Source organism: Eulemur rufifrons, chromosome 7 (genome assembly GCF_041146395.1).
Source record: "Eulemur rufifrons isolate Redbay chromosome 7, OSU_ERuf_1, whole genome shotgun sequence".
Classification (NCBI taxonomy): Eukaryota; Metazoa; Chordata; class Mammalia; order Primates; family Lemuridae; genus Eulemur; species Eulemur rufifrons.
This window is the reverse complement of record NC_090989.1, coordinates 109,108,654-109,252,832: the sequence shown is the minus strand read 5'-3', so window position 1 is coordinate 109,252,832 and position 144,179 is coordinate 109,108,654. Positions and strand designations below refer to the sequence as shown.

Below are 144,179 nucleotides of genomic sequence, written 5' to 3'. Positions count from 1 at the left end.
TAGATTTTAGAACTTAAAAATACAATAACCAAAATAAAAATTTCAGTAGGCAGTCTCAACAGCAGAATGGAAGAAACAGAGGAAAGAACCAGAGAAATGGAAGATAGAAAAATAGAGCTTATCTAATAAGAAAAACAGTGAGAAAATATGCTGGGAAAAAATAAACAGAGATTTAGGTACCTGGAGGAGTATAACAAAAGACTTAACATTCATGTCACCAGAGCCTCAGAAGGAGTGAAAGAAGAAGAGAGGGCTGAAAAAGTACTCAAAGAAATAATGGCTTAAGATTTTCCATTTTTGACAAGAGACAAAAACCTATAGATTCAAGAAGCTGAGCAAATCCCAAACAAAATAAACCTATAGAAATCTATTCCAAGACTCATTATTAAACTTCTGAAAACTAAAGACAAAAAAGAAATCTTGAAAGTAGCCAGGGAAACACAACACCTTACCTATAGGAAAAACAGTTTGAATGACAGTAGATTTCTCATCAGAAATCATGGGGGCCAGAGGGAAGTGGTACAAATGCTGAAAGAAATGAACCGTCCACCTAGAATCTTATGCCCAGTGAAAATATCCTTTAGAAATGAAGGTGAAATCAAGACATTTTCAGATGAAGGAAAACTAAGAGAATTTCTAACCTGAAGATCTATCCTAAATGTGTTGCTATAGGAAGTTCTCTAAAAAGAAAGGCAAAAGCAAGTTGATTCCTTCTCATATCACATCACTCTGACCTCCTCTTCTGCCTTTCTTTTCCACTTTAAAGACCCTTGTGATTATATTGTGCACACTCAGATAATCCAGCTACCCCCATCTCATTATCAGCCAATTAACAACCTTGATTCTATCACTATCTTAATTTCCCTTTGTCATATAAGGTATCAATATCATATTCACTTGTTCTGGGGATTAGGATGCAGAGATCTTTGAGGGGCGATTATTCTGTCTATCACAAATTTAAATGGTGTAAAGACACCAATGAAAAGACAAAGAATGCAAAGTGGTTTTAAAAAACATGATTCAGCTATACACTGTTAATAAGAAACTCACTTCAAATATAATTATATAGGCAAGTTGAAAGTAAAAGTATAGAAAAATAGTATACCATGAAAACATTAATCAAAAAGAAGTGGCAATATTTACATCAGACAAAGTAGACTTCGCAACACGTAAAATTACCAGAGACAGTGAATGACATTATATCGTAAGAAAAGGGTCAATCCACCAAAAAAATATAGCAATCCTAAATGTATATGCACCAAACAACAGAGCCACAAAGTATGTGAAGCACCAAACAATATCAATAAAACTGATAAAACTTAAAGGAGAAAAAGACAAATCCACAATTATAATTACAGACTTCAGCAACTCTCTCAACAACTAATAGAACAAATAGGCAGAAAATCAGCAAGCATATAGAAGAACTAAACAACATATTAAGCAAAAGAATTTTTGCTTTTTATTTATTTATTTTTTCATGAATGGACTCTATTTATTTTCTTTCAAATGATTGTCGTGTAACTTTTATAAACTTGCTTTCATTGTTACTTTGACCTATTTTTCTTCTTTTTTTAATTTCAGCATATTATGGGGTTATAAAAGTTTAGGTTATATATATTGCCCTTGCCTCCCCCACCCTGAATCAGAGCTTCAAGCGTGTCCATCCCGTAGATGGTGTGCATCACACTCATTATGTATGTATACACCCATCCCCTCCCACCCCCCACATCTGCCTGACACCCGATTAATGTTATTCCTAAATGTGCTCTTAGGTGATGATCAGTGAAACCAATTTGATGGTGAGCACATGTGATGCTTATTTTTCCATTCTTGGGATATTTCACTTAGTAGAATGGGTTCCAGTTCTATCCAGGAAAATACAAGAGGCGCTAGATCACCATTGTTTCTTATAGCTGAATAGTACTCCATGGTATACATATACCACATTTTATTAATTCACTCATGTATTGATGGGCACTTGGATTGTTTTCACATCTTTGCAATTGTGAATTGTGCTGCTATAAACATTCGGGGGCAGATGTCTTTTTTATAGAATGTCTTTTGTTCTTTTGGGTAGATGCCCAATAATGGGATTGCTGGATCAAATGCTAAGTCTACTTGTATCTGTTTAAGGTATCTCCATATTACTCTCCACAGAGGTTGCACTAGTTTGCAGTCCCACCATCAGCGTATGAATGTTCCTATCTCTCCACGTCCACGCCAACATTTATTGTTTTGGGACTTTTTGATAAAGGCCATTCTCATTGGAGATAAGAAATATTGTGGTTTTGATTTGCATTTCCCTGATGATTAGAGATGTTGAACATTTTTTCATATGTTTGTTGGCTATACTTCTGTCTTCTTTTGAAAAATTTCTGTTCATGTCCTTTGCCCACTTTTTGATAGGATTGTTTGATTTTTTTCTTGCTTATTTTCCTGAGTTCTAAATAGATTTTAGTTATTAGCCCTTTATTGGATGTGTAGCATGTGAAAATTTTTTCCTGTTCTGTAGGTTGTCTGTTTGCTCTCATGACAGTTTCTTTGGCTGTCCAGAAGCTTTTGAATTTAATCAGGTCCCATTTATTTTTGTTGTTGCTGTGATTGCCTTTGGGGTCTTCTTCATAAATTCTTTGCCTAGGCCAATGTCTATAAGAGTTTTTCCCACATTTTCTTCTAGAATTCTAATAGTTTCACACCTTAGGTTTAATTCTATTATCCACCATGATTTGATTTTTGTGAGAGGTGAAAGGTGCAGGTCTTATTTCAGTCTTCTACACGTGGCTATCCAGTTTTCCCAGTACCATTTATTGAATAAGGAATGTTTTCCCCAGTGTATGTTTTTGTCTGCTTTGTCAAAGATTAGATAGCTATATGAGGATGGTTTTATATCTGGATTCTTGGTTCTGTTCCACTCATCTGTGTCTCTGTTCTTGTGCCAATACCAAGCTGATTTAATAACCACAGCCTTGTAGTATAGTTGGAAGTCTGGTAAATTAATACCTCTCATTTTGTTCTTATTGCCTAAAATTGCTTTTGCTAAACGAGGTCTTCCCTGGTTCCATACAAAGCATAAAATTATTTTTTCTATATCCACCCAACAACAACAGAATGCACACATTTTTTTCAAGTGTTTATGAAACATAGTATACTAAGATAGACCATATCTTGGACCATAAAATAAATCTCAACAAATTTAAAAGAATTTAAATCATACATAGTGTGTGTTATGGACTGAATTGTGTCCCCCAAAATTCATATGTTGAAGCACAAACATCCAGTGTAACTGTTTGGAGATAGGGCCTATAAAATGGTAATTAAGGTTACATGAGGTGGACAGTGTGGAGCCCTAATCCAATATGACTGGTAACCTAATAAGAAGAGGAAGAGACACCAGGGATGTACGTACACAGAGGAAAGGTCATGTGAGGACACAGTGAGAAGGCAATCATCTGTGAGCCAAAGAGAGAGGCCTCAGAAGAAACCAAATCTGCCAGAACTTTAATCTTGGACTTGTGTCTTCCAATACTGTGAGAAAATAAATTTCTGTGGCTTAAGTCACCCAACCTGTGGTATTTTGTTAGGGAAGTACCAACACATTAATACAGTGTATTCCTTGACCACAATGGAATCTTACCAGAAGTCAATAACAGAAAGAAACAGAAAAATCTCCAAACATTTGGAAAATAAGCAACATACAGTGAGACTTCCATATCTGTGGGTTCAAAATCCATACATTCAACAAATTGTGGATCCAAAATATTCAGGGGAAAAAATGGATAGTTGCATCTGTACTGAACATGTACAGACTTCTTCTTTTTCTTGTTATTGTTCCCTAAACAATACAATATAACAGCTATCTACATAGCATTTACATTGTATAAAGTATTATAATCTAAAGAAGATGTGAAGTATATGAAAGGATGTACATAGGTTGCATGCAAATATTACCCCATTTTATATAAAGGACTTGAGCACCAGTGGATTTTGGTATCTGCAAGGGGCCTTGGAACCAATCCACCACTGATACCAAGGGATGACTGTACTTCCAAATAATCCATGGGTCAAAGAGGAAATCTCAAAGGAAAGCAAAAAATAGGCAAGATGGCTGACCAGAGATGCCAGCAACAAGAGCATCTCAGGAAGAAGGAGAAATTTTATATGAAAGAGAAAAAAATGAACAAACAGACAAACAGAAGCTTAGAGTCCAGTGAGAAAAACAGGTGGAGCAGTTTGTTTCTCCCTCCCTCATATCTCCGAAAATTGGTGGGTTCCCAAGCTGCTGGAGAGACTTTCCACCCACGCAAGCCCAAAGGCTGCTGCCACCAGTGAGCTGGGAGCTTCCTGTGGACAGGGCACCAGGCTTCCAGTGCCTCCTGGAGTGGCTCCCTTCTCCACAGACCCAAGCCAGGACAGCAGGTGCCATATTGTTTCTCTACCTAACATGCAAGTTTGTCCTCCCCAGGGGGCTTCAACTCCTTAGGTTTCACCTTGTTCATTCCCACATAGACATTTCCCAATTCAGGCCCAGACTGCAGGAGCCACAGGGGTCCAGTGAGTCACAGGAGATCTACACAACTCCAGTGCCTGGGCATTCTGGGTGGGTGGCCTCCCAGAGTGAGGGATGGACATGACCAGAGTGCTAACTTTCCTCCATTCAGACTCTTTTTATCCCCTTCCCCTCCGCTACCTGCAGCTGCCAAGACAGAAAATTGAGCCACCACACTGAGTCTTCGACAGAGATTGGAGCCCAGACATTTCCTCTTGGGGTCCTGAAGTGGCCTGAGGGGTACATGGACCATGAGCTCTCTGTCCAGTAGCCCTCACTGGTGCTGGTTTCTCGGCAACTCCATCAGAGTGGGGCATACCCCACAGTGGAGGGACATTGAACCTGCTTGGGAACCCCATGGGCAACTGGGGACAAACACAGTTCACCCCGGTTGGTCAAGAATTGATCTTCAGGGACCCAGGGACAGGCCTGCAGGCCAGATCCCATACCTCCAGGTCTCAATTGCATTGCTCAGGGACACAGAGGGAAGATTTGTGAATTAGCCTCAAGAGGGAAGGGAGCCCACATGGTCCTAGTTGCAGTATGTTCACAGGACATCCCTCCCCGAACGGGAGGGTTGTGCTCTCAGCTCAGGCTGGGATCCTGGGCAGGGAGCCTCCCAGCCCACATAACAGTCATCAGGAAGCTTGGCTGCCTTAAGCTCCTACCTGCTGGCAGATACTAGGGGGGAACTATGAAGCAGGGGAGGGCAGAGAGGAGTGAGACCTGCTCCAGACCACCAGATTATGAATCTCAGATGGCCCCACCTCCACAAGCAGACTTGCCAGTTGGGTGGAACCACAATAGCCCATCCGTGGTGGTGTTGCCCAGAAGCTGGGAACAGACATTTGACCCCTAATGCAACAGATACCTTGCCAGCTTTTGTGGAACTGAGGGCAAGTTCACCCAACCCAGGACTGCCCAGCCTCACTCCTCCACCCATTTCTGCTGTGGCAGAGATCCCTTGCACTAGGATGTTTATTGCAGCACAATTCTCATTCTCAAAGAACTGGAATCAACCCAAGTGCCCATCAATTCATGAGTGCATTAATAAAATGTGGTATATGTATACCATGGAGTACTACTCAGCCATAAAAAATGAATTCATACCTTTTGCAACAATCTGTGTGGGACTGGAGACCATTATCCTAAGTGAAGAATTGCAAGAATGGAAAAACAAACACCACATCTACTCACTATTAAATTGGAACTCACTGATTAGCACTCATGTGCACAGATGGATGTAAAACTCAACGGAAATAGTGAAGGTGGGAGGGGATAGGAGGGGACGGATTAAATCATACCTAACAGGTACAATGTACACTATCTTAGTGATGGGCACACGTATAACTTGGACTCAAGCAGTGCAAAAGCCATCCATGTAACCAAAACATTTGTACTCCCATAGTATTCTGAAATTTAAGAAAAGCAAAAAAAAAGAAAAATATATTGAACTGAATGATAATGCAAATACAATATATCAATATCTATGGGACTCAGCTAGAACAGTACTGAGAGGGAAATCTATAGCACTAAATGCACATTAATAAAAAAGCAAAGGAAAAATCTGAAACCAATAATGTAAGTTCCAATTCTAAAAACCTAGAAAAAGAAGAGTAAAATAAACCCAAAGCAAGCATAAAGAAGAAAATACTGAAGAGCAGAAATAATTTTTAAAATATAGTCCCTGCTTTCTAGAAGTTTGTGGCTTATTTAGAGAAATATAATAATATTTGTATACAATAGAGAACAGTTAGGAACCAGAACTTATAAAGATGAAGAGGGATCCAGTCTACTTTCACTTTTGCTATCAATATACTAAAAAATTAAGAAATGCCAAAACAAGGTTTTAGGGATTGTGGTGCATTTATTAATTTTACATTTAATATTTTTATAAGACAAAAAATGCAGTGATTATATTTCTCACAATATAATGGCACAATTTACAAACACATAGATTTACAGTGTACTTCAAAGGGTCCAGTAATGGTACACAAGGTAAACCTGTGTAATAAATGTATTCTTCAAAAAGCTTGTCTTAATACATGTGACTATATCTATAATCTCATTTAGAAATAATATTACAAGTCTGCATTCAAGAATCTGTAGATCATAAAATATAAAATGAATAAGTGATCATTCTACTCTAATATTTCTATGGAAGATGTCTCAACTAATAATAAGCCATTGAAGGTCACATTTTTTCCTTTGCTGCTAATTGAATATTTGCAAAACTCTGCACAAGGCCAAAGAAAAATCTACCATTTGTGGTATTATCATAAAGTTATGTTCTGACGTTGCATCAATCTTCTTGAGTACGACAGCCAGATCTGATACAGGAAAATGTCAGTATGCAGCTGTTATGCAAATTGAGCATTAGCACCCAATTACCCAATATACATGCACAAAATGCAGGTTTTGCATGTGAAAACAGTATCGAAAGTGCAAAGTGGCAGAACCTGACAGAGCTGTCATTAAGGGAAACCCAAAGCATCTCACTGTGTTATCCAAGAATGTATATCCTCTACTTCCATTACCTCATCTGCCATTGATTACGTTGGAGGCATGCAGCTCCCATGGAGATCACCTTTGCCACTGGTTCTGTCTGTTCCAGATCCACATGGGAACAGATTAAGTGAATCAAGGTAGAAAATGGTATTGGATCAGGGGTCTGCCTCTGTAAATCTGCTGTCTTGGCTAAAGGTCCACTTGCCTGGCAAGCAGTCTGCTTGCCCTGCTCCACTCAGATTCCAAACTTAGAGGTTAAGTTTGCCTGTTTTAAGCTAAAGCCAATGCTAAAAGCTCTGCTTTTCTATCCTGGCATGCTCAACTGATCGACACAGGCCCCCTACAGGTGCAGCGGGAGGTTCATATTCTGTTTATGGGGAGGAATCAAGGTGCAGTAGATTGGGCCATTAAAGTCTTTTTGAGTTGCCCAGGAGTCATATGACCTTTGGGAAGTCACTTAACCTCTCTGCACCTCAGTTTACTCATCTATCAAATAGGAATACTGTTCAATTTCAGGTTTATCAGAAGTATAGCCTGAACTAACGTATGGCAAAGTGCTTGGTAGATATCAAGCCTTCGGCAAATGTTAGTGATATTGATAATAGTTGTCCATTTCAAGCAACAGAGCCAAAGGAAAAGTCAAAGGGGAGTACATCCCTGGTTCCTTGACTCAAAAATGTAGAGGAATAAAATTTCCACACTTGGGTGGATTTTAGAGAGCTTAAAGATGAATCTTGGATTACAAACAGCCCACTAACATTCACTATGAGTTTTTAATTGAGTTACTATCCCCACTACACTTTTTTAGTACAAGGAAAATGGAATTACCCTCTTCTAAACTTCTCACCACTGTGATAAGAAGTCAAGAGGTTACTTAACCTTCACAACCAACCACCATAAGAGGTAAATAATTGTATTGCTATTTAAAAGACAGAAATGGAACCCCTGAAAGGCTGGGAAACAGGGTATAAGCTTACTCTGTCCTATGCCAAAACTCATGTCCTCTCCTCCGTACCATATTGCCTTGTATTTCAATATCAGCTCTAATAATTCTTCTGAAAGTAGCTCAAGTATCACTAATATCTGATATTTGTTATGTATTTATAATGTGCCAGCCATGTTTCTACATTGAATTATATAATTCTTACAACAAACCTGTGGGAAAGGTGCTATTGTTATCCTCATGATACAAATGTGGAAACTGAGACCCAAGAAGTGAAGCAACTTGTTCAAAGCCAAATGGCTGGTGAGCATCAGGGCTCTGATTCAAATCCAGGCAGCAAGATTTATCCCTGGTGCTCTAAACCATTACACAAGATGGTTGTGCTAAATAAAGCCATGATTCTAAATATGTGAGATGTGTTCATCTCATAACATTCTTCCCAGGGAGGTATAGCCAAGAATTACAAGCTTTATCAGGAAAGCAAGTGATTTGTCCAAGATCATACAGTAAGACCAGAACTTAAACCAGAGCTTTGTTGATACTGTTATGGGTAGCCTACCAGATGCCATGCACTGAACGAAGTACTTGACATCTCAGAACAACCGTGAAGTAAGTGTCATTGTCTTCTTTCATAGAAAAGAAAATTGGAACTAAGAGTTATATCAACTGCCTGAAGGCATATAGTCAGTAAACTGACACTTCAGGATTTGAACCCAATCTTTTTATACTCTTTCCCAGCACCTCCGATTATTTCCTAGAGTCTCAGTAAATTGTCCTCTTCACTAGTCTATTACTTCTTGCTTTTACCTCCTCCCCCACAATTTGTTTTCCGAGATTTTATTTCACAACTGGAGTTTGCATAGGTGTTTTCAAAATAAAACAAAGGCATTTCAAGGAACAAAGGTCTTTTCTATGATTTTTTCCCCTTTATCAAATTAAATCTATTTTTGTTTGTTATAAATTATTATATTTTCCTTCAGAGAAAAATGCTTCCAAGATCTTGGAATGTTTATGAAGAGCCAAAAACTTAAATTAGGTATTTTATAGCTTGAAGTGGAACTATTTCACAAGAATGCAAATGTACTAAGTATTTTCATTAAGATAGAGGAAACTGGAGAAATTACCTTCAATTTGAAAGATGAGAGGGGAGAATTTTTAATATCTAGTAACTTTTTATATTCTCATTATAAAATAATAGAAAATTTCTGATTCAAAGTTACTTTTGTGATTATCTATCCCAGCTGTTATTTATCTAGTTTTGTTTATTCAGAAAAAAGATTTGAAGAAACATGCAATAAAAAGACAGAGAAACTGGAACACTTAAAGACAAATAAGAACCACACAGAGGAAAGGAAGACATCATTTCATTAGAAAAGCAAAAGGAGATCGTGATTATACTCAGGTATCAGTTCCATTTGTGGCTTCTTGGCAGCAAAGGCAAAAATAAAAAAATGTTATTTGTATATGATTGAACTCATATAATATTAATAGCTACTATCTATATGAAAGTTTGAGGTAGTGCCTAGCACAAAATAAGTTGTCCAATAAGTGCTTCTTCCTACTTCCTCTTAAAAAACCTTTTTTTCCTTTCACACAAATTCCAGATTAGAAGATAATATCCCTTTCTAAAACAACATAGTTTTGAAATTATTTTCTGCTGGTAGTTGTTCCTAGACACAGTTCTTTCCTCTCCTATTCTGTAAGGTAAAATTGACAAAATTAGTGATAAATTCTTTATAACCTGAAATTTCTCAAAAGACTAGACTAAAGAAGAGAGAAAGAAAAGAAAAAGAAGAGGAGGGGTAGGAAAAGGGGAGAAGAAAGGAAATGTAATCATTTAAATCAGCATTTAATATATGTGTATGCTTATAAACATTAAGATATGTTTCCTCAAGATTTCAAGATTCAGCTGAGAGTATTTTTCTCTTAATCACTCAAGGCAATTGCTATGGTTTGAATGTTTATGTCCCCTCCAAAATTCATGTTGAAAGTTAATTCCCAATGTAACAGTATTAAGAGGTGGAGCCTATGAGGAGGTGACTCATGAAGGCAAGACCCCTTAAGGATTAAGACCCTTATGAAAGACTTGAAGGAAGTAGCTAGGCCCCTTTTGCCCTTCTAACTTCCACCGTGTGAGGACACAGAAACAAAGTACCACCTTGGAAGCAGAGACCGCGGCCTTCACCAGACATCAAACTTGCCGGCATATTGATCTTGTACCCCCATCCACTAGACCTATGAGAAATAAATTTCTGTTGTTATAAACTACTCAGTCTCAGGCATTTTGTTATAGCAGCATGAACAGACTAAGACAGAAATTTTTTGGTTTAAGGAGATGTGTACGGGTGCCATGTTGACAATGGGTAGATTTATGATGGTTCATTTTAGGTGATAATTTGACTAAATTAAGGGATATTCAGATAGCTGGTAAAGCATTATTCCTGGGTATGTCTGTAAGGGTGTCTCTGGAAGAGATCAGCATTTGAATCAGTGTACTGAGCAAAGAAGATCTTCCCGCACTCAACATGGGCAGGCATTATCCAACTGGCTAAGGGCCTGGATAGAATAAAAAAGCAGAAGAAAGGCAGATTCTCTCTCTCTCCATCTTTCTCTTCCGGAGCTGGGATATTCATCTTCTCTTGGCTTGGACATCAGAACTCCTCAGACCTTTAGCCTCCAACTGAGAGTTACACCATCAGTTTCCCTGGTTCTCAAGAAAATAAATAAATTCTTTTAATTTGTTTGATTTTCTTCAAGCTGTACAACTGAAATTGCATTTCATTCAGTGTACTCTAAGATTATATCACCAACTGGATGCATTTATTCAGATTTTAAAATGCATTTTTTCTTATTGGTAACTATAAAACTTTGCTTGAATACAAATATATATATTATTCCAGGTACTCATAATTAGTAGTATTTGTTCTTTCAGGGAGTATAAAATTCAAAATATAGTCCTGTAGGACATTAAGAAAAGCAAAATATTGGCTAAATTACAGAGAATTTTATTTAAACTTAATTTAGATAATTATATGAAGGTTGTTTCTTATTAATATTCAAATTCAAGTGATAAAATCCCTTTGAGAATGCTTACAGTAGTTTGGAACCAAAGTACCCTCTTCATTTCAAAAACATTTTATTCCATCCCTAATAAAGTGAAAAACCTTACAATTCAACCTCCTAGAAACTATTTTCACTTTTAAAACTCAGTCAGTCAAGTAAAGTCTTCACAGCCCTTGACCACTCTTTTCATTTCTTTCACTGTTTTAAATACAATATCAAAACTAAAAGAATAAGATCAGTTGGTTCTCAAATCACAATTTTAATTGCTTAGTTTTCCCTAGTCCCCAAACTTAGAGTATTTTATTTCAACCAATATCCAGATAATTCGCTAATATTGGAGCTCTAAACCACCATTGGGATTGTTATTATTATTATTTGAGGAATTCTATGATTTAGGAATGTTTGTCAATTTTACTTTTCTATTTTCTCTACAGATAATAAAATTAATGCAGTAGTAATCCCACAAACCAAAGAAAATTACTTTTAACATTCTAGTATATTCTTATAGACACTTTTCTATACACATGTTATATTTATTTTTTCTGGAACTAACACCCTATAATTTTGTATCATGATTTCTAACCTAATATTATAAGCATTTCCTATCTACTTTATTATATTTCAACCATATTGTTTATAATAATTACATATTATTTTTAGCCTATGACTACATTATAATTTATTTCAGCAGTTAGCTACTGTTAAATATTTAAGTTACTTACAATATTTCATTACTAGAAACAGTGCAAACTTCCCTGGTCAAAACACTAAAGTGTCCTCTGAAGTATAACCAAAAATTCAAAATAAAAAACGGTTTTAATACATAGTCAAGTACAAAACAAGTTAGGGAAATTCCCAGGTGCCAGAAACAAAGAGAAAACTGAAAGTCTTAAGCAAAAGTAGAAGACGAAACCTTTCCCCAGGGGCATTAAAATCAAATATAAGCCATAGGTTGGTGGCTCAGATTTAACAGAAGTTAGGAGATAAGAAAGAAGTCACATCCATGAGTCAGAACTAAGCTTTGCACAAAACAAGGAGCCACAAAAGTCTGTGCATTCTATTCTACAAGCTCCACTTGCCAGCCTGGGAAAGCCACAAGGAAGCTATTCATGCACATAGAGATGAGGTTGGAAAAGAATCACCTGTACAAAGGCAAACTCCAAGCCTGTGCAACTCATGGATATGAGGGTAATATTCCCTGGATAGAAAAATCTCAACATTAGGAATTAATAGAATAGCTTGTCCAAACCAGTAAAACTCATAAATACTTGGCAGACATAAATACAAAATCATTCTATAGGAATGATTCTACAGGGACAATTCACAACTCAAGACACTGAGACTTCTCTGGTAAACAACCCCTATTGAAAAATTACTCAGTAAAAAATTTTAAGCCCTACGTAGAAATGAGACACATTGAAGAAGAATGAGAAGCACAACTAATGGGATCATTTGAACCCCAACACTTGAAGATAGTAGAGCAGTCTAAAAGAAACTCGCAAATAAATATAAAAGTAAGTTTCAAATGATCAAAGAAACAGACAAAAAAGTAGAAACTCTGTGTCAATAACAGAAAATTAGATAAAAATGTGTTTTTGTTAAGAGAGAGAGAAAATCTAGAAATAAACATGATCCATGTAATTTTTTTTAAATCCTTGATGTTTCAGTTTAAAAGTCATTAGGTAGAGCCGAACAAAGTGGCCGTCTGCTCAAGGTCAAGGAGGAGGGAGCAGGGCTGCAATGAGAAATGAGCCACATACAGGTAGGAATGATGCAATATATAAATATATTGAGGGTAATGGGATCCAGGTTCCCCACTATTGGAGAAAGGAGTGGCAAATATGAAAAGAGAAAAAACAAAATGGATTGGAATTGAAGGGATCAGAGGAACTCATGGGTGTTAATATAGACAAATCTGGAAATAAATGCAGAAATATATAAATATGTATACATATTTATGTATAGGTAAATGGATGATAGATAGATGGAGAGATGACTTGGAACAATAGCAATGATTAAACCTAACACCCAGATCTTAATTTCTAAATACCAACTTTCCACTAAAAGGAACCAGGGCTCCTTGGTGAAATGGCTGCTTCCAGGGCTGGGGCAGAGAAAGCATAAGGTCATCCTGGACCATTGTTAGGACAGAAAGTAAGAAAATACTCAAAAAATAATGAGACTACATCAAAGACTCCAGTGCAAAGAAACTCCTAGCCAAATTGTGAACAATTTTAGCACCAAAATAAATCATTATAGCAACAGATTTAATCCATTGAATTAAAGAGCCCATACTGGCATAAATAAATAAATGCACATCTAAATGTAGAGAAAAGAAAGTTTTTCCTTACAGGAGACTGCCAATGGATAAATGTAGATGGAATAAAGCAGTTATAAAATCACAATTTGACAACCATCAGAGTAATAATTACTTTAGCCATGAAATATCAACAGATGCAAAATCTACTTTTAAAGTTTAACGAGGAATGGTGTATTTATATAGTTTCAAACTACTTCCCCACAAAATCATTGTTAATTACATAGGAACAAAGAATATCTTTACAGTGGAAAAACATAACAGATATCACTTTAATTATGGTTATGATGACCAGTAATGGGACAAATCAACACTATGTGGCAGCTGATAGGATTCAATGAGAACATCCTGTCACTTCTGTGATAGTCCTATCAAAATGCATAACCTGAGTCTAAACACGAAGAAATATCACAGGTATGAAAGTGAAGAACATTCAACAAAATAACTGGGCCATCATTTTTTAAAGTTTCAATGTGAAAGTCTCAGAAGACTGAGAGACTGTTCCAAACTGAAAGAGACTAAAGAGACGTGATAACTCCATGCAATGCAGGATTCCAAGCTGGATCCTTTTCTATAAAGGACATTATTGAGACAATTGGCCAAACTTCAATGGAGTCTGATTAGATGGTGGTAATGTATCAATGTTAATTTCCTGATTTTGATGCAGGAGAATTTTCTTGTTTGTAAGAATTATATACTGAAATAGTTGGAAGTGATAGGGCATCACAATAGCCACTTACTCTTAAATGTGTTGGGGAAAAACTTTCTTTATCCTATTTTTACAATTTTTCTCTAGGTTTGAAATTTTTTCATATTAAAAAATAAAACTTAAGTGTCAAAGAATACAGCAGGCACAGTTAATAGTGAATTAATTATTTGGAACCTAGAACATAAATTATGTTAATATAAATGGAATTAAAATGTTAGACAAAAACAAAGAAAATGAGTGGGAAACTTCAGAGTTAAGGATTTCCAAGGGCATCACATTGGGTCAGAGGAAGGTAGATATACTATTTAACTTCAGAATTTAAGAAGTCACATAAACATTTAAAGGTAACATAAAGAAGAAAAAGAGTGAAAAACTTCCAACCTCATAGAAGAAAAAGTGAATAATAACAAAAACATGACCCATCTTGTAGAAAGCTGGATGGGAGAATAAAGCCATGGAAACAGAATAAGTGTGATCAAAAAATTAACAGTTGGAAATGCTACAATAAATATCCTTGGCTATAAACCTCTTTATAGATATAGATAATCACATATATACACACACATATATACATATGTATATAAAATCCTGTCTTTAGAATTTATAGAGATGGAATTGCTGTGTTAAAATTTATGTGCACAGTTTTATCACAGACACAATAACTTTTCAATTTATTAACAAGTAAACAAAGGTTTTACTTAACTATATTTTTTTCATTAAAAAAAATTTAACTACACATCTCTTAAATTTCACTCTCTACCCACTCCACCACACTGTCTGCCTGCTCTCATATGTCAACCTCTTTCTTGCCTTAGGGCCTTTGCAAATGCTGTTCCCTCGTCTGGATTGGTCTCCCATTTTTCCCCATCCTCCATTCATAGACACTCCTTTTGGTCTTCACATAATCGACACCTCCCGGGAGAAGTCATCTCTGATACTCCTGGGAGATCATCTCCCAGGGAACCCACAGCCACACTCTGTGATGAAAACGTCCAACAACTTTCTCTCCTAAAACTGAGGAGTTTAGTGTCACCTTCTTATGTTAATTTTTATAGCACAGTCTTTCTCTTTTGACACATTATATTCGATTTTTTTCTTTCATAAATCAAGCTGCTAAGTGCTAATAAAACACGTAACGAAAAGGTAAATGGCCTCGGTATTAATCTTAAGTACTCCTGCCTGTAATATGATTTTTAAAGCTATATTCTCAAATTACAGAAACCCCATGGGGCAGATTGTCAATGTCTTTCATACATAAGAAAGCCTCATTGTGGCTGTCACATAACTTATGCCAAATCTGTTTTCTGCTCCTTCTTAAAAAAAAAAAAAAAAAAAATTTTTAAACTCTTTCTAAAGATTTTTCTGAAGTTAGTGCTGGTGAAAGGAGCCACACCAAGAATGTTTGTGACCTTGGCTTAATCACAGGAAAAACACTTTCTTATAGCATTGATACGCTTCACACCACTTCAAAAAATCCATAGTTTTCTTATAAACAATCACCTAATACTGGTGAAAGTTTTTGCCATTTCTAGCAGGAAGTGACTTGGACAAAGCAACGGCCTTTCAGGGCCTGGTGATGGCCGCTGGGCATAAGCTAGTGAGTTACGAACAGCTCTAGACATGTCTGTAGCATTTCAGATGTGCAGAGTGTTTTACAATCGCTTTTCCTAGTCATAGCTCATAGACTTGTGAAGAAGGCAGCTCCTGTCATTATTGCTTTGCAATTTGGATGCTGATCCTCAGAAAGGTTAAATACCGTTTCCAGGGTCACGGAGAGTTTTTCTGACAGAGCCTACTTAAGCATTCATTGCCGTTGACACAGGGCTCCAGGGAGAAGGAAATAGAGGAGGTGAGGAAAAGCCCTAGGCTACAATGAGAACGCAACATTATAAGCACATCACTGGGGACAGCCTTTCTAATATGCTGCTAAAGACAACTACACCACAAAATATCCAATTATGTTCAATTCTTGCTAATATTAAATAACATCCTCAGAATTCCTGGGGAACAGCAAGGCTATAAAACTGACATAGAATGGGAGAGGGATGAAAGAAAATACACTGACGTTTTTCATACCTACCAACCTTTACTGTTTCTTTTCTATTTATGTTATGTTGATGCTAACACACGTTGCTTATATTTACAAACACTAATGGGGTCCTAACGTGTGTGCTACAAGACTTAGGCACTGTTTAATTTTTCTGTCTAAGGGTCACCAATAGTATTTTATTGTCAATGGAAGACTTACTTTTCAGAGTACTGGTTGAATATCCCTTATCCAAAATTCTTGAGACCAGAAGTGTTTCAGATTTAGGGTTTTTTAAAAATTTTAGAATATTTGCACACACATAATGAGATATCTTGGGGATAAGGCTCAAGTCTAAACACGAAATTAATTTATGTTTCACATATACCTTAAACACATAGCCTGAAGGTAATTTTATACAATCTTCTTGATAATTTTGTGCATGAAACAAAGTTGTGACTGTATTTTGACTGAGACCTGACACTATAAGGTAAGGTGTGGAATTTTCCACTTGTAGCATCACGTCAAGTGCTCAAAAAATTTCAGATTTTGGAGCATTTCAAATTTCATATTTTTGGATGAGGGATATTCAACCTGAGTACACTATATTCAGAAATGTTAAGTGACTCATAGAATATCACATGGCTGCCCAGTGCACCTTGCTCCAAGCTCAGCACTCCTCTTTCCCAAGACATATTTCTCCCTCTGCCAATCCTCTCGTGGCACTCCTGATACCTGTAAACATGTGAAAAGCAACAACCATAAGAAAATGTTAATTTGAGGGAAGGCATGAGTAGAGGGAATCTGTCTGCAGCAAGCTACTAATCAACTGCAGGAGATTTGGATTAAATGCAAAAATACTCTGAAATCCTACGATCTGAAGAACTTCAAGGACAGGAACTCATTGTTGCTCAGTAGTCATCAATCCCAGTTTATTTCTTATCCTAAAAACATGGATAAAGGGAAGGTTGGAAACCCAGATTAGTTCTGGAGGCTCACTGTGCCTCCAATTCTAAGCTCTTAGTCCTCATAATCATTTGTTTAATCAGACTGCCTTCTGTACATGGGAGGGTGTAGTAATGGCTATTTCTCTGTTACAAAGCAAAGAAATAGTGTACAGATCAGATCTTTTGTCTTCTCTCTGTCTGTTCTAGATACTAACTTATTTCTATTATACTGTGGTTCATGAACACATTGTTCATAAAAATCTGGCCACTCTGGGGAGTTAATGTTGTCTAAACTGGAGAAGGAAGGATGCCAAGGCAGAGCCTAGGGCTTCTGAGCAGATTTGTACCTACAAGAAATTCCTTTCAGTCCCACCGTCCTCTAAGCGGAGGCCAGGCACAGCCCTTTAACTCCCGTCTTCAGCAGTAAACCAAAGACTGTTCACCGTGGGGCTTGAGGTTTGGTTTGTTTTCCCTTAGCCCTGTGATCATGACTTTCATAGCATGTGATAGAGTTCATTGTCTTTCTGCTGAGCTCCCCAATTGGTCCCCACAGAATAGACTTGGCACCGGCGGCAACACAGGCAGACCACAAAGTCTCCAGAATGAGGAAATGTTGGAAGCAAATAATATATTCAGCTGAGCATTCCTCCTGGCACTGGGAGCGAGAGCCTGATTTGGACCTTAAAAGCTTAGTGGCAACAACAGACAAGCATTGGCCTGGAAAATCCACCGCCTCCTAGGCAAAACAAGGCAGGTAATGTGAAAATAAGTTTGAGGTATTTGCAGAATCTCTCTGATTTTTTTTTTTAAATGGTCACCCTCCCACCCAGGCCACTTTCATGGAGTCATTCAGTGCTGCGTCCCTTGTGTGGGATCCAGAGCCCTTTGCATCTTTGACTGCCTCCCAACACCTGAGGGTCAAGTATCCCACTGAGAGCTGTAAAGAGAAGCCAAGAAGATTTGGAGCTGGTGCGGGTGACTGTTGAGCACAGATGGCCAGTTATCGATGTAATCTGTGTATCTGGGAGGCATGTGCTATAAGGAGGCAGCTGCTAAACCAAATGAATCAAGCCACAGTTTTTAAGAAGGGAAAAAGTGTGGATTGGAAAAGGGTAGAAGTTTTGAATTTATGCAGCTGTGCAGGTCTATGAGATTGATGCTTAAAAATCAGGATTATATGCACTGATTGATTGAGGGTTTTCCCAAACTGCAACCCTATGGCGGGTCAGAGTGATAATCCATTTCACTGGAGGGGTGGAGTGTTATTTTACAAGGTCAGTTTTAACATTGTTTTCCTGGTGTGTTGAATATGTTATGTTGTCGCTGACGCTCTGTGTTTTGGAAAAAGGTTGCAGGTCCAGATTTAAAAAAAAGTATTAACCTATTATTTTCCTATGGAAGGAGAGCAGGGAATGCTTTTATTCCATTTATTGATCACTTATATGTGTGACTTAATCTGAATGGCTGGATAAATTCTGGATTTTCTATCTGTCTGTGGTGTAACCCATAATGTCACTGGAAAATGAGCCAACATTACTTTGTTCTGGCTGTGTGCACAGCACCAAATTCTAATTGTGTTTCTGTATCTAGGCCCCAGAATAGAAACTGCCAAGATCAATTCATTTTGATAAATCAACTGTTTCTGATGGCTATCTATACTGAACTGCAGCTGCTGTGCTTTTTTTTCCTAAGAAAATGATTATGAAGTAGATGTGCTCCAACTATTGCTCTCATTGTTTTATTGAACTAATGAATTGTTCTGGGAAGCCTGTTATGAAGACTTTTGATCAATTATTGTGTACAAATTGTTTTAAAAGAAATACATCATAATTAAGCTAAGAAATCTGCTATGATGCTGCCTCTCCTGATGAATAAATTCCATGGAGATAGGGGGTAGGCACAAAGGGGTACTTTGCATTTTTCTGTTTATTGATTTTCATATGTTATAATATGATGAATTAACCAACATTGGCTCACAATTGCTCTTTGTCCAGAGATTAATGGAGGGAAAAAAATACTTTTTAATCTCTTTTAAATATCTCCTAGAAGTGTGGGAGAGATAAGCATATGGTCATCAAGCAATACTACTGAGAACATTCACCTAGCTCAAAATGAGGAAACGCGTTTCAACTGTCACTACCATGTCATTACAACCCCTCCTCTACTGCATTTAGTTGCCAAGAAGAATCCTCACCAGATCAAAATTATTGAAATGAGGCCCAAGACAGCTGTGGCCTAGATAAAGAAAACCAAATGATTTCAATCTCCTGGATACCAAGAAATAGGATATATCATAGATGGCCAGTTAGTGATCTTGTTCTACACTTCAGTACTGCTTATCAGACGGTGACACTTTCTGTATAGTTGTTGGACTACCGTTGTTTGTTACAGTTTAAAGAGAAAATTATCCCACTTTCTTTAAAGCCTTCTACTGCAAATTTTGGGACTAAAACACCACGTAATACAGTCAGAGAAGCCTTCAGGAGTTTATAAAAAATTATCAATTAAATTAACTTGTTCAAAAACTGAAGAGTAACTGGCATGTAAATATATCCTAGACTAGAGATTACTGAATGATATATAGAATGTGACTCTGGATTTATTAAAATTTGACCTTAGGTATTATATAAAAGCAGGGGAAATGACACAAAAGAGGGGGAAATGACACATGAAGAGAAAGTTTTTACCCAAACCTTTCACAAGAAGTTTTGGGCATTGAAAATAAATTAGTGCTTTATAGCTACCTATGTTTAAAAACACCGTTAGTGTTATGCTCTATGAGATGAAACAATTAATTAAAAATTGTGTGGGTCAGATGAATGTTGGCATAATCAAAGTCATTTAGACTTTCTGCACAAATAGAAGAGCGTCTCTGGAACTCAGGAGTAGTACATTTCTCAGGAAGAATCTGTACACCATCTTCCCCTGTCCCAGAAAAGCAGCCAAAAAGAGTCCCTTTCATGCGACTCCATTTTCCCTGGCCAATGAGTGATCTTGTTCTTGTCAAAGAAGCTTTCCCTAAGGAACTCTCAAGCCTTCTATAATTTCTTTCTCCTCTAAGTTCTTATTCCTCTCTGTGATAAAGCTTCTCTCTCCCTAAAATAAAGGCAATAACACCATGTATAATTTGGAAAACACGTGGTGTTTTTGGAAGACCAATGTTAAAAGAGTCAAATTACTAGTAACTTAGCAGTGTTCGTCACCTTTCCCATGTCACAGAACACGTGACGTTCATGCTGGCGCAGACAAGGCTATTTGAGGTCAGGGCCTTACATCCTGCCCCCTGAGGACTGAGAGCATAAATACCTCAGAAACACCATAAGCCATTCATGTGGGAAGGGTTGCTGTCCACCAGAGATTGCTGCTCTTTTTTGTGCCATGCTATCTTGTTAAGCCTATGAACTCCTTTTCAGAATATTTTTAAAGGCATAAAATACAATTCATTGGATTAGAAACGAAACTGAGTATGATATAACAATATATGTGCTTCTTTATTAAAGCATTAAATGAGATCAGTGTCAACTTAACAGTATTTATGAGTACATGTAATATTTCAAGATATTTGCAACCATGATATTAGGATATAAAGATATTTGTTATTTCTACTAGAGATAAAGTCATGAATGTTGCTAACACTACAGATGTTTGTGGCTTATATTCATAGTTGAGGGGCATGTCAATTTTTTTTATTTCAGCATATTATGGGGGTACAAATGTTTAAGTTACATATATTGCCTTTGCCCCACTCGAGTCAGAACTTCAAGCGTGTCCATCCCCCAGATGGTGCACACCACACACATTAGGTGTGAATATACCCATCCCCTCCTTCCCCCTCCCATCTGCCCAACACCCAATGAATGTCACTATTCTATGTGCACTTAAGTGTTGATCAGTTAATACCAATTTGATGGTGAGTACATGTGGTGCTTGTTTTTCCATTCTTGTGATACTTCACTTAGTAGAATGGGTTTCACCTCTATCCAGTATAATAAAAGAGGTGCTAGATCAATTTTGAGAGAAAATAAGGACGTACTATAATTTTTTCAAATCCCAACTTACACACCCCCTGAATTTTCTCCATGGATCCCAGGTTATAAAACCCACTTCAGAAGAAAAATTCTGCAGGAAAAAGTCCTCTCTATTACACTCTGTTTTTCCCTGTTGCCAGACTTCTCCTGAGTCATGTGTAATCACCTTACCTTTTCCTGCAGTTTTCTCTCTGTTTCTTCTCTCTGTGCCTCTATTTCCTTCTTTCTTTCCTTCCTTGCTCCTCCCATTCTCTTCTTTCATTTCATTTTCTTTCTCCTCTTTTCATAATTCACTTCCCCATACACTCAGCACATGAGGTCCATCAGGAAGGCCTTTGAATGGGTCTGTGCGTGGCAAACATAGGAAGTTTGGGCAAAGAGAGAAATGCACCAAGAAATACAGCCAAAATATGGGAGGGACTCAGCTTGCTCCAGCCTAGGCCTTTTTGTCATAAGCAAAAGAAAGAAAGCAGCTTCCACAGCTCAGAATGAAAGGGTGGAATTGTCTGCTAATCTTAGTCAATATACAGTCTGCAAAATAACCTGATCTCCAAAGTAGAATATCTGCAGACATAATTTTTATCACTTAAATATCAAGTTCTTCGTATACATTAATATTCCATTAGTTAATCCCATATATTAATAGAAGTATTAATGAAACCTAAAAATATTTATAGACAGTCAAAAAGATTAAAAGGAAGTTCAGGCATTTAAAATTGTTATCCGCATACCTCAAATACACAACCATACACTGGCACTCAAAAATGTAATAACACTATTCACACCCACTTACCACCCTCCTCCTCAAATAATATTCTAGATGCAACTTGTATGATTATGCTTGTAGAGGCCACTGAATTCTCTGGTTGTTCTTCTGGGCTGCCACTGAGCAATGCAGAAGATATTCTCCAGTAGGTCGTTAAAGAAAAATACTGAATAAATATGGAAACAATAGGAAAACAAGAGACTCATAAATGAAATTTATTTTTAAATTGTGCTGGATAGATTAGACTTACCAATGAGGAAAGGGAATTCATTAAATGTTAAATATTTCATTTCAATAAAGCATGTTTAACAACATCTAATATAATTTTGTGTACAACCGTCTGAACTAATTTTGCAACAAAAAACTCAGCCACCTGGGTAGAAAACCATCTGAAAAAAATAATGATAATTTATAAGAATGCCAATGGGGAAAAGTACTTAATATTATACTGGCTAGCCAAAGAAAATGAGATCTATTCCAATTACTTCAATACTCTGACATGAAGCATTTCATGTTATTTTGATATTCACAATTTATCTTGAGGAAGGGCCAATCAGAAAGCAGATACAAACATCAGTATGAAAGCCAACTTGAATCCTCACTCTTTTTCAGGTGACTCATCTATGTCCAAGCTACATAGTTCTCTCTGCTGATTGTTTTAAGTACAAATAAACATCATGTCTGATTGAAATCTTGGCTTCCCTGATCAATTGTGTGACCAATTGTATGACACGAGCAGTTATTTTTCCTCTAAGCCTCAATTTCTTCAAATATAACATAGGGATAATTCATAGAGCAATTATGAAGCTCAAGTTAGATAATGCATGTTAAGTAGTTAGACTGAGCCTGACAACAGAGTAAGTTCTCACTAATAACTGTGATCGTCTTTAGCTGATCCAGCCCACTGACCAGATAATATTTTTAACTACAAGAAGGAAACATGGTTGCATTTTGTATGATGTGAAATGCCTTTTACTTGTTTAGAAGTCCATTTTGTTGTTCTTATATTTGGTGCAATACATACCGATAGTGGCATAATGCTGCAGTACTTTTCACACACCAAAGTTGGTGGAAGTGTGATTTTTAACTTCAAGTGTAAGCAGCTCATATTATGCCTAAGAAAAACCATGTCATCTGCCTTGTTAAAACAAAGAAAAATCACACCCACATGGATAACAAAAGGACAGCTATAACACTGTTTCTATTAGGGAGAATACATTAAAATTTTGTAATTCCTTTACTTTGAAATCCCAAGTACATTGGCTTAGCCTGGGGATTTCCAAAGTAACTCTTTAAGAAGTAATAGTGATCTTTAAAACTAGGAAAATGATTAAAAATCCATCTCCTTTTATTCATCCCACTCAATATAATATCTATAAAAGCTTTGTGTTGTGGTATTAATCCTTTACTATTTCCTCTCTCTCCTTGGTCTTTTCGTTTATTTATTTCCCATTAATCGTAAAATTGAAATAAAAAGAGAATGAATTTTTTAAAGTCACTTTCCTTTCTGGAGCTTTGTTAATTTCTTCTCAGTGCACTTTAGTGCTGTTTAATTTGTATCTAGGGGTAGTGACTGTTGCTGCATATTTGCTTATTCCTCCAGATAGAAGCAATTAGCTGGGCTAGCCAAATCCTCCACCTGGCCACCATCAACATATGCACAGCACTAGGAGAAAACAGGATGCTGAGTGTTCCTTTGGGCCTTTTCCTTTGGTATTCAAATTCTCCACTTTCTCCAGTGGGCCTGCAGTAGTGGAGGCATATTTATGGAACTCAGATCATCTCTGATCTTAACCCTGGCAGACAATGAACATAGCTGTTTCTATTCTGGTATTTTAGTACCAAATAAGCTCTAATATTTAAAAGCTGTTGCACTGACAAATAAGGAACCTCTAAAATGCACTTCCTAATTTGACACTGGTCGATACTGGAACACACTGTTTTGTTACTGTGACATAATAAAAGTTTAGAAAGAAACTGGAGTGCTCTTGGTGCAGTTCAGCCAGGACTATGGATGTCCACACTTTGAAAAATGTGCAGATGTTGAACCGTGGTGATATTGTCTTTTTAGGGTTGCTGGACAACTCCCTAAAGAGTTCGAACTCAATACATGTTAAGTGTAATTTGATATAGACCTATGTTAAAAATGACTTTTCTCTTGGATGACAGCATCACTAGTTTCTAGGCTTTAGTCTCAATACTTAGCACAGCATTTTTTCCAATTTCTAAGAAGTTTTACTCCACAAATGTCACCTGATGAGTTATCATTTCAATGCAGAAAAGTTTGAATTTAAAAATCAAATCATGCTTTCTCTGGGAATCTGGTACCCAAGAGAACAGCTATTTTTAACTAAGGATCTATCAGACCACATTCAACTAGAGCAAAACTAAGCAACTTATACAAATAAGATCAGTAGTGGAAGGAAATGTGCGTGCATTTTAGATGAATAGGACACAGCACATTTTTATTCTGTATGAAGTGCTTATAATTAACTTAATATTTTTATTTCTGAACAATATTTATCTTTTTCCTTTATGTTAGATTTCAACAAGATATGTAGGATCCAGAAAGCATCCTGGAGGTCTTGAAACTTTTTCCTTATGGAATGATTCTTCCTCTCCTTGGTCATGTTTTTTCTTGTCTTAGAATCTGCTAAATACCAAACTTACAGGTGATTCAGGAAAAATGCCAACAAAGCTATTCTACCAAAGAGCTGAAGAAAAACCCCAAAGATCTTTAAATCCAGTAATCAAAAGTTGGCAACTTTTTCTAAAGCAAATTAACTCCTTTTTTTTAATTAGCTGGAAAAACCATCTGCTAAATAGTTTCTTTCTTTGCTGTGTACAACTTAAACTTCTGTTCACAGTCGTAATCTAGGGGCCTAGCTCAGTGCCTGGCACATGGAAAGTACCACATAAATATCTTTAGAATAAATAAGAGGCTAGTTTAGTGAATGAATGAATGACCATATCCAAAGTCTTAATTTTTATCACTACCAATTTAGCAGAAATGTCCTCAAAAGTGTTCTTGTTGAGTTTCATATTCCTCATCATCACATTTTTTCCTATTTATACTGTTAAAAATGTGCAAATGTAGAATTGCACTCTAGGTTTTTCTGCAGTGTAGGAAACCAGGAAACAGAACAATTCAGGGCAGGACAAATTTTTTAATCTCTTAGCATCTCTGGTAGATGAGTAAACTACTCTGCATATTGTTCTGGATTTGGAAAGGTTTTAAAACAAACTACTTTTTTCTCTTGGTTCATTTAAGAATCAAGCTAAATACCAGTTTTCAAATGGGAAATGTCCTTCAAACATAAAAGGACAAAAAGGGAGGGGATGAAATGATCTATTCGAGGACCCAGTTTTAAAGAATTAGATTGCCACATCACCTCGCAGCAGACAGTCTGGAAATAACAATTGCTAGGCTTTTTGGTGGTATTAGCAGAGTAGTAAATATAATGTATATGTCATTTTTATTCCAGACAGGAAGACTAGAGGTAGTTACTACTGAGTGACAGCAAATTGTACCAGATGCCAAGTAAATTTTAACAGCCTTATAGCTGCACTTCTCATATTCACATATCCATTAGTATTTTAATTTTTAGTTATATAACTCAAGGTTCCAACACAACACCACTTTAAAAGAAAATTACCAAAGTGTCTATGAGACAACACCTGGCTCTTGAGACAAAAATCTATAGTTTGATCAAGAAATTATTCTGTATCTATCCAAGAGAAATGAAAGCGTATGTCAATACAAATACTTATATGCGCATGTTCCTAACAACATTATTTATAATAACCAAAAAGTAAAAATGATCCAAATGCCTATGAACTGGTGAATGCACAAACAAAATGTAGTCCATCCAGAAAATGGAATATTATTCAGCAATAAAAAGGAATAAACTACTGATAAATGCTACAACATGGAGGAACCTCAAAAATATTGTGCTAAATGAAATAAGCCAGATGAAAAAGATCACACACTAAGTTATTACACTTACATAAAATGTCCAGAAAATAAAAAATCTGTTGAAAGAGAAAGCAGATCAATGACCACCTGGAGGGGAGAAGCGATTGACTGCGAAGGAGCATGAGGGATCTTTTTAGCCTGATAGAAAGGCTCTCAAACTGGATTTTGGTGGTAGTTATACAACTTGTAAATTTACTAAAAATCATTGTACTTAAAATGGGTGAATTTTACAATGTGTAAATAATAACTCAATAAACTTGTTAATAAAAAGTGAGACCAAACACTTTTGTTACATAGGAAAAGCTTGATTAAAATGATTTCCCACACACAAAAAAATTACTTGTGAAATATAAAATACTTTTTATTAATACTCAAAACAATTGTCAATGAAAACTGATTTTTTTTTTTTTTGGAAAAAAAATGATGGAAACATAACAACAAGCATTCCCTAAATTTCCCTGCCTTCCAATATGCTCTCTCAACAATGCCACTGAGCAGATAGTTATTGGATGCCTCCTATGTGTCAAGCATCACATAAAGTTTTTAATAAATATAAAATAATAAAACAACTTTAAATTAATCAAGGCCTCCCTTTTCTGGAGCTTTTCAACCATAGACCTTTGCCTTCACTGATCTAGAGACTGTCCCACAAGGTATGGCCAAAAACATTATCATTTTATGGTTCCAACATCAGCCGAGCCATCTATGCTAGCCCTGAATCAGTGTGTAGGACCCTCATCCCTTTCCCAGACTTCAATCATCTCAAACGCCCTTCTAGCCAAGTTCCCCCATTGTCTGCAAATTACCTTGCCTTCTACTTCAAAGAGGACCTGAGGGATTTTCTGGCCAGCCTGCAAAAAATCCCTCAGGTCCTCTTCCCACTCACCCACCTGACACACCCTCTTTCCTCCCCAGCACCTTCCATTCCCTCGGGGTCAATATTTGGCTTTCTCCAATACTCTTCTTAATTACTTTTCTTCCCTTAAAATGCAAATATGTTCAAGGTCTTTCATCACTTTAAAAAGTAATCCCAAAATTTACAAACCCTTCTAGCTACTGCCCTATTTCCCTCCATCCCCTCACTTCCTTGAAAGATCTAAAATTCCTGTTTCCTCTTCTTGAGTTCCGCCTGAGATCAGCAACAACATGACAGTTGCTCTATCTTTGGTTCCTCATCAATCCTTAGTTTACTTGATCTCTCAGTAACATGCTTTAGGGCCTTAGAGTTGATACCGGAAAGGATTGAGACTCTGGGAAGCGCTGGGAATGTATTTTGCACCTTCACCTCTCCAAAGATTCAGACCACCACTTCTAATGCCTCCTGTACACTTCCACTTGGATAACACATTGACAGTGCAGGCTCATGTACTGTATTTCATCGAATCTAAATTTCCATCTATTATAAAATAAACCATTGTTCCATATACCATTAAGAAAAAAATGCCAACAATTTGATTATGCCATGCATTCATTATAAGAAACAGAGAAAATTGAGAGATATTAAAATATGGGAAAAACAAAATAAAATGAGACAATGTGTTTTGGATTCAACGAACTATGGCAAGAAAGTGAAAGATTTCATCTGCAGAAAAAAATATGGTTCAAGCAGCTGGCAAAGCATAAGCAAAGGCACAAATGTTTGAAAATGCCTGGTCTGTTTGAGAAACTATGGCATCTGGAAAGACCAAGGCCAACTTGACATAGACTGTTATCACAAATATCTGAGCAGTTAAGCAAGCTTTAAACTGTAGAGGAAGAAAGAATAACCCCCATAGGTTCTTAGTTGGAACAGACCCCCATTGCAAAAGACAGACTAACAAGAGAAAAACTAACAGAAGCTTAACATGCATATTTGTTATACACATGGGAGACACCAAGGAGTGAGTACTTCTCTAGCTTATATAGCATCTTCAACAAAGAATAGTAAAATTTTAAAGAAGTTGTAAGACAAAGGAAAAGGACAGGGAGTATCTCTAGGGGCAGCAACTTGGAGAAAGGCAAATAACTAACAGATAATGGTTAGTTAGTACAGTTTGTTAATACAGATTCCTTTGGTATCACCTCCAGACCTATAAACATCTAAAGTTGTTGTTAGGGGTTAACCTTTGTTTTTCCTAGGCATGGGGATTGGGAGCAGGAATACCTTTTGTCTATGTAAATCTATGTCCTGCCTTTAGGCAAGTAGAGGGAGGGCAGAGAGCTTTTCTGTATCAGCTTCTTAATTGCCTTCAGTTCAACAATCCTTAATGTTTTCTGGTGGCCTCTTCTGGTCTCTCACATTCTCCCCTTTAAAACTATTTTTAGAAAATTTCACAAAATACCAATAAGGTTGATAGCTATGGAGAGGCTTGGGTTAGAAGCTGAGAGAGAAGAGATTGGTAAAGGGGAGAAAAACATAGATTGGAACAAGCAGGAAAAAATACATTTGAGTACATTGCCCCATATCTTATTAAATCAGTCACTTAGTTCTGAGACTAGATCTGGTTCAGTTAGACTTGTGTCTCATTTCAGGAGCTGAAGTTATAGGTGGGCTCCCATCAATGTTAGGCTATATGGCGCGAGCAGTCAGGTATGTAATAAGAGGCATTTACATGGAACCAAAAAAAAACCTGCCAAAGATTAATAGAACAAATCATAAATGAGTTTCTGAGTCCAGAGGGAAGCCAGTTGAGAAGATTTCTAGATGTTGGGCTCTAAAAATGTTTTTCAGTTTGAATGTCTTCAAGGATGTCTGAGTGGCCTATAGGCAAGAGGCAAGAAGGCAGTCCACATGAGAGCTGTTGTGTGATTTCTCTGAAGGTAGGTCATTAAATATGAAGTGTCCAATTTCAAATCAAAAGTGTAGTTTATTATATCTTAAACAGGAAGCAGTACAATTAATCAAAGTGTGCACCTAAACTATCAACACAGTTTTGCCATCTTAACAGTAGCTTGTTTATGTCAGCAATGAAGAAGCATGGAGAGCAAGTGGCAATGAAATCCCAAAAGGCATTTTCCACAGCTTATTGAGAATGGAATATTTTTCCTTGCAAGAAGTGGTCCAAAGCCTGGAAGAAGTGGTAGTCAGTTGGTAGAAGGTCTGGTGCATAGGGTGGATGACAGAGAGTTTCCAGGTCCAGCTTCTGTAGTTTGAGCTGAGCTGTTTGTGCGACATGTGGTAGAGTGTTATCTTGCAAGAGGATGGGCCTGTCTCTATTGACATATCTCAGCTGCTTAATAACAAGCATCCTCATCCTTTCATCCAACTGGTTGCACTGTCATTGATTGACAAGGTTTCATGAAGCTGTAGTGGATAATACCAGCACTGGACCACCAGATATCAGTAGGTTTTATTAATCCACTCATGTATTGATGGGCACTTGGGTTGTTTCCACTTATGTGCACATATAGTAGTAACATTCATCGGTGTCAGGCAGGTGGGAGGGGAGAGGGGGGAATGGGTATATTCCCACCTAATGGGTACAGTGCACACCGCCTGGGGGATGGACACTCTTGAAGCTCTGACTCGGGTGGGGCAAAGGCAATATATGTAACCTAAACATTTGTACCCCCATAATATGCTAAACTAAAAAAAAAAAAAAAAAAGAGGTCATTAGCTTTTCTTGGTGAATGTTCGGTTTTGGACTGTCTTTTAGCACTTTATCTTTATCCAACCATTGTGCCGAACGCTTGCGATTGTCAAAAAGAATCCATTTTTCATCACATGTGACAATACAGTGTAGAAATTGTTTGCCTTTATATTGTGACAGCAAAGAAAGGCAAGTTTCGAGACGATTTCTCTTCTGACTCTTGTTTAATTTATGTGGAACCCATCTGTCTAGCTTCTTTACATTGCTGATTTATTTCAGATGATCCAATGTTGTCAGAACAGTAACATCAAACCTTGTTGCTAATTCATGCGTAGGTTAAGATGGATTCGCTCCCACTACAGCTTTCGGTTCATCATTATCCACCTTGGTCTCAGGTCACCCACATGGCTCATTTTCAAGATTAAAATCACCAGAATGGCACTTCTCAAACCACTGACCTACTGTGTGTTCATTAGCCACATCCTTCCAAAACACTCCATTGATATTTTGAGCTGTCTACACTGCATTAGTTCCACCGTGGAACTCCTATTAGAAGATAACATGGATTTTTGACTTATCCATGGTTTCACAAAAATTGCCCCCCAAAAAAATTTGAAAGATAATCACAAGCCAAAACATGTGTTTGCAATACTGAGGATGTACCTTCACAATAAAAATAAAACAAGAAGTGTCAAAGTGAAATGTCAGAGATATCAACAGTCTAACTTAGTACTTAAGGAAATCAAACATCTCATACTTAACAACCTAATATCAAGTTGTCCAGCTTCAACTTACAGGGCTTTGGGAAAAGGGCAGTTTTGTTCTTAGTGATTCCAAGTCAGAAAGGTAGGTGAAAATTAGAACTGTTTGGTTTGGAGAGTCACAGCCAGATATTGGAGAAAACGTGAAGAATCCAGAATCCAGTCCAATTTAAAGCTAGATAATAAAATCTCATAAATAATGAATTGGGCTAGAATTTTATAATGAGGGCACTATAGTTTTCTTTTGATATGTATTTTTTTTCTTTTTACAGTCACCCTCATTTTTACCAAAGATAGTCACACTAAGACTAATTTATTTTCAAAATAAGTTTAGTCTCATTAAACTTGACCTGATTATTTACATAAGTGCAACAAAAATAGTAATTAACCACATGGACAGTAAGTCTGCTTTGCTAAAACTTTTGATAAGTAACCTCAGATTAGACTTTTCAAAGGCTCTCAAGGCTAAAAAGCCAAGTCAAGGACTTGCCATAAGACTTTGATTGCAATACCTATAGATTTGAGTAAATTCCTTTTTCTTGAGGTCTCCAAAATATTTTGAAGTTGCTGAGCCTACCAGGAAGTGACATCTCTACCCACCTGTAAGGTTGTGAGAGCCCTTATAAATTATTATACATATCAGGTCAGTTTTTTAAAACAGGGCTTTACTGACTTCATAAAGTCAACCTTAGTTCCTTAAAACTGTCTGGTTTTATCTGATTCTATGAACATTTTCAAATATGACATTTTAGTCAAAGCCTTGGTCATATAACCACTGTTTCCAATTGTGTCCTGTTATAAAGAGGACAAATTCTTATTGAATTTATGAAGATAACTGTATCATCATGAAACAAGAATACTTGCAACAGCTGCTGAATTCTTGATGGATCAGGAGAGACAAAAAGTAAATGTTTCGATTCTATTTACAAACATTCTATTTACAATTGTACTTTTACAAAAGTACAATTCTGCTTACTTTACCAAATTATTGTAAGCTGTGGGTAGCTTAAGAGAAAAGATTTCCTTAAATCTAAAAAAAAAAAAAAAAAAAATTAAAGAACCAGCAAAGTTCTGTAAAAACCAAAAATCCTCATCAGTTCATTCAGTCTCACGTAATTAATTCTTGTTCTGCTCGATCTTGGTTAGTAGTTTCATGAACCCATCAGTTTCTTTATCAGAGTTCTGGACATTCTTGCCCAGTTCAATGGTCTGATCTTACTTATGAGAACCCCGTACTTGTCAAAGTCCTTTCCGTGAATCTCCTTGAAGTTTCCATGAAACTCGTTAGGATTATAATCGCTTTCAAAAAGCTTTCAGGAAAGCACCAAAGTAAACAATTAATTGCCTGTGAATGACAAGACTTTAAATGGCCATGGTTAAAGATCTGATGAGAGTTCATTATAATAATGATCCAGTTGACAAAGAAATTTAGTTGTTTCTGTGGCAATATTCTAAGATAACTAGAAATGTGACTGGTAACATTATACTAGGACTATCAGGTTTCTGGGAATTTCATAGAATTTCTGGGACACATATTAATAACCTATTCATACAACTCGAAGAAGGTTAAACATTATTTCTTATTTGACAATGCTTCCCATGCAAATTTAACTTATCCAATAGGCCAAATTGGCCTAATATTTTTCTTGTTATAAAGAGAAAGAATAAATTCTTTTGAGATATTCTGGGGGCCCATCTAGAAAATCCCAAAGTCAATTCAAAATCAAAAAACACTTAATTTAGAACTTGATTTTGGAAACTTTTCAAAAATGTCAAAAGGTTTAAACCATTTGAATACATAGGATCACATTTCACTGTGAAACAATAGTCACTCATTTAATAAGATTGTCAATTAAAAGACTTCAAAGGCAAATACAGAAAGTTACTGTAGTTGTAGAAAAAACCCTCAGCTCTTTTAATAAAGAGGATTCAGTTTTCTTAAGTAATCAAAGAACTGATAAAAAAAATAACATGAAGCACAGGAAATTATTTTGATAAAACATAAAATTTTCGTTTTCTAGGCAGATCCCTCTAAACATAAAAATCTTTCTTATCTCTTATCACAAGCAAAACAATGCTCCAAGAAACCTTTGGTTTTTTAACAAAGAGAAAACCAGCTTCTAGTTTTGTACCAATGTATTTTTTATATTAAGGCTCATTTTTTAAATTCATATAGTAAATTTATTCAATTTTAGCCAGCTTAAACACACAAGATAGCCTCTCCCACTTCCCTCTCCCTTTACCTCCCCCCTTACAACTTTCTACATCTTTTCAGTGTTGTCTTTCATTTTCATTTATAATTGTAAAACAACCTTTCATGTCACTTTTGTGCAGAATTAATTCCTCTCTTTTTTCTTTAATGAAAGCAGAGCCTCATACCTTATAGCTTTCTTTATCAAGTTTTAATTATATATATTAATCAGAATACATATCTATATTAATCGGAATTCTCAACTCTAGGTAACTTTAATTTTTAGAAGCATGTGCTTCCTCATAGTATAATTTTTCAATGTGGCATAGGACATGTTTGCTAATAGATCCAAATATCTCCAGCTTCTCTATACCATATAAAAATAGATGCCAAAAGTATATAAACTTAAACTTATGCTTAGTAATGAATGTTTGAAAATTTTATCTTATTTGGAAATGATCTAAATATTCAATAAGTATCCATTATTTAATTTAACTTAGCAAAACTTAAGGATGTAAATTACCAAAGAGATTTGGGAAACTGTTTTTAATTAGACATATTATAAAACATAATTATTGTTAAAAAGTACATTTATAAATCTTTTTTCTACTTACATCTATTTAATTCTCTTTTTCTTAATAATTATGCCTGGATTACTCATGAAAATGTCATGAGACATTAGACAGAGTTAATCATCGTCTTTGGTTATTTCCCTGTTAACTGTTTTTATAGTACACGCATGCTAGGTGATCATCACCAAAGCAAGAAACCTATAAGTTAAATGTGTGAGATTTTCTTGTTTGCTTGTTTTTATTAAACTAACAATATTAAAGTAATCTGATTAACCAAAGATTTACCCAAGTTACATGAACTTGAAAAACATTCTGGATAGTTTCTATACTTCTAGCAGTTTTCAGAATATTTCATTTATTTAAGCACTTATTTTTCTTTAGGCCTATTAAATAGAGCTCTTTTACAAATTAATGTTGGCAATACCATTCAGAGATAGAAAAATGTTATGTATACATAACGTACATGCAAACACATATATAAACATGCAGATAAAAGCAGATCTTATAGAAGCAGATCTTATAGAAGGAGATCTTACAGCTTTCATTCTAAAACTTTAGCCATGTGCCAAGTACTATAATACAAAACTCATTCGTTTATAAAAGAATAGCTGTATCTAAATTGTTTCTGGAAAATGGGACAAGCCAGGATTACCTGCTTAGATGACCAAAGCTTTCTACCAATACTTGTGGAAAAAACTTGAGATCTTTTATTTGCCCAATGTCCAAATAGCTTTTTTTCCTTCTGACGAGTCATCTCCCAGAAGTTTGCATTTCAAAAGGGATGGCTCTCAGGTGAGACAAGGTAGAAAATCTGTATCTCATAGGTACAGAAAAAGAATGCAAGTTTTTCTCCAAGAAGGAGTTTTCGGGCATATTCGTCTACTACCAGACATCAATCCCATGGAGGCTGTGGACTAAATTTTAAGTGCCAGTCTATTCCCAATTAACCTTTTTCATTTGCAGCCTCAGGTAGTTGCTTCCAGGTGAATCTGAGTGCTGTGAGAGCAGGATCCCAAAGTTCAAATGACTTGGGCACAGAGTGGGAAGGGAAAGGTCCAGCTAGTGTGGGCAGAGGGACAGAGGAGGCAAAGGCTGTGAGGGGACATATCAAAGATTTAAGGGAACTAATTTGAGGATTGAGGGCAGGAAAAGAAGAAAGGAAGAGCAGAAGCAAGGGATGCAAAAGGCCTTAAGGAGCCAATTTGGGGAGATATTAAGTTTCTTAAAGAAGGCAATTAAGTTCCACACTACCCTTAACAAAAATCATGCCAACAAGAAACGAAACTGGAAAGGGGCAGAATATATAGTTAGCAAGGGTTTGAGAAGACAGACAAAAGTGTACAGCCAGGGTGCGCAGGTAATGCCCCTGAAGGTATGTATCTTCATTGATAAATTCATTCATAGGGAGCATGGGTAATATGGAATTAAACCCGGGGTCATGATACTAACAAGTTTTCTAAAATCCATTTAAATGATATTTCACATGTATTATTTGTTGTATCAAGGCAAATACTTTTTGGCGACTCTGATTTAGGCAACGTTTGTTAATCCAGCAAGTCAGGGATCAGGGTAGGGGGGTCCTGTGGACCACTATTCTAGTCTAATTTCAAGGATCTGGGACAAGTCAAAGCATAGGGTAAGGATATCCTGGTGTGAGGCCAATTGAACCTGGAAAGTGGTTAAGGGCAAGGAAAGATTCAGGTGTTTGGTGGCATTGGGAACATCTAAAATGTCAGTGACAGGAGTCACAGGTGGTAAATGCTTGTCCTGAATAGATTGGGGAGGATGTTGGCAAATCTGACAAACAGATTTCCTCCTGTGGCAACACTCAGAGATAGCCTGACTGTTGTGTTGTCAGGCCACTCCAACCCTTGTGATAAAAGAAGGTAGAAGGATAGTTAAAGTCACAGCAGTAAGGAGAGACGTCTTGGATAAACTTTGAGATTTAAGGTTGTTTAAATAAATGAAGGCGCGGAACTACTATGGCACAGCATAGGATGTAATAATCCCAGAAATAATGATTGATTAAGGTAATAATAAAATAAATGTATGGATTATGCATCTAGTAGGAAAAGAAAGGTGGGAGTGGATATCCCACCTTTTTGCACAAAGTAACAACAATAGTAAAATTCCTATGGTGTTTAAAATAATTATTATAATCAATAGGTTTCTATTTAAATTTTATAGAAAATAAAAGTGCCAACTTATCTAGTGTTTTCTTGAAGAGATATTTAAGGTCCATCAGGGGTTAACTTGTCCACTCAGGAGAGGTCAAGGTGACTTCCTGGTGTTTCTTGCTGGGCCAGAAATCAGATGGGGCTGGCTTTACTTGGCTATGATGAATCCTCGCAGAGTTTGCCTCCTGCAAGCTTGACAGAGGAGTGGGTCACCAGCAATACTTCATAGGGCCCTTTCCACTGGGGTTTTAGTTGATTATCAGGATGCTAGTTTCTCCAGATCTTGAATAACACTCAATCTCTAGGTCGGGTGTGACATAATAGAACATCTTCCAGGAACCTCAAACTGCTAAAAGCAAACTCATGAATATCAGTTAAAATCAAGCTTAAAGATTGTACATATTTAATGATATCAAGCTGTTTAATGAGTAAGCTTTTAGGGTCTTTTATTCTAGAACTCTGATACAAAATTTTTCAAGGCTTCAACTTGAGCCAGCTTCTAGGAGCCATTCTTACTTTTAAGTAGGGCAATAGGCAATGCCTTATCCCAGGTCAGATTAGTTTCTTGGAAGATCTTGGATGAGGTTTTTTTCTTTTTTATGGTGTGATTCATCTTTTAAGTTTTTCCAGTGGACTGTGGCCTCCAGGCCACGTGGAGGTTCTAAGTTACGCCAAGGACTTGAGAAATATCCTATGTGATCTGAGCCACAAAGGTGGCACCATTGTCACTCTGTATAGAAGTCAGTAATCTGAACCAAGGGATAATTTCTTTTAGCAAGACCTTAACAGCTTTAGATGTTCTTTCTGTTTGGCAAGGAAAGGCCTCAGCCCATCTCAAGGAGGTATCTACAAGCATAAATAGATATTTGAAGTGTCTTGTCACTCCTGGCATCATAATGAAATGAATTTACCAATCCTCCATTAGTCTTTGTGCCTTGCCTGGATTCCTTGTGCTAAGGGAAGGAAGACTAGTCTTAGGGTTGTTCTGAGCACAAAGGAGACATCTTTCTATGACCTTCAGGATGGTCTTTTTTATATGTAGACTGACAATATATTTCTGTATCCATGGAGGGTGGCATCCCTGCCATAATGGATGGAATCATGAATATGCTGGACAATGTCATTCAAGAGATATTTAGGTACCAGAACCATTCGTGTTTTACTATATATCTATCCATTCTGGGTTAAAACTCCAATCAAGTGCTCTTTTTAGGTCCTCCTCTGAGTATGTAGGGGGCTCAGGGCCAAAATATACTTCAGGTAGCAAAGGCATCAATAAAGTCTTGAGGGCCTTTTTTCTCACCATTTCCTTTGCAGCCTTATCTGCCTGGTGATTGCCCCTTGCTACCTAACTACCTGTCCACTGGTGCCCGAGACAATGTATTGTAATTGTTTCCTTGGGGACTAAAATTGCATCTAGCAAGGCTAGGATATGTGTGTGGGGGGGGGCATGTTTTATTTCTATATTGCCAAAGGTTAGCAGTCCCCATTCTTTCCAAATAGTCCCATGAGCATGGACAAAAAGAAAGGCATACCTGGAGTCCTTCTAAATGGTCACTTATGTTCCTTTACCTCGTTGGAGAGTCCTATTTCTGTGCTGAGGTTCCAGGAGGGAGTGCTTTGGTCTCCAAATTTTGTCTATGTGTTACCACCACATACTCAGCTGCCTGTTGTCCTTTGCCTATAAAATTACTTGCACCAGTGAATATTTCTAAGTCTGGGTTTTCTAGGAGTATGTCTGTCAGGTACAGCCAGCTAGAATAGGCTTGTTCAATTATTTGTAAACAGTCATGCACAGGTTCAGATGGCATTTGAGTAAGCCAGGTCACAGAGTTTAAGGAGCAATTCACTCTCAATGCTAACATTTGGGTTGTCTAAAAGGATGGCCTGGTATCTGCCTAATCTCCCAGAGGTTAGACAATGTCTTCCCTCTTGTTCCAGCAAGGGGAATACACAGTGAGGGGTGTGTAGCTTGGTGGGCTGGACTAGTGTAAGCTCTGCTTCTTAGAGGAGGTTACAAGTGGCAGCAACTGCATGAAAGCAGGAAGATCATCTCCTTGTGACAATATCCAATTGTTTTGAAAAATAGATAATAAGTCTCTTAATATTTTCTAGGTCCTGGGTTAACACTCCCAAATTTATTTCTTGTCTTTTATGTGTACACAGATCAAAGAGTTTTTTATATCAGGGAGTCCTAATGCTGGGGCAGCCAGTAACATTTCCCTGATATTCACAAAGGCCTTTTGGTGGTCCCCAATCCTTTTTAAGCGTTCATCCTCTCCTCCGTTTAAGGCACCATATAGAGGTTTTGCTATAGAGAAAAGTTAGGAATCCAAATGCAGCAAAACCCAGCCATGTCTAAGCCCCGTAGCTGTCACTGAGTGGTAGTTCAGACTACTCTGGCAAGGGCTTGCCTTCAATCAAGGAGAAAGTTTCTCTGTCCCTGGGAAGGCTCAAACTTGAGATATTTAACTGAAGATTGTGAACCCTGGGCCCTTTTTTGGGATACCTTGTATCTTCACTCAGCCAGAAAATTTTAAATCAATATGGTATTCTGATCAGAAGCCTCCTTTGTTGTGCTGGCAACTAGTAAGTACGACATATTGTAGTAGAGTCTCATTTTTAATTGGAGGTCTCAAAGACCTTTAGCAAATATTTTCCTAAAGATGATAGGGAAGATTTTAAAGTCTTGGGGGAGAACAGTCCAGGAATATTGTTGCTTTGCTTTAGTATCTGGGTCCTCTTATTGAAAAGCAAACAGTTCTTCTGACTCTGGACTCAGAGGGATATAAAAGAAGGCATCTTTCAGATCTAATACCATGAACCAACAGAACTCACCAGTCAAGGCTATAAGTAGCATATAAGGATTGGGACCCACCACTGGTGGATGTCCACTACAATTTGATTAATGGCCCTCAGGTCCTGAACAAATCTGTATACCTTAGTCCCAGGTTTCTGAACCAGCAGAATAGGTGTGTTATACAAAGACTGGAAAGATCTAATGAGTCCAAACTAAAGGAAAGTGGGCAACAGAGGTTGAATTCCCCATCACACTTATTCCCTCAAAGGATATTGGCGGTGCCATCCCCACCCATACCTTGACGTGTACTGGGACTGCCATCTTAGCCCTTCCTGGTCTCCCATCTGCCCAGGCCTCTGAAATCACCTCTTGAGGTATCTCTTCAGGGATGGGGAAGATTCCGAGGCTTCTGGCTGTAACAATGCAGGCTGTGTGGCACAAGCCTGTTCCAGAGGCACCCTGATGTTCAGCCGTCCTGGGCAAAAAGTAATCTTGACATTTACTTTAGTTAAAAGATCAAGTCCCAGCAAAAGAATGGGACACTCAGGCTTATACAGGAAACTATGTTTCAAGGCAGTTTGGCCAGTAGACATTCCAAGGGTTGGAGGAATGGTCTCATCAAAGTTTTCCCTGAGATTTTAGTCACGTTTATATTCTCTGAGGAGAGTTTAGACAGCTGGGTGCTTACCACCAAATGTGGCACCAGTATCTACCAGAAAGTCCAAGAGTTGATTTCCCACTGCCATTATGACCTGGGGCTCCACGTGGGAAATATGGAGGGCGTTGTTTGGGTAGGGAGGAGGCCCTGGTCATTCTGGTCCCCATCCTCCATATCCTCAGCTAGCTCAGGGATCTGGTGAACAGGACAGAGATTCTTCCTAGCATGGGCCTTCTTAAAGTATGGGCAATCTTTTCTTTTGTCCTTCTTGCTTCCAATAGGCACATCGATTGTGACTCACAGTGAGATGTCCCTTTTTGTTAGGGGCCTGGGGGGCTAGGGGTCCTGCCTTGGATAGGACACCTGAGGGGGTGTCCATGCTGTGATCCTGGAATTCCTTGAGTCAAGGCAGCATCCAGAAAACTAGCCCTGTTTCATCTTTTGTTGTTCTTTTTTCTCCATCACCTCATCTCAATCACTGAATACCTCGAAGGCAATCTTTGCAGTTTCCTTCAAGTGTCAGGAGCACTTTGGCTGATGAAGGTCATATTTACCATTTTTTAATTTGCTGGGGCTTCTGGATTGATGTTCTTATACTGCCTGTGTGCCTTAAAAATCCATTCTAAGAATTCCCAGCAGCTTTCATTAGGCTTCTGCCTAACTTCCTGGACTTTATTAAGACTCCTCTGTTTAGGAGCTCCCTTGCAGTAGCCAGCCAGGATGCAATCTCGGTAGTGTGCAGGCTTGGTTCTATCTCCATTGTTCATACCATCCCAGGTCTGAGGTAGGCACTGCAACCTGAGCAGCTGCTCTTCCTGGATCGCCAAGGGAATCAGCATGCATAAGGTCAGCTTCCTCCCTGGCCTTATCTAAAACCATTCTCTGCTTCTCTGAAGGTCAGTAAAGTGTTGAGTAGATTCTGAACATCTGCTCAAGTGGGATTGTGGGTTGCAAATATAAATATAGAGGAAGATAAATATTCTATTTGCTCCAGGTTATCCTGAAACATAGGCATGTTATTTTTCCAAGTGAACAAATCAGAGGTGGAAAATAGAGAATGGACCCAGATAAACCCCATAGGCTGACCTATAGTGGCATCAATGTCTCCTACTGGTATCTGCCAAAGAGGGAGTTGCCCTCCTGGAGCTATGGCACCCTGGCCAAGTATTGGGGACAAGGGGAGATCACTCATGTCACTGTGCAGGGGGGATCCTCACTCAGAGGCCAGCAGCATAGCTCTGGCCCCTCCATACAGAGGGGGAGGGGAAGCTGACAGCTCATTTAACTGGGTGATCAAGGTATCATCATGGTTTTACTGTGATTCGGGCAAAATAGGCTGTTTCTCATTATTAACTTCCTGTGCTATAGTTTTACATTTTTCCTGCATTGGTTTATTTTGCCAAAGTAGCATGAAGCACTGCACATACAGGATCTCATCCCATTTTTCTTCTCTTTTACAGAATAAATCTAACCACAGGATTGAAATGTGGTTAAGGGACATCAGCCAATATTCTGATCCCAGCAAATACTGTGGCCAAGCAGCATTACAGAAAAAAAACTGATGCAGATTGACAGGTAATACCTGAATGATTTCCAGTTCTTGAGGAGGCACCCCAATGGGCTATCCTCTGGTATGGTGGATGCTTGGTTCTCTATAGTATCAATTTCTTATTACAATTTTGTCTCCAACTCACAAGAGGTAGTCTCCAATGGTTAGTAGGGACACCCAACCCACTAGCTTGGATCCAAATCACATTTTCAATTCTCTTAGCCTGGTAGGAAGCACAATATGCCATAAAGTGAACTTGGTGGCTTCCCCACATGTCACAAAAAATAGCACAGTAAGCACAGGTGTGGTCCTACAAGAAGAACAAAGACACCTGTCCACCAGCTGCACGGTGCCTTGTGATAACCCTCCCAGTGTGGATCTCCACAAGATCCTGGAACACACCTTCCCACTGCTGTTGAACAGAGCCCCTAGTTCCCAGTATAGAAACCCCCTCACCATCCAACAACTGCCCCAAGAAGGCAGAGGTGATCAAAGGGGGCAGAGGGAACTCCTTGCTCAGCTACTCAAGCCCTACATGAATGAGATTGGTCAACCCCCATAATAGTAGGAACTGGGAGCTGAGGGCTGCTCGAATCCAACACACTCAGAGAGAGAGCTCTAAGGGCGTAACTTAGCAGAAAGCAGTATTAGACAAACACAGCCATAGTTTCCCAGGCACTCCCGTTCAGTTCTGACAGGAGCAAATGAGAAAACACCCTAGAAAGTCTTTGAAGGGTCCCACTTACCATTGTGGGTCCTCTTTCATTCTCCAAGAGATGTGAAAACGGACAAAGTGGGGAGGGGACACATAGGCACAAAAGGGAGCCACAGTCCAGGCAAAGTGGTTACTGCCTACACACACACAAGCATACACCCACACACACACACGCACACACAGCATAGCTGAAACCAATTTCAAACAAAGATAAACAAAAAGGCCTTCCAAGTCAAGATTCCAATCCAAAAGTTTCAAAAGTATTTCTCCTGGGAAGACCCCCTGTTCTCTGTCCAGTTGAGAAGAACTCTCCCCAAAACAAGACTATTCCTACAACTTAGAGAGAGCCAGCAAGACCCACGAAGAGGCCACAAGACAGCCAAGGAGGCCACTAAATCAGGAGAAGGAAAGGGGTGCTGGTTGCACTAAGAACACTCACCAAAGATATCTTCTAACTCCAGAAACTGTTTCCCCACGGCAAGCAGGTCCAAGCACCATGGGTCGGCAACACCCCACTGAAAGAGAAGGTGCCAGAGATGGCCCTCATTCAAGAAAACTGAGTGGCTGCTAGGGCTCACCTCTGGGCCTACCTTGCCAGTGAAGGGCCCTTGAGCCACAGGCAAGTGCCCACAAACAGGGATCCCACATAATCCACAAAATTTGTTACCACCCAACCAGGTTGATTTTACCCACTGCACAGAAAGTGCCAATGCACTGAGAGTTGCAGCAGAGAAAGAGTTTAATAATCATTGGGCAACTGAACAAGAGACAAGAGAAATTCCTCAAATCCCCTTCCCTGAAGAGTTCCAGGCTGGGTTTTTAGAATACATTTGGTGGGGGGGGGGGGAATTCACAGGGATCATAGTGAAATCATAGGGATGTAGAAACTATCCTTGCACTGAGTCAGTTCTGTGGTATGTATGGGTCACTGGTCCATTTGGCATCAGTGGACCCATTGGAATGCAGGGCCTGGAATATATCTAAAAAACAGTTTTAGGTTTCACAATAGAGGTATGATCTATAGAAGTGATTAAGGGAACTCATAAATCTTGTGACCACCAGCTGTGTGACTCCTAAGCAGTAAGCAATTATAGGGAAGCAGGCTGTGGAGCAAAAGCAGGTTAATTTTTAGCTGTGACTATACCTTGCAAAATTTAGGCCTCTATCCAAGCTTTAACCTCTTGGTTTCAACTGAGTTTATAAGGACAGTTTCATAGCTATCCATAAATCAAAAAGGATCAATAACAAATGAGTACCCCAAGATCAAAAGTTACAATTCAAACTAATTCTTACAAATGTTTTTATCTTGCTAATCTGAATTTGGAAAGAAAGGGACAAGGAGAAATTTTTACTTTTCTCCTCATCTGTGCCCTACAGGCAGAGATCAGAGAGAGATGACTTTGGTAAAAATTCTTACCTTTTTGTCAGCTTCTGCCAGTTTTTCCAGGATCCCATCTGTGGGCTCTAGAGCAAATCAAGTATCCCAGAAAACCCCAACTCCTCATCACTAGTAATGTAGGGAAAGGAATAATAACCCCCATAAATTCTTAGTTGGAATTGGAATTGACCAATTACAAAAGACAGCTTAACAAGAGAAAAACAAACAGAAGCTTATTAACATGTATATTTCTTACATACATGGGAGACACCAAAGAGATGGCTTTGAATTCCAGCTTATACAGCATCTTCTGTAAAGAACAGTAAATTTTTAGAGAAGTGTCACAACAAAGGAAAAAGGCTTGCAGTTTCTAGGGGTGACAACTTGGGGGAAGGCAAATAACTAGCAGATAAAGATTAGTTAGTATAGCTTGTTAATGTAGGTTTTTTTGATATTATTTCCAGGCCTATAAAGCATCTAAAGCTGTCTTCAGTAGCTAATCTTTATTCTTCCTGGTAGAGCAAGGGGGCTAAGATACCTTTTGTTATGTAAATCTATGTCCTGCTTTTAGGCAAATAGAGGTAGGAGAGAGAGCTTTCTTGTATCTGCTTTTTCTTAATTGCCATCAGTGTGACAATCCTTCCTATTTTGTGGTGGTATATTGTGCCTCTCCACATAGCAGTTATCTATAATCTCTTACCTCTGAAATTTACTTCAGCCCCTGCAATCCAACTCTCAGTGAAGCACAATCTCATTTTAAGCAGACACATCATTCACTTCAGTCTTGAAACTACTCTCTTTTAAAACACCCAGTGAACAGTTACATATTTTTAAGAATTCTATAACTCAGAAATTAGCAAATGACATTGGCTCTTTAGAATTCTAAGGAAACAATTTAGTAATATGTGATAGAGGTGAAAGAAAAAAAAGCATAAATAAAGAAGAATGCTTAATGCTTGCACAGATTTTTACTAACAGTATTAGGCAGTCCAAAGTCCAGAATGTTCTAAGTTCGATAAGAAAATGTCAAGGATAACAACAAACATTTAATTGGATAACAAAGAGACAAGAACTAATAAGAAGTGGGTCCCTCATCTTCACTTCACTTTGGGTATATAGTATCTGAACTAAAACAGGCAGAAAATGGAAATAAGCGCATGGCCCCTAGTTGCCCCTGTGCCAACTTGTCTTCACCTGAGAAAGGGTGGAGGGACCTAAGCACAGAGGGATGAGGAAGAGTAAGGAAGCATCCAGTGCCATTAACTATGGTCACAGCTTCTAGGCCCAGCTGGACTGTTCAGGGAACTCAGTTTTCCGGAGAAACTGGAAGCACTTGCAGATGTTCAGCAGGAACAAATGCCAAGGACTTCAGAGAAATCGTTACCTCTGCTCAAGAAAAGCCTCCTACTCAGTAATTGCTGCCCTGTTACTAGGCCAACTGCTGTTGCTTGCCAGCTTGTCACATCTCAACCTTGACTCCTCAGGCCATGCTTCAGGGCTTCTTTTGCCCTGGGTACTGTTGTTCCACTTCAACTCAGAAAACCGTAGCTGCCTCCAAGACTACCGACCTCTGTGCCAGGCACACTTCCAGGGAAGAATCTGTGGCAGCAAGCATCATGTTCATGCTGGCATTTAAGTACTTCATTGTCTCTGATATTGTCTTGTTATTTAATATCTTAATAGGTTCTTAGGAATGCTGATGGAGCCTTTCAAGGAGTCATGGACAACATCTAAGCTAAACAATCTGCAAACGTACTTTCTTCCTGATTTGCCTCTGCACCTGTGTCCACAAGTTACTAATGTTCATGTAGCTTGATTTGGAAGCAATATAATCATATAAGTGGACCAGTGGTTCTCAAAGGGGATATTTAGCCCCAGGGGAACATTTGGCAATGTCTAAAGGTATTATTGGTTATTACAACTTGAATGTGTCGGGGGCGGGGGGTTACTATTGGCCTCTAATTGGCAGAGTCCAAGCATGCTGCTAAACATCCTACCATGCTCAGGGCAGCCCCCTATTACAAAAGAAGTAGACCCAGCCCAAAATGTCAACAATGCTAAAAGTTGAGAAACCCTGCAGTAGTCTAACAAAATGTTACTAATTCCATGATTATTATCTCATGTCTCATGTCATATATTCGTGGTGTATAGAGTTGCAGCACCTGACTTCAAAGATTTAACCAGAATATGAATCTGTTGTGCATACCTACCATGCATACATTTAAACCATATTCAGAGTTCACCAGCATCAGATAAAACCATATATGTGAAAAACACTGTTGACTCGTTTTTTAATTCCCAAAACGAATGTACCATATTAATGTGCATAAATAATTAATTCATTTCATAAGTACATAAAAGAGCAAAGTCACTAACAGTTTTATCCATAATTTTTACTTTTGAACCTTCTCTGGATTGTTTCTCAGCTCCATTAAAGCCGTATCTACATTAAACATAATATCCCTTCGCCATAACCAGTGAGAATGTATGGATTCCCTCTTTTGATTAGGAGATCTGAGCCACACATCTGACCCTGTATGGCTAGAGTGGCCAATATTCCAGATCTGCCCATACTCTTTATGATGCTCCCATACTACAGTATTGATTTTTGTAAACATTTGATTTTATGAACATTTGTTAGAGCAAATGCTAACAGGAAACATGAGCATACAAATGGTTTCAAAAATGGGTATAATACTAGAATAAGAAAGTAGAAAAGGAAGAACACTGGGAACAGAAAGAGAAGGAGAGACTTTTATTTTTTTAAACCTCAAGGCTGTGCCAGAGATGTTGAGGATAATTGCTTCAGCTGTGTCCTTCGTGCTGCCTCTGAAGCCCTGCCATTGTGCACACTTTGTGACTCGGTCCTGTATTTCTCTTGATCAACCTGTCACTCTGTCAGTTAAAATTTGCCATCAAACAAAACTTTTACCAACTGCTACCCTTATGCCCATTGGACTTACACCAGCTACTCTTCCCAACATTTTATACTCTGAACTAAATTGTGTGTGAAAATTACCTTTTATTGACTTTAGTGAGTGCCTTATACAAACAACTGAGGGCCGATTTCAACTGCCCACTGCCAAAATAGCCCTCTGTCCCATCTGTTGGCTGCACATATCATTAAGACTTTTATTAGCCTCAGAAATAGAGAACTCATTTTATGGTGTTAGCTTAAAAACCTGCAAAAGTCCTTGAAAAGCAGCTCTGCTGGCCCTGGTAACCACTACATCTGAGCAAACGCTGCTGAAGAACCAGGTTAGTATGAATATTAAAAGACAAAACTGCCCCCAAATGATAGCACCAAAATGTAATTTCATGTCTGTACATTCACACTTTACATTAAACTACTCAAGGAAAATATACCTACTGCCCTTCCAAAAAAATGGAAACTCTTTAAAATATAGGTTTTGAAAGAAAAATAGGAAAATTTTTTATTCTGTTTATCTTGATTTAGTAAGAAAAATGTCAAAGGATACAAAATTTCAGTTAGACAAGAGGAGTAAGTTCAAGAGTTACCATGTACATCATAGTGACTACAGTTAATAACAATATATTGTATGCTTAAAAATTATCATAGAGTACATTTTAAATGTTCTCACCACAAAAAAGTTTAATATATGAGGTAATGCATATGTTAAATAGCTTGATTTAGCCATTCCACAATGTACATACTATATTAGAGCATGTAGTACACATAAATATATATTAATTTTGTCAGTTAAAAAATACATAAAAAACACAAAAGAAAATTTCCTCAGAAACATTTAAAAAACAAAATTTTGTGAAGAAACTCTTGTGAAGTAAAGACATGGCATAAGAGTCACCAGCAGAAGAAATCAAGAACTTTCTTGGAAAAGTTGTAAGAGGCTTAACCATTAGGGGCCCAGGGAGAAGTAATGATCTTTTACCAGAACAAGAGGATAAAATCATGGAAGCCTAATATGGCTTTTTACAGTTCTGCTTACAATTACGCATTAAACAATTTACCCCTTGTGGATGAGTTCCTAAAGCCTGCTGAGATGTTGCACTTGGAGAAACGAGTACATGCTGTTTTTTCTTCTGTTGTGGTTTATTTTTATTAAAGCAAAAAAACTTACAACAACAACAAATAATTTACTTTTGCTGAATTTTACTCTTTCCAGGAAGACCGACAGCATGGATGAACATTTGTCCAATGTTTGCAGTAAGTCCGACAATAAAAGACAATGGCTTATACGTTCATGCCCAGTCAATGTCCTATGGGCTGGAATTCATAAAATAAAGGCAGCAGATGGCATACCTAAATTTAATTTGCTATTTGATTTATCCTAGTGTTACCAGTCTGAAATGCAGATTCTGAATGTTTATCTAATAATGTTGTTAGAAAATACAAGACCATGCTTGGAGCAAGTTTATCATGTAATCTGATGCTAGCCCATCAATCCTGAGAATGAAAACGGTAGCTCGTCCAGAGGCATTCTCCTCTGACTAAGTGGGACCTGTCAACAGCCAATACTCCACGTATCAGGGACGGCATTTCATGTCATTTGGAATCACTACTCATGGCAGTAAAGCAATACCAGAGACCACCAAGAGGAAGAATGTGCCTTTGCTTCTGTTTTTCTAATTTGAAATTAGAGGAGATATTTCTGTGTGCTTGAGCTTTATTTCCCAATGTTCACTGTGAAAATTGATGTGTTGTTTAATTGTTGTAATCACTTTTCCTCATGGGTTCTTCTCTTAAACACTCTGCTACTGTCTTTGATCGTCCATTGGTATGTATACATCAGACCAATATTCTGGAATACACATCCTAAAATGAAAACTTTCTGAGTCTATGTTATTGCTTTTGGCAGCTATCAGAATAATTCCTGCTGACATCATGTTTAACAGACTTGCCTCCGAGTCTGATCAATGTTGGGGAGCAACATGCAGTGCTACGAAATTAGGTCATTAATTGTGAAGCAAGCTCAACCCTGCTTGCACTTGTAGACCAAAACTCTGAGATGAACAGAAACCAAATACTCAAGGACTCTGTCTTTTAAATCTCAAACAAGGTGTCAATTTAGTAATTTAATTCTCAGATTCTTTGGAAGGGTTTTTGTTACTTAAAAGTATGGTAATATAATACTAGTCCTCCAATGGGACTGTAAAACATTCCAACATTAAAATATTTCACTCCTTAAGAATGAAAAATCAAGTCCTAACGTCCATCATACTGATCATATTTCTGAGCACTCAAATGCCAACTTTTTTCAAATGACTCCAGGAGAACTTATGGTCAACCTGTTTATCTCAAGTATCAGCCAGGATGGTCATGATAGGGTTAGCTTATAAAATTACCTCATGGTAACATAACAGAAAGAAACCAGAGAGTCTCAATGACTTAGAATCTGGGAACAGAATAAAACCAATCTGGTGGTTAGAATCAGATTGCCAAATGACAGTATCAACTGCATTATCTTTGTGCCTGGGGGTTGCCCTTCCAAACTAATTTTAAGAATAAATTGAAATTGAACTAGAGCCACAAAAAGTAGAACAAAGACCTTTTTGAAGATTCATATCAGGTAAATAGTAAACAGGTTGTCAGAAAATATCGACATTTGAATTGACTTCATGCTTTTATTTCCTACCTATATGGCATTTTGTATTATTAACATTTATTTATTAAGACTCTGCCCTTTCTTCAAAAGGTTCAAAGGAGCCTTAATGTTCTGTAACAGCATTTTAAGAATAAAAATAGTTCCCTATTCATTACCTTATAAACTGGAATAAAACAAATATTTCTCATATATGAATTAAAGGTAGAAATGTACCTCTTCTTGCAAGTTTATTTCCAATTAAGATATTAATGTGAAAATATAACATAATAATTCAGAATACCTGAAAATTTTTCCTAAAACTTATCACCTAATACACAAATCAAAGATCAGAATATTAAAATGGTGTATGAGAATTAAGATAAATGTAGGAACAAAAACAGGTTGATTTATTTGGCACCATTCCAATTTATCTCCCCACTCTTCTGTCCTGATTAATTGCCCTCAGCAAGGCGTTGGAGCCTAGTTATGCTGTTTTCTTAATTCCTGTTGGTGGAGTGTTGATACAAGGATACAAAGAGAACCAACTGCCTCTTAACTAGTCCATTCTTCATGTGTTAATCAATCATAACTTGTCCATTTTAATTATCTCCCAAATTCCAGATAGAGATAAGCTTGCAGTTTCCAAATATTTGCATGATTAAAGATGTTTTCCTTGTTTCAATAAAGAAGCCCAAATTGATGACTCAGGTGATAAGATTTATGGGATGAAGTAGTTGTATTTATCTCCCAGCTTTCAAAAAATACTGGTCTGCAATTCAGTAACAACAACATTCCCACCAGAGATATGCAGACTATGCCCATTAATGATGATGATCATGTTTGAAAAAACAAAATATATACCCGCGTTAGTAGGCGCCAAACAGAAAAGCCAGCCAAGAAAATGTTTACTACCCTCCCTCTTCATATTCATAAAAATGCAGTTTATTCAAATATTAAATATAATTATACAAAGCTAACAGGCCATAGATACACCTGTATAACATTTTTAGGTTGTTTTTGCCCTCCTTGGAGCAATAACAGAAGACTGGCTCATCAATCAGTTTGCCCATCAAGTTATAGGGAAATTCTGGCCACCTCACAAACAACTGGACAGTTTAGTTAAGAAAAGTGTGTAAGGAAAATTTTCACTGAATTAACTGAACCAATCAGTTATTTTGATCAGATGAAAACAAAAACAAAAAGCTAACTCTATCCAGAAATAAATCCCCATCTAGGAGCTTCCCTCTAGTATCATATAAAATCTTATTGCATTTTTAACATCAGAAATGAAGCAACAATGTTCTCTTTTTTTTCTGTCTTAATTTTTACTTTTATAATTTATTTTTTATTTCAAAATATTAAGGGGGTACGGTGTTTGTTATATGGGTGAATTATATCAGGCTGAGTCGGAGCTTTTAGTGTGCCTGTCACCAGAATGAATAGTGTTCCTTGTACCTGAAGTGTTTTCTTTTTGTAGTAAATGGTCTAGGAATTGATAATAGAATATGATGACGGTAATCATGACATAGAGAAAAATAATTTTTCCTCTACCTTTTCTGAGTTTTTAGTTGAGACTGTCAACAGAAAAGAACTCAAACTCTGTAAAGTAATTTGAAGAGGTTTATTCTGGGCCAAATATGTGTAACCATGGCCCAGAAAGCTATGCCCAGAAAGCCTCAAGCAAGTATTCTTATCATGGTTGGGTTATAGTTTGATTTTATACATTTTAGGAAGACAGAAATTACACATAAAGTCATAAATCAATACATGGAAGGCATATATTGATTGGCCAGAGAAGGCAGAACATCTCAAAAGGGGACTTACAGGTCACAGGTGAGTTTAAAGATTCTCTGATTTGCAATTGGTTAAAGAAATGAAGTTTTGACTAAAGGTTTGGAATGCTTTAAGTTAAGATAAGGAAGTCTATTAATCAGAGACAAGCCACCAGACATATACTGGAGACTCAAATGATCTGTTAAGTAAATTGATGACCTGAAGGATTGGTTTAATCTTTGTCTTACAGAGCCTAGGCCTGTTAATTATTTTGTATCTTATTATTACAAAAAATAACTCCAAAATGGATAAGACATAACGAGGCATCAATCTAAAATGTGTTCGCAAAATCACTGGTCAGAATTGATGCTTTTGAAGAAAATGTTCCACAGCCAAACACACTGGAATAGCAGGAATGATACTAAAAGTCTTCTAACTTTAGCTGGATTTTGCCAACCCAATCCTCTATTGTGAGATATGTTTGGGAAATGCTGTATGCCAGAGACCCTTTTGGATGATTTACAATGCATATTAAAGACTCCAAGAATCCCTACACTAAAGGAGCTTGTTTGTTTTAGTTTAAAGCAAACATATTTGACCTCAGAACACTTTCCTACTTAATACTGTGGAATGCCTGGGGAAATGCTTTTCCAGAAATTGAGACATCACGTAGTTTAAATTATAATACCATGGGTCAGTTTACAGACTCTCCAAAATCTCATGCTGTTACATGAAACACAAACAGATACAAAGGTATCTCTTGCCTTATTAATCACCAAAGCTGTGCCAAAAAAAGGAGAATTTAAAAATATAAACATGAGACAGAAAGCAGAAATTTCAAAATCTATGCAAAAATAATTGCACCTAACAAAAACAAATTTTAATTACTAACTGAAAATCCTAATTGCTCTCCACTTGGATTCACAATGCATCAATTGAGATAAACTCTGCAGTGTGTTTACAGTGCCCAGCACAACACACCACAGGTCATCTACAAGTGACTATGTCCTCCTTTAGTAGATATTTGTCATTCTCTTTAGCCATCCAAATCTGAACCTCTTCTCTCAGTTTAGGGAATGCTCTAGCTAAGGAGCCATAGAAGGCAAAGACCTTTCCTACTATTAAAGTTAAAAAATCTGACTCACTTTCCCAGCCTCTCTTGTAGTAGGGGCACTGACCTAATTGCTATCAAAACCTCAAAGGGGTTTCGCCTAGCTCCAGTTGCTCCTTTGCACAAAGGTCCAATTATTGAGACAATGAGGATTGCCAAGGAAGAAAGGAATTTTTTAATATGAAAGATGTGTCATTGGGAGAACTGGAGAAGCTGCCTCAAATCTGTCTCCCCAACTTATGGAGATCAGGGGCAGATTAAGGGGGATGGTGAATCTTTGTGTCAGGAAGTCTGCACAGGAGCTTTAGAATCTCAGTTCCTTTGTCATGAAGAAAATCTACCATTTCTGTGAAACAATTCAAAAGATCAAGTAGTTAATTAAGGAAGAGGATTATTTAAAAAACATATAGGGGTTATTGAAATTTGTTGATAGAGCTGGTTGCACTATGACTTTCACTTTGACTTAGAAGCTCGTGACAGACAGATGTAAGGAGTGCTCAAGATCTGTCCTGGAAATACGGTAGCAGCAGCAGTAGCAGCCACATTAAATATTATGCCAAAATTCTAGGGGTTATCAAATGACTCAGGCCTGGCCAACCAGCACACCCCATCATGCTGACCAGAAGAATTGGTTGAAGGAGAGATAGACACATGTCCCAAGTCAGTCCATTGAGATTCAGTCTGAAGATCTGAGTTAGGATTTGGGGGAAGAAGAAATTATCTTTCCAATAGGGTTGCCAATCAATCCACTGTGATGCAAAACTGTACCTATTAGTGGCCATATTGATACCATATGGCAGAGTTGACCAAAAAGAGGGGCCCAGGCTTAACAAACACAAACAACTGAGCCTGTGAAGCCAGCACTATTGCTAACATTTTCAGTTATATGAATAACAATTTCTCTCATTCAGCTACTTTGGTTTTAGTTTTAGTTGCAACCAAGAGGGAACTTAGGGTAACCTAGGGAAGTGAAGTGAAGAAAGAACAAAAATACAGGTTGATAGATTGCAAAGGTTGAGGATAGAAGAACATTAACAAGAGCCAAATCAAAAGTCAAGGTCAGTGGGAAGGAAAAATATAAAACAGAACAATGAGCAATGAGGTCAGAATCTGGAACAATCAGCCACAGCATAAAATGTGGTGTACAGAGCTGATTGGGTTAGGATAATTTAGAACAAATCCATGAATGATGAGCCAAAGCTATTATTTACCATTTATGTGGTACCTAAAGCAAAATGTAAGATGGGTGGGGAAATCAAAGACATCCCACATAAATACCACTTGATCATTAATTCTGAAGACAGAGAAGATCCTAAGAAGCAAGAGCCATTCAGAGGAAACTGACAATCCTAAGAATATATACGTGATCAGGGGAGATGATTTTATGACTTCAGGTAAGTTTCTAATTTTTCTTTGATGTAAATTTTCATACACAGTTGACCCTTGAGCAACACGGGTTTGAATTGTGTGTGTCCACGTACACATGGATTTTTTCCAACCAAATGTGGATGGAAAATAAAGTATTGGTGGGGATGCAAAACTCATGTATATGGAAGGCCAATTTTTCATATACGCAGGTTCTGCAGGGCCAACGGAGAGACTTGAATACGTGTGGATTTAGGTATACGTGGAAGTCCTGAAACCAATTCCCTGCAAATACCTAAGGGGAATTCTGGGAGGTATTTTTGCCATTAACCGAAGAGAAGAAGGAAATTTGACCATCCTAAGAAAGCAATAGCCGTCTTAATATTATTCTCTCCATAATGTAGTTATTGAACAATGCCAAAATAATTTGGGATTTTTTTGTGAAAATATCATATTGTCATTATTTCTACATCTTTCCTCTCAACAAAGCACTCTACACCTGCTACAAAACAAATTTAAATAAATAAGGGTCTCTCAAGGAGCCTGAAATCCTAGTGAAAGGAAAAAGATTCACAAATATTCAACTAAAATACAAAAATAAAGAAACAATAAGCAGAGATAAAAGCAAGGCACTACGAGAGGGTGCAGAGAACAGAATAATTATTAACATCTGCAAAGGAGGAAGCCTTGTCAAAGTGTGACTTGCCAAAATTTTCAACTTTTTAATCAGTTGTGTTGATAAAGTATTGATAGACCATTTATATCATTTATATTCAGGAATATGTAATTTGGCTTTAATTTTTTAATTAAAAATATACTTACTTTGAAGCATTCAGAATGTCAACAAAACCACTACAACTTTTTTTGCAATTACAGAATAGTATTCATTTATCAGAACAATTATTTCATAAAAGAGGCATCGGAGACAACAGAAGATGAAAATACTATCATCCTCATATATACCTAATTTGTGCCGTACACCAATAAGATTTCTCTGCCAGTTTATAGCCTCCACGCTGTACCAGGCAAGGTTAGTGGCTATTGCAAATACCACCAGGGCAGGACTTTCCAAAGACATGTTCAATAGTGTGTTAACTATACCAAAAAAAGACATTGTACAGTTTAAAAACAAACCTTACACAGCCTTACATTTCAATTTTTTTCTGTAAAAGGAGCAAATTATGTACAGAAGGATTAAATGCATTATAGACAAGGGAGAAAACTGCATTAGAACCAACTTATTCATCATCATCAGCTTCTTTATCTACATCTTCATCTTCTTCCTCCTCATCCTCTTCATTCCTCATCTTCCTCCTCTTCCTTCTTTTTCTTGCTTTTGTCAGCCTTGATGGATTTTTTTTTTTTTTTTGCTGAATCAGGCTTTTCTTTAGCTCAGTATGCAGCAATATTCTTTTCATATCTTTCTTTTAGCTTCTCAGCCTTCTTTTCATAAGGCTGCTTGTTATCTGCAGCAGTGTTACTCTACATCTGTCCCAGTTTCTTGGCAACACACCAATGGATAGCCGGGATGTTCTTTGATTTTTGGGTGACACTCAGAACAGAATAAGAAAAAGGTTGAAGGAGGTCTCTTGGGTGCTTTGGGATCCTTGAACTTTTTTGTTTCCCCTTTAGGAGAGATATAGGTTTTCAATTCTCTTTCCTAATGTGCCTTGTCTACCTTTGTCATGTCTTCGAATTTTCCTTTCTCTTTAGCAGAGGCACAGAGGTCTTCCACCTCTCTGAACACTTCCTGGAAACTCTGAGAAGTTAACTAAAGCACCTACAGCATAGGTGCTTCTTCTTGTGCTTCTTCTGGCAAGTTTGCATAAAGAATGCATATGATGACATTTTTGCCTCTCAGCTTCTTAGACTGCCTTTGCCCACATTTGGTTATTTTTCCTCAGCAAGGACCAGGGTTGCTCAGTGCCTGTCCAACTCTCACTTGCCCTGGTGTTGTCTCTGAGGAGCTCAATGTATTGCATTTTTTAAATTTTTAAATTTTTAAAAAGTTTGTTTACCATGAGAGACAAGGAGACAAACCCAACTGAGGGACATTCTAAACAATGACTTCTCTTTAAAAATATCAGTATTATGAAAGATAAAGAAAGGCTGAGGAACTATTCCAGATTAATGGAGACTAAAGAGACATGACAATTGAATACAGTCCTGGGCTGGATCCTAAGTCATACACACACACAAAGTGCATTAAATGTCACCTTAGCTCTGGGAAACATTAAGGTCAACCCCAACTCACTGGACAGGTTTGTTATGCATGATAGAATTACCCTAGACTTCCTCCTTGCAGGCCATCGTGGAGTTTGTGCAATAGTTAATAGATCCTGTTGTGCCCAGATTATTGCCTCGGGTAAAGTGGAACAGTCAATACTGAAAGTTAGGGAGAAAGCTGCCTGGCTTTCTAAGGTAGACACTGACAGTTTAGGCTATTTGTTCTGCTGGTTGGGTCCAGTCCCCTGGGGAGGGATGGCTGAGGTCAGTGTTGCAGATTGGCCTTATCATGCTGCTTGGAGTCCTGTGGATATCAACCTTAATTAAATGCCACAGTAAACTAACGGAATGGATTTGGTTCCAGCCCCTGTCAGTCAGATTAATCAGAGTGAACAACAGAGTAGCATACTCAGGAAAATTCAGTCACGAATGTTTAGAAAGCAGTAGATATTGTTGACAGACAAATGTCCATGGGTCCCTCTGTTTCTGCATATCTTGGGACGCTTTTGTTCTGGACTAACTTTTCTAAGATATTTGTATAGCAAACAGCTTCGAAGATAGAGATGGTATCTCCAGGGCAAAGGAAAAATCTATTTACCTGCCAGGATGATAAAGCTAATGTTTCCTCTAGGGCAAAGGTTGAGCAGATTCGTTATCATCCCCCTCATGAGATTGGGCGTTTCCTCAGCTCACCTCAACTGTAACACAAACCTGTACACAGAGCATCCACCTGGACCCACTTGCACATCATCTCCACAGGACCAGAAGATAAAAGAACTGATACAAACATGAAGCTCATGCTGCTTGCTGTACCATGAGTAATAAAGTCCTTTTTTCTGACCCAGGAGTTTCATGTCTTACTGTGTGGCAAGATCACTTGTTATCTTGCAAGTAAAATAAAACCTCAGTCCCTTCACACTTTTTGACAAATACCCAGAGTAATGTAGAGAGATGCCATGCTTATGAGTTAAATGATATCAGTTCTCCCCAAATTAATCTAGAGATTCACTGCAATCCCAATCAATATCTCAGCAAGATTTTTCATAGAAATTAACAAACTAATACTGAAATATCTATATGGAAATGGAAATGACTTGGAATAGCCAAAAAATCCTGGTAAAGAGCAAAGTTGGAGGACTTATATACTATCTGATCTTAAAACTTACTATAAAGTATAGTTATCAAGATATTGTGGTAGTTGTATAAAATCAGATAAATAGATCAATGTAACACAAATAGAAAGTCCAGTAATTACCCCGTGCATATATGGCCAAGTGAATTTTGACAGAGAAACCAATGGGGAAACCAATCTTTCAATGGAGAAAAGAAAAGCCTTTTCAACAAATAACACTGGATATTCATATTAAAAAAAATTATTTACCCATACTTTATATTATACATGAAGACCTAAAACTACAAAGCTCCTATAAGAAAACATAGGTGAATATATTTGAGAACTTGGGACGGGCAAAGACTTCTTAGAAAGAACGTAAAGGCACTAATCATAAAAGAAAACCATTGATAAACTGGAACTTTATCAAAATATAAAATGTCTGCTCATCAAAAAATTACATCGAGGAAATGAAAATGCAAGCTACATACTGGGAAGAGGTATTTGCAATATACATTTCTAACAAGGGACTTGTATCCAGAACTGATACAAAACAAGAATAAAAAGACAAACAAGCAATTTCTTAAAAAAGGCAAATGACTTCAAAAGATGCTTCACAAAAGAGGATTTACAAATGGTCAATAAACATATGAAGAGATGTTCAGCATTTTTAGTCATCAGGGAAATGCAAGGTAGAACCATAATTAGATACCACTTCACACTCACTAGAATTACCAAAATTAAAGACTAAAAAAATACCAAAATGTTGTCAAGTACACAGAGCAACTGGATACCAATGGAAGCTTAAAATAGTACAACCACTAAGAAAAAATATTTGGCAGAATCTCATCACGTTAAACCTACATTTACATTACTATTTAGCAATTCTACTCAGATATTAACCCTCCCTCCAAATGAAAACATTTGTCAACAAAAAGACTTGTGCAAAAGGGGTCATTGCAACTTTATTACCAATAACACAAAATTGAAAACAACATAAATATCTATCAACAGGAAAATAGCTAAACAAATTGTGGTATATTCATACAATGGAATATCACTTGTTAATAAAAAGGAACAAACCAATAATATAAACAAAAATGCTAATAAATTTCAAAACTTCTTAAATGAAAGAAACCAGACACAAGGAAATATGATCCCATTTACACAAAGTTTAGTATAGGCAAAATTAATGTATAAAGCTGGAAATCAGAGTAGCAGTTGCCTGACAGGAGTGCAGAAATAGACCAGAAAGGTGCTCAAGGGAACTTGTTAGGTTGATGGAAATGTTCTATACCTTGATTGGAATGTTTATTACATGAGTATATAGATTTGCCAAAACTCATCAAACTTCATACTGAAATCTAGAGAATTTATTACATGTAATTATCAATTCAAAAGGGGGAAAAAAGACTACAAAATAGATTTCATTTAAATCTCACTGACCCCCAGACTATTCAAGGTCTGGCATCCAAGTTGGATAGGTTGAACTTGAGATTATTTGCTCTATTTCCACAGGTGCTGAGACAGATATCCTCTTAGACTTTATACAGCTACCAAGTCAACAATGCCAGGAAATGATTAATCAAGATATGGTAATTCCTATTTGTGGTCAGGAGAAGAAAACAAAGAACACTCTGATATAAAAGCAGGTGGGACCCACCGCAGAGATCTAGCCCGACACAATGCTGGTGTTCCTGGTTCTGGGGGCTGCGGCCCTGGCATCTGCCCATCATTCTGGGGAACACTTTGAAGGGTAAGCAGTTCCTTAAAGAGCAAGTCCTTCTTCCTTGTTAGCCCCCAAATTTGGACACATTACCCAATTTAAATTTTCTGTTCTTCTGCTATCTCACCATTCAGCGAGAAAGTGTTCCGTGTTAATGTTGAAAATGAAAATCACATCCACTTAATCCATGAATTGGACAGCACCACCCAGGTAAGTAGCAATTTTATACTTTAGATTTACTTCACATCTACCTTAAAATCTTAAATTGCACTGTGATTTCATCAAAGGAAGAATGACAGGAAATATTAACTGTAGCACATTTGGTAGCAAGAAATAAAAACTTGGAAAACATTTAGTACCATGATATCTTCTTTTTCCGCCTAAATTAGGTTGCCTTCAGCCCTATAGTATTATAAATCCATGGTAACTTTTAAAAGAGCTGACAGCGTGACAACTGGATGAGTTGGAACTGTCATGAAGGTCATAGACCATCTAATGTGCAGTTACTTTCTTTCTAAGGCAAAAGAGAAAAATGATCAACTTGGATATTACTGAAAAACTGGGCTTTTGTCCAACTTCAAATTCATTTCCACATCCCATGTATCATCTGTTCTCTTTGATTTTCTTTCATTCCAAATCAAACAGCTTGGGTTTTTGTGACCTTGATTTGGGTCCCCTTAATGATATGACATGAGGGGTGAAAAGAAGGTAAAAAGCCATGAGTGATTTCCATATTTTTCTTTTGCTTTCAAAAAAACTGAAATCTCTGTGCTACTTAAAAAAAATTCACTGTATATGAGGTGAGAACTGACATTTTAAATTATATATATAGTGTGGCAGGAAGCTGTTGCTGACCACAAACACAGTAAGTAGTACCTCTTGGGCCAACGCTGTTTCTTCATAAATACATAAACTAAAATGAATAAATATATACAAAATATTCATCTTATATATGTGTGTGTATATATAGTCATTTTTTTAGCTTTTAAAGTGTAGAGGAAGGAAGAAGAAAGTAGAGAGTGTAATAATCATAGACTCAGAAGTTTAGAATTGAAAGAGAATATAAAGTCATCTATTCCAGCCTTCCACACAAATCTGGAATTTCCTCTCAGAAAATAGTGTACCTGGTTGCTAGCCCTGATAAAACCTGTTTGAGTACTTCCAGAGACAGTAGGTGTACTACTTACTGTTCAGCACAGCCCACTTGCCTTACAAATCATTCCCATCATTTTCTTCCTTATATAGAGCTGCAAGCTGTCTTCTCTAACTTTGGCCCATTGGACTTAGCTGAGCCAAATATTGTGTTACCTCTAAGATGTATCTTTTCCAGGCCTTCCATCATTTCTCTTAGCACTGGTTTACAGACTCTTGATCATCTGGTCACTTCTGGATTCAGCTCAGTCTCTCTGTCTATATTTCTTTTTTAAAATGTAGCTACCAGAATTGACAATGGGCCTCCAGGTGTGCTTTGATTAATACATACTGCAGGGCCATTGCCTGCCTTCATTTGTAAAGCAGACATTTATTAATGGGGCCTAACATCCTTTTTAGCATCTTGGGCAGTCATAGAACACTCTTAGCTTATATTAAATCTGTGTTCAATCAAAACCATTAGATTATTGTTTTCTCACATGAATCACCTTCAAACAAGGTATCCTTCCTTCTATGCTTGCCTGATTAATTTTTTTAGCTAAATGTGGGATTATAGATTTATACTATTAAAATTTATTTTGATAGCCTGTTTTTAGCACGTTAGATCTTTTTAAAAATAAACTCAGTCACCCAGGGAAATAATTCTTCCCTCGAATTTTCTTTGCATCACCAGCAAGTTTGATAAGCACACTTCCTCGACTTTCATTTTTGTCACTGATAAAGAAAAATATTAAGAAGGCTAGAGGGCAGCACAGAATTATACCCCTCCTCCATGTTTCACTCATTAAATCCATGTTTATGATGAATCTCCAATGTGTCACATACAGTGTAGTGTTAAGCACTGAAGTGATTCATTAACCTACTCTCTCCTCGGATAAATTCATTCAGCTACCCAAGTTAGTGGGGTTTTCTGTAGAGCTTACACTGTGCTGCTTTCTGGATTACAAAGAAAGACATCAATGTAGAGACTTCATCAAATGCTTTACTAAGATCAAGATTCAGCATTCTACCAGATTAGTGGTCTCTTCCAATACTAAGATGAAGTTAATTGGGCCTGACTTTGCTTTAAACCGTGCTGGCTCCCAGAGATCACAGCTTCCTTTTCCGAGCATTCACAATCCATCTGCTTCCAGTTTACTCTGCAGCTTTGCCAGGATCCATGCCAGGCCCCAGGAGCTCCTGCTTCTGGGCTTCACCTGCTTTCCCATTTGTGAAATCCAAGACTTGCCCCCTCTGCTCCACAGCGAGCCCTTCAAGCTCTGATTCTTCCAAGATTGCTGAGAGAGTTCTGCAATCACATCTGCAGTATTTTTTTAGTTATCGGAAATTCAGCATTTTATGGTAGTCAAGAGCAAAGAATCTGGACTCAGACTGCCTGGATTCAGTTTCTGGCCCTACCACTCACTAGCTGAACCTTGGACACCTCTTTGAGTCTCAACTTCCCCATTTGTACAATGAGGATGATAATGCTATTTTACCTTATAGAATTGTTGTGAGATTTAAAAGAATTAATACAGGCAAAGCACTTAGAAAGAACTTAAATAGTAAGAACTATATTAGTGTTTGCTATTACTACTATTATCGGGTCTGGGATTTTGAATTCTATTACATGGCTGGTATAATCATTGATCTCTTCATCTATCTTCAGCCTTAATATCCTCTCTCCAAAGGAGATATTTCTAGTTAAATCATAACATGTGAAAAATCCTTTACTTATCCTGGTGGTGATGTCATCTCTCAGTAGAAACAGAAAAAACAAAGCATAGATAGTGTAACACCTTCCTGGAAAAGACAGAAGCCAAACAAGAGTTAAAAAGGGCTACTTTCTCTCTTCTAGCTATAAACATCATGCTTTAGCTCCAAGCAGTGGGACACATATTTCTTCTTTATTCTTTTTATTTTCAACATGATTGAAAAAGAGATTTTAGTTCTTCTTAGCAATCTTGTGGGTGCATATTCTGAGCTGTAGCCTTCCTGATAAGATCATTACAAGGGCATCCAGTCTTTGTATTCATCCTTGGCCATGTGTCCTTCCTCCAGCTTTTGAACACGTCCTTTTAAAAGGTAAGTATATTGAAGAGATCTGTGACCACAAGTACTCTAGCGCCTCTTGTTTTTCATCTGTAATTATATAGTAAGGATTTCATTTTATCTCTTTGCAATTGGGGCTGTGCTTGTTCTTTTATTGGAGACATTCACCACAAAGCCTGTTCTCATTTCTCTGGACTATCTTGAACTCTGTGTTTCTCAAGTTTAAGGTGCATTTTTCTCTATGCCTAGAGTAACATGTTACTGTCTTCCAATGTTCTCATCATTCCTACTACACTAGTAAGTTCCTTCCTACATCCAGAATTAGGCCTCAAGTAGAACTCACTACCTTTTCCAACAGTAAAGGAAAATTTCATCAAGATAAATAAAGAATCTATCATATGCTCTCCTTACAGTCAAATGCAATGCAAAGAAACAAATATGTGCAAATTTGTGAAGAACCAAAGATCCCCAGCACCGACTTTTATTCTTTTATATGCCAATTTTATTCCCCAAAGCATTTGAGGTTTATATGCTACTTTATCTTGTTTTTGTGCTAGTTTTCTGATATATTTTAGGAGGGACTCTTTAGTTTTTAGCCAACTGGCTGATCAAGTTGATATTCTCACAATGTTATCTAAAGATATCTTTTTATCTAACTTAAAGATCTCTTTATTACCCAATAAATGTTCTGTATTGCTCTTTGCCACTCAGCCTCCTACATTTACAATTTTATAATTTCGGTTTTATAACTTCTTAACATATAATTTAATTCCTTACCTCTGTCATATATTTCACTTCATTTTTATATTTCAGACATAAATCTCATTCACAAGGTCTTGGCCATTCCTGAAATCCATATTTATCTCCTTGTGTTATTACCTTGAGTTTATTATTTGTATACATACTTGGTGCATTGGTACTATACTGGAAACTGACTCCAGCATAGAAAATCTGCATCACACCTGCAGCACTTCACAGTGTTGGATGTTGACAGGTTTGCTGATCAATTTTATCCATGTCAAACTGAAATTTTTAAGCATCTTCAAATTTGGTCTGCAAGTTTTTGTCAAACATATTTATGAGATTTTTCCACCCCCTTTAAAAGAATCCATCATTCTCACGGCAGAATCATAAAGGTAACACTATGTGTGTGTGTCTGTGTCTTCTAATATTTGGCAGAGCTAGGACTAATGGGAAAGAGCTTAGGAGGTTAGAGATGACAATTTTCAGTTTAATATTAGAAATAAAACCATTTGTAAACAACTAGGCTATTCTGAAGTGGCACAAGATATACTTGAGGATATATTAGAAATATCACCAAGAATATCATACAGGCATTTGATGCTTTGAGTGGAAAGCTAGCATCTTAATATAGTTTCTTCCAAAGCAGACCCTGAGACAAAGATTCAAGGGAAAGGGTTTTATTTGTGAAGTGCAGGGGGCACTAGTAAAGAAGTGGGGAGTGATCTAGAGAAGGAAAGGCAGCCAACAAAAGGGACATATTAATCCAGCTACCACAGAGGACTGAAGCTTAACCTACTCTAGGAAAGGGTACAAACCACATGCTCCAGAACTATCCCGCATGAGAGGTGAGATAGTTGGAGTATTTAAACATCTGCTTTTTAGGGTCATTGGTTAAACCAGAAAAGTTATTTCCTTGGTACCTCCTGTATCCCTGGAGCTAATAGTCTGGCCATTTCCAGTTCTAGGGAAAAGAGTCCTCAGGTACAGAGATGCAGATCTTGGCAGTAGGGAGTCTCCTGAGCACACTAAAGGGTCCCAGCAATTATGTATGGAGGGAGCACTGTCAGGTCGGCTGCAGATGCTTGGAGGACTTCATGTGCTTTGCCAAATCTAAACCTCATTGTCTGTAATAAAAACATACCTCCCTCTTCCACCCCACCATGGAATGACAGATGTTTATTAGGAACACAAATGCAGAGCTGACTTTCAAAAATATGCTTTTTCTTATAATGTACTTTTCTTTAGTGTCCTTCTAACAATGTTGGCTAGCTAGAATTTATCACCATCCCCTTGCTTTCTCTGGCCTTATTATGGCATGTTTTTATACTTGCTCACTACCATTTAACCTCTCATCTTTATCCACTCATCCTTGACTCACTAGTTCACCTTCTATAGCCAATCTTTATGCTGCCATCAATATCCTCTCCTTTCAACACCTTTGTAACAACCATGCTCACAGTTTTTTTCTTCTGAAATCCATTTTGATGGAATCTCAATGTCCTTTCCATTGCCCTGGCTTCCCCATGGCCCTGACTCATGACTCAGCACCCACTAGACTTCTACAGTGGTTTGAAGATTACAAGGACAGGATACGGCTTAATGGTTTCCCCACAAGTATATCTGAAACTGAGTAATCTTAAAATCTTACCTCATCAGTTTCTGCTGCCCAACCTTTAAGCCTTTCCAAACTCCCTTCCAAGTTTCCAAACAGTGGCCCTAAATATCACCACCAGTCACATTTCTAGCTGGAGACCACAGCACAAACATTCAAACAGGGATTGGGGAAGACACGAGGAGAAAGAAAGAACCTGCTATTCAGCACAAGGAAGGAACAGGAAAACAGACACTTACAAGAGTCAGTATGTCCTGGTTAATATTTTTCCATTGGAAAGGGATAATTAAAACCACACGTTCACAAATAAAAACATTAGAATTATCAGATATGGCATCTTGCTATTCTGTGCTCAATTTTTTTAAAGTCTCCCCCATGAAGACAGAGGCCATGTTTGATTTGCCTACCAGTGTATTCTCAGTCTCAGGCACAGAACCCAGCACATGGTAGGTCCTCAATCATAGCTGATAAGTAACTGTATAAATGAAAATGTCAGTACATCACTGGATCCCCAAGAGCATTTTGTGTACCCACTGCGGAAAGATACCATTTCTCCTCCTGATGTATCCACTACAGGTCAGGAATGCTCCTGGTTCCACACATTACTGTGATTTGCATAGAACTGAGTTTCAAGATAAACTCATAAAATGAATCCATTAAAAAGTAAAAGGGAAAGCTTAATTTTTCTCCACTAAATTCTGTAGCTCTAGTTAATTCATCATCATTCAGCACATTTATCCATTGCCACAAATGCTGCAATCATAAGCAAGTCCTGTAGAAAATCAATAAATAGAAAAGAGCAGTTATAGAATACTGCAATTAACTAGCATTCTGGAAAATGATCATATGTTTTCATGATTATTGATAATCAATTAAGGTTATGTATGTATTTGGAAACATTTTTATTGACATCTAACTGCTTGGTCCCAAGACTTGTTCACTCAAAGGAGATATTTTTAAGAAATTTCATGGATAATTTGATTTTGAAAATAGCTCAATGAAGTAGAACAATAGTGTGCTCACAGATGATAATTCAGTCATTGAATTATAGGTGTCCAATACAGTATATCTTGCCCTTTATTCAGATCGACTTCTGGAAACCAGATTCTGCCACACAAATCAAACCTCACAGTACAGTCGACTTCCGTGTCAAAGCAGAAGATATTGCCACTGTGGAGAATGTTCTAAAGCAGAATGAACTACAATATGAGTAAGTTGATGTTTTATAGCTACTAAAATTCTTTCCCATGCATGCTTTCATCCAAGTCTTTTTTTTTTTTTTTTTTTTGTTGAGACAGAGTCTCACTTTGTTGCCCAGGCTAGAGTGAGTGCCGTGGCGTCAGCTTAGCTCACAGCAACCTCAAACTCCTGGGCTTAAGCGATCCTACTGCCTCAGCCTCCCGAGTAGCTGGGACTACAGGCATGCGCCACTATGCCCGGCTAATTTTTTCTATATAGATTTTTAGGTGTCCATATAATGTCTTTCTATTTTTAGTAGAGACGGGGTCTCGCTCAGGCTGGTCTCGAACTCTTGACCTTGAGCAATCCACCCGCCTCGGCCTCCCAGAGTGCTAGGATTACAGGCGTGAGCCACCGCGCCCGGCCATCATCCAAGTCTTTAAATAACCCTGGGAAGGTAAAAATGACACCAAGACCATGCCTTCACTGGGGCCGCACAAATAGGTAATGTCCTGGATTCCAAATCTTAAGACTTCAGTCCTGGTAGATTTTGTGTTTAGCAATTTCTCTAATGAAAATGGTTTTGACTCTTGAACCCCAAATCTTCAACCACATATCTGACTTGCTACTGTTTTACAAGCAATATATGGAGTAAAAGCCAAATCAAAGGACACTTTATTATCAGCTGGACACAGTTTTAGCCCCAAATCTTACCAAGTCTTCTTTCCAGGTGATCAGCCAAACCTGTTGTGAGCTGTGAGGGCTCTTTATGCTCCTTTAGCTTAAAGACAAGACTAGAGTCAGTCTGAATAACACCCTGTCCTTTTATTCTCTAAAGTCTCACCACTGTCTCTAATGGTTGGAGAAGGCACGGAAAGAAGGAACCAAAGAAAGTAAAGGGGTTCCCCAAAGGCCTAGAATAGAGTTGGCTAAGCTGATCACCCCATATCTCCTCCCCCCAAACACCACACTGATCCACCTAGGCCTTTCAAGATGAGAATGTCTTCCTAAGTAGAGGCAGTTGTCCATTTGTGGACCTAACAAATCTATGTTGAGTGCCTATGTGTATCAAGTACTGAAAAGGATAGATATGGCCTCACTGCCCTTAGCAGAAGACAGACTTTAAATGAGGAATTGCAATAGTGTATAATAAATGTTAAGAAGAGTAAAGAGCTAGAGACTGAGGGGGATATACCAAGTCTAGGAGTGAGAGGGCTGTCCTAAGAAATGAGGCTTCAGCAGAGAACTAAAAGATGAATAGGTATTAGCCAAAGACAAGGAAAAACCATACTTTAGGCAAAGAACAGACCATATGTTAAGGCTTACAAGTAGAAAAAACAGTGCTGACCTGGAGGCATTTGCATGAGAGGGAAGGAAGAAATAAGGTCTTTAGTACAAAGCAGAGCTCTTCCTCCAGGGAGTGGATCAGGGAGGAGCAAAGAGAAAGTCTTGGGCCCCAGTCCTAAACATTCATGTTTACCCAACAATCCCCCACCACAAGCTCAAGTCTTCATTATGTTTTGAGGAAATGTGATCTACATAATTGTAACATTAGAAATTTTCTTTTGTTTTTCACATCTTAAAAATGTAGAAGATAAATCTCTAGGCTTAATGTCAAATATATATATATATATATATATATATATATATAGAGAAGAACACTATTTGTGCCAGTGAAGATGTCAGAATTGTCAGAATTGTCACTTACAAAATTCTTACCTCCATCAGGAGAAGTGGTATAGCATAGTGCAACAAGTGAATACTTTGAGAAAACATAAGCTGGATTCCATCCTGGCACTGCACCTTCCTGGCTCTGTGACCTTGGATGATTTGCTTAACCTTTCTGAGCTTCAGTTTTCCTATCCATATTATGAAGATATAATGCCTCTCTCAAAGGGCTGTTGTGAAAATGAAATAAAACAATATGTAAATAAATTACAACTGGTATTACTTTTGCTGAGAATGCTGCTATGGTTTACTATTGTACAAACAGGGAGATTATACATTTTTAAAAATCAGCAGAAACTGTTATGTTTAACCCCATTATCTTGCCTCACATAGCTATCTGCTTCTGCCTGAAGGAAGTGTCAAAATATGACCTTAAGAACTGTCTTTTTAAAACAAAGGTATAACCCAGTAAGTTTCAAAATGTGATTAATATTCATGCCTATGACATTTTGCTCTTCATATTATACAAGGAAGGACATTTAAAATCCTAGCCATTAAGAGCCTTCTGTAACATTCAAAAAACTGATTATTTCTGTATAATTCTTTAAAAACAAAAAAACAATGCTGGGTATAATTCCATGTCAAAAATTTTAAAAAATTTCAAAAGAAGCAAAGGAAGATCAGTGACCATAAACTAACCCTAGCCACCTGAGTGATGTCCTAATTCTACCCATATCACAAAATAGTGGAATGGTTTTTAATTGCATTTTAATCTCCATTTATCAAATAGAAAATTCACTTTCTTTTTTAGTGGGAAACTTCTTGAAAATTGTGTATGAATGTTGCATCATCTAGAACATAGGACATCCCCTGAGGGCTAAGAGCTTGCTAATTTTTGCTTCTCTGTTCATTGCTTAGCACATTTGTAGCATATAATTTTCTAAATATTAAATAATAATAAGTTCCTAGAAATCCTGGAGAATGGCACCAGCAATATCCTTGCTGGGGCTGCAGGCAGTCCCTGAGCATCCCATTATTACCTCATATGGTAACCAATTTGTATTTAGATTGTTTCCTGCTAGCACGAATTTGCAGTTGTGTTTGTATAAAACAAGAATCGTCTACTGCACAGGTTCCACCAAAATAGTTTTTCAGATTTTTTCAGTAGTTCTAACCTTCTTCAGCAAGACTTGTATCATTTGGCAGCTTTAATCAGATCCTGAATTATCATGGGAAAAAATTCAAAATGTGTTCAAAAAGAAAAATAACTGTAGTTTTAAATGCCAAAGTTGCACTCTAGTTACAGAAAGACTAGGAATTGGATGGCGTAAGTCTCCAATTTACGGTTCTGAAGCTAAAATGACCGAACTGTTGGGTGGGCAGCCCTCCATAGAATCCCTTCCTACAAATTGCAGGAAGGCTGTCTTTGCCCTGTCCGATCCAGGGAGAGATTGATGGTTGCTAATGTCTATATTATTTTTCTGCATATTTCAGAGACATACAGGAGAGGTCCTTTTTTTATGTGTGCTTTCTAATACTGGGAAGGGAAGTGTCCTTGGATAGCAATGGTCACATAGTAACGTTCTTCAATAACAATAGCCACAAAGTCCAGGCACTGATCAGACACTCCATTTTTCAGGAATCAGAAAGGGGGATAAAATGCAGTCATGTCTCTCTTTCCTTCTCACATATCATGTTCTCTGCTTTTGGGGGAGTCCCAGTTGTCTAATTTGCTTCTGTGTTTAAAAAAATAAAAAGGAGAAGAAGTTGGAAGGCACTATAAAAGGAACATATAAAAGTATAAAATAGTGTACATACCTCTCTGTTTCGGAGCTGTAATACAGTCCCTATTATATTAAGAGACATTGTTTTAATCTTCTAGAATAGAAGCTCATTACTTAGTAATAATATTTTGTAATATAGCTAAAGTAGTGCTTTGTCCTAAATCAAATAGTCATAAGGCTGGGAAGGATCATTTGAGGTCAATCCTCCGCCTTCAGGCAAAACTCAGCAACACCCTTCAACCTCATTTTCACACTCTTTTGCAAGTTACTAGAGAATACTTTTACCCTTGGGTGTCATCTTAAATTCAACTAACTGGTTTTTTTATGCTTCTTTGTCCTGCTTATTGATGAAAATGTTTAATATTGAACACAGAAATAACTCCAACAGAAAGTCTCTTCCTAGTATCAAATAAAACACTAGCCCCCACATAGTCACCGTTTTTCCTAAATAATTTGGGGTGGCTTTTTGTTTGTTTGTCTACCTTATCCCCATTTCACAGCTGATGATTCTCCTAAATAATTTGAACTGGAGGGTTGGGTGCAGGTGAAAGGAAAGCAATATGCTCAGCCAGCTTTGCGGCCGCTCCAGCTAGAGCTGGTTGTGGAAGTGAAAGAGGATGTCTCTCGCCATTTCCTCTTGGATTTTTTTTTCATTCAGAGAAGTTTATCCTTTTTAGGCAAGATTTGTTCTTTCAAATTGATATTGGAACCTAGTTTTCTTCTTAAAGGTTTCTGCCAGTTGATTATTTTTTAAGTTTCCAGGTTTTTGTTTTGCTTGTTTTGTTTTATTTCTGTTTGTCTGTGTTTAGTTTTCAGTTCTTCTTGAAAATCATTTTCCTGAACTAGCTCTGTTTTAGACTTTAGTATCCTCTATGTTTTTCTGGAGTTTATGAAGGTGGTAACTGGCAAAATATTATATTTTTTCATAAACCTAGGAAGACATCTATGCAAATGACCAAGACCTATTGATTTGAGCCAAGTCATTGCATTTTAGAATTGAAAGGGACATTGAATATCCACTAATCAAATGATCCCATTCTAAAACTTATGAAATTAAAGCCCAGGGATTAAATGACTTTACTAAAGCCAATTTTTGAGTTAGGCAAAACTATGACCTTGATCTTTTGATTCCTAATTCAGGATTCCTTCTCCTACCACCTTATTCCCTAATAATCTCATTTGAGTGGTGAATATAATTATAGCACTTACTACAATCATTGTTCCTAACTGTAGCAGGCAGACTTATGGTCCCCTAGAAATGTCCTCAGAATATCTGAATATGTTGTGTTGCATTGTGAAGAGGAATTAAGGTTATAAATGGAATTAAGCCTTCTAATCAGCTGACTTTAAAATAGGTAGATTATCCTGAATTGTCCAGATAGGTGAAATGTCCTTGGCACAAGAGACCTTAAAAGTGGAAGAGGAAAGCAGAAGAAGTCAGGGTGATTGGATGTGAGGACTCAGTTTACTGTTACTGGCCTTGAAAGTGGAGCAAGGGGCCACAGCCAAGGAACGCAGGTGGCGTCTGGGAACTGGAAAGGGGGAGGAATCAGATTCTCCCCTAGAACTTCCCTTGTTTTCAGCCCAGTGAGACCTGTGTTGGCTTCTAACCTACAGAACTGTACAACAATAAATTCACATTGTTAAACCACTAAGTCTGTGGTAACTTAGAACAACCATAGAAAACTTATACACTAACAAAGTATTGATGGCTCCTCAAGGGGAATTTTTTTTCCACAGAATAAATTCTAAAATCTGCTCCTTTTTCATTTTTTAAAATACTACCTTAAGATAATTAAGGCCTTAAGACAGTGTTTGCCTTTTGCTAGGAAGCAAATACCATCTAGCATTAATTTATTGCATTTTCCATGAACGGACAACAGTTCACACCCAAGTTTACGAAATAAAGGAGCAACCAGAAGGAAGGTTCATAGGATGTCCCTGACATACTTCATCAGAAAGTCCTTGGGGCAGCTGGAGGAGAAGCAGACTTTTGATGTGTGCCTGCAATTCTCTGTGTGTCAGATAAAACCATTTCAAGGCTTAACTATGAATAATAGAAATTTCTGCAAAGTGGCCTCTGTGTGTAATATTCACAGTGCTGTAATCAAGGACATTCCACTCATAACATTTTGTTTCTTCCAAACACACGCTCTACTCAAAGCGGCAAACAGAAATGAAGTCACACACACCTGCACCTTCAGACTTGCCTCTTATAATAGAAACTTTCACCTGAACAACTCACGTATGGAAATAAGTATGCCTCAAGAGATCTGTTACCGATTTTCATATTACCCTGCTACAGAACCATTATTAATTAGATTACTTAAACCACCCAAAAGACAGGCAAATAGAGACTATTAATAGTTCTTTAAACACAGTATTTTTTGCCTAATAAATCTTTAGCTTGTTAATACTTCTGAATGTCCAGCCATCAAGATATTTTTCTCAAAACCTAGAGAAACTCTTCCCATATACTCAGATGACCAACTCTTCCCATTTACCTGGAACTGATTAGCTTCCTGGAACACAAGGCTTTTAGTGCTAAATTCAGAAAAGTCCTGAGGAAGAAAGACCATAGACAGGCCTCAAGTACAGACTGCTGTGTGGAAGCCCAAGGTTCCAACTCAAGATGCCCCAGATACCAGAGTTTAGGGTCTAAGGACACTCAAATATGTGAAGTTTGGGCAGAGGAAGAGCCTGCCTTGCTTGCACTTTCCAGGATCCTTCTCAGTGACTTACTCTTTATGATCAGTGGCAGATTCTCCCTTGAGCAGTTCAGGTTCAAGGTCATCAGGAACAATCAGAGAACGCAGATCTGTGGGGAAAGCATTGTGCCATCTACTAAGTCAGTGGCTCTGGGGTTTTATGTGTGTTCACTTATGAACACATATAAGTACATGTATGTTCATAGGAGCACGATGAAAATACACGTGTGTTCATAGGCGCACCCACTCTGATTCATTGCAGGGTACTGATAAGCAACCTGAGGAATGTGCTGGAGGCTCAGTTTGACAGCCGGGTTCGTGCGACGGGACACAGTTACGAGAAGTACAACAACTGGGACACGGTATGCCACGCACATGATTTAGACCGATACTGCTTTGGGATTGAACCAAGAATGCCACTTTCATCTACAAATGATTCCATTTGATAGATAGAGGCTTGGACTCAACAAGTCACCACAGAGAATCCAGACCTCATCTCTCGCAGTGTTATCGGAACTACATTTGAGGGACGCAATCTGTACCTCCTCAAGGTAATCATTTTTAGCCATGACCTTGCCAAGTCTGAGGGCTTTAAATCAATGAATTCTAACACATTAACATTTGTTTCACAGACATGCTTATCCCAAACATTGTTATAACTCTTTTCCTGCCTACATCCCCCAGGGAATCAGATTCCCCAGCTTCTTTTATCATATGTGGATTTTTAAATCATTATTTTGATTTATTCAAAAGGAAAAATGCAATAAAATAAGAGAAGTCCTATAAATTTAACCACATTCCTGTAAGCAATGTAAATGATCATCTACCTTGATGAAATTCTTCTTTCCCAGCTGTTGTTGGCAAATCCATTTGCTAAAGAGGTTCATAAACTTCACATCTATCAGACAACATTACAAACCGTATCAACAATTTGTTTCTGTCATCTTCTAATACCATTTTCGTCATGTAATTCTAATGAAGGAAATAAAAAGACAAGGAATAAGTGGGAGAGAAGGAAAAATTCTTACAAGATTAGAAACAAACATGATTACTTCTAGAATAATTACTCATCCAGTTGTCTTGGTCATGTCACCTAATAACAGCAGCTGAAAACAACCTCCACGTGAGTACAATTAAACAGGGTAATCAAGCATCCTCTGAAAATATGAGCTTGTCAAGCTTAATAAAAATAATAAACAGCTATGTAAGCTTTCAGCTCAAACATTATATGTCTAGAGGCAAGAACATACTGTGCTAGTATTATGTTTTAATTTAATCATGGGATATATGTCTTGCTGCTGTCAGGTTTCACCTGTTGAGTCCAGAGACCAGACTGGTAGTGAAGGTTAACCCCTGAATGCCATATGATGAATCATGATTTCCCTTTTCCTTTTGTTTGCAATAGGTTGGCAAAGCTGGATCAAACAAGTCTGCCATTTTCATGGACTGTGGTTTCCATGCCAGAGAGTGGATTTCTCCTGCATTTTGCCAGTGGTTTGTAAGAGAGGTCAGTAAGCAGAGTGATTTTTGGCAAAAAGTAGAAAGTATTTTTTCCCCATTTTCTTTTTATTTATTTATTTATTTATTTTTATCTCAGCATATTATGGGGGTACAAATTAGTTCCTTATAACCTAGCTATAATAAGAGAATAATAACACAGGAAAAAAATATCAATAATTCCAAGTTCTCATTTTTGGAAACTAGTTTTAACTTTCACCAATAGGCCTTTATAAGGCAAGATTTTAACACAGTTAGAAAATTGTATTTATTTGAATTTCACTCATCTGAACTTTCTCTGCTACCTTTGATGGAGAGGCCAACAGCTAGTATAGTGTATTGATCATTTAAAAGCTAATGGTTATGGATATACCACCAAATTAATCATTATCTGCTGGATAATAATCACTGTATACCTCAAAATAAAAGAAAACAGTACATAATAGTCCCTACTCTAAATGATACTGGTTTTCATTCCTTATAATTCTAATGATAGGATATATGTGCAAGCCCTTTAAAAACTAAAGTTGTTAAAGATTCATGAGTCCATACTGATATAAATAGATGATTCATTAAATAAATAAAAGGGAGATAAACTAATATATGTACAAAGAATAAGAAAAATATAAAATCACCATTAGACTACCACAGTAATAATCATTTCAGAAAAGTGCATAAGTGGTTGCAAGATTAGTGGATAAAAGTTTAAGGAGAAAGATGATATTTACAGAGTCTCGAAGTATTTCCCCCCTCCCCCAAAAAATGTATTAATTACAAAGGGAAAATTTTCAGCGGAGAAACCTAGCAGAAACTACCTTCACCAAGTGATCAAGGTTAAAATCACCAGTAGTAAATAAAACATAGCAATATCATGTACCCCCTGATATTATGCACAGAAAAGACACATCATCTTTGTGATATTTTTCCCCCAAATCCACAACCTCACTCTAGTCATAAAAAAATTATTAATAATTTAAAAAATAAGACAAGCTCAAATTGAGAGACATTCTACAAAACAAACCAACCAGGACTTTTCAACAGTGTCAGTTATAAAAGGCAGAGAAAGACTGAGAAACTGTCACAGACAGGGAGGGACTAAGGAGACATGACAAGCAAAGGCAATGATGTAGCATCCTAGATTGGAACCTAGAAGAGAAAAAGGACACTACTGGAAAAACTTGGGAAATAAGAATAAAACTTATAGTTCAGTTTATTATACCCATGTTAAATTTCTTCACTTTGATCATAGTTGCATGGTTATGTAAGATGGTAACATTAGGGGAAGTTGGATGAAGGGTATATGGGAACTTCCTGTACGATTTGGAACTTGTCTATATGTAAGTCTAAAATTATTTTGAAATTAAAAGTTAATAACATCAAAGTCTATAGTTCTCGCTACTTAGGAGGTTAAGGGGAGAAGATCACTTGACCCCAGGAGTTAAGATTGGACTGGACAACATAGTGAGATCCCATCTCGGAAAAAAAAATAAAACAATAAACTGTTTTAAAAAATAAGATTATTATACACAATATAATTTTTTGTTTGTGAAGCACTTCTGTATATATTTGTTATATGGGATTCATTTCTAGACATGTTATATATCCAACTGGCATTACTTAATTTCACTAGATAGTTCACCAATTGCACTTCAGAACGAGAAAATTAGATTTTAGAATTGGATTTTATCATTACTTCCAATCTGTAGACCATTAAAAGAACATGGTACTATAGCTCCGCCAACTATAAAGCACAAGCTTTATTGGGTATTATTGCAATGAATATGTATGTATAGAGTCACAAAGAGTACATAAAAACTGTTCACATACAGAAGCCTGATATATTTTAAAGTTTATTAAAATGAATAAATAAATAAAATAATCAAGCCTAGGGAAGGGTTGAATTTAAGTTTAATATGATGCTGGAGCAGAGGGATTGTGCCTAAGAGAACATATTTGGTGGACATGATGTTCTTCTTTCATAGATAAGAGATAAGTGCACATATTATTTAACAGGGAGAACTTGTCCCGTAATGGGATTCCCTTCTGAAGAAAGACAATGAAGAAGGAGATTCCTGTCATGTGCAGCTCGGAGGATTGGTGAGAGCCTCCCAAAATCCATTAGTGTGAGCTCCCTTAAAAATGGGAGGCATTCTCATTATTCTTCCATGTTGGACCCTGCCTCTAGTGAGATCATCTGCAGGAGGTTTCATAGAAAATAAATAAAAATTTTAGATGACATTATTAGGAACATGCATAGCTATCCATAGACATTTCTTATTTGCTAGGACCAGGTCTTACACTTACATTCTACTAACTTTGAGAAAAAGTTATTGCAGTTGTTATAACAAAGGAGGTGAGTATATATGTTCCTAAAAGTCTCTAATATTATTAAATCTTTATTCATCTTTAAAGTAAAAAGTTAAAATAAAAAGTAATAAGTATAATATGTGAGCTATCTATGGATGAAATAGAAGTATCCTAGAAGCAGAGAAGAATTAGACATAACAATTTTAAACAAAAATATCATAAGTAATTTACTGATTGCTTGTTAAATATTAATATTGTCCACCTCAGTAGGGGATACTGCTTTCATTACCAAAGTCAACACTCATCAGTCTATGTAAATTTTAACAGCATTATGCATTCCATTTTTCCATGAAATTCTGCTTCATAATTCACATACAGGCTGTTCGTACCTATGGACAGGAGACCCAAATAACAGAGCTTCTTGAGAAGTTAGACTTTTATATCCTGCCTGTACTCAATATTGATGGCTACGTCTACACCTGGACCAAGGTGAGAGAGGCTGATAAAATTAAAACCAACCACATTCTATTATATTTGTCCTAACTATATAATCCACTTTCAGAACCGAATGTGGAGAAAGACCCGCTCCACCAATGCTGGATCTAGCTGCTACGGCACAGACCCCAACAGAAATTTTAATGCTGGCTGGTGCGGTGAGTATCTGGCTGACCATTTTGCATGTATCAGCTGAAAAACATAAGAGAAAAAATAACATAAGAAAACACAACAGTGTCTAAACAAGAAAACAAGAAAAATTGTAAAATCTTATATTTTGCAGTTCTAACTTTCTAAAAGCACAGACAATAAACAGTTTCTTAATTCATTTGACAAAAAATGTATTGAGCACTCTGTTCTGTTCCCAGCTGTGCTAGATGCTGAAAACATAAGACTGAATAAACCAGACATAACCCTACCCCTCGTGGAATGTACGGTCTAGAGGGTGAAACAGCCATTAAGTGAATAATTATTTAAATAAAATTGTGATGCAATTAAGAATGATCACAGTAATATAGAATTTTTTCATGGTTATTAGTTTGTCCCCTACTTAGTAAATTTTCTTACTCTATCTTGATCGCATTGTGTAATACTACACAGGGATGCATTGATGATTTCACATGCAACTTTTTATCATGTTACCTTGAAAACATACCATTCTATGACAAAACGTATACATACTATATACTATATACTTAATTGAGGATGATTATAAGGACTCCTGTGAAAACCACTTCTTCTTAACTCCCTAATTTGAACGTTTGAAACTTCCCCTATGAAAGCTTCAGTAGGTGATCCTTGCCATTAACAGCAACATATGTTTTTCCAGAAACTGGAGCCTCTCGGAGCCCCTGTGCTGAAACTTACTGTGGATCTGCCGCAGAGTCTGAAAAAGAGACCAAGGCCCTGGCTGATTTCATCCGCGGCCACCTCTCTTCCATCAAGGCGTACTTGACAATCCACTCATACTCCCAGTTGCTGCTCTACCCCTACTCCTATGATTACAAACTCCCTGAAAACAATGATGAGTTGGTAAGTAGCCATGGTAGTAGATAGTAGATATGGCATTTCACTCCTGAGATTTTAAAAATTCTAATCCTGAGAAAAACATTATAAGAACAATTTCTAAAATTTCCTTTATTGATTTTTGATAGTAGAAGTAAAAAACTTAGTACAGATTTATAAGGAATCCGGAGTTGGCTGGATAAATTGGCTAAAAGAAATTTGATCTTAATGCAAGAAATGGTTTCCCACATGTGATGTATTCATTAATTCTCAAAATGATAATAGTTCCATTTCCTCTGGCTTTACCGTAAGACTGACTCACATGATGACTTCAGATACATTTGGGATAATCAACAAAGTTCCTTGATCACATGTCTATTCTTTGTCAGAGTCGGTTTTGTCAAGATGCCTTGAGCTGGATTGACACAGGCAGAGTATAGAAGCTGTCATTAGAAATTTGCCACATTTGGTTGGTATCGGGTTTCGTCTTGACATCCTAAAAATTGCTTATTTCACTGTTTGATCAGGTGAGGCATGGAAGTAAATCAATCAATGAACAAATAATGACTCTCTACTAGATATAGGGAATAATGCAAAGAAATTTAAGAATCCCTGACATCAAAAAACTAACAATCTTATTGAACCATCAAGATATAATCACATGAGCAGTTAAATAATATAAGTTTTATAACCATTCATATTTACAAATATCACACATCAATGCATAAATTTTTTAAATAAACAGATTTGAATCCTTCAAATAATATTTTGCTAATTTATGAGACATCTGGCTGCCAGAAGCTGGGACCAGTGATCTAAAAGACCAAGCATAAAATTTAAAGCATTTGAGTTACACAGGGGAAAAAAAAAGTGTTCCACTTAGACAATGACAAAGATATTTGGCTTACCTAAATGCATAAATGTGTAGACCCAATAACTTTTAAAACTGGAAATTATTGTTTTGCACTTTCAGATTCAGTCTTTCAGAGACCAAATAAAATAAATATGTAATGCTGTAAATATTTTGTGAAGAACGAAACACAAAAACAAGTCAGTCTCCTAGAAAATTGATAGCTAATAGTTGGCCAGGTCCTTTTCTTTAAAAAATAACTAATATTATTTATCACATAGCTTCCCATTTTCCCCATCCATAGCCAAAAAAAAGAAAAGAAAAGAAATACCATTAGTTAGAAGCATTAAATGTTTCAGTTTTGCAGCTGTGCTCGGTCTATATGTGTTCCCGGTGGGTGCTCACCATCCTGCTGTCCCATAGATGGGTGTGGTCAGCTCCTCATTTCTGACCTAGATTTCTGGCCACTGGAAGAGAGAAGGTGGGGGCATGTGGTTTGCTGAATTCATATGAATATATTTAAACTGTACCAAATCAGAAGAAAAAAAGTCAAAGTTATAAAAACTAAACATTGATGAGTTAATAATTAAAATACTAAAGTTAATATTGTAAAACACATTGTGTAACAATAACCAATACATCCAACTTGCTCAATGTCAACTAGTCTTATATATAAATACTAAAAGACTAATACTAACAGAAAAGCTTAAAATGTTCTTTGTAACTGGGCTGTTTCACAAAGGTTCTACACATTTTCTTATTTGGGGAATAAATTTAAGCCCTTTTAGTAACGAGATAGCTTTGTCACCACTGTCCACATTTAGTAATAACCTACTATCTGGACTACTCTGAAGTCTCCAAATTATCCTTTTTTAAAAAATCAAGTAAATTCTGCCTTTGGAACCTAATGAATAATTTTTGCTACTTTCTATGGGAGTTTTATCCAGGAAAAGATCCAAGAATCGGAGTTAATGGGTTTAGTGAGCCAATTCACATGTGCCCCAAATGGTGCAAAAATGTACTAACGGAATGTGAGCCACTGATACTCTTCCCTAAAAATCACTTCTTCATTTAAAATCAAGGAAAGAGAGGTAATGGTAAAAGAGATACCATTTGAGACCGGGCACAGTGGCTCACACCTGTAATCCTAGCACTCTCAGAGGCCAAGGCTAGGGGGATCCCTTGAGCTCAGGAGTTTGAGACCAGCCTGAGCAAGAGCAAGACCCTGTCTCTATTAAAAATAGAAAAATTAACAGGGCATCATGGCACGCCTGTAGTCCCAGCTACTCAGGAGGCTGAGGCAGGAAGATAGCTCGAGCCCAGGAGTTTGAGGTTGTAGTGAGCTATGGTGAACGCCACTGCACTTTACCTGGTGACAGAGTAAGACTCTGTCTCCAAAAAAAAAAAAAAGGATACTATTTGAAATCCTGTCCTCCAAAATTGTTTTTAAATTACATTTAACAAAGAAGTAGAATAAATAGAAATCTTTGAAAGTAAAATATTCATAATCTATTCTCAAAAGAAAAAATATTCAAGCCACAAAATAATCTTATCTGGGATGTTCATTTTTATACTCATAAAACTAATAAATTCAAGGGAAAGTGCACGCCACTTCCTATCTTTACTAGAGTGTGATAAGATAGGTGACTAAAATGCAAAACTTAGACTTACATCACACTCATTGACTTAAAAGTTACTTTTATTTCCAATAATGTTTTTCAATGACTACACTTTTGCCTAGTATTTTAAAAATGCCATTAGTAAGTGGAATGTTACCTAGGTAAATATTATTTAATTATTTCATTCATTCACTATCTGAATTTAGTTTGGCACACTAAGCAACTTCAGTTCTTTGAGTAACTAGGAAGCCTTTCAACTTTTCCTTATTTTGTATAATTTCAATTTACTTACTTTCAAAGCACATTTTGTTGGAACACACTCATTAACTATAGTGTAATTACAAATGTACGTATAGCCAAAAGAGAATTTGAGTCCCTCAAAAAGAAAAATATTGAATTTTTCACAGTTTTTATTTGTAATGAGGATTTCGAGGGAAAAAAAATTAAGTCTTGATCTAGAAAAGTGAACTTTCCATCCAAATCTAGTGCCTCCATATTAATTCTTGGATGGAGAAACATGACCTTGCTGCAGAAAATAAAAGGCAATAAAAGATTAATAAGATGACTTCTTGGCATCAGACCACATTACTGATAACTCAAAATTTTCTTAAAAGGATACAATGAGGATTTTGTCTTATACAGAATTCAGCCAAGTCATTGATATATATAGGATTTTTATTTCTTTTTATACTTATAAAACTTATAACATTAAATTTGTAGCAAAAAATGTTTCAAAGAGAATAAGACTAAAGGAAATAGACTAAAGGAAATCATTTTGTACTTACATTAGCATTCTCAGCCCAAATTTAGAACATACTATATAAGCCATAATCCTTTAATAATTGAGTCATAATAAAAATGTATGTGGCTTCATTTCTGAAAGATCTTATGTGTAGATTGCCTGATAATTGCTCATATTATGAGACAATGCAAAGATGAGAATGTAAAAGAACAATGAAGTAAAAGAACAGGAAAAGTAATTATATGTATTACAAATAAGGCTACCAGAAAAGATATATTCAGCAAAGCAGTAAAATGTACAAAGAATAAGAGTGTCTTACACACGTAATGCTTTCCAGGTTGCAGACTGCTTTTACCCATACTACATTATTTAAAGAGAGAATACAAAGTGCACTATGGGTTCCTAATGGCCTCATAAACAGTCTACTTCCTTAGTGTAGACTTCATCATTATAAGGCTACCACTCTCTTCAAAGGAAATTTAAAGCTCAGATAAAGAATATACTTACATTTACAAAATTCTAAAGCATAATGAAATATTGAATTGTGTGACCTCTTTATTGTCAGAGGAAATAAAAACTGGGAGAAATAATGGAAAATGCTCCCAAACTTAGCCATATCACTGCACTTATTGGGCATGAAGAAACTCTCAATCTTTTGTCCACCTTCCCTCTCCAAGACACTCACATAGCACTGTTAAAAATAACAACAATAATAATAGTACCACTTCAAAGTGAAAAGCAGGAAGCCAGAAAATCAACCAACTATGTATCTTGTGTCATTCCCCAGACTGATCAAATGGAAAGCAGAGTGCACTACACAAAGGTGTCAATCCAGGGCGTGAGTCTTACTGCACTTCTCTGCATTAGGAGCACAAAATTTTATAGCTGGAAACATCTTAGACAATTATCTGATTCTGGTTCCCATTTTCCAGCTGAGACAATGAAGGCTTGGCTAAGTCAACACTAGTAGTAGGGGCAGCCCTGGGTCTACGGCTACTGGCTCCTGAAGAATTTTCCAGGCTGCCCCAATTTCCAAAGACACACATTGCACATATTTATGTGGCCACATTCTATGATGGTATTCCATGTAACTATTTTGCAGAAGAATATTCATCAGAAAAAGTCTTCAATCCCATAAAGTACATCATAATTACCTCTGCCTCTCATCATTGCTAAGGAATTACCCTGGGTAGCTGAGGTGACTGACTTCTCAGGGCTCAGTCTTTATAATTCTGGTGCATTCTTTTGATGGGTGCATGTCCATTAACCAAGAGAAAGATAACAGTAACCAGAAGAAATGTGACAATATTTCTGAAAAATTATTAAATGTGATCAAAAGATGAAAATCTATTTCCAAAGTCTAACACCTTCCAGTCCAGTGGCACCTCACTCACAACCTCCTAATTGAAGTTTTAGTCAATGAGCCACCAAGATAGAAGTCCACTGCTCCACCCACGCATGCCAGTGCAATGAAAGACCATGATTAGAGATAAACATAAAACCAGAGGGAAGAAATACTGTGATTAGAAGGTGGACAATTGCAGGGTCATGCACACACCCATCACAGCTGTCACATGTCCCTGTCTAATAACAAGAGCAGCATGGCCACAATGCCACCATCAGGCAGGCTACCACCAGCTAAGGTGAAAAGGGCTTAAGGCACAAAACATCTGGTTCAGGAATTTTCTCAGAATTTCTAATCTCACTTAAAGGAAAACTAATTGTGAATGACAACAGTAGAATTTCTTTGATTAAAGAAATTAATTGCTTATTCATGATTACATACTTTTTAAGTGACTTCTTGGCCTGATAAAATTCTCCTATGGGGCCTAGTCAATACATGGCTTATCAGAATACCATGAGAAATTTCATTGAGTATCTATTAAGTGCTCATAATAAATCATGTTTCCTGCCATTGAGAACTTAGGATCTTACTGAAATGATAAGACTCAGATACCAAGAATCATACAAAAGAACTATAGAATTGGGAGTTTCCAATTATGTATAGTAGCAGGAATTCAGGATAGGCAAACGGCAATGTGTGCTGAAGCCATTCAGTGGAGGTTATAGAGAGGAGATGTGATTTATTCTGTCTTGAAGTCTGGGCAAGATTTGGGAGGTAGAGGAAGAAATAGGGCATTTTAGACAGAGAAAAGAGCCAACAAATGTATAATGGTGAAACTGAAAAATGGAGTCAAGGAGGAAAATAGAAGGGGCTCATCCTGTTTTGAATGCTTTTGTTAGGGAAGAGTGGGGTGAGGTTCTATCAATAAGGTGACCAGATTATGCAGGGACTTGAATGTCAGAATGGATCCTGTGTCACAACAGGCCCTGGAGCCAGTGACACAGTAAATAGGATTGCTAGGTCCCATACGGGACTCCCAGTTTAATTTGGATTTCAGATAAACAACAAACAATTTTTACTTTAAGTATGTCTCAAATATTTCATGAGACAAACTTATACTGAAAAAGTATTTATTGTTTGTCTAAAATTTAAATTTAACTGGTAATCCTATACTTTTTGCCAAATCTGACAACCCTGCTGATAAAGTGATATTTTAGTGAGAGTGACTTAGCAGAGATGTTTAGGAAATACCAGTAATGTCATCAACAGAGAAAAAGGCATTCAGAGTGCCTTTAAACCAATTGTTTTCTTCTGTAATTTTTTCCCTAAAGTAAACTTTCATTTATCATAATTGTATCTTTTATCTGACTTTTCTTTCAACTAATTTTGCTCCCCCCACTCCTACCCCCAGGGGACATTTGGCAATGTTTGGGAGACATTTTTGGTTGTCATAACTGTGGCATCTAGTGGGTAGAGGCCGGGGGATGCTGATAAACATCCTATAATGCACAGGACAGCTCCCCCAATCCCAACAAAGAACTATCCAGCCCAAAATGTCAACAGTGCCAAGGTTGAGAAACCTTGCTTTAAATAAAGATAAGAACCGAGTCACATTCCTGGCAAAAGGCTCTTGGCTCTCACAGGATCTTTTTTTTTTCTTTAAATAATTTTTTCTCTTTTTTTTTTTTTATTCTTATTTCAGCATATTGTGGGGGTACAAAAGTTTAGGTTAAGTATATTGCCCTTGCCCCCCCACCCCCACCCCAGTCAGAGTTTCAAACGTGTACATCCCCTAGATAGTGCGCATGGCACTCATTGTGTATGTATACACCCATCCCCTCCCCCACCCACATCTGCTCCCATCAATGTTATTCCTAAATGTGCTCTTAGGTGATGATCTTATACCCTTCCTCACAAACAGCTTACAATGTTCTGCAAATGTCAAGTGCAAGAAATCCTGCACATCTCCATTACACAGTATTTATTTTTAATGTTTATTTGGGAGAAACTCTACTTCCACCAGAAACAAAACAAAAAAATTCTCTGGACTTTGCAACTTCAGCTGACTCATGCTTCACATCTCCCTTGAATATCAAGGAACTTAAAAATATGTATGCAGATCAGCCAAAGAAAAAATTTGGTTTTCATCAGTGAAAGCATTTCCACACACCTCGTGGGCTCTGCGGAAATGGGCAGGCCTAGCTCTCTTAAGCCAGGCTTCTTCCTAACTCTTTGCCCTTCTTTAATCTCAGGGCCTCCTTTGTCCCAGAAACATATTTGTTTTTTCAAATCCCAAATGCTTTCTCCTCAGTGCCTACTTATAGATCTTAAGGGCTTCTCCTTTTCCACCAAAATCATAAAAGTTAAATTTTTCATTGGTCCCTTGGTGTAAGTTACCCATTATCACAGGACAGAAGGAAGGAAACTGCAGTTAAAGATCATTTTGATGCTTCCATTATCACAAGTATTCACCCACAGGGATGGTTAAACTCAGGACTTCAAGTTAGAAACAAAGTTCTGAAGAAAATTTTCTTTGAATTGTTTGATACCTCATGGTCAGTTTAGAGCTTTTGTTTTCCATAATAATGGAGCACTGGAAGCATAGAGGTGGCGGCAGTCCCCCGTCATGATGCTGGCTGTGTACATGGAGGGTTGGAATGAGGACTGTGTGCAGAGTCATGAAAGAGAAGCTTCTTTGTCATATGTTACCTAGGAAGGCAGGTCAGTGGAAAAGAACACCCTCTCCTTATTCATCTCACCAGGCCCTTGGAGCCCAGAACATGGAGAAACATTACACTGGTTTGTCCTTTGTCTCTTGGGCCATGAGCTGTATGTGACATTTTAGACTCTCTTTGTCTTTTGCTGTAGGACCAAGGCCTCTTTTTAAGGAAACAGATGACAAAAGAGAAAATGCATAAGATGTAGTATGAAATTCATATCTAAGGATTAATAAAGGCTGACCATGTTTGGCCTTGACTGAAAGCAAAATTTTCTCTGAGGCTGATTTATATTTAGCTTCCTTCTGTTCTTTACAATTGGTAAAACCAGCTCCAGAAACACTTCTTTTGAAGTATTCGAAGGCCACAAGGAGAAGTGAAAAAGAGCACAGGATTTAAAGAAAGAAGAACCTAGCTCAAGTCAGCCACTTGTGGGGCTGTGTGCCCTTGGGCAAGTTCTTTTATCCTCTCTGAGTTTTAGTTCTTTTATCTGTAAAATGGGGATAAAAATATCTAGCTCTTATCAAGAGCTCTTTGTAAAGTCTAAGGTTTTATGTAAATGCTAGTTCTTATTTTGACTCCACTAAGAAATGATGTAAGAAAGATGTCCCTCAAATAGCAAGTTGTATAGAAATTGTCATTAATTGGAGTTTCAAGATGTGGACCAAGCTCTCTGCTGTGTTTTTGCTTCTCAGGTCTTCTGTCAGTTGTCTTAGTCCCTTTTTACAGAAATGTACAGGGGAAAAGAGTTACCACTCTAACATTTTAGCAAATGCAACAATCACCTTCTCTCTCTCCTTGGTAGCAGGGGTCGGTTATCCAGCTTGATTGGAACATTCCCACTGAGCATGCTGCCCCACATGGCATTCCATTCTGCTGGAAAATCCTGTGTCGATGAAATGTAGACAGATAATGTTAGGAAGATAAATGAGTAACATTTGCGAAACCATTTGAACTCTTCAAAAAAAAAAAAAATAGACCTACACTGATTCCAGGGATTTTTTTAAAAAATAATTGGAATTTAAAACATGATATTTTAGTTGATTAATGTCTGTTCTGACTGTTTTTGTCTTTCGGCCTTAGAGGGGCTTAGAGAAAGGATCCATAGACTTTTTTTTAATTAATGGAGATAAGTAAAGTGCACAGAAGATGTCAATGTCTAAATGTGGCAACTCATCAACCATCACTGCATGGCACCCCTGCCTTCCCCACAAGCATCCCCAATCTCCACTCAGATGGGTTCAGCCTTTGCAAAGATCAGCACTCTGTACTCCCAACCAAATCTTGCCTATTTACAATGCCCCTAAGCCCTAGCATAGGACTCAGTCAACTAACCACGTGCTAGGTGCTGTGCACTCTGCTGAGGATAAGGGAGGAGGGGTGGAAGAAATGCAAAAACATCTGATTATAGGGATGGGGTGGAGTAAGATGATCAAAAGAAACTTCCAGTGATCATCCCTCTACACAAACACCAAATTCAACAACTATCCACACAACCAAGCGCCTTCAGAAGAAGCAAAAAAATCAGGTGAGTGATCACACTACCTGGTTTTAACATTGTATCAAGGAAAAAGGCACTGAAGAGGGCAGAAAAACAATCTTGAATTGCCTATGCCACCCCCACCATCCCCAGCAGTGCAATGCCAGCACCCAAAGCGAGAGAGAATCCATGTGCCCAGGGGAGGAAGAGTGAAGTGATTGTAAAACTTTGCATTAAAACCCAGCGCCGCCCTGGCACAAGAGAACATAGCAGAAGGCTGAATTCAGTCCATGGCCACAGAGGGTACATTTAGACCAGCCCGGCCAGAGGCAAATCTTCTGCCCCCAAACCCAAGTTCCAACCAGCCCCATCACTGGCAAACAAAAGCAGCCTGGGGCCTAGACTAAATTTGTAAGGCAGTTGGGCTACAAAGGCCCTTGGGCAATTCCTGAAGCTGTGCTGGCTCAGAGCCAGTGGACTTGGGTGTACATCACCCAGTGAGACACAAGCAATAGTGGCCAAGCCAGTGCCTATGTCTCTCCCTGCCTGCAACTCTAGGTAGTGCAGCTCAGGGAGCCTTCTATCACTTGAGGAAAGGAAAGGAAAAACTTCAGAGGACTTTGTTTTGCAACTTGTGTACCAGCTCAGCCACAGTAAAATAGAGCACTAATCAGACTCTGAAGACCCTGAGTCCAGGCCTTAGTTCTTGGATGGCATTTCTGGACCCACTCTGGGCAGAAGAAAACATGCTGCCCTGAAGGGAAGGACTCAGTCCTGACAGGATTCACCAACTGTTGACTAAAGAGCCTTTGTATTTTGATTAAACATTACAGGTGAAACATGGGCTTTTGGTGAGACAGCTGGCTTCAGGTGTGACCTGGTGGCCACAAGGGAGTGCCTATGTCACTCCTCCAACAACTCCAGCAGCCCAGCACAGAGAGTGAGAGACTTTGTATGGTAATCCAAGGAATTCTCCCATATCTTACCCAAGTCCAATGAGGCAGGACCACCAGGAGTCTACAAGAAACAGCATTACTAGGCTCAGGGCATCCCAAGTGCTTAAACAGCTTCAGTGACCAAAGACTTAGATCACAACATTCAATTCTTTTTTAATACCTGGAAAGCATTCTTAAGAAGGACAGGTTCAAACAAGCCCAGACTGTGAAGATTAAAATAAATACCTTATTCTTCAATTCCCAGACATCAACAAACATCCACAAGTAGCAAGAACACCCAGGAAAACATGACCTCACCAAATGAACTAAATACGGTACCAGTGACCAATCCTGGAGCAATGGTAATATGTATCCTTTCAGACAAAGAATTCAAAATAACTGTCCTGAAGAAGCTCAATGAACTTCAGGACAACACAGAGAAGTAATTTATAAGCCTATCAGAGAAATTTAACAAAGAAATTGAAATAATAAAAAGAAGCAGAAATTCTGGAGCTTAAGAAATCAATTGACAAACTGAAAAATGCATCAGAGCATCTCAACAGCAGAATTCACCAAGCAGAAAAAAGAGTTACTGAGCTTGAAGACAGGCTATTTGAAAATACACAGTTAGAAGAGAAAAAGGAAAAAAGAATAAAGAATTTTAAAAAGCACACCAACGAGATCTAGAAAATAGCTTCAAAAGGGCAAATCTAAGAGTTACTGGCCTAAAAGAGAAGGTAGAGAAAGAGATTGGGGTAAAAATTTATTCAAAAAAATAATATAGAGAACTTTCAAAACCTAGAGAAAGATATCAATATTATCAAAAAGGTGGTTATAGAAGGAACTTACCTCAACATGATAAAAGCCATATATGACAAACCCACAGTAAGTATCATACTAAATGGGAAAAACTGAAAACTTTTCCTCTACGATCTGGAGCAAGACAAGGATGCCCACTCTCACTGCTGTTATTCAACATAGTACAGTAAGCTCTATTAAGAGCTAGAGGAATGAGACAGGAGAAAGAAATAAATGGCATCAAAATTGAAAAGAAAAAAGTCAAATTATCCTTGTTTGCAAATGATTTGATCTTATATCTAAAGAAACCTAAAGGCTCCACACAAAAAAAGATTAAAACTGATAAACAAATGCAGTAAAGTTGCAAGATACAAAATCCATACACCAAAATCAGTAGTATTTCTATATGCCAACAGTAAACAATATGAAAAAGAAACCAAGAAAGTAATCCCATTTACAATAGCTGCAAATAAAACAAAATATCTAGGAAAACTTAACCAAAGAGGCCAAAGACCTTCATAATGAAAACAATAAAACATTGATGAAAAAATTGAAGAGGACACAAAAAAGTCAGAAGATATTCCATGCTCATTGATTGGAAGAATCAATATTGCTAAAATGTCCATACTACCCAAAGCAATCTACAGACTCAGTGCAATCCTCATCAAAATAACAAAGACATTCTCCACAGAAATAGAAAAAATAATCCTAAAATTTATATGGAACCACAATAGAATAGTCAAAGCCATCCTGAGCAAAAAGAACAAAACTGGAGCAAAAGAACAAAATTACAGTGCCTGACTTCAAATTATACTACAGAGCTGTAGTAACCAAAACAGGATGATATTGGCATAAAAACAGACACACAGACCAATGGAACAGACTAAAGAACCCAGAAGTAAATCCACACATCTATAGTGAACTTATTGTTGACAAAGGTGCTAAGAGCATACAGTGAGTGGGGAAAGGACAGTTTTTTCAATAAATGGTGCTGGGAAAACTGGATAATCACATGCAGAAGAATGAAACTTTGACCCTTATCTCTCACCATACACAAAAATCAAATCAAAATGGATTAAAGACTTAAATTTAAGACCTGAGACTATGCAACTACTAAAAGAAAACATTGAGAAAACACTCCAGGACATTGGTCTGGGCAATGATTTCTTGATTAATCCCCCCAAACCACAAGCAACCAAAGCAAAATTGGACAAGTGAGAGCACATCAAGCTAAAAAGCTTCTGCACAGCCAAGGAAATAATCAACAAAGGGAAGAGACAATCCACAGAATGGGAGAAAATATTTGCAAACTACCCCTCTAACAAGAGACTAATAACTAGGATATATTAATATAAGGAGCTCCAACAATGCAATAGAAAAAAATCAAATAATTTGATTAAAAATGGGCAAAGGATCCGAATAGACATTTCTCAAAAGAAAACATACAAATGGGTAACAAGGATATGAAAAAATGCTCAACATCATTAATCATCAGTGAAATGCAAATCAAAACTACATTGAGATCTCACCCCAGTTAAAACGGCTTTTATGAAAAACACAGACAATAATGAATAGTGTTAAAGATGTGGAGAAGAGGAACCGTTTTACATAGTTGGTAGGAATGTAAGTTAGTGCAACCACTATGGAGAATGGTATGGAGCTTCCTCAAAAAACTGAAAACAGAACACTAGCATATGACCCAGCAATCCCACTGCAGAGTATGTATCCCAAGGAAGAGAAATCAGTATATCAAAAAGATATCTGTACTCCCATGTTTATTGCAGTACTATTCACAATAGTCAAGATTTGGAATCAACTTTAGTGTCCACCAACAGATTAATGGATAAAGAAATTGTGGTACAAATACACAATAGAATATTATATGGCCACAAAAAAGAATGAAATCCTGTCATTTCCAACAACATGGATGGAACTGAAGAACATTATGCTAAGTGAAATAAGCCACGTATGGAAAGACAAATCTTGCATGTTCTCATTCACATGTGGGAGCTAAATATTAAAAACAGTTGATTTCATGGAGACAAGATTGTAGAATGATGGTTACCAGAGGCTAAGAATGATAGCAAGAAGAGGGGAATAAAGTGGGTATGGTTAATGGGTGCAAAAATATATTTAGATAATTAGATAAAATTAACAATATTTGCTAGCACAACAAAGTAACTTTAATCTACAATAAGTTAGGACATAATTTAAAAATAACTAAAAGAGTAGACTTGGAATGTTCCTAACATAAAAAATGATAAATGCCTGAGGTGATGGATAGCCCAATTATCCTGATTTGATTAATCCACATTGTATGCCTGTATCAAAACATCACTTATCCTATAAAGATATACAACTATTATGTGCTCATAATGAAACTATATTTTCACACCCTTTAGCACCCTCAATTTATACCCCCTCCCCATAACCCTTTCCAGCCTCTGATAACCATAATTCTACACTCTACCTCCATTAGATCAACTGTTTTTAATAATCTAGCTCTTGAGTTCCAGCTCAGCCACACTAAAATAATAAGAGCCTTTTTAAGCTAGCATCAATCTTAGATACTGCTTCAGCATCAAAGACAGAGCAACTGTTTCCAAAAGATGCCCATGAAGGCTTAGAAAGCATTTGAGTATCACTTCACATACCCAGAGTGTGGTTTTAGGAAAGGTAAACTGAATATTTTTGTGTGGCCCTAATGGTCGTCATGACTAAACTGATGAGATGATAAGTCAAAAGAGATAACAGATCGCGAGTAGCTCCCTTTGGTTTTGTCTGAAAACTGAATTTTCATTATACCAGTAAATATGTTCGGAGACTTAATGGGCAATCATGAGGACACACAAGAGTTCAATAGATAATGACAAGGACTATGAAATCTTCTCAAGTCTTCATAACTTTTCATGTTTGGAACTAATCCTGAAGAATCACATTTCTAATAACTAAAAATAATAATTCAAGGCTTAAAGAAAAAAAAAAAAGAAAGAAGCCTGAAGAAGGCAGCCAGGGAAGGAATAATAATTCTTTAGGGTCAAAAGTTAAAGAAATTGTAGAATAATAGAAAACACACTGTTTACCTATGAAAAGAACTATTACTTCACCTTGTTCCACATCTTCAGAAGGTGGTTTTAAATCTATTCTGAATATTATGTGGTGTTTGTAGATTGTTATGATTTCAATTGACAATAGGACCTATACCAAAGAGTTAAACTAGACACTAGATCACAACAGTAAAGAGTCCATACAGTAAGAGAAACCATGACTAGTTTGCCAGTTTGAAAATCGGGAAACAGAACCCCAAAACTCTGAGAATAATAAGTTAGCTCCAGGAAATTGATTGCATCATTTTGCTGGACCAGAACAGAAAGTAATAATTTAAATTTTATAATTCTTTTAAAATTTTCTTATTTACTACTTGGTTGATGAAGCATTAACATTTTCAGAGCTGGAATCCTTGAAGTCTTTCAGCCATACCCTCATCAATTTGACATAAGACTCTACTAAACTGGTTTTAATACCAGAATAAAAACTAAGGGAAGTTCCTACTTTGTAAAAATCAGGTTATTCTGATTTCATCACCAACCTCATAGTTTTCCAGGCATATGTAGAAGAAGTAATTATAATGCCAAAGCATGAAATATAGCTAGTTTCATATCCAGAATGAATTATGGTCTAATTCTCCTGCAGTAAACAATTCATTTTTCAAATCTGTATTCCCCAGACAGCCAAGTCAGGACTTGCTTTTCAAGTGCTTCATTTAAATAGGCAGTTTTTCAGTGGAGTTCTACCAGGCAGAGTTTCTGGGTGCAAAGAGCCCTTCTCCTCAAGGAGTTGGGTGCAAGGGGCTAGAGGGCAATGGTTCTTATGAGAAGGTGGTACTGCTTCTAAGAAAAAAGAATATGCGTAAGTTAATACTTAACTACTTTCTTTCTTCTGGAATTCAAATGCTCTGCATCCTCAGAACTGCTAATTCCTAAGCATTTCTATCTATGCTGGCACTGAATGTTGTATGGATATCCAATCATTTATACGTATGTTTCTAATGCTCCTGCCCTAACTCACATAATCCTATCATGACTTCATCTTGGCTTTATAACCTGCCACTCTGCCAAGTGATTTTTTTGTTTGGTTTGGTTTGTTTGTGTTTGTTTGTTTTTTTGCCTGCAAAGAGGTAGACAACGTCTTTGCACAGCCATAAAGACCTTCTTGCTTCCTGCTTTTCTCTTAATATGCTCCAGAGACAAAACAGATAGAAGCTCAGAGTGCGTGCTTGAGAATGCATCAGGGAAGACATCCATTCACAAGAATCACTTAGATCCCATGACTAAGTTTGCTGGAAAAACTGGAATGAATGATGAACAAGTATAAAATACGAACCCAAATTGTGACATAAACATTTTCAACGTCTTAAAAATAATGTACAGGGAGTCTTTTTGTTTGGCAGTGTGTGCTTTTATTTATTTACTTACTTATTACTGGTTCTCTTTGCAGAATGCCGTGGCTAAAGCTGCTGTGAAAGAACTGGCCTCGCTGTATGGCACCGAGTATACATATGGCCCAGGAGCTACAACAATCTGTGAGTCTTGGCTTCAGAGCTGTGCAAAGAAACCCTGGGCCTAAAGAGCAACAAATGGTTCCCAGAGCCTTTCTTTTCTGATTGTTTAGAGCATGTAGCTTTTGCCTCACAGTGAATTTTTATGAAATATGTAATCAGTTTTCTGTTCAAAACAAGGAGGAAAATATCTTTTCAACCCATGGAAATATTTGCTCTCAGCAAGCACTAAATGTGTAGTATATGCCAGGTTCTCACTAAGTACTAAAGAGAAAAAGAAAGGAAGAATAGAGAAAAGAAAAGAAACGAGGAAAGGAGAAGGGAAAGAGGGAGATCAGGGCAGTCTTCAAAGAACCTACCATAGGGAAGAAGGAAAAGTAAATAGTCTATTGTGATACAGGTTTGCTAAGTTCCATAATATTAGGAAGCACTAGGAAAGAATACACCCAAGGCACAACTAACCACCCCCAATATCAGGAATAACTTCCCAAGGTGACGATGCAGAAGCTTTACCTGGAAGAACCATTGCCGGAAGAAAGCATAAGACGGAGTGTTTTCCTGGCTAAATAGACAGCAGGCATGAGGGCTACTTGAGGCACAAGCCCCCTTCCAGGGGTAGCCGGCAGTCCCTCTGACCAGTCACTGGGCGTGTGCAAGCAAGCACCAAGAGACACATAGCAGGAGTGTTGTAGGGGCTAGAGCCCAGAGCTGTGGATGCTGCAGTTTAGAGTTCCCTGGAAGGCACACTCTACAGGACCCATTTTCAATTTCTACTTATGTTTTCCTTTTCCTTCAAATGATTTGTTTCTGTCTGAGGTCTGAAAGGAATAGAAATACACACGCACGTAAAGGCTCAGTCCTGTCGTCAAGGGGCCTCCAGTGCAGTTGGGGAGGCTCCAGTCCTGAGTAGTTGGGTTTTTTTAAAGATTTATGTAGAATACAGTTTTCTGTATTCTCATCATTTTTTTAAACTTCTCTGATTCAGATGGGGTATATTGTCTTCTTACGGGGTTTCTAGGGGAAATAACTTGCCTGTTTATATATTGCAAACTTCCTATATGTTTTATTCAGACTAATTCAATTAGGTTTCTTATTCCACTGTACTGTAAGCCCTTGGAGGACAGGGGCAATGTCTCTCCTTTGTCCTGGCATTTCCATATTTGAGCCCAGGGCCTGCTGTTCAGTGGGGGCTGTGCAATTGTTGATTGAATAAATAGATAAATGAATGAATGAATAAATAAATGAATAGGTGATTCGTTAGTGATAACATAATCGTTATTGAAAGAATTAATAATTGGATGAATGCCTAATCTATGCCAGGCCTGAAGATACATAAATAAAGGCACAGTCCTTCCCTCAAGCTTCTTCTTCAATTTCATCATCCAGCATAGTTTTTTTCTTTTTCTTTTCTTTTCTTTTTTTTTTTTTTTTGAGATAGCACCTCACTCTGTTGCCAGGGCTGGAGTGCAGTGGCATGCACACAGCTCACTGTAGCCTCAAACTCCTGGGCTCAAGCTATCCTCCCTCCTCAGCCTTCTGAGTAGCTGGGACTACAGATGGGAGCCACCACGCCCAACTAACTTTTTTATATTTTGTAGAGATGGGGCTATGCTGTCCGAGCTGGTCTCGAACTCCTGGCTTCAAGACATCCTCTTACCTCAGCCTCCCAAAGTGCTAGAATTACACTGGTGAGCCACCAGGCCTAGCCTATTCAGTGTAGTTTCAATAGGGTTTATGGTCTTCTCTCAGCATTCATCATGTACCTTTGCTTATTTTCCTGGAAGATACACATTCTTTCATACTATTGAGTATAGTTTACCATGGCATACAAGCATGCAGAGAATTTTATGTTACAAATTATATCCTTTCTGAAGTATTAAACATATAACTCCCACAAAATAGGTTTAGTGGTAAGATAGGACCAGTTTTTTAAAACAGCCACCATATCTTTTATGATCCAGTTTACTAGAAAATTGGCCTACCCATAATACTTTGCACAGTAAAGCATTTGTAATTATAAAAGGAAACCAGCAATTTTAAAGTTCCTTTCTAGATTTAAAGATTTTTCTTCCCTTGCTGTTTGCACACTTCAGATCTTGCTGCTGGGGGCTCTGATGACTGGGCTTATGACCAAGGAATCAAATATTCCTTCACCTTGGAGCTCCGAGACACAGGCAGATACGGCTTCCTCCTCCCTGAATCCCAGATCCCGGCAACCTGCGAGGAGACGCTGCTGGCGATCAAGTACATTGCCAGCTATGTCCTGGAACATCTGTACTAGTTGAGAAAGCTGAGAGCCTTATTGCAAAATACTCACTTTTCATTTCTTTTCTATCTTGAATTCTTATTTTTGTTTGCCTGGATGTTTCACAGATCCCATTCTTTCTTTTAAGTTTCTGGGTCTATTAAACTAAGTGAATCTCTTCATATTGATCATAATAAAAGTGAATCATCATACTTGGAAAACTTGACAAACTGTCTACTTCTTTGGGGAAAAAGCAGTGTGTATAAATGACTGGGGGTTGGGGACCATAGTACATGAGGATGCCAGGGACCCTGGCTGGACCAGTTGGGCCAATGAAAGTGGCAAAAATTACCCCGTGACTTGTACATCACACATGACTTTATGTTTTCCACGATTAGAACTGAACATGCTAATGTTGGGAAGTATTGTACCAAGTTCAAACTTCAAAATAGAATAATATGTATTTAGGTTATAATCTAGAGGCATCTCTTATTTTAAAACCGTAGAACAAAATATTAACTGATTGTTTTTATGTGGATTCAAGGAAAATGGGATTCCATATGGAGCATAATATGTTAAGATATTTATAACAATGTTCTATTTGTAAAAAGAATGCTTTGAAGTCGCAAGGTTTGCTTGGAAGTCGTCAAGCCAACGGATAATTAATTGTATCATTTGTCCACTAGATGGTAGCAGTAAGGATGCTACGATTTGTCAAGCAATCATCTTCAAAATAATTTAGTAATACATCATTTAAATAGAGAGAAAGAGAGACTCTTAAGTGAAAAGATCAAATTCCCATTAATTCTTCAATAAGGTACTAAAAAATAGATGTAATTTAGTTAAATTATCTTTCCCCCACTCTAGTTAAGTTATATCCAAGTTGAGAATTAGAGGGCTAACTCAACCATAGTGACTACTGAGTGAAGTTATCTTGCTGGAGGTGTGTCATCCAATTCCTGTGCCACAGGATACTCCCTTACCCTGCTTCTGGTGGGTAATAGCAACCCCTAACTAAGGGATCCAGTGGCCCAAAGTTCAAAAGTCATGTGGGCAAACCATAAAGAGCCAACCCTCCAAAGTCCTTAAATTGAATGGTTTAGTTAGGAATGCATGTGGGCTTTTTTTTTAATTCCAAGGAATTTTTAAGGAGCAGAATAAGGAATAGGAAAGCAAATATGCAAATATTCTCATTTGAAATCTCATGTATCTGAGATGTCTTGCACATGAGACATTTTTGGTATAACTCCTGCCTACTGAAAGTTAACAGCTAGCTGGCTAGGAGTTCCACTTGCCTGAGCTAAACCAAGAAAAACAGAAAGAGAAGTCTGCTTTAGTCCTTCCCAATGCAATAGTGTCTGGTGCTCTCCTGTCCAGCCGACCAGAGACTGCTGTGAATCCTCCACCCAGCCTAACCTGCCCAAGAGCCCCAGGCTGTGAGGGCACTTCTTCTCTTCCCTCCTTTAACCTGCTTCCACCTTGAGAGCCCTTGAAGGACAGGCTCTGTACCCTTCCTACAGCTCCAAGTTCTCATCTCCCCAAAGCAACAATTAACCAACAGCACAGAAGTGGCCCCATGAATCTTTCTTTCTCAAATGGCATGGCTAGAAAATAGCAAGATGGTTTTCCAGTCTGGATTATGGAATTCCTGCATACCTAGAATCATATGCCATGTGCTCATCTGCTTTTGCAAGCTGGCCCATATGAATTGGTCAAAGAAAGAATTTCTAGAAGGAAAAGAAGGAAGAACCAAGAACAATTAACAAGTTAATTTGTAGGACAAATAGGGTTTGACAAGCCTCTTAGGTCATCTCATTGGAGCGAGTAGTCACTCCCCTTCTACCAGGTCTGACACTGACTGAATCACATACCCACATATTGTCCAGAAATGCCACCTTTGCTATAACTAATGAAGGCAAATTTCTCTACAGCATTTGCAGGGTAGTTTTGTTTCAACATTAAGAATCCAACAACTACAACTAAAAAGCAACAATTTTTTTTTCAATATATCTTTTATGAGGTATGTAAATGTATTACAGAAGTCTGTTGGACTGGATTTAAAGATGGAGAATTATTTTAAAGATTCTATTAAATCACAAGAGAACTTTCACTTCCATTTTCTAGGACATTTCTTTTATAGTAATAATGTTTGAAAATATATATAGAAAAGCATAGTTAAAAATATGAAGTGATATTTTAAACCATAGCTAGACACACACTACTACAAAAATCCTAGGAGTGCAAAACTCCAGAAAGATGGACAGTTATTGCTATATGAAGCATTCAACTTTTAATTACTTTTTAAAGAAATTAATTTAACCTATGAAACATCACATATTCTTACATAGTCAATCCTAAAATGATAGGGTGTCCAACAACTATTCATCCTTCTCTATACATATGCCAAGACCTTTTATAAATCTTGATGCAATAATATAAGGTTGCACTAAACTATGCCTGCCAAGAGATAGCACCTGTTCTGAGAAAAAGCTCAAGAACATTCTTGAAATCCATCTATTGTACTTTTCTTCAGAGGCTAAATAGATTGGAGAGGAGGAGGAGTCTAAATGTATCACACTTTCATATCCTACTTCAGAAGCAGGGAATTGTCAATATGCAATAGATATTAAGAGGTCAAAGATTCATTTTTATTGATCATCAGTCTTATCCTGAGAGATACCAGGATCCCCAAAGCATTCGCCTAGATCCTTAAATAAATGAAGTGCACTTCCTACTTCACCTGAAAAACAAACATAGAAGCCTTCTCTACAGTCACACAAAAAAGACTTCAAGAAAATATATCAGAATGCTAGAATTAAGAGGGATTTCTATTTCTTCTTTCAACTTTCCTATATTTTGCAAAATTATTTTCAATAGGCATCTATGACTTTTAGAATCAGAAAATTAACTCAAAAAGAGCAAAAAAAGAATTATTGAAGTAGTTCACATTAAAACAAATACAGACAGATGTTTCATCGGTAAAGCTTGCAGCCACCACTTTAATCTACCACATGACATCTCATGATGATAATCGTCAGTTCGGCAGCCTGGCAGTGGCCAACTGTAAGTCTGTTTACAGAACCTGACAATTTTATCAACTGCCTAGAGGGCATGGGCATGTTTCTTAGCATCTACCATGTACCAAGCTCCTTACATATGCAATCTCACTGGCCCTGGCAGCCATTTGTCAGAGTCACGTCAGAATTCCATTTTACAAAGGAGGAAACCAAGGCCCAGAATGACTAGGCAGCCTGCTCAAGATGATGTAGCCAGTGTTTGGGAGCTACTCGAAAGTTACATCTGTCTAAACCCAAAATCAAGCTCTTGCTTTTCCACTGTGCCTGGGTCAAAAGCACCTTTAGTCAAAAGCGGCGGAGCAAACAGTTGCTTTAAGAGTTTCTATTTCTTATGAGTTTGCCCAATGTCAAGAACATGAAGGTATTTGTAAAAGCCTCCTCTTCCTTACCTTCAAGGTTGGGGCGGGGGGATCTACCTTCAGAAATAAAACAAGGTCTTAAGTTATACCCCACACCTATGAGACTGAGAAGAATGGAGTTATTGCTACTGTGTATATAACAGAGGTATTTCCCAAACAATATTATTTTGATAATAAAAATATACAACCATAACTCTGAGAAATTTTATATGCAACCATCCATCCATTTGCCAATGTGAAGACGCAGTTTTCAAAAAGAAATTCTAATAATTTATCTGATCAGATAAATTCACTGACTCTTTTAAGTTACCTATGGTTCTAGGTAAAGTTATTCTCCTAAATAATCCATAATTAACTGAATAGTGTTCAAGACTAAAAATCCCCTAGAGACTGTTTAAAGTGGTCTATAGAGATGGCTTTCATTAATTCAACTTTCAAAAAGTATTTATTTGGCACTCACAGCATCCAGACTCCAAAGACATTGTCCAATGAATAAACATTGCAACATTGATACTTTCTTGCCTCAAGGAGTCCTCAAGTTGTATTAGGAATAGGGGTTACTTCTGAGGACAGAGAGAAGAGAAGGGCAAAGGAGTTGAGATATGGACATTTTAGCTCTTAAGTGTTTACTTTTTTACAAAGAGAGGTACAGAGCAAATATAGCAAAAGTATTAATATTGTAAAATCCAGATGGTGAAAACATGAATGTCTTCCATAGTACTTAGAGTATTTTTAGTATATTTATAGTATTTTGTAATTTAAATGATTTTAATTTAATAATTTATAATCTAGCTTCAAAAACACACTTTACATCATTCAAAAGGACTCACCAAGGTTCTATGGCCAGATACTCAAATTCATCTCAGTCTCTAAGTGCAAATTTTAAAACTGATTCCTTCCATCCTTCAATTCAAGCAGAATGGTATAGTGGTATTTTAAAATGAACAGAACTGGGTTTAAATCCTCTCTCTGTGAACATATTGGCCTCTGTTACCTTGGGCAACTTAGTTGCTAAAGTAATCTGCATCCCATCTTGTACCTGTAAAATGGGTATCCCCTACTACAAAAGGTAGATGAGTAGCATGGGCATTTAGTGTTAGTGTTTTTCCGTCTTCCCCAGCTGAAAAAAATAGAGAGGTTGAGAGGGGAACAGTCATCATACAGAACCGCAAAAGGAAATCACAAGAATGGAAGTATAAGCACCACATTTACTCACTATCAAATTGGCACTAACTGATCAACACTAAGGTGCTCACATGGTAGTAATATTCACTGGGGGTTGGGGGTGTGGGGTGGGTAAACTCACAATTAATGGATGCATTGTATGGGTGAAGGGCACGCCTCTAATCCTGGCTTGAGTGAGGCAAAGTCATAACATGTAACCAAAGTGTTTGTACCCCCATCATATCCTGAAATAAAAAGAAAAACAAAAAAAGAGGAAATCAGCTGCTCTTCAAGATAAGGGCAGAGGCATAAAACAGGCAGAAGGGCTCCAGGCAGGCAAAGAAGAACATGAGGTTCATCCTTCTTGTGGGTTTGATCGCTACAACCCTTGCAATTGCTCCTGTCCGTTTTGACAGGTAAATCCCACATCCTATGTTCCGGTCTCTGTGTAGGAAGAGGACTGAGGAATGTTTCTTTACATTTAATATTGTTTATCTTTTGCCTCCTTAAAGGGAGAAGGTGTTCCGTGTGAAGCCCCAGGATGAAAAACAAGCAAACATCATAAAGGACTTAGCCAAAACCAATGAGGTAAAGCATTTAGAGGGATATTTTATATTTTCTTTCCGTTTTCCATTTTCTATGAGATACTTTTTTAAATTTTATTTTTAATGCTGACAAGGCTACTAAAGACAATTAAACAGAAGGGGAAATAATGGGAGCTACTTGGATATTTATCCAATGGCTAATACTTCATTTTTTGGTTTTGTTTTGTTATCCCAGACTACTACTTCTGTTTTTTCTCCCAAAAGTTTTGCAAACAATGGCTTCTTCTAGGTAAAATTGTGAAATCGGGAGATGTTCATGATACCTTTATCAGAGCCTCCCTACCGTGCCTTGCCAGTTGCATTCTCCCCACTCCCACCGCTCCTCTCTGGTCGCATGATTTCTGTTAAAGTACTAACTAACTGATAACCTCAAGGTACCAGCTGATATTAAGACGTGGCCCTTTCCAAGAGCAGGTACACTTTAAAAGAAGACTCTTGAAGTTAGACCAGTCCTTTAAAATCCATCAGGCTAAAATAATCATTTTATCATTTACTCAGCTGCTCCTATACACAAGGCACATAGTGCCAGCCACCTTACACAGGCTATTTCAAATTCTTCCATGCATTGGTAGTATCAGGGTCCTAATATAACCTGTTTAATGTAGAAGAATTGAATTTCAAAGACAATAAATTAAATCACCAAGATTATACATCAGATTTAAACCCAGACCCGAATCTAGAATTTATTCTAGTCACACATTTATCTCTACATCAAATCAATTAAAAGTTCTACCTAATTCCCAAACATTTCTCAAATCCATAGTTCACTTTCCATTCTACTGCCACTGCCAAGTTCATGTCCACTCTACCTATTACCAGGACAATTTTGATAGTCCTGTAAGTAATGCTTAGGCTTTTAATCCTGCCTCCCACAAAGCCAAGTCTACGTTGCACACTGATTGCTCTCTCAAGGTATCTCATGTCTCTACTGTCTTTACATAATGTATTTTCTTTATAGCCTTATTTATTTTGTTTGTTTCCACATTATTTCATACCCACCCTTGTGCCTTCTACCATGTTGGTATCAGATTTTTAATAATTTTCTAGTTTCCACTTGAATAAAATCTATAACTCTTAAAAAAAATTCTGACAATTGCATTACTCCATCTGAAGGTCATTACTGAGAGGCAGCCTAACACGGAAAGAATATCTTCTTCAGAGCCAAATGCTTAGGCTGAAATCCCAGCTCTACCCTAGTTCTGTGGCCTTAAGCAAGTTATTCAATGTCTCTGGATATAAATGTCCTCCTCTGTAAAGTCAGGATAATAATCATACCTATTTTTAAGGTTGCTATAAAGACTAAGTTTTGGGTAGCACTCAGAAGCAGAGCTGATCATGATAAGTCCCACAGAAGCGTTTTCTATTGGTATTGGTATGGCAATAAATATCCTTCATGATCTGCCAAACTGCCTGCCTCTCCAATCTCCTGCTCCTACACCCTCTTTCTCACCCTTCAAGCTCCATAAATACCAAAGACTCACCCACCTTGGCCCCAGAAAACTTTTCTCACAAGGAATGTGTTCCTCTCCTTCTTTACCCAGCGAAGTCTTACTTATTCTTCATAATCCAACTCAGGCAGTGTCTCCTATAGGAAATCTCCTCTACTCATCAACTCTCATGACCCAGTTTGGGTTGTTCCCTGTGTTCCTGGAACACGCTGTTCCTTCCCCTGGCATTGGTTACCATGTTGGAAACATGCATGCATGGCTCTGTCTCCTACACTAAACCCCTTGCCTCCCATAAGTCTCTTATTAGCCTCTACAACTGTGGCAGCTCTGTGCCTAATGCTTAATACATGAAATTTCACTGAGCTCTAAGCTCTTGCTCCACGTTACCATGCTAAAACAAAGAACTTTCTATTTACCTTTAAATCACACTACATTTTTCATATGTCCAACTCATGCTGTAGCTCTTTGATCAAAATAAACAAACATATTTGTTGGTTCCTAACAACCTCATATTGTCACATAATTGATTGACCTAAAGGGAGAGGGAGATTCAACTAAGAAACAGCCAGGCAGACTTTGAGACTCCTATAAGCTTGGTGTGTTGGGTGAAAATTGAGCATTTCCTTCACATTTCCCAGACTGGGGACATTTGGTTTCACAATTAAGTATGATTTTGAAGAACCACAAGAACTGGAATCTTCTCAAAGTTCTTTTAGCCTGAATGCTATACTTCTGAGCTCATACACAAAATTTTTGAAATTCTTAGCTAGGGGTAGAGAAACAGAAGGAAATCAGCACTTGTTAAATGCCTGCCTGCACGTCCCAGACCTCATACCTATTTCACAATCTTTACAACACTCCCATTGGACTCTCAGTAGGCCCATTTTGCAGGAGAGAGGATTGAAACTCAAAGAGTCATAATAATTTGCCTAAGGACATATTGCTAGAAAAGTGACAGGGCTGGGAGATTATGCATTCTGTTGGATACAAACCTTCCAGGAATTCTAGAGTTTACAGGGACGTTGGGTTTTGAGGCCTGACTGGGCAGAAAAAGTGATATTTAATCTAAATTCCTAATTAAAACCATATGCTGTGACTAAATCAATTCATCCCCAAAATTGTGGAAGCAAACAAATTAACCAATCCTTTTGACATTGATAGATAAGATGTCCTAAAAAAGTGATTGATACCAAATGTTTTCTTTTCCATTCTCTACTATTCAACAGCTCTTAAATGTATTTGCAAAAATCTCATAAGCTTATTAAAAAAAAGTCCATACCTTAGTCACACTGAGCCCCAAGTTCCTTTCATGATATATAACACATGGTTATTTCTTAATAAGTTTGTGTTGGGTAAGCAAATAAACAACTGTGACTAACATTGAATTCATCTTTGCAGCTTGACTTCTGGTATCCAGATGCCATCCACTATGTAGCTGCTAACATGACGGTGGATTTCCGAGTTAGTGAGAAGGAATCCCAATCCATCCAGTCTGCCTTGGATCAAAATACAATGCACTATGAGTAAGTCCTATGCAAATAATCAAATGTATTAAATACTCAAAGTTTTTGGAACCTTGAATTGAGAGAAAAGTGTAAAAATGAAGCCATTTTTAATTGGACCTCCAAAAAACTGAAGCTCTATCTGTGAGATAAAGTTCACAGTTACTTTTAAACAGACTATTGAAGGCTGCTTACAGAGGTGATAAGATCAAACGTGGCAGCTCATCTTCCATCTTATATTTGCTCCAATCTGCAAGAATGACAATTACCTGCATCTGCCATCTCCAAAACCAGCCCCTTATGAGCCCAGGGCCCAGGTGAGTGGGCATGGCTTAAATGAAAGAGAGGAGAATTTCAAATAGCCAGAGATGCAGAAATGAGTCATTCTAGCCCCACAGAGAAATAAGAGAAAAGTAGAATGTATTGAGCACCAACTATGGGCCATGAACAGTCTGGACCCTGGGGCAAAGCCCAGCAATAAATATCATAAATAAATGCATAATTTAAAAACAAAGATGTGTTTTTACACTTTCAAACATTCAGCAGTTTGATGTACTGAGAGGTCCAGTTTCAACTTCTCCAGGAATTGTCATCCTAGGATTCCCTTTTATTGAGAACTTCACTGTCAGAATACTGCTAAACACTAGTTCTTTCCTTTTGAGCTTGCTATTTCATGACTCCACTACCTGACTTAATGCTTTAACTCAAAAGGGCTTCTTCTGGCTGAGATAAAGATCTTACTGATGTCAGTAATGTTATATTGCAGAGCAGAATTTACTGCTATTTGTCATGACTTCATTGTATTTATGACATTGCTACAATATCTCAAATATATATAACCTCTATTGAAATTAAGCAATTATATAAGGCAAGCAAAAATTCTTGCTCATGATTTTAGAAGTAGCAGGCTATTATTTTTGATAGTTATTGATCACTGTAGTTGTTTTTCCCATTGTTTCAAAAAGTTTGTGATACAAATGTAGAAGTTAATAAATTGGTAAACATAATTCAAAATTAATTTATACCAGCACTTAACCTTTCTTAATTAATATATTGATACGTGTTTTTCATGTTTTTATAAATTGCACCATTAAAATTAGAAATAGATACTTCATAAATATAACTACAAGACCTCAGAAATCTATAGTACATTATGGACTATCTGCTAACACTAGGGTTCAGATGACATCTTGATTCTTTCACCTAAAAGAAATCACCCCTCCACCCTAGATAACCCCTGGTTGTTTTGTCTCTTGATTCACTCTGCAGCCAGTCTTTTTGAATGTATGCCTCACTTACTATACTTTCCACTTCACTTCCTTAATATGGACCTTCCCTGGATTCCTATGATCAACTAATTCTTACAAATTATCCAGCCCAAGCTAAAATAAAAAGTAGTGCTTTGTCCAAATTTTATATAATTTGGCTTGAACAGCAGAGTAAAAAATTAGGTGTTATATTTTCCTCAATAATCTTGTAATGTAGACAAAAAGCTAGTTGCTTAGTATGAGCATGGATAGTAGAGTGAATCATGGTTAGACACCTAGGCATGTGGCCAATATCCTTTCATTTTATCAAATAACTCCCATCAGCCCTTTCTCCTCTTTGGTCCTCTAGGCTTCTCCTAGCCTGAAATGATTCTAACTCAGCTAGAGGTCTAAATCCAGATCCTCACAAATAGTGTGTCTTTCACTTTGTCTCATGCCAAGATAGTGTCTTGCTATCTACATCGAGAATTGAAGTGTAAACTACCTATAAAAATTAGTTTTATCTAATTAAGACATGATTTCAAGAAATTGGCCCAAATCAGCCACAGTTGTAGGAAAGCCATATAATTAGATAGTTACCTTCCTCAGAAATATAAATATGTAAAGTGATCTGAGCAGACAAGAACTATTTAAAATCTTGTCTCCAAGTACTAATTATATAGATAATTTTATTTGCATATTAATTATATGTGTTACTTCATGTCAGTCAGCAACAGAAGAGGGTTCTAAGAACAGAAACATCTGGTTGGACCCAGGCACCAGGCTGAATTAAACATATTAAGAGGCTGGTTTGACACAATGATTTACTTAGACACCCTTCATTAGACAGTGCATATAAACCACTATTTAGTTTAAAGCATCTGTGTTGTGATTTTTTTCAATTTTCAGAAAATTATTAATAAATTACTAAGCCAGATTTTATTTTAAAGTGATATGCTTGCTCCTTGTTTTTACATTTTTACAAAATCACAGAAGTCCAAGTCCAAAAAAACAAATAACATGTATATACTAACAAACCTGAGCAAACTGGTGAACAAATGTCAAAAGGAAAGCACATCCATTGAACTGAGCCTCAGGTACAGAAACCATATTTGGGTTTAGCAGTTAAAAATCCTAGTGTTTTTAATATTTTTCATATTTTAGATAGGCAATCTTTAACATTGTCTTTTCTTCAAAAGTTAAAGTTAGAAAATTAAGAGTTGTTAATGACAGGTAGTTCAGAAAATAACCATTAATATAATAATAAAACTCACATGGTATAATTAAGTAAAATCTCATTAAGATCCACATAAGATTACATGGGAAATGCAAAAGAAATATATGCCAGACCAACACAGTGTTAATCAACACTTCATATAAATGTATAATTACATAGCAATGATCAGACACAAATTTATATTCCCAGTATATAGACAATTCTATCAAATAAGTGTTTCAATCAAACAAATCATTCTAATGTGTCACTTTATTCATTTTTCCTTCTGCTCCACATTTTTACATATTTTTTCCTAAGAGTATAACATGTATATTAGGCCTGCTACCAATGCCTAAGTGTACAGTTAGTCATGGTGAAAAACAGAGGAGTGTGGAAGGTAAGAAAATGAGTTCTGAAGCAAGGCTGTCTGGGTCTGGTGCCATGCAAACCATGTATTAGGTATTTAACATCAACAATTTATTTAACTTCTCTTCATTTCATTTAAATGAAATGTCTACAAAATGGTGATAAGAATGGAACCTATTTCATAGGGTTTTCATGAAGATTGACTGGGATCATAAAATTGTTCTTTGCCTGGTCCTTTACTTCTATTAATGCAGATAAAGAAAAGGTCACTTACACATGTGCTAATATGGGTGTGCACACACACAAACATCACATACACACAGTGCAACAGGGGATAACTAGAGGCTATCACCAGATGCTCCATTTCCTTCCTCGTGAATAAATTAGTGCCTTAAACTTTATCATCCAAAAGTAGTATACCTCAAATGTTGGGAAAGCCATGTTAATGAGTACAGCGTTTGATGCATGGTAGCCCAGTTAGGGAGTGAATGGGGACAAATTGGATCTCGTGGAAACCTGAAACCATACTTTTTGAATAGCCCGTATCCTAGAATAATGGGACATCAGGAAAATCCAGACCAATTTATACAGCACCCTCACAATGGCTCTGTCTCCTTGAAACATCCCTCCCCACTGTACATACACATGTACACACACACACACACACACACCCCCATCAGAGTTTATAGCAGTGACATACACTGGCCCACAGTTCTCCTGTCCTTCTTTGTCACTCTCTAAAAGCAGCAGAAGGGAGCCTTGAAATTGTCAATGTAGAATTCATCTCACCTCTTCTCTGAACCTCTTACCTGCTCCCTGACCTTAGAAGACAGGCTCCCACGAGAGCTGGTCAATTGGGCAAACCTTATACAAGCCTCTGAAGACTAAGGAGAGTACAGGTCTGATAACAATACCCATGGATTTCACTCTTGTGGCGAAAGCATTGTTGCACAATCATTCACAGCTAGGTACTGAAGTCAGACGCCTTTAGATTCAAATCCCAACTCCTGTATTTTACGAGTTGTGTCAATTTTGGAAATCAACCTAACCTCCATAAAACAGGGGGTGATAATGGTACCCAGTTAATCATGTTGACGTCATAAAATGTAAATACAGTGCTGAGCAGAGTGCCTGGCACATAAGAAAGACTCAATAAACATTTAACCATTTGTGTTATTAAATCCCCAGTGATAATTATTTACTCTTTCATCTACATTTAGGGATTTTTTTTAACAAATTAAACAAATTTTGGAGCACTAAAATAATATTTGAGGGAAAGTAATTTGGTTTCATCTGCTTATGCTTGGCTGCTGGTTAGTGGAAGGGCTCATGAAAATAACATCTGGCCCTGGTTCTTAATTTCCAGCCTTAGGCTTAATTTCTAGTCCCTATCAGCAACAATCTGGCACGGTTCTGATGCCCTCATGCAGCTGCATTTGTAGAAAGGTCGTATTTCAGCTCACATGATTTTTTTTTTTTTTTTTTTTTTTGCTACTGTTATCACTAGAACTAAATTGATATGTGTAAGTCTAAAAATATTTTTAGATACAAGCTTCTTGTGACTAATTAATACTGCCTTATGTTACAAATCAATCTTTGGGACCATAAAATTTCTCTTTTGCCTGGTTCCTCTACTTCTATTAATGCAGGTGGAGCAAAAGCCATGTGCCCTCTTTAGAGCTTAAAGCAATTAATATGTCTGTAGTGACCAACCAAAATATAATTTCAAACCTTCGCAGGCTTCCTATGAGTTTTAGTGTCACATGCTCCACCTGATTCCAAAATTGCTATCACAAATTTATTTTCTCAGAAATTCCAGATTTGTCATAAGTCAAAAGCAAAACATACAGTGAATTAGATATAATGTGCATAATGATGTGCTTGTCAGCGCTGTAAATGGGAATCAATATTCATGAGCAGTGCTTGGTCCCATGTGCTAAATAAACTCTAATTAGGAGTATACGGCATGTGTGTTCCGCATCAGAACTTAGATCAGTCAGTCAGTCTGCAAGGAGAAACCAACAAGTAGAGTGCAGCTCTGCAGTGTCACAGCTCATTATCATAAGAAATTGAAGAAATCAAAGAATCAAACAACTACATACCATCAAAGCCTGGTTTAAAAACGTGTCAAGTCTGGAACATGGTTTCAATTTGGTGACTCAGCTTCACTATTATTCTGAAGTTCACTGGGTGCCTAAAGCATGACAAGCACTTCTCAGATTTTACTTCATTTCATCCTCACAACAATCCTGAGTGGCATATTTGGTCCCATTGTAAAAGTTAGAAAATTGAGGCTCAGAGAAATAACTAAACTGCCCATGATCACATTAAGTATTAATAGCCAAACTTGGGTTGGAATCCAAGAATGCCTGACCACAGGTCCCTGCTTCCTTATTTGATAGGATCTATGATGGTGGAAAGAATGCATGATACTGTCCTAAATGACTAGATGAACATTAAAAACCAGACAGCAGTTTCCCACACACAGGATTCACTGCTAAAAGAAGAAAAATGCAAGTGCATTTCATTACCAACAGTAAGATAATGCCTTCATTTATATGGAGTCAAAGGGAAATAAGATAATCTAAACAAAATTGTTCAGATGAGTACAACTTCATATAATCCTTTCTTTTAAATATTTTTATTGAAACATTTGCATTATTAGCTACAGTTTTCTGCCCTGCAAAATGAAGTATATTGAATATAGTTTACCTTTAGGTGGAGGATTATCATGATAAATGCAAATTTTCATACTGTGCTATGAGAGAATGACATTTTCAAGGGCCACCAAAGTATGTTCTACCATTTAGACCTACATCAAGAGACCACTGACCCATGTTTGCTAAGTCCTTCTGTCTAGGTAGTTTTACTTTCCTTATTTGTTTTTCTGTCAGCCATTATCTACTGATATAAGTGTAAGTCATTTCCCTTATAGCCAATGCATTCCTTCTAGTTTAAATAAGCTTTTCAGAACTGTATCTAAAATAAGAGGAACAAGGGGAGGATGCTTGTAAATCTTTTACAGCTATAAAATAGTATTTAACATACTAAGGAATCTAATAATAAATTTTAATGCAACCACATATCAATGGACAATAATTTGATCATATAAATAGATACTGCCATATTAACCTCAAAGTGGCATTCAATATCAGACTTAATGGTGAAAGACAGGTTTTCCTATTGAAAGCAGAAAAAAAAAAAAAGAGAATGCCTTCTTTCACTGTTATTATTTACCATTGTTCGGACAGTTTAGAATGCAAAAAAGTAAGGAAAAAAGAAATAATTATTGGAAAAAAGTGGAAAGTATAGTTATTTGCAGAAGAAATAACTATACAGAAAGCCCTAAAGATGTAAATAAAAATTCTTAAAAGTAAAAAAAAAAATAGTTTTTTAAGCTAATAAAGTGACTAATAGATAAGTTAAACTAAAGCTATTAGTTTTTTTAATATATCAATACCAATTCAAAAATGTAATGGGGAAAAAAGTTACTCACAAGACTAATAAAAATATATGACTAAGCAATCAAAATATGCAAAATTTTACTGAAGAATCAAAAAGAGACTATATTATGGTCCATTAATAAAATTCTTTTCATACTCACTCATAATTTAATATAATTTCTATCAAAAGCCTAGGTTACTGATGATTCTAATAATTTCTAAAGTGATTTTGATAAAACATTTATTAAAAACAGGTGAAAATACTCAAAAATTTTGAAAACAAGAATAAGGAGACATTTTACCTGGTGTTATATTCTACTGTAATTAAATATGGTTTGATTCTTACTTGAGCATAGGAAAACAAATTAATGAAGCAAATAGAAAATCCCAAAACAGACAAAATACATAAAATAAATGTATATATGATGAAGATGGCATTTTAAAAAATAAATATTAAAGTCAGGCAGTTTGCATTTAAATTCGCAACTTCGCCACATACAAATTGTGCATATTTAAAGTTTCTGAGCACTAATTTCCCCATCTATGAAATGGTGATGATATTGATAAGAGTAAATAAAATAATGTATGTAAAGTAGTACCTGGCCCATATTAAACAAATGGATAAATCCCATTAAATAGTGGCAAAGGACTTGAACAGACATTTCTCAAAAGAGACATACAAATGGCCAAGTATATGAAAAATGCTCAACATCACTAATCATCAAAGAAATGCAAATCAAAATCACAATGAGCTATCATCTTACCCTAGTCAGAATGTCTATTACTACAAAGACAAAAAAAAAACTCATTAATAAGTATGTGAAGAAAAGGGAATTCTTATATACTGTTAGTGAGAATGTAAACTATTATAGTATAATTACTATGGAAAACAGTATGGAGATTTCTCAAAAAACTTAAGCAATCCCACTGCAGGGTAGCTACCCAAATGAAAAGAAATCAATATATCAAAGGGATACCTGCACTCACATGTATATTGCAGCACTATTCACAATAGCAAAGATATGGAATCAACCTAAATATTCATCAATGGATAAATGGGCAAAGAAAATGTGGTATGTATACACAATGGAATACTATTCAGCCATCAAAAGGTATGAAGTCATATCATTTGCAGCAACGTGGATGAAACTGGAGGTCATTATCCTAAGTAAAATAAGCCAGGCACAAAAAGTCAAATATCGGAGGTTTTCACTTATATGTGGGAGCTGAAAATTTGGTCACGTGAAGGTAGACAGTGGAAAGATAGATAACGGAGACTGGGAAGGGTGAGTGGGAAAGAGGGGAAGGATGAAGAGAGGTGGGCTAAATGGTACAAACATACAGTAAGATAGAAGGAATAAAGTCAATGTTTGACAGCAGAGTAGGGAAGACTATACTTAACAGGATGTATTATACTTAGGTGATAGACACCCTAAGTATCCTGTCTTCGTCACTACACATTATATACATATAACAGAATTTTACATGTATCCCATAAATTTCTATAAGTAAATTTTAAAAACAAACAAACAAACAAAAACCAAATGGACGTCTGAATCCAAGGGAAAATGTAATTAAGCAGTTGGATGTGTGAGCCTGGCGTTCGGGGGAGAGGCTAGAGTTGGAGATTCAAGTATAAGCAACCATCATGTGAGCATTAGAGCCATGGGACTCCATGAGATGATGAGATGAGATGACTCAGGAAGAGATGAAAATAGGAAGAAGCTGAGGTATAAACCTCTGACCCCCAACATTAGCCTCCCAAGGATTTTTCCTGCCTCTTATTTCAACCCCTCCAAATCATCTTAACCATTTTCTAGATCTATAACCGTAGGCAAGTTGTTTCAACACTTTGTGGCTCATTTTTCTCATCTAGTAAGACAAGGAAAATAATCTCATGTGAAGACTAAATGAGTTAATAAGGTACATAAGGAGATCAGAACAATGCCTAGCACATGGTAAGTGCTAAGTACCTGCTTACTTTTATTATCATTATTAATATTCATGTTTCTCCCAGCTCTCAAAGTGTGAAATTATAAGGGATGGTCTGTAGATTTGTGCATGAAAATATGCATTGTTGCCTGTGTTGTGCATATGTGGAATGCGTGTGTGTGCTGGAGAAGGATGGGGAGTACTATAGTATTACAATACAAGCCACACGTGTAATTTAAAATATTCTAGTAGCCATGTTTAAAAAGGAAAAGGCAACAAGTGAAATTAATTTTAGAAATAGATTTTACTTAAGCCAATATATCTGAAATATTATTTAACCCATCAATATAAAACTTATGAGTGGGATATTTTACATAATTTTTATACTAAGTCTTCACATTTTAGTGTGTATTTTATATATACAGCAATCTCTGTTTTTGGAAAGCCCCATTTTAAGTGTTCTGTAGCCACTCGTGGCTAAAGACTATCATATTGAACAGCACAGCTTGAGATAAATGAGGAGATCAGAAGCCAGACACATGACATGTTTGGAGGAGTCAGATAGAAAAGAATAATGAAGACACGGAGCAAACTTGATTAAAGATAGAGGAGAGGGAAGAGAAATTTTCTGCAAGTGAAAGATAACTGTGTTTTTCTTTCCCATGATAAAATGTGTATTTTATCATTCCCCTGTCAAACAGAATCCTGATTCATGATCTACAAGAAGAGATTGAGAAACAATTTGATGTTAAAGATATCCCAGGCAGGCACAGCTATGCAAAATACAATAACTGGGAAAAGGTACAGTATAAAATGCCCATACTTCAAAAAAAGTTACCCTCAATATTTATTGTCATTTTGTTTCCTTTTATTCCAATTTCTCAAAATTTATTTTGCTCTTAAGATTGTGGCTTGGACTGAAAAAATGGTGGATAAGCATCCCAAAATGGTCTCTCGTATTAAAATTGGATCTACTGTTGAAGATAATCCACTATATGTTCTCCAGGTAAAAAATAATTCAAGAACCACTGATTCTTCTTAATGTTGAAAAGCATGAATTTAAAAGTTACTTTGTGACACAACTGAGCTAATTTTGAGATAATAAAAAGTACTGTCTTATGAAAGAATATTTAAGCTCTAGACATCCATTTAAGAATAGAAGTGACAGGTGGTTTTGGTAGAACCAAGAAAGTGTCTGAATAAACATTTGTCAGAGATTGCACAGTGGACAAACCCAGAAAAATATCTCATCCCACAGCTTTATTACAAGAATTTGTGATATCCCTGGTGTATAAAACCGTTGCTCATCTATTAAAATTCAGTGAAACTAATGAATGAATGTCATGAAGGGAATTTAAATATCATAGACTCACAGGACCCCAGAACAGTATGTTAGGCATTTCAACACCATATCGATGGAAGGGTGAGTTGGCGGGAGAAGGGGCAATGAAGAGAGCTGGCCTAAAGGGTACAAACATACAGTAAGATAGAAGGAATAAATTCAGTGTTTGATAGCAGAGTAGGATGACTATACTTAACAGAAATATATTGTACTCAGGTGATGGACACCATAAATATCCTGTCTTGATCTCTATGCATTATTTACATATAACAAAATTTCACATGTACCCCATAAATTTCCTTCTATAACAGAGCTAACAATTGCCCTTCAGCTGCTGCTGGATATTTGTACTTCCTGCTCCCTGAAGTAGCCCCTTAATAACTGGGAAGGCTGTCCTTACCCTGAACCCTCATTCATTAATTATCTTCAAGCACCTAAAACAAATCTTAACTCTCTTCAAAATGACAGCCCTTCAAATATCCACTACTATTCCGCCTCCCCACTCCAAGCACAACACAAAATTTCCACTCCAGGCTAAACATCCCCAGTTTATGAAACCAGATAAATAAAACGAAATGGCAGAAAGAGAAGTCACTTTATAATTTATTTCTCAGAACATAGGATGTTAGCAATAAAATAAGAAAAACAGTAGACTATGATTTTTTTAAAATCCTAAAAGCTGCCCTAACACTAGGAGATATTTTTGAAAAATATATAATGCATATATATGGCATAGATTCATAGATTATAAATTATGTATAGACATTTAAGAATACATGCCATGGTCCTCCCTGAGAACAATATGTGCATGCACAGTTCTCATTCAACAATAGGGTGAAAGAATTGCTTTGAGACTATGAATGAATTATTAGTTGACAAGGGATCAATGTGTGAGTTCATGCAAAATAATATCTCAAGTTTATTTTTAAATAGATTGGGAAAAAGGATAAAAGAAGAAAGTCTGTTTTTATGGATTGTGGCATTCATGCACGAGAATGGGTCTCCCCAGCATTCTGCCAATGGTTTGTCTACCAGGTAAGGGACTCAGAACACTCTCACAATTGTCCTTTGACTGCCAATTCTCAGCACTTCCCTGAGTGGAGGCACTCCTTCCCAAACGTGCAGTTCCACTTAACTAGAAGAGCCCACACTTGGTGCTGTCAGGGAAGAAATGCTGTGAATTTTACTCAACATTGCAGTTTTTATAAAATTGACGCCTTCCCTTCAAATTTCTTGAACCCCAGCTGAGAGTTTATGAAACTAAAAAAGCTTTTTTGGGGTATGATATGAAAATTCTTCCTATAGTCACGTATGGAAAACCTGAAACCACCTTCATATTACAACCTACAAATTTTACCTTTCTTCGGTAAGCTCAAAACATAGATCCTTCATTCCTTTTTAGATATTTCAATGGACATGTATGTACTTGGAATTTTCAGACTTAAATTTCCTTTCCACATGGGCAATGTATGTAACCTGCAATTCTGTATCCCCCATAACAATAAGATGAAATAAAAAAAAAAAAAAAAATTTTGGCCGGGCGCGGTGGCTCACGTCTGTAATCCTAGCACTCTGGGAGGCCGAGGTGGGCGGATCGCTCAAGGTCAGGAGTTCGAGACCAGCCTGAGCAAGAGCGAGACCCCGTCTCTACTAAAAATAGAAAAAAATTATATGGACAACTAAAAATATATATATAGAAAAATTAGCCGGGCATAGTGGCGCATGCCTGTAGTCCCAGCTACTCGGGAGGCTGAGGCAGGAGGATCGCTTGAGCCCAGGAGTTTGAGGTTGCTGTGAGCTAGGCTGACGCCACGGCACTCACTCTAGCCTGGGCAACAAAGTGAGACTCTGTCTCAAAAAAAAAAAAAAAAAAAAAAATTTCCTTTCCAAGTGAACAATAACTCACCTTTTTAAATCAAATTATTGTCCATTGATGTGTGGTTGCATTAAAGTTTATTATTAGATTCCTTAATATGTTAAATATTATTTTATAGCTGTAAAAGATTTACAAGCATCCTCCCCTTGTTCCTCTTATTTTAGATACAGTTCTGAAAAGCTTATTTAAACTAGAAGGAATGCATTAGCTATAAGGGAAATGACTTACACATATATCAGTAGATAATGGCTGACAGAAAAACAAATAAGGAAAGTAAAACTACCTAGACAGAAGGACTTAGCAAACATGGGTCAGTGGTCTCTTGATGTAGGTCTAAATGGTAGAACATATAAATAGATACTGCCATATTAACCTCAAAGTGGCATTCAACATCAGACTTAATGGTGAAAGACAGGTTTTCCTATTAAACACAGAAAAAAAAGAGAATGCCTTCTTTCACTACCATTATTTACTATTGAGAGTTTAGCCAATGCAAAAAAGTAAGGAAAAAAGAAATAATTATTGGAAAAAAGTGGAAAGTATAGTTATTTGCAGAAGAAATAACTACACAAAAAGCCCTAAAGATGTAACTAAAAATTCTTAATAGTAAAAAAAAATAGTTTTTTAAGCTAATAAAGTGACTAATAGATAAGTTAAACTAAAGCTATTAGTTTTTTTAATATATCAATACTATAATAACCAATTCAAAAATGCTATTGTGTTCTGATTCCTACTATCTTTTAACTTTCTCTTTCTACGACCTTTTGCACATAACACACTGATGGAATATACATGACAGTGGTTTTCTGGGCATGGATACTTTCACTAGGAAAGAATCTGCCAGTAGAACCAACTTACCCCTGCAGTTGTTTTAGCTCTCCCAGCTCAGCACCAAGAGCTCCCCTTACTTAACCTATAAAGGAACACACATTATAAGGCTACAAAAAAAAAAAAAAAAACCTCTTGACTCCAGTACAGATGTACCTGGAAGGGATTTTCCAAGAGTGGTGAGAAAGACATTAGGTAGCCACAGAAATTCCAAATAATTAGAAAAAATTCAGTCAGATATGCGAAAAAAGTTGATTGGTCAATCTCTAAATTCTTGAGTATTTTATTAATAGAAATTTTCTTCTTTAATCCCCTTTATAACTATTTTATGAATCCTCTCCAGTACTTCCATATTCCTGTGCATACAGACTCAGTCTACATTTATGCAAAGGATGTGAGGGAAAGAATCCATTTAAAATAAGCTGTACTTCCCACTTGGCCTCCATTCTTCCTGTGAAACATCTCACATGCTACATTTGGGATGTTATAAATCTCAATAATTAAATGATCCTTTAAAGAGTGTTCATTTTAATTAATGTCACTAGTCTGAATAAGTGAGGCTTTTTCGTGTAACCTACATAGGTGATTTATTTTTGTTCATTTTAGGAAAAATATGTTTGAAATTATGTGACCTTGGGCAAATGACTCAAGTTATTACTATTATAACCACAGATCCTACATGGTAGCTAAACTTCATACCAATAGCTTAATTTTTCCTATTCCTACAGGCAACCAAAACTTATGGAAAAAACAAAATTATGACCAAACTCTTGGACCAAATGAATTTTTATGTTCTTCCTGTGTTCAACGTGGATGGATATATTTGGTCATGGACAAAGGTGCTGTTCTGTACTTTGATTTCCATTTAAATGATACATTATTTACTGGCTTTAATGCACACTGATTGTTATGAATTAAGTTTAAGGTTTGGGTAACTAGTTAATTTCAATTCAGAAAAGCGTATTTTTTAAAATCTCAATTCAGACTAAGTCAAGTACAATTTCCTGATTGCATACGTGTCCTTGAAATAATATGGATTTTTTGCAGCTGAAGATAGGTATGTGGAAAAATGAAAGAAGGCAGTAATTATAAAGGAAATGTATTATTATATTATATAATATGGCATTTTCTAGCTAAGAATGAAAGTCATTTAAAATCATTATGAACACATTGATTTCAAAGCAAAAGTCATTGTATTCCATCAGTCTGGAACAGGATTTAAGATGAAATCATTGTATCAAATATAAAAGAGAAACATAGCTATCTATTTGTCTTTTAACAGACACTTTTATAGCCCTGCTGTTGCTAAATAAAATTAATACTGAACTTTCAGACAGATACTATCACAGCAAGTTCTTTCCTGAAAATTATGCTCCAACAGTCACAATTTGACCTGCATTATATCTGAATCTGTAAATGGTGAAAGATGTAACAAAGTTATTGTTAAAATTATAGGTAATTTCAAAACATCGTTGATCATTTTCTAATACTGAGACCTAATCAACAGTTTTTAAAACTAACAATTATTTCAACAAGGCCTAAGAATATTAATATTCACATATTAAAAACAATGTTTCTGAAAATATTACAAATTATAAGAAAATAATATTTTTTCTTTATAATAAAGGGCCTCAAGTTAACTAGATATATTTCAAATAAAGCTGTAGACACCTGCAGAGAGAATCTGAAATGATCAAATTGAAAAATACAAACTGATTTCTTATGTAAACACCTTTTTCATTCAATACCGGCAGAACCGCATGTGGAGAAAAAATCGTTCCAAGAACCAAAACTCCAAATGCATTGGCACTGACCTCAACCGGAATTTTAATGCTTCGTGGAACTGTAAGTAGTAGACTTAGTCTCAAGGAAAATTGCTATAAAGAGCATTTAGACACCAAACTTAGCTAAACCACCTAATTATTTCAGTAAGAATAGGTATTCCTTGAGTGACTGTTAATTTTCTTATCTGTAAAATGGAAGGTAATCATCACTACCATTGAAGGATCATAAATGTGTTACTGTGTGGAAGGAAATGAGGAAAGAGTTGTTTATTAAGCCATCTCTTACTTAATATATCTGCTTGCTAAAAATCAGGCACAATCCAGAGTTACAAAAATTCAGATAGTCTGAAGAGAGACCTCAGGTCCCTCTTCCTCCTTCCTTCCTCTGATAAAAATTGAGAAGTATCAGTGGTTAAAACCAATACATGAGTGGTTCTTCAGATGTTTAGTGAAAAGAAACATTTGGGGATAAGAAAGTGAAGAAGTTTAATGGAAATACGATGATAAGCAGAGGCCTGGCTATGTCAGATGATATTTTATTATCACTTTATCATTACAAACTTTCAAGGACAAATTACCACTCCCCCAATTCATACCTTTCTTCTATGACTAATTTGATTGAAAAATCCCAGCTTTTAGCTCCATTCTGCCATAATGAATATGATAATAGCAGCTGCTATCCCTAATTAACAACTTCCTGCTAAAACAGGCTGAAGAAACTCAGCCTCAGAGAAGGGAATTTACACCACCAGACCCTAGTGAGTTAGAGCTGGGGTTGAATTGGACCTGGGATCTATCTGGCTTACAGCCTGGGCTACTTCTGGTGTGTTGTTCCTATGGCCCTGGGAAAGGAAGGGGAAATAAACAAAGCTAAGAACATTCCAGGGGGCTAAGTCTCTTACAATCTGACATGAGTGTGCAAGGTTAATCTGCAGTGACTATAACACGAAAGACATTGAGGCAGCCTTATAAACATGAGAAGCCAAAATATTTAAAACATTTTGTAAATCCACTTCAGAAGAGGCAGAAGCTACCCTGATGGAGAGCAGACTGTGATCTCCCACCCATGTCTTCTGCAGCCTTTCCTGACACCAATAACCCATGTAAGGAGACGTATAGGGGCCCCGCACCAGAGTCTGAGAAAGAGACAAAAGCTGTCACTGACTTCATTAGAAGCCACCTGAAATCAATCAAGGTTTACATCACCTTCCATTCCTACTCCCAGATGCTATTGTTTCCCTATGGATATACATCAAAACTGCCACCCAATCACAAGGACTTGGTACGTAGAAAAACGTCTGTGGTTTATGCTTTGATATCACCATTGACTTTCAGTCTGTTCTTCATTAACTTGGGTTATATTGAAAGAATTTCACATTTTAATACCAAAGAAAAAAAATAATGAAGAGAGTTCAAATCATTACCTTTAGATTAATTTTTCATTTGATAAATTACATAGATAACAAAATCTTTCAATGTGATTCCAAAAAAAAAACAGTAGGAAGAAATGTCTAGGCCCTCTGCAGTAGAATCTATTACTGCACAGCTTGTGGAGTTTAACATATCCCGTGGGTCATACTGTAAAACCATACATAGCAAAAGCCTAATAGAAAGCAAAGACATTGCTAATCCTGTCTGCCAGACATCAGATTTAAGGAGATCCATTGTATTTTTATCCTCCTGATCAACTTGGAAATTATATCAATTATTTGACTAGCCAAAGAAAGAACATAATAAATGTTCTTGAAGTTTCCTCACTAAGAACACACTGTCTTCCCAAAACTCTGATCCATTAAGCACCATTTTCCTTTCTGTGAAAACTAATTTGATCACGTGAACTTTGGGAAAAAAACAAAAAACCCTGCATAAGGGTTTCAGTGAATCACAAGAACTGACAGGGTGAATGAGTGGATAGTTAGAGAAATACTTTAAACTGCTGTACAAGAGAAGAAAGTAGATAAAGTTCAGTGTCCCAGATCCACTGAATTGGCAAATGTAGCATACCCAGTAAAAGCTGTGGTTCAAATACTACCTCATAAAATTTTTTTTTTAATTTTAAAAGAGGTCATAATTTTCATTTTTACCTCAATCAATTGTATTTAGCACAACAGCATTTAATTTTAATTGGAGCAGATATTAGAAGCAGTCATTAAAATCAACCATGTATACAAAACAAAGAAAATATACAAGCAATATGTGGCTTATTGAGTCATTTATTATCCAATCTAGCTGAGAATCTGAACCCATGGGTTTGATTAATTTATGTAAAGCTACAACAACACAATTTCAACCCACTCTTAGGAAAATGATATTATGGATAAAAAATACAGTTACACAAAAAACCACTTTAAGTAAAATAAGAGTTCTTACATGGCAACTAAATTAAAAAAAAACTTATTACTTGGTTATATGCGTTATACATATAGTCTTTTAAAAAATCTTCATTTGGAGTGTAAATATGTTATGAATATATTCCATTTAAGTTCCTCTGACAATCATTCTTATAGCATAAAACACTAACATGAATTAAAGATCATAAAATGTCACTCGAAGAGAAACCCTAATTTAACAACTATTTTAAAGAAGCGTCAACCACCTTTCTTCCCTTGGCATGCTGAAGTTAGATGAGTGTAGAAAAAGTGCTGTGGTGATATGGGACCTATTAAAGACATAGGAACAAGGAATATGGTCTGAGAAACTGGAGAAACTGACAGAAGAGCCAAATATCTGAAGCCAAAAACAAATCTAAGAGGAAGAAGAATGTATAACTTAAAAGAAGAGAATGAGGGAAGGAAAAGAGAAGGAAAGAGAAAAAAGAAGGGGTAGAAATACAAAATAAGATATGGCATTACTGTATATAATTGATTGCATACTTAAGAATCTTCACAATTACAACATATATTGCTGAAAATGTTTCTCAATAACCATTTATTTTATTTTGATTATCAAATGCCAAATAACTAGTACAATTGATCTTTAAATCCTCATTAAATTAATAGTATCTGCATAATATTCTATTATTCCACTCTAACCTTCTCTCTCCAGGCCAAAGTTGCAAAGATTACCACTGATGTTCTATCAACTCAATATGAAACCCGCTACATCTATGGCCCAATACAATCAACAATTTGTAAGTTTTTCCCATTATTTACTGTGTCCTTTTTCTCTAATGATTTTTTAATAAATATTAAATAAAATTATAGAATTTATAAATTAGGGTTAGTACATCTGTCATTGCTAATTTAAATTTTAGTTTTCACAGGACATTCTGAATTATGTGTAGCTCTAGGAGATAGACTCTGCCCCTTTCTTGGGATAAGATTTTTCTAGAAACAAATTTTACTGAATTTTTACAAGGTTACAACATCAACAGAAGTTACTAAATGAAGATAAATTTACAGTTTAATTCATCCACCTTCCTGTTTCCCACCTCTATACCACAAGGATTTATCCTCACAGGAACTAAGAAGAATTAGTTAGAGTGGAGTCTATGGTTTTTTTGTTTGTTTGTTTGTTTGTTTGTTCTGGTAACAATAAATTTTTCTTTTCATTTTATTTCAGAATATTACAGGGGTACAAACGTTTTGGTTACATAAATTGCTTTTGTACCATTTGAGTCAAAGTTATAAGTGTGCCCACCTCCCAGATAGTGTGCACTGTACCCATTAGATGTGAATTTCCCCATCCCCCCTCTCCCCTCCCACCTGCTTGATTTCCAATGAGTGTTATTTCCATATGTGTACATAAATGTTGATCAATTAGTACCAATTTAATGGTGAGTTACATGTGGTGTTTGTTTTTCCATTCTTGTGATACTTCACTTAGAAGAATGGTCTCCAGTTCCATCCAGGTTAATACAAGAAGTATTAATTCACCATTTTTTATGGCTGAGTAGTACTCCATGGTATACATATACCACATTTTATTAATCCACTCATGTATTGATGGGCACTTGAGTTATTTCAACATCTTTGCAATTATGAATTTTGCTGCTATGAACATCAGAGTGCAGGCGTCTTTTTCTATGCTTTTTTTTTTTTTTAACCATTTGACTTTCATTGGACTATTACTTACTTGGCCTTATCTCCATGCAAGTACAGTCTTTCCCTAGTTCCTGGTGGGATAACAGATAAATAATCAGTTTTAGCCACTTTGGTCATATAAATCTAGTTTCTTGTCCTTCTCACTCCTTCTCATTATGTTCAGCTGAAATCTATACGGTGGGCTAGGAAAGGAGATCATGAGGTTTTAGTTTTGTCACTTTTGTTTTATATTCTCAGCACCACTTCATACTCTTCACTATTTTTAGACTTTTGTTGTCTTTGTATGTTTCTGAATTATTGACTTCTTGGCCTTGATTTTTTGGTCTCTTATTCTACATATAAGGAATCAGTAAATTATTTCTGTAAATGGCCAAACAGTAAATAGTTTCAGCTTTGCTAAAGGTATGGCCTCTGTTGCAGCTACTCAAACGGGGCATCGTAGCTCAAAAGCAGCCACAGACAGTAAGTTAGCAAATGCTCATGGCTGTGTTCCTATAAAATCTCATTCACAAAACCAGGAGGCTAGCCATAATTTGCCAACCCCCACATGATATACTAAAAAGTACCTACAGGTTTTTTATTGAGTCTTTTTTACAAGTTAGGCATTATGCTTAGCCCTTGGTTTTCACAATCTCAATCCTCACAACAATCCCATGAGGTGTACAGTACTATTTCTCAATTACTAGTAATTGGCAAAACTGGAACTCAATTCTAGATTTTAACAAAACCAAAGCCCATGATCTTGCCCACTGTGTGTACTGCTTTTGCATTTGGTTTTCATAGCTGAAATATCCAGGATTTTCCATTTTCAAGCAACAATTAAAATCCATTTGTCACCAAAGACCATTAATTCAGATCCCAGGAAGTCAGACCATTTTGTGCTCTTATAGCAAACTCCTATTGAACTTACTGTAGGAATACTTTAGTGAAAACCACCTTTTCTCCAAATCAAGTTCAAGCTTCAGTTCTTAGTCTCAAACTTTACACAAAATTCCCAATGAGACTTTTAAAGGCAAAGATTATGCTTCAGGTCTCCCACAAGTGCAGGCCACGGAAAAACAGCAGAATTAATTCCCATAAACTTGTCAGTGAAAATGGTGTCCTGGCTTATCCAAAAGCAGTGAATGTAGGTTGAAACCACAGCAGAACTGGACCAATGATACCTGATATTTTTAGCATGGAGACTGCCTTTTAACGTTTAAAAATGTCTATTGACAACCCTACCACCACCAAACACACACTCATATTTTAATTATACTTTTAAAATGTGTGCATTAAAAAAGTAAATATGTGCATATGAATCCATGGATTCCTTGTAACAACTCTGCCTGGCCACAGTTTATAAATCACTTCTCCAACCCAAACCAAAAGTATAAACTTGGAACTAAAAGCCTACATCCTCAACAATTGCTATGGCATTTGGAAAATACTGAATTTGTTATCTGAAGACCTATCCTTAAACAATGGCTAAAAGAAGCTCTCTGAACAAGAAGGACAAATAACAGTAGAAGGCTTAGAACTGCAGAAAAGAAGGAAGAACAATGGCTTATGAATAAATAAATAAATAGATAGATAATGATACATAAACTTTATCCTCATGATGATTGAATCAAAAATTATAACTCCATCTGATGTGATGCTCAATGTACATAAACAAGTACTTAAGACAATTTTATTTAAAAAGTGATAAAGGAAAAATGACCTAAGTGAAATTAATATTTCTTTACCTCACTTGACATAGTAAAATGTCAATACTAGTAGACTGGAATAAGTTATGTATGTATATTATAATACCTGGAGCAACCACTAAGAAAAGTATACAAGTGATATACTCGAAAACATCATAAATAAATCAAAATGAAACCCTAATAATGTCAGGCAACCAAGAGGAAGATAAGAAAAGAGAAATAGAGGAATGAAAACAAAAAGAACAGACAAAAATCAAATAATAAAATGTCAGAGTTAAGTCATATTAATATTACCTAAATACACTAATTAAAAGACAGAGGTGAGCAGAATGGATTTTAAAAATTATAATTCAACAATATGCTGTCTATAAGGAACTCACTTCAAATATAACAATATAGATAGGTTGAAATGAAAAGGATGAAAAAGATATTCTATGTAAACATTAATCAAAACAAAAAGGAGCGGCTACATTAAATATCAGATAAAGTAAATTTCAGAGCAAAGAAATTTGCTAGTGACAAAGGGAAATATTAATAATGATAAAAGGGTCAATCCACCAAGACGACAATGATCCTAAATGTGTATACACCAATTTCACCTATGAGGCTTCTGCCAATAATTTCAAATTTTATTTTCCCAAGCTCCTTTCTGAATGTCTGATTAATGCTAAACATATCCCTTTGTCTTATTTTGTCTTTTCTTTTCTCCATCCCAACCTTCTCTGAGTTCTTGTTTCTGTTAACAGTATATGATATTTTTTTAGCCACCAGAATGAAACAAATTATTTTTATCAAGTCCCAGTGTTTCTTACACAGAGCCCCTCAGTGCTATTCCCAAAGTGGTGACTCTACTCTACTTCAGGCTTTCATTTCACAATACCTCTAACTGGTATCTGCTCTTTTCAGTCCAAATTAACTCTCCTAAAGTACTAAAATTGCTTAGCACCTCCCAAAGAAAATATAAAAACCTGGTCCTGATTTACAAAGTTTTCTAAACTTTACCCACAAACTCTCACTGTTTCCTTTGCTACAGTCCAACTGGATCTCACTAGCCCTTAAAAATGCCTCCATTCTTTTCCATTTTTGTAGTTCACTGGCCAGAATGCCTTTCTTCCTTCTCCACCTGGAAAAATATTAGCCTTTCTTCAAGGCTCTCCTCAAATACCACCTCCATCATGAAGGTGGTATTTGAACTGGCATTGGTCATGAAATGCCATCCTCTTTCACCAAGAATGTTCTCTTTTTTCCTTTAAATCTTCATAGTATATATGGTATATATATGTATATCATTCCTATGGTGCTTAGCATATTCTGATCTGTCTCTATGGATTTGCGCCTTGATTTCTCTCCCCTTCTTCATTTTTGTACCCTGTACTACCCACCCTCTCCAGTGCCAAGTAAAATGTATTGTAAATATTAAAGATTTAATAAATATTTTTTTACTAATTTAAGAGCCAAACCTCTCTTATCATCGAAATATTATAGTTCTTCTTTTCTTTCTTCATCACAGCTTTTAATTCTTATCTTTTAAACCTAAAATGTTATCAGTGAAACTCAGTACTTGTCCTAGAACATAAATGATTTATGTACAAAAAAATCTTTTCTATTATGTAAAGCAAAATATGTATGCATAAATATATTTATAGTGTGTATATATATTCACTTGTATATTTATATAACCTCTAGATGTGTGTATACATATAGATGTGTTATATGTATATAACCTCTAAATATGTGTTTATATTTCTACACTTTTTACCAAATAATAACATCTTTAATAAAATTTCATAAAAATTGACAAGGAAAATTTGGATTAGGGGTTAAATATATCCTTAAAATAACTTAAGTTTTATTGGTCTTTCAACTGTAAAATAGTTTACCCTAGCAACATGAATAACAAGAGACCTAAACTACTAGAAAGAATACAATTTTGTATAGTTTTCCTTGGTGGCTTTCAATTACTGGTGACGACTCCTCAGCTGGGAGTTGCTCAAGCTGCTTGTGGTGGCTTAGAGCACCTCCATCTGCAACAATGTGTGCCCAGGAAATAAATTCAATTTAACACTGACCCAACAAAAATGTAACTTTTAAAATGTGGCATGTGTTTAAAATGTGTTGTAGATTCCAAAGTCATAATGATGTTTTACTATATACTCTGTGCTATTCGAACTACTACTCTCATTCATTACTGCAATTAACTGTACACATAATTATTTTTATTGCTAATTTTACTTTTACACTAGTGATTTCCATTTTAAGAAAAAAACATTAACATTTGTGTCTAATTAAATATTTACTGCTTATGTTTTGCAGACCCAACATCAGGTTCCTCTGTAGACTGGGCTTACGACCTGGGCATCAAATACACATTTGCCTTTGAGCTCCGAGATAAAGGCAAATTTGGTTTTCTCCTTCCAGAATCTCAGATAAAACCAACCTGTAAAGAGACTATGCTAGCTGTCAAATTTATTGCTAAGTATGTCCTTAAGCATACTTCCTAGAGTGTTGCCCTCAGTTTGGAATAAGCCAATTAATCCTTTTTTGTGTATGCCTTTTACTAGAAAAATCAATCTTTAATTAGCCCTAGATGCAGTTTCCACATCACCTGAGTAAATCCTTCTCTTGCTCACTTAAGTCCCATGTTATTGTTCTTTGCTTTTATTTACTCTCAGCAGCACCTTAACAAAGTAGCTTTAACTATTTTTCTTTGCTCCAAGGAAAGATTTAACCCAGTAGAAAGCACTATTTGGAGTATTCTGCAAGGTGATACACAGTGGGACACAAGAAAGAAATCAAAACCTCAGTTTCTCCAGAATCAGATTTTTACATGTGGCTGCATCATTTCATGTGCTAATATAATAAAAAATAAAATGCATTCCCATGCTTTAAAAATGCATCTTCTGTTTCTGATAAACCATTCTTTGTATTTCTCTATAGCATTAATAACCAAAATTAATGCCTCTCATTACATAACATAAAAAGAATGTTTTCAATTTTGAAAAACACAATTTTCCTATTTTTTTTCTGATAGAAGCAGACATTGTTTATATCTTCAAAATAGCAAAAAGATGTCATAGCAGGAAATAGGATGGTTCATGCAAAGATAAACCTGTGCCTTAAACAACCAATCCTGTTCTCATCAACATAATGTACACTAAATTTAAAATAATTTAACCTGCCATAATCAGTAGAAAGTACCTATCAAAACGTCTCTTGGCAGTTACAGACACAGCCAAGACAGTCTGGTCATCTGTGACCTTGCCCTCCTAAACTGGTGGAAAGGAAGCCTGGAAATGTATTATAGGTTGAGGAAAGAAAGTCAAGGTGATCAAAGGCAATCAGAGTAACTTGTTACTTTTATATCATTTATATTCGTATTGTTCAAGATGGTATTACAAAATACCTTCTTCCCAATATTGATCCCTCAGTGCTTGATCAAGTGACAATAGTGGCAGTGTCTACATTCCTGAAACCCAGAGCACAGAGATGCCCACCACAAGACTGACCAGGATTTGTGCAACAAGTAAACAGTTTCTTGACTTCCAGTAAACATTGTTCTCAGAACACTCTGGATACAATTTTCAAGGATCCTGAAAGGTTCTGAGAAACCAAGTCAATAAACAACCTGGGACATTCCTCATGAAATTTGGGGGCCCATAAAAGAAAGGATGGCTTCAAATCTATAAGATGATGGTGTTCTTGATGGTTATGAAGTAAATAAAAGTTTCTCATGCCAAATTGTCTAGGAAAAACAAATGTAAACTAACAAATTTGCTTTACAGGTGGAGGAGGGGAAAGTGACAGAATCAAACTTTTCTTTTCTAATTTTCTTACTATTAAATTCACTCAACAGCATTGTTTCATATTTTGAAAATGTGTTATTTTATAGCAATGGTCTAGTATCTGAGACTACATCTCTATTATATGAAATAATGAAACATCTTATTGATTATTTTTATAATGCTAATACATAAGTTTCCAGAAAGCATTATAACTCCAAACTGATTTTTAAATGTCATGTCAAAAGTACTCTCCCAACATTCTACACTTTGGGCACTTCTTTGACCACAAAAGGGCTCACTGGCTAAGTGAACATTAGGCTTACTGATAAGAGTTTCTGTTTCTCATTTAACACAAACATCTATGTTTGATTAGCCTTAAATGAAAACAATAGAGAAGTAATCCCCAAAGAAACTAAGAACATGTCACTGAGACACACAATTTCTCTCTGTTCTTATGCTCTCCCTAGCCTCTTTATCCTCACAAAAGAAAGTGTTTAAATTATTTTAACCATTCCAAATGGATGGATGTTGGGCTTTCCTGGACATGGGAGAAGGCCAAGGGCAAAGAACTCTTCTTGATACCAACATGTGGTTCCCAGTACTATAAACTAATCTTTAGCTTTTAATATAAAAAATGGAAATATGAATTTCTCTAAAAGAAAATAGGTATTGTTCCCCCAAAATTTACAATGAAGTATTTTAATATTACTTAATGCTAAATTTCCCAGGATACAAATAATATAAAGCAGCAGCAGTAAGAAATCTTAGGTAAATGCTCATTTATTTGACCACCTAAAAGAAGCAATGGAGTCTAGAAATTGTGCCTGACCACCTGGACCTTAGACACTGCATGTTGTTCCCTAAAATCTATTCTCCTCTTTTTCCCTTTTCCGCTTTCTCCTTTCTATTCTCCCTAGTAATAGGTCTCTCAATTTTGAACTAGGCACATTGCCATTCAAATAAAGGCTCTATTTCCAAAACTCTCTTGCAAATAGAATCATAACACTGACTACTTAAATTTTCCCAAATAAAATGAAGTTTTCACTTTGTAACTTTTTATTTTATTTTATTTCATTTTTCTATTTCAAAGTACTAAGGGGGTACAAATGTTTTTGGTTACATGGATCACTTTTATAATGCTTGAGTCACAGCTATAAGTGTGCTGATCACCCAGATGGTGTTCATTGTACCCATTAGGTAGGTTTTTACCCCACCCCTCCTCCCCCCTTCTCGCTGATTAATTTCCACGAAGTTTTACATTCATCTGTGCACGTGTGCTCATCAGGTAGTTCCAGTTTAATAGCGAGTACATATGGTGTTTGTTTTTCCATTCTTGTGATACTTCACTTAACATAATGATCTCTAGTTCCATCCAAATTATTGTAAAAGGTATTAATTCATCCTTTTTATGGCTGAGTAGTACTCCATGATATATATATAGATATACATATACATATATATACACACACACACACATATATATATCACATTTTGTTAATCCACTCATGAAGTGATGGGCACTTGGGTTGATTCCACATCTTTGCAACTGTGAATTATGTTGCAATAAACATTCAAGTTCAAGTGTCTTTTTGATAAAATGACTTCTTTCCCTTTGGGTATATACCCAGTAGTGGGATTGCTGGATTGAATGGTAGGTCTACTTTTAGTTCTTTGAGAAATTTCCATACTGTTTTCCATAGAGGTTATACTAATTTGCAGTCCAACCAACAGTGTATAAATGTTCCTTTTTCTCTGCATCCATGCCAACGTCTGTTGTTTTTGGACTTTTTAATAAAAGCCATTCTAACAAGGGTAAGATGATATCTCATTGTGGTTTTAATTTAAGATATCGCATTTCCCTGATGATTAGTGACACTGAGAATTTTTTCATGTGTTTATTGACCATTTGTCTATCTTCATTTGAAAAACTTCTGTTATGTGTTTTACCCACTTTTTAGTAGGATTGTTTGTTTTTTCTTGCTAATTTACTTGAGTTCTTTGTAGATTCTGGATATTAGCCCTTTATTATATGTATAGCTTATAAATATTTTCTCCCATTCTGTAGGTTGTCTATTTGCTCTGTTGATTATTTCCTTAGCTGTGCAGAAGCTTTTTAGTTTAATCAAATCCCATTTATCTATTTTTGTTGTTGCTGTGATTGCCATTGGGGTCTTAGTCATAAATTCTTTGCCTAGGCCAATATCTAGAGGAGTTTTTCCTACATTTTCTTCTGGAATTCTTATGGCTTCATGCCTTATACTTAAGTCTTTTATCCATCTTGAATTAATTTTTGTGAGCGGTGAGAGACAGGGGTCCTATTTCATTCTTCTGCATAAGGCTATCCAGTTTTCCCAGTACCATTTATTGAATAGGGGTTCCTTTTCCAAGCCTGCATTGTTTGCATTGTCAAAGATCAGTTGGATGTCAGGAGATGGTTTTATATCAGGGTTCTTTATTCTGTTCCATTAGTCTATGTCTCTAATTTTGTACCAATACCATGCTGTTTTAGTTACAATAGCCTTGTAGTACGGTTTGAAGTCTGGTAATGTGATGCTTCCAGATTTGTTTTTTTTGCTTAAGATTGCTTTGACTATTTGGGTTCTTTTCTGGTTCCAAACAAAGCATAGAATTATTTTTTCTAGATCTGTGAAGTATGACAGTATTTTTACAGGGGTTGAATTGAATCTGTAAATCACTTTAGATAGCATAGACATTTTAACAAGGTGGATTCTCCTGATCCATGAGCAAGATGTTTTTCCATTTGTTTGTGTCCTCTGCGAACCCTTTCCTCAGTGTTTCACAGTTCTCCTTGTGGAAACCTTTCACCTCCTTGGTTAAGTATATTACTAGGTATTTATTTTCTTTGTAGGTATTGTGAATGGTATTGAGTCTTTGGCTCTCAGCTTGACTGTTATCAGTATATAGAAACACTACTGATTTATGTACATTGGTTTTGTAAGCTGAGACTTTGCTGAATTTATTTATCAATTCCAGGAGTCTCTTGGTGGAATCTTTGAGGTTTTCTACATACAAGATCATGTCATCAGCAAAAAACAATCATTTGACCCCCTCTTTCCCAATTTGGGTACACTTTATGCCTTTTTCTTGCCTGATTGCTCTGCCTAGGACTTCTAGCACTATGTTAAATAGAAGTGGTGATAGTAGGCACCCTTGTCTTGTTCCAGTTCTTAAGGGGAATGTTTTCAACTTTTCCCCATTCAGCATGATGTTGATTGTGGGTTTGCCATATATAGTTCTTTGAAATGATAAACAAAATTGACAGACTGCTTGCTATATTAACTGGGAATAGAAGAGAAAGGACCAAATAAGCTCAATCAGAAATGAAAATTGAGACATTACAACTGATACCACAGAAATACAAAACATTATCATGAATACTATGAAAATGTCTGCACACATAAACTAGAAAATGTAGAGGAAATGGACAATTTCTGGAAACACACACTCTCCCAAGACTCAAAAAGGAAGAAATAGAACTCCTGAATAGACCAATAATGAAAAACAAAATCGAAACAGTAATAAAAATCTTCCAACAAAAATAAGCCCTAGATCAAATGATAGTTCTACTTTTAGTTCTTTGAGGTGTCTCCATATTGCTTTCCACAGAGGTTGTACTAGTTTGCAGTCCCACCAAAAAAAGACATTATATAAAAAAGACATCTGCACTCAAATGTTTATAGCTGCACAATCCACAATTACAAAGACATGGAAACAATCTAAGTGCCCATCAATATATGAGTGGATTAATAAAATGTGGTATATGTATACCATGGAGTACTACTCAACCATAGAAAACAATGGTGAACTAGCACCTCTTGTATTTTCTTGGATGGAGCTGGAGCTCATTCTCTGAAGTGAAGTATCACAAGAATAGAAAAACTAGCACCACATATACTCACCATCAAATTGGTACTAACTGATCAATATTTATGTGCACATATGGAAGTAACATTCCGTGGGTGTCAGACAGGTGGGAGGGGGAGAGGAGGGGATGGGTATATTCACACCTAATGGGTGAGGTGCACACTGTCTAGGGGATGGGCATGGCTGTAGCTCTCACTTGGGCAGTGCAAAGGCAATATATATATAACCTAAATGTTTGTACCCCTGTAATATTCTGAAATAATATATATATATATATATATATATATGTAAATAATAAGCCCTGGATCAGATGGATTCACAGCCAAATTCTACCAGACCTACAAAGAAGATCTGGTACCCATACTACAGAAATTATTCCATAACATAGAGAAGGAGGGAATTCTCCCCAACTCATTCTATGAAGCCAGTATCACCTTGATACCAAAGCCAGGAAGGAACACACACACAAAAAAGAAAACTGGGCCGGGCGCGGTGGCTCACGCCTGTAATCCTAGCACTCTGGGAGGCCGAGGCGGGTGGATTGCTCAAGGTCAGGAGTTCGAGACCAGCCTGAGCGAGACCCCGTCTCTACTAAAAAAAAAAAAATAGAAAGACATTATATGGACAACTAAAAATCTATATAGAAAAAATTAGCCGGGCATAGTGGCGCATGCCTGTAGTCCCAGCTACTTGGGAGGCTGAGGCAGTAGGATCGCTTAAGCCCAGGAGTCTGAGGTTGCTGTGAGCTAAGCTGACGCCACGGCACTCACTCTAGCCTGGGCAACAGAGTGAGACTCTGTCTCAACAAAAAAAAAAAAAAAAAAAAAAGAAAACTGCAGACCAATATCCCTTATGAATATAGATGCAAAAAATCCTCAGTAAAATATTAGCAAACCAAATTCAACAGCACATAAAAAAAGATAATCCACCATGAACAAGTGGCCCTTATCCCAGGGATGCAAGGATGTTTCCACACACATATATCAATAAATGTGATTTACTACATAAACAGAAGCAAAACAAAGACCATATGATCATCTCAATAGATGCAGAAAAAGCATTCGACAAAATGCAGCACCCTTTCATGATAAAAATCCTCAAGAAACTAGGAACATACCTCAAAATTTTAACTTTAATATAGATATTTTTCTTCACATATTCATTTTCACAATTCATATGAAATTGAAGAAGCAAAATATTAATCCCCTGGGATGCCATTCGAAAACTATTCAATTAGGATAAGGAATGATCTTGTTAGGATTTTTTATTCTTAGCCACTCAGATTATCTTTTTCTGACTGAGAAAAGAAATATTAAACTGCATAACAACTCAAGTAAAATAATGTGCAAAACTTTTGTGTCTTTTATAAGCTAAGTAATGGATGGACATAGGATAACATTTAACAATTGGACTGTTCTGGCCTATGAGTTGTAAGAGGAAGCATCATGTGGCAAAGTCTAGGAAGCTGATTTCAAAGACCTCTGGAACACTTTGGCTCTTCTTCATGTCTTTCTCTTTCCTTTTGGCTGCAATACAATGTAATGGCTGATGTTGAGCAATCATCTTGGGCCATAAGGTGATCTTGAAAAAGCAAAGAAAATGATAGAAGAAGCCTGGGTCTCTTAAGACTTCACCAAGCAGAGATGCTAATCGGGACTTGGACCTACCTTAGGCCTTAAATGTGAAAAAGAAATGAAGGTCCTCCTTATTTGAGCTACTATTGATTTCGCTTATTATTCTTTCCAATCGAACCTTATCCTAACTGATGCAATAGACCAGGAACAGCTGGCATAACAGTTCCAGACATGTCCTAGATGGAAATCCTTGGAGGATGATGTGGTGCTGTGCAAAATCAAACTGTCACCCTTTGCCTGCCCTGCTTATCTCCTAGATTTCTGTTCAGATTTGAGAAAATAGCTGCTCACCAAGTCGACCCACTAATTTCCTTTTTTTGTGTGTTTGGAACAAAGTACACTTGTCTTAAAGGGAGTTGGCTCAAGGGGTTTCTGCTTGAGGTAAGTATTGGCTGGTACCAAAACAATTAGAGCAATTGCTACTCTCAAGTGTGGCTCTTCACTGGGCTCTGCTATGGTGGGATGCAAAGTGATGTGTGCATGTGCATGTGTACAGTTTCCTGCATGCAGAGTTTTCATCAGATTCTTACAATATGGGGGTTACTGGCCCCCAATATTTAAACACAATTAAATAAAAAAAACAAACAAAATTTCAAATAGCATTTTGACACATGAAAGTAAAAATGAATTTCAACTCTGAGGATTTTTGTTTGTTTGATCATTTGCTTCCTTTTTTTGTTGTTGTGTGTTACTACTGATTTCTCCTGTGTTTTTTAATGATTTTCAAAAAATATATAAACTATCTATCAGATTACTGGAAAGTATAAAGCAGTTCCAATGATCAATAACAAAAAAATTAAAGATCCCAAAATTTTATAAAATGATTAAATTCTGCAATTTATTTGTTATTAATATATATTGTGGTCCTTATAAGTGATGTGATATTTTTAAATGTATGTTATTATAATTTGAGGCAATTTTACACTTTTCCCTCTAAAATATTAACCCATTGAAATAGGAAAAGTAGCAGTATTCTACCACTTAAGGAAAAATAAACTCATAGTGAACGCTATGAAGTTCAGATTACCTCTGGCTACAGAAGATGCCTTCTTTTCATTCAGCTGGTGACATATAGAAAATTATGGGTGGAACTGAAATTAGAGGAAATAAATACATGGTACCTTCAAAACTAGAAGGTTTTATTGTGTAAAACCACATTAAAAAACAACATTTTCTAAATAGTGAGGTTAATATAAATACAAGGCAATATTCCAAGATTATGCCTTTACACTTCTTTCTCCTTTTTAACACAATTGTATTTTATGATTAAAATACCAAGCCATTTTTCTATAATGAGTCATAATAGCATCTTGAAAATTTCGGCAGCATATAGACTACTGTCAGAATTTCCTTAGGCAAAGCTTTTGGGAGGCTCTTGCATTTCATTGTCACAAAATCCATTATACCAGGACAGATCCCAGCCTGCCTGAGTAATATCTATCTGAGGGTTATAATTTTGTCATAAAAATTTACTCTCACATGAACTTAGCATAAAAGGTCTCCGTCCAGAAAATAGGAATTGAAATGGATATATTATCACTTGAACTGCTTTTGTGCTCACTTATCCTTCAATTACAAGCCTTAAGTTCACTGGTGTCAAGAGAGGTTAAACCAGAAAAATGTAAAACAATTTTTGAAATATGTGAGGGAAATTTGACACTTAACATTCCAAATGCATTATTATTGCCATGGTATCACTGAAGTGTGCTATTGATTCATTTCACATTGTGGATTAAAGGCTTAAAAGACTATTCATGAAACAAAGAAAAAAATCCATATGTATCATTTCATATATAAAATAATTTGAAGAACTCCTGTTTCTTTTCTTATTTAAAAAATCTCCAATTTCTTTTTTTTAAAAAAATCTCTGTTTTGCAAAACTTAAATTTCAAGAGGTAATTAAATTTTAACAGGGCAAAGGGGGGAGGTGAGAAGGGCAAGTTTTGAGAATTGCAATCAAACTGGCAGTAATGAGCATATGAAAAGTAACATTTGCATAATACTAGATAATTTAAAAATTGCCCTCACATGCATGTCTGCATTTGATCACAAGTCTATGAGACTAAGTTGAGGAGAGGTTATTATTATCTCCATTGTATATATTAGAAACTATGGCTCAAAGTACTTGAATGGCTTGCATATATAAAATTGCAAATTGAAAACTAGATCTTCCCACTTCAAATCTTAAATTCTTTCCTTTACCACACTGCCCAGTGGTTTTCACTTCTCTAAAAGGCAGACAGAGAGAGAGAGATTATCTAATTTATGAGTTATCAATTTAAATTCTAATTCTCAAGCCATGCTAAAAATACATCATCAAAATGACCCATCAGATACTCTTCTGGGTGGTCTAGACCAGGGATTCTTACACTTCAGAGTGCATTGGAATCACCTGGAAGGCTTATGAAAGCACAGATGGCTGGGCCTCACCCCCAGAGTTTCTGATATAATAGGTCTGGGGTGGGACACAAAAATCTGTATTTTTAACAAGTTATTAAGTAATGCTGATGCTGTTGGTCCAGTAATCACACTTTGAGAACCATTTACACAGAGTAAGTCCAAAACTTTCTCCCATTTTTTTAATTATTATTTATTTTTTCAATAATTTTAGTGATCTTTATTAAACTATGTAGTTTATTGGCAAAAAATAATTTACTTGTAGGTTTTATCTTTAATTAAAATTATAGACAAATCAAATAACAGATAAAATAAGGATAATATTTCTATTTCAATTCTTATCATCTATAAAAAACATTTGTAAAAAAGAAAACCAAGTGTTTGAACACAGACATATTTGAACTTCATTGCATATTAAAATAATTTAGAAATATACAGAAATAATTACGTACAACAAAGGGTACCTTCTTTGAAATTTTATTCATTCCACAGATTTTAAGATAACTGGCATTAATTTTTATGATCCATTTTTATCTTTTAATTTTTATGCATTAATTTATTGAATTGTAAAATGTTTTAACTTTTTGTGTTAAATGTCATATCCAAATCCATTTTGGGAACATAAAAATGTGACTTCTTCCTGGGTCTGGGTTCACTATAGCTATGTCCATCTGAAAAAACTCTGGTTTGGAAATCATTGTAAAAATTCCTTTGGCAGTGAGCAGTAGCTTTCTTAATAGTAAAACTAGGCAAATTTTGTGAGAAATATTTGCAGAAGTATTTCTGGAGTTAACAGTATTTGTTTCATGAAGAATAAGGGAAGATTCCAGATGATGTGATTCTTTAGCTGTCATCAAGATAAGGTAATGGGATAATCCGAGAACTTTCTTATGTGCGATATCACCTGATGCTGCTACTTGACAAAGCTGAAGTGTGCCTGCTCCATAAGCTTTTACAAAGAGAGAAATGAAGAAAAGGTTAGGAACATGTGTCTAGTCATTTTGGCAGAGACTGGAAAGAAAAGAAATGGGAAGAAAACGGTAATACAATCTGATTTTACCTATGCCCCCCTTCCCAAACCTCCACCCTCTCCCAGAGTTACCTAAATACTCTGATTCTAAGTCTCTTTGTAACCCAACTGTCCATTCCATGTGGTCTATGGAAAGCAAGTCTTTGAGTTGAGTGACCATTCCTTAGACCTTGGATCAGGGCAGCCTCGTGATTCTGGCATGTCCAGTGCATTTCCCACTTACATATTTATTGTTTAACAAAATAACTTTATAGAGGTTAAAGATCTTTTATTCCTTTATTGTATTATAAACCAAATATAATTCTGACAAAAATTTTGAAAGACTAACCAAGAATACAGGAACAACCTTTGAATCCACAACAGATGCAATGGAGCATAGAAGGGTGTTGAAGTCACTCAAAGGCAGGTTTGAACACAGCCTTCACCACTTACTAGCCATGGCCCATTGACCCACCTGTGAAATTCAGGGAATGGAATATATGTCTAGAGATTATTGTGAAGATTTTAAAAGAAGTATATAAAACATATGGGTGATCAATTGTCCCCGTTTGTCCAGAAATGAAGGGTTTCCCAAGATGCAAGACTTTTTAAACCAAGACAGTCCCAGACAAACTGGGTCAGTTGGTCACCAAGTTGTAGTGAAATGTTTCTCAAACAAAAACAAATAAATGTTAGAGCTCTTTTCTCTCCCCTTCCAATTTTCTAGAAGGCATTTTCATCAGATAAAATATATACTAACACTTATTAGTAGCTATCACTGTGCTATCATGTGTTAAATACTTTACATGAATTATATCAATTATTCTTTAAGTAAGCCCTAAGAGCTAAATGCCATTTTAATCACTCCCAGCATGACAGATGCCAAAATGGAGACATAGAGGAGCTAAATGTCCTACTCAAGATCATACAGCTAATAAATGGTAGAATAAGAATTCAGACCTAAGCAGTCAAGTTTTAAAATTTGTGCACTGAACTCTTTCTATTCAAAGTGTGGTCCTCAGACCAATAAATTCAGCATCACCTGCTAAAAATGCAGACTGTCAGCACCACACCCATGCCAGACTAACGCACCGGAGTCTGTGCTGAAACCCTGCACTACATCACCTGAGACTGTTACAGTTAGAAATAATCTAGAATCTTGATTTATAGAGAAAATTAGCAAACTCTCATTCCATGCCCCTAATTTGAGAGGTCACAAATCTATAGCCCAGAATCTCCAAAAACCACACAAAGACTTAGTGAAGGAAACTAAAGTTGAAGTAAAGTGGAACTCATGTCTCCTAAAATCTATGCAGACCTTGGACTAAGAAGTACCCTTAAATACTAGACTAAGTAAACTTGGAACTTAAATAAACCCAACCAGTGCTTGCTTAAAACACAGGGTTTTTTTTTTTTTTCTTCAAAATATACCTGCTTAAAACATGACCAAAACTATACTTTTTTTCTAATTAAATGCATCAGGAAGGAGGGAGAGACACAACCAAAACTCTAAAGCATTTGGAAAAGAAACTTTGAGCTGATTTACTTTTTTTGTGCTGTTCAAGTTTGTGGCTTTCACATAAACCTGAATATATGAGCAAAATCCATAATTAGGAGACTGGCTTCTGGATAGCATGAATTTAGAGTTTTAAATATAAATATAAATGAACAACTATTTAATGTTCTTTTCAAAAACAGGATCTTAGCAGCCATAGTCTATCAAGCACTCTTACCAAAAGCTGAAAGTGCAGCAATAAAATCTCATTCCCGGCTGAAACCAGACACACAAAGTCAGAAATGATGAAGTCATTATCATTTGCTAGATTAAAAACACTCAGTCTCAATAACAATTCAGACCCAGTTCAGAGTAACAGCTCCAGTCTATCACAGTAAATATTTTATGTGCCAAAATATGTTGGGTACACAGTCTGTACCAAATTATGTGTTTAATTAGCTGCATTTCATCAGGTGCCTTTATATAATACTATCTCTTCTATATGACATATTTTTTCCATATAAAGTGAATAAAATAGTCACTGAAAACAATTGCATTTACGAAATAAGACTATAATTCCACCTTCAAAATTTCTTAGCTAAATCTAAAGATTTTTTCTTGTGATGTTTCTTTTTTTAAATAATGCATAAATATTCTATTTTTTCATTAAATTTAAATTGAATGTTTAAGGGTTTAGCATGAGCTATCACAACTGACATACTAAGCTATATTAGAAGAGAAGTGATATTTCTGAAGCTCCGTGCCAGGGGCTTTACATCATAATTCTACTTAATCTCCCAACAACAAGGTATAATTAACCACCATTTACAAAGAAGAAAACAAAGATTCAAAGAGTTTAAGAGAATCACTTGTAGTATCACCTAGTAGCAGCATTAGGATTTGAACACAGGTCTGAAACTCAAACACAATGCCTTCCAAAAGTGACCATAAATCATTCAAAGCCTCTGCAGCTGAGAGTAAACTGTTTTCCCTCTAAGGAGTGGAAGATTCCAGACAGCATAGACTCACAACGGATGAGTAAACAAAAGGAAGGTTTACGGCCCTCCCAGCTATCCTTATCTCCATCCATCATAGCCCAAAAGAAAACAAATGGTTACAGCTCTCTCCTAGTGATTAGGAAGAGGGGGGCATGGCTCCACTGGGTGCAGATCCACCCAAGTGTTGATCAGCTTCATCCAAAAGGCAGGGACAGCAATTCCCTAAGCAAGTTCCAGCGCATGTGGCACAATGGCTTGGATCAGAGTACACAGACTGTAGTACATCTGGCTGCCCCAGCAAGTGAGCCACCAGGTTTTCCCCTTTATAGACCCCACTGTGTCTAAGGCTCCTATCCAGAGCTGCCAAGCATTCAGAAACTGAGCTCTCCATGCCCAAGTAGCCCACCAAGCTTCTCCAAAGACTGTGATCCCCAACCCCCAGGCTGCAGACCAGTACTGGTCCGTGGCCTGTTAGCAACCAGGTGGCAAGGTAGGAGCAGGCAAGCAAGTGAAGCTTCATCTGTATTTACAGCTGCTCCCCATTACTCACTACTCACATCACCACCTGAGCTCCACCTGCTGTCATATCAGTGGGAGGCATTAGATTCTCATAGGAGCAGGAACCCTACTATAAACTGAGCATGTGAGGGATCTAGGTTGCATGCCTCTTATGACAATCTAATGCCTGATGATCTGAGGTGGAGCTGAGGCAGTGATGCTGGTGCCAGGGAGCAGCTGCAAATACACATTATCATTAGCAGAGAGGTTTAACTGCATAATAAAGGTAATATGCTTGAATCATCCTGAATCCATCCCTCTCCCCACTCCCTTCTCTACCCTGGCTGTGGAAATATTGTCTTCCATGAAACCGGCCTCTGGTGCCAAAAAGATTGGGGACCACTGTCCAAGAACATTACTAAATGTCAGTCACCCTCTTACGAGGCAATCATAGCATTGGGACCTACAGGCTTCAACTAACTTACTGGACAGTTTGGTCACCAAAGAGGAATGAGATCACATTTTAAAGTATCGTTTACTTGAAAGTCTCAGACTCCAAAAAGAATGTGTCCTCAGGGTGACAACTTCCCCAATTCAAATTCTACTGATTCTTCAAGGCACTGCACAGACCTGGCCTTCTAATGGGGCATTTTCAAAAGAGTCTGTCCATGCACACTCTTCTCTCTCCCAGAGTTTGAGTTGCTGATTTTGGGAAACTGCCCCTTGGGTAGGGTTTTTCCTAATCATGCATCTAAACTCATGGGAATCAGACATTATCACATGGATGTCTTTTTTATTCCCCATAGCACCTATCACATCTAGAATACAGTAAGAATAAGACGGATGCTAGCAGGCTGCTTTAGCAGGGCCCCTGGGATGGCAACGCCTAGGTGGGGTGACCACAGTGCAGAATATGCTGTGCAGAAATATGATCGGAGTGAACAGGCTCTGCCACATTAATGCATGTTTACCAGATTCACTGGCGACAACTGACTTCTACATGAGATAGTCAAATTATTAATTTTCTATGGTCTGATGGGGGTTTGGAGTGAATTGGAGAACGTAGAGTAGATATACTCAAGATAGGAAGACAGCATCCATCCCAAGCAATTGTTAAAAGAGGCAGAAATGCAAACAGGCTGGGAGAATAAATGCTGTTTCAACTTTATGCATTTTGATCTGGCAAGCAATATGGAAAAACACAAAACCAGCATAGTTTTTCCCAGTAGCCATCTTTTTCTCTTCATCACTGTTCTTTCTTTTTATTCAAACAATAAGAGTGGCCGGGCACGGTGGCTCATGCCTGTAATCCTAGCACTCTGGGAGGCCGAGGCGGGTGGATGGTTTGAGCTCAGGAGTTTGAGACCAGCCTGAGCAAGAGTGAGACCCCATCTCTACTAAAAATAAAAAGAAATTATCTGGACAACTAAAAATATATAGAAAAAATTAGCTGGGCATGGTGGCACACGCCTGTAGTCCCAGCTACTCTGGAGGCTGAGGCAGAAGGATCGCTTGAGCCCAGGAGTTTGAGGTTGCTGTGAGCTAGGCTGATGCCACGGCACTCTAGCCAGGCCACAGAGCAAGACTCTGTTTCAAAAAAAAAAAAAAAAAAAACAAACAGTAAAAGCATCTCTGTTTTTCTACCTCAGGGAGGAAGCCTGGAAGTTGGAGGTAGGTAGGGGACAGTAAATGCCCCTAGGGGTGAAGTTAATGCCCCTAGTGGGTCATCTGCTTCTAGAGATCTCTTCCTAAATATGTATCCACATCCTTGTCTCAGACTCTGCTTTCAGTGGAACCAAAACTAAGTGGGAAATGAAGGCAGGACAAATTGCCAAGTTATCCAGAAGAGATGAAAGAGAGGCTTGCGTAATTAATTCATGCATCACCTAGGCCCTAAGTATTAATTTGTCAGAAACATTTTGCTGACTATGAATAGAAGTTACTTAATTTCCAGCAACATATGATTCAACTGAGGAAAATAGCTGGGTGCCGTGGCTCATGCCTGTAATCCTAGGACATTGGAAGGCTGAGGCGGGAGGATCACTTGAAGCCAGGAGTTCAACTGAGAAAAATAATAAAGCAATTTGCTTAGCAAATGTAAAATGCTAAAGAAACTCCAATGATTACGCTATCAATGCTAAAGGTGCTAAAGACATGGAAATCATGTCACAGGCTAGAAAAAGCAGCCTATATCTATAAAGCTATGCATAATGAACAATAACAGCATACTTTATATTTAATTTTTAATAGACTTTATCTTTCAGAGCAGTTTTAGGTTCACAGCAAAATTTAACAGACAGCATATACCTCTTCTCCCACACATGCACAGCCTTACCCCCACCAACATCCTGCACCAATAGTGCATTTATTACAATCAATAAACCAACATTGACACATCATTATCACCCAAAGTTCACAGTGTACATTAGGGTTCACTTTTGGTGTTGTACATTCTATGGGTTTCATATTTAACTTTAAATTACAAAATGGTACCCAAAAGTGAGAGCTTTTACACTTATGTTATCGAATGTGGTCAAAACCAACAGATGGAGTGCCACTGAGATAGCTTGAAAGTCTCTCAGAATAGATATTCAGGAGCCCTATGCAGCCACCAATTAAGTTAGTTTTTGATGTATCACAGGACCACATATTAAAATGGGTAAAGAATAAGCTCATTGAGAAGTACAGAATGTCATGGTCATTCCCAGTGGCTTAACTAAACCTTTGCAAATCCTCACCCTCTGGATCTACAAACTATTTAAGGACTCTGAGGATGGAATATGAGTTAACATAAAATCAAGATAACACCAGCAAAACTTGCAGAATCATTAGCAGCTTGGAAGAAAAGATGGGAGACAATAATGGAGCACTCTTATAAGAAATAATCCTTCACCAATACTCTTGATACCTCCTGATGAGTGGGAAAATGTAGATACTGATGACTCTAAGTGGAAAAATGACTCACAAGAGCAAAATTCTGAATGTGAGGTTATTTCAGGAATAACAAATTTATCATGTTCATATTTGCATTTTTAGGTATACTTAATCGTGATACATGCTTTTGAAACTTGTCTAAATAAGGGTAAAAGAGCCTTTATTAAAAGTATAGAATAAAAATCTTAGGGATAAAAAAATCTTAATCTAATTAATACAATTTTTTCTTTCTTATTAACATAATCAATAGCATCTTAAATTTAATAAAATATGACATATACTTACAAAACTTTGGGAAGTTCTAGGGGAGCAAAGGTCTGGCTTCCAGAGATCAGAAGGCTTAAGGAATCACAGCAAACCTCTGTTGATGATGTCAGCTGCCTGCAGCACCAAGGCAAATTAGCAAAGAAGGCCAAGGAGTCAAAGTAGACCTCATGACTGCCATTTGCCATTTGTCTGCCCACCTACTGGCAAAGAGTAATGCTTTATCCTAATTTCCCACTTTCAATATCTCAAGTAAGTATTTCTCGTGAACAGAGTCTGACCCAGAACTCTCTTGTCAAGAGATTCTGGGAAATGCTGTTCCTACACTTCTCTCCTACAATGTAAAACTATCAGTCCCTTTAATAATATAGAGGATGGGGATGATGGTGAGTTAACAGCAAACAATCTGCACAATTACTTTTAGATTATGATACATATGATTATTGTTTTCAATTCTTCATTTACTCATTAATAGAGTTATACATTCACAGTCTTTTCCATGTGATTTTGCAGTGTCTCCCACTGTGGATGGATGAGTCCAGTGCACTGCTGTTGGGCTTGGCCAGGTGACTTGCTTGTGCCAATGGAATGTTAGTAGGCAGGAGGCAAGCAGAGGTTTTAAACATATTTGTGTGGTTTGGCTTCTGTGCTTGCATATTTGTGGTCTTCAAAAAGAAGAGCATGCTCCAGGTAGCTACTGGCATTGGTAAAGCAGATGGAAACCCAGCTTACACCCTGGAGCCAAGGCTAGCCAATCTTGGAGCCCAGCTGAGCGACAGACAATCCGCAGATCTCTGAGGGAGAAAAATAAATGTTTATTATTGTAAACCTTCAATATCTTGAGACTGATTTTTGTGCATCAAAAATTAATACAAGGATTAAATGTATCATATCTAAAACAATGCTTGGCATGTATTAACCATAAATACTTTAAGAATTTTGTAAATTATATTGCATTATAAATAGGTAATACATTCAGTCTTTGCTTAAAGATAATAGCAAATACGAAGTGCTGCATGGCCCTCAATCTGTAAAAAAATGTTGCTTTTTTCCATTTTTCTGAATCAACTTAAATCTAGTTTAAGCACCAGCCATTAGAGCTGGCAAGAAGTCTAATAACTGTCCTTTTTCTACACCCATCACTCCTTTGCATAATACACACCTTGGGACTTAGAAGACTCCAAACAGAGGGGAAAGGTCATACTTTCAGACAATTCCTGGAAGTAATGCCAATTTCAAAAAAAGATTTTGTACATTTCTGGGACAGCTAAAACCTAAAAATATTAATATATGACTACCACATGTTCTGTATATTGTTAGAGTCTGAGAGAAGTAAATGTCACCCATTGTCTTAGTTTATATTTATATTCCTAATTACTTAAATTAGAATTAAGAAGATTTTACAGGGCTATTTGGAAGTAATAGTGGTTTTAAAAAAAAATGAGATGGACTCTCACTATTTTAATTTAATGTATCCTTAAAAATGTAATCAGAGTAGTGTAAAAAGACAGAAGAGGATTTAAGTTATGTACAAGTTTGTGCATATTCAATTAAGTGTACTTCAGAATAAGTATATAGAAAACCATTCAAATAATAGCATCATTCTTTGAAGAGCAATTTGGCAATACTTATCGAGAGCCATAAAACAATTACATCCATGGACCTTGTAATCTCATTCTTAAGAATAAATCTAAACCAATAAATTATAAACAAAGATATATTTACAAAGATGTTATACTCATTTCTAGTAATGAAAAGTAAAAATAATCCAAACATTCTACAATAAAGGAGTTTTGTTAAGCTTGGGTATATGCATTTTTTAACATATTATGAAACATTAAAAATTCACACGGTAGAACCGTAAAAACAAACTGAAAAAAGTACACCGGAAACAATGTAAGGTGAAAAATCTTAATGTAAAAAAAAAATGTGATTGCCTGTGGTTAAAGATTGGAAATGGAACACAAACAAAGAGTTTGGGTGTATTATTTTATATTTTACATTTATATTTATATTCTAAACACCTTTTGTAAAAATAACACCATCAGGCAAAACTATATGTTACTTTGAATTAGAAAAGAATATATATTGGTTCCTAAAAATGGTAGCAAAGGGTGGGTAAATCCATTTCCAGATACTCCTAGGAAGGTGAACAGGCACCATTATTGGCTCTCACACCCGAGATCAACCACAGACACAAAGAAAAGTATGAGAAATCCCTGTGATGAAGGCAGAGGGTTTTTTTGACATGATGTGAAAAGGAAGGAGTGGTTTTGTCCAGCACAAAATGCAGACCAGTAGAATACAGAAAGGATAAAATAGAAAACACACTGTTGGAACAAATGGTACCCACTGCACACCAAAGGCAACTCAGACCTCTCATCCAAGTGATCTCAAAAATAAAAGAAAATCAGTGATAGAAGTCCCTGTGAAATGATGTGAAAAACGAAGTAATGACTTTGGAAAGTTGCTATGCTTAAATAAGATCCTCACCTAAATTGCTCTATCCTGAGGGGACTTACTTGAGTTGTTGTTTTTAGGGTGAGGAATAATTGACTCTTGCTTTTCACTTCCTGGGCCTCTCCATACTAGGGTTCATGCATGCACCCCACCCCTTTCCCCTGAGCTGATTGTGGTGACAGATATAGGGGTCTGGCCTTCCTTTGTATCATTGCTTGAAAGAGTCGAAAATACTTCCAGGAAAAACAAGCCTCCATGAACCCAAGGATAAGATATTTGAGGAATACAACTATCTGGATTTTAAATTTTATTAGAAGCAAAGGTACCTAAACAAATAATTTTAAATTATTTGAAAAAAACTTTTTTAAAAGAATATGTCAATGTGATAAAATAAAAATACATAAAAAAAGAGCCAAGATGATATTTTAAAAATAAGGTTGTAATAGTTAAAATAAAGAATATAAACATAAGATACATTTATAAAGGGATACCACTAAGGAAGAGTGGGCAAAGAAGTAAGAAATTTAAACGAACAGTCAATAGGTATAAGAATAGAAACCCAAGTGTAAACATCCAAATAATAAGAATCGCAGCAAGAGAGAAATATTTAAAAAAAAAAAAAAAAGAGTAAATATTTGAAGAAATAATGAAGATAAGTGCCCAGCATTTTTAAAAAACAGAAGGCCCAAGACTGAAATAGCCTAGGGAGTGCCAAAGAGGAGAGAGAAAGAAAAATCCATACTACATTATGCTAAAATTTAAGTCAAAGATAAAAAGAAAATTCTTCAAGACAACAACAACCAAAAAAAGCACATCAAATCACAGGAATAAGAATCAAATTACTGTAAAGCAAAAGTGACTACAAGAAGACTATGGATATAGAATTTCCAAAGTATTGAAGGAAAAGAACTTAGATTTAGAATTTTATATCCAGCCCAAATATCATTCAAATCTAAGAGCTTGATAAATATATTCTCAGACATATAAGGGCTCAGAAGATTTGTCATGCAAAGACTTATGTTGAAAACAGTGTGGGGATGAAATTCTTAAATAGAGGAACAAATACAAGAGACGCTGCAAGTAATATGTGAATAAAAGAGATCAAATACCTAGGTATAATTGGTTGCTACCTGAGAGAGAGAAAGCTATTACCAAAGTAACAGAGGAAACATATTCCTAATAACCTCTAATTAAAATTTTAGATACAGTCAGTATGTTGAAGGTCGAGTTCTCATAAAAGATGTGAGAACACACAGAAACAACATTTCACAAAATGTAGTCTACCAAGCTAAAGTGTGAACTTTTCATCAGTTTTTAACAAGAGAAAGATCTTGCCCTATAATTTATAGTAACCATGTCACTAAGAGCACTGCTTAGTTCAGTTGACATGATTTTCATGTAAAGACTTTCTCAATGAAGGGAGCAAGCCTTTACATATTAATACATTCTGGAATAAGGTGCTTATCTCATTGTGGATCAATAACAAACAATTTCTGGATCAGCATTTTGAGAAGACGCAGTGGCAATTTAAAGGGAGAAGGGAGGTGAAGTGGGTAAAAATAAATAGAACAGAAAAAAAACAGAAATAATAAACTGTTGAAAACTGGTCTAAATACATGAATAATTAGCATAAATTAATATAAACTAAACTTTTAAAGATAAAATCCAAACTGCTTACCTAAAGCATACTAAAACACAAAGGTTTAAAAAAAAGCCCACAAATGTTAAAGCTAAAAGAATAGAAAATGACATATCAAGCAAATACAAACAAAAGAAAGTTATAGCTATACTAATATCATATGAAATTAATATTAAAGTGTATTGTTAGAGGTAGGTAATTCAATTCACTACCTAACTCAGTTCTCAAGAAGATAAAGTAATTTTAAATACATAGCTAACTAGGCCTATTCTACTCCTATTCTACTCACTAAGTATATAACTAAAACCTGGATATAATATATAAAACAAACATCAAACAACTCTGAAAGGGAGATTAAAGCATACTGACTAGGGCTGCTGGGACCCAAGGAATGACATAGTAGTGGGTACCTTTTTTCTTTTTTTATCTTGTATATACCAGACATAAAACTGAAGAGGCCAGCAACATAGAAATACCAATGGGCACAAAGAAATAAACTTCCTAACAAAGCCTACTCTCTCTAGCCAAAAATAAGAAAGAGACAGCCCAGCAAGACAGAAAATCTGTAGTCATTAATTGCTCTACACCAACAAAATACCCCAGAAAAACTGTGGCCCAACCCATGCCAGTAAAGGCTGAAAAGGAAGTTTATATTTGCATGCTCCAACAAGAATCCTGATACCAAACCAGACAATACAAAAAAGAAATCTACTGACCA

The 144,179-nt window shown here is 36.7% G+C and overlaps 2 protein-coding genes across 2 annotated transcripts; both read left to right on the top strand.

Moving 5' to 3' along the window:
* Positions 1 to 57,021: 57,021 nt before the first annotated feature.
* Positions 57,022 to 92,767, top strand: CPB1 (carboxypeptidase B1). Its single transcript, XM_069473114.1, has 11 exons — positions 57,022 to 57,105; positions 57,210 to 57,285; positions 63,700 to 63,824; positions 70,216 to 70,315; positions 70,403 to 70,504; positions 71,359 to 71,460; positions 74,136 to 74,246; positions 74,320 to 74,410; positions 75,082 to 75,284; positions 90,241 to 90,325; positions 92,395 to 92,767. The coding sequence occupies exons 1-11, from the start codon at positions 57,035 to 57,037 to the stop codon at positions 92,580 to 92,582; spliced, it is 1,254 nt and encodes a 417-aa protein (XP_069329215.1). The 5' UTR covers positions 57,022 to 57,034; the 3' UTR covers positions 92,583 to 92,767.
* A 4,716-nt stretch (positions 92,768 to 97,483) lies between these two features.
* CPA3 (carboxypeptidase A3) lies at positions 97,484 to 123,463 on the top strand. The gene is made up of 11 exons (XM_069473113.1): positions 97,484 to 97,562; positions 97,659 to 97,734; positions 100,598 to 100,722; positions 109,607 to 109,706; positions 109,810 to 109,911; positions 111,181 to 111,282; positions 113,680 to 113,790; positions 114,706 to 114,796; positions 115,815 to 116,017; positions 117,781 to 117,865; positions 122,780 to 123,463. Exons 1-11 carry the CDS (start codon positions 97,495 to 97,497, stop codon positions 122,965 to 122,967), a joined length of 1,251 nt encoding a protein of 416 aa, XP_069329214.1. The 5' UTR covers positions 97,484 to 97,494; the 3' UTR covers positions 122,968 to 123,463.
* Positions 123,464 to 144,179: the final 20,716 nt, after the last annotated feature.

Bases quoted from the DNA above. Each gene is read 5' to 3' on its own strand.
- CPB1 (XM_069473114.1), top strand. From the start codon at position 57,035: ATGCTGGTGTTCCTGGTTCTGGGGGCTGCGGCCCTGGCATCTGCCCAT. The intron at 70,505-71,358 runs GTAATCATTTTT...TGTTTGCAATAG, and splicing joins GCAATCTGTACCTCCTCAAG to GTTGGCAAAGCTGGATCAAA. The intron at 71,461-74,135 runs GTCAGTAAGCAG...ATTCACATACAG, and splicing joins GCCAGTGGTTTGTAAGAGAG to GCTGTTCGTACCTATGGACA.
- CPA3 (XM_069473113.1), top strand. From the start codon at position 97,495: ATGAGGTTCATCCTTCTTGTGGGTTTGATCGCTACAACCCTTGCAATT. The intron at 97,563-97,658 runs GTAAATCCCACA...GCCTCCTTAAAG, and splicing joins GCTCCTGTCCGTTTTGACAG to GGAGAAGGTGTTCCGTGTGA. The intron at 109,707-109,809 runs GTACAGTATAAA...TTTGCTCTTAAG, and splicing joins AATACAATAACTGGGAAAAG to ATTGTGGCTTGGACTGAAAA.